This window comes from Dermacentor variabilis, chromosome 2 (genome assembly GCF_050947875.1).
Source record: "Dermacentor variabilis isolate Ectoservices chromosome 2, ASM5094787v1, whole genome shotgun sequence".
NCBI classification, from domain to species: Eukaryota; Metazoa; Arthropoda; class Arachnida; order Ixodida; family Ixodidae; genus Dermacentor; species Dermacentor variabilis.
The window spans coordinates 236,165,198-236,309,376 of NC_134569.1; the positions used below are offsets into that span (position 1 = coordinate 236,165,198).

Genomic DNA, 144,179 nt, shown 5'->3' on the forward strand with positions numbered 1-144,179 from the left:
AGTTGGGATTCACTTAAGACACAGCTTCGAGACTTGTTCGGCAACCCCTACGGTCACCAACTTAGGAACAGGAGCCCCGTCGCTCCTATTCGCCGACTCCTTTCGGACGCCGCTCCCAGCCGGAAAACTAGACGATGCAGCGCCTCGAGGTGACGCTGCATTGCTCCCTACGCCGCCAAATCCTCTACTGACGCTGCCCACTCATCTGAACCTTCTTGACGTGCAAGTCGACGGTGTTTCAGTGTCTGCACTCATAGACAATGGGGCGCATTTGTCCGTAATGAGCGCTGACCTTCGTAACCGGCTCAAGCAAATTATCACGCCCGCCACGACGCCTGTTAATTGTCCGTGTCGGCGATGGCGGAACAGCCCCCGTAATTGGTATGTGTACCGCCCGCGTCTCCTTCGCCGATCGCTCAACAATCGTGCTATTCACAGTCGTCGCCCACTGTCCCCACGACATCATCCTCGGCTTAGACTTCCTCTCCGCACATTCTGCTCTCATCGATTGTTCCGCCAGTACTCACCGTCTTGACCTGCCTGTTCTGGATCCTGCTGAACCACACCCCAGTCGCCTCAGTTCCGCCGACTTCGTTCGCTTGCCACCTTCGGCACTGACCTACGTTGACCTAGTGTCTTCCCCACCAGTCCCCGACGGTCACTACATCGCGGCTCCTATGCAACACGTCCTCCTTACACACGGGATCACAGTACCTCATACAGTTTTATCTATTACGGCGAATTGCGTCTGCCTGCCAGTGGTCAACTTTGGCTTGACGACACAAGTGCTGCCACGTGGGATGTCTCTGGCCCACCTTTGCTCATTCGAGGATCACTCAGTAGCATCCATTGCAGTAGACGACACTTCATCCGATACTCCTCTATCGTCGCAGTCGGCAAATTGTACCATCGCTGACTTACAGAAAATGATTGCCCCCGACTTGCCGTCCGAGAACGCTCGTGAACTCTACCGCGTTCTGTTTTCCTACCACGATATTTTTGACTTTAACGATCGTCCTTTGGCCCAAACTACAGCTGTCAAACATCGCATTAATACCGGCGATGCCCCTCCTGTTCATCGCCGCCCGTATCGAGTGTCACCAGCTGAGCGTCAAGTTATTCACACAGAAGTTCGCAACATGCTTGCCAAGAACATTATTGAAACATCATATAGTCCATGGGCGTCACCTGTAGTACTGGTCAAAAAGAAGGATGGCTCATGACGCTTTTGCGTGGATTATCGGCACCTTAATAGGGTTACCGAAAAGGACTTGTACCCCCTACCTCGGATTGATGACGCCCTTGACTGCCTCCACGGTGCTCGCTATTTCTCCTCTATTGAACTTCGCTCCGGCTACTGGCAGATTGGCGTGGACGATCTCGACCGCGAGCACACTGTTTTTGTAACACCCGACGGTCTTTATCAATTCAAAGTGATGCCGTTCGGTCTATGTAACGCCCCTGCCACTTTTGAACGCATGATGGACTCCCTTCTTCACGGATTCAAATGGTCCACGTGCCTGTGCTACCTGGACGACGTTATCGTATTCTCCCCAACGTTCGCTACGCACCTCGAGCGCCTCTCAGCAGTCCTGGACGTTTTTCGTCGAGCCGGTCTGCAACTCAACGCATCCAAGTGCCAATTCGGCCGTCGCCAGTTTCTTGGACATCTCGTTGACGCGAACGGAGTGCAACCGGACCCAGGCAAGATCCATGCTGTTGAGCACTTCCCTGTTCCGAAGTGTGTCAAGGACGTGCGCAGCTTCATCGGCCTTTGTTCGTACTTCCGCCGTTTCGTGAGAAATTTCGCCGCCATAGCACGACCACTAACCGAGCTCTTGAAGAAAGACGCACCTTTCCAGTGGGGCGATAACGAGGCCTCTGCATTCTCACATCTAATCGACATTCTCACAACGCCTCCCGTTCTGCCCCATTTCGATCCTTCTGCGCCTACCGAAGTCCGTACTGATGCCAGGGGTCACGGAATTGGCGCGGTACTGGCACAACGCCAGCGTGGCCACGACCGGGTTATCGCTTACGCCAGCAGGCTCCTCTCACCCGCGGAGCGCAACTATTCCATCACTGAGCGTGAGAGTCTGGCCCTAGTTTGGCCGGTTGCGAAATTCCGCCCATACTTATATGGCCGATACTTTTCCGTTGTCACAGACCATGACGCGCTTTGCTGGTTATGCTCGCTGAAAGATCCTACAGGAAGACTTGGTCGCTGGGCCTAACGCCTCCAAGAATATTCGTATACTGTCACCTATAAATCTGGCCGACTACACAAGGACGCTGACTGCCTGTCTCGCTACCCGGTCGACGTGCCTGACAACGCCGACAGTAGTAGCGCCAACGGCATTTTCTCTCTGTCTGCCTTCGCTAACATCGCCTATGAGCAGTGCCGAGACCTATCGCGGCGAGCACTTATCGAGCGTCTGCGTTCTACACCTACCGACGCATCCGTTCGCCGATATGTCCTCCAGGGCGGCATTCTGTATCGAAGGAACTTCCTCCCTGACGGCTCTGACCTTCTTGTCGTGCCAAAACAACTACGACAGACTGTGCTCTTTGAGATGCATGACGCACCCACTGCAGGACATCTTGGGGTAACCCGCACGTACGACCGCGTCCGCCGCCGCTTCTATTGGCCTGGTCTCGCTCGCTCCGTTCGACGCTATGTTGCTGCCTGTGATCCCTGCCAGCGTCGGAAAACACCTCAGGTGCTACCTGCCGGTCACGTCCAGCCGATCACCGTCCCTGCGGAACCGTTCTTTCGTGTTGGATTAGACCTGCTCGGTCCCTATCCCACGTCATCCTCTGGGAACAAATGGGTAGCCGTCGCGACTGATTACGCCACCCGATACGCTATCACTCGGGCTCTCCCTACCAGTTGCGCCACTGACGTCGCGGACTTTCTCTTGCGTGACATTATCTTGCTTCATGGCGCCCCGCGACAGCTCTTTACAGACCGTGGTCGAAACTTTCTCTCGAAAGTTATCGCTGACATTGTGCGTTCCTGCTCCATTCAACACAAACTGACTACCTCATACCATCTCAAACCAATGGCCTGACAGAGCGGTTCAACCGTACTCTTACCGATATGCTGGCCAAGTACGTTTCCAAGGACCACCACGACTGGGACATTGCCCTTCCTTACGTAACATTTGCGTACAATTCTTCCCGGCACGACACCGCTGGATTTTCTCCCTTTTATCTACTGTACGGTCGCGAACCTACCTTGCCCTTAGACACGGCACTTCCTCTTGCTGCGGTCTCAACAAGCGAGTATGCGCGCGACGCCATCGCCCTCGCCGACCATGCACGCCAGCTTGCCCGTGCTCGACTGACGGCCTCACAAACCACTCAGCAGTGCCAGTACAACGCCCGCCATCGTGACGTACAGTTTTCGCCTGGTGCGCTCGTGCTCCTGTGGTCGCCCACTCGTCACGTCGGACTTTCAGAGAAGCTCCTTTCGCGATACACAGGGCCCCACCGCGTGCTGCGCCAGGTGACGCCTATGACTTACGAAATTGCTCCTGTGGGTTCAACCTCGTCCTCTCCTCTGGCATCTAGTGATGTCGTACACGTCAGTAGGCTCAAGGCCTACTACACTGCTTCAGAGTCCGATCTTTAGTGGCTCCGGGACGGCGCTTTTGCCGCCGGGGGTAGTGCTACGGCACAATATGTGCGATCACGAAAGGCGAGTAGTGTGAAGACGACGACGACGATTAGAAGCTAGCGCGGGCTGTTGCCTCTTGGCCAAGCGAAGCGTATTGCCTTGTAAATATACTTGTAAATAGCTTTTCGTGGGTGTCTTCCTACGTAACAATATTAACGCAACTCTTTTCAATCACATACATAACTACGGAAATTGCCTCTCAAAGGCTGCCAATCAGGCTACACGATGGTATAATGATAAACTCATCGTGAGTTTTATTACTGTACAATTTAAGAAAAGGAAATGGTGCAGCTAGAAATATAAACATCCTGTATGTAACGTTTCAGACATGCTAAGTTAATCCATGTTTTCATTTATAGCGGAGCTCTTAGGCGCCCGTTCCTGCGGCGAGCGGCGGCGGCAGAGTAACCGAGCGAACGAGCACAGTGAAAGATAAAGGAGCGAACGCGGAGCGACAAATGAAAGACGCGAGCCGGGAACGGCGAAGAACAATGAGAGTGGTCCCTTCAGTGACGTGCGCACGGGAAACTGGTGCCATGCGGACCCACCAGACCGCTCGATGCGTACTGGTATCTCTCAGCAGGACCGCTCGTTCTGTATTACCGTTTGCTCGCGTCAGCTCTCGCTCGCGCTTGTTGGGTTTTGATTGGATTGGTCTCGTTCGTGGCTTGTTTGGATTGTCATGGTTTGCAATTGTTTTGTAATTGATTTTATGTCTGACGCGAATTGTGTAGTGCTTTTTGGAACCACGTGGCACCAGCGATAACGCTGTAATTTTTGACGAGTCATCTATCAAAGGCGACGCGCTTGACCCACAGATCAGGTTTACGACATTTGCCGACTCCGCTACATGTCTCTCTGAAATTCTTTGCCCTAATATATCACGAAATAAAAACACGTATAGAACTGCACTAAAATTTCGCATTAGGGAGTATCGTAATCATCGATGAATTTTTCCTTCTGCAATAGCAAAAGCAGCAGCTCTGCCTCTAGTCCTTTCTATGACTGCTGGCCACCGAACAGCGGTTTTGATACCGCCCAGCACCGAATAAATTTCGAAGGACCTTTACTGTCGTTGGCACATACCCAACGTACACACGCCATGACCGAAGTTGGTCTGACGGTTGGTTTCGAACGCGATTCCTTCAGCAGGAGCAGCCCATGTTCTGTCATGTACCATTGAGTACATCGCATGCCAGAGAAACTGCAAGCCGATAGCTGAGACTACGAGGATAGCGATTTATTGTGGTACTGGGCGGGAGCTCTAGGGCTTGCGGGCGAGCACCAGGAAGGACTTTGTGTAGTCGCTGACCGAGTGGAAGTACTCGCGGTCCACGATGGTCCACTCGAGGTCCATGAAGCCGGCGTCGCGCAGCACCTTCTCCACGTTCTCCTTGGTGAGGGTGACGCAGTTGAACTTGCCCGCCTTCATGTCCCAGTAGGTCATGCCCAGCACACCGCTCATCATCACGTGGCCTTGGCGACGCAGCAAGCCGTGAACCCTGCACACCGCGGCGTGCCAACACCCGATGTTGTCCAGGGTGTGAAAAGGAGGGGGCTTGCTTACTTGTCATCCTACAGTTATCGTACTCTATGCCCTGGCTGTTGCTATTGCGCATAGATGTCGTACCTTTTAGTGTAGCATGCATTATCTAATTTTGAAAATAATAACAGGAAAAATCGGTAGAAACCATTTGAGGATGACGGTCGACGGTACTGCGAAAAGCTTTGAAGCAATGTTATGGCAGGATTGAGAACCGGGCTGGTTGTTCATCCTGGCAAGTTCCTTGAAGCGTACCACGAAGACTAAACAGCAAGAACCGACAGCTGACAAGGCGCTTGCGCGCTACTGAAAGATTTATGAAACAGGCTTGACGTATATAGATAAAAGTGATCGCGTTTGCGGTACATATAGCAAGGGAAACAAATCAAAACCATAACCTATAGTTTATACAGGTAAACCGTGAGTGTAAAGTCGACGTGCATCTGTGCTAGAGATTCTGTGTTAGCATTCTTATATACCTCTTTTTAATCTTCTCTATATAGTTTGTACCGCTGCCTATGCCTGTTGTGGATCCTGTCGTATGTATCTTTCCTGCCTTGTTTCAGCAATACTCTAAACGTCTCGTGCTTATCTTGACTGCTGACTGGTTGATACTTCCGTCTACTTTAAATCCAAGCGCTTCTGGAAGTTATACGTTACGTACTGGTCTCACTGGGTGGATTCCTTCGTATTCAATTAGGATGTGCGGAGGGGTCACCGGATTTTTTCTGCAGCATACACATGCCTAATCTAATTGCGAATATTTGCTCCGGTATGTTTTTGTCCTTAGGCAACCAGCTAGAGCCTCAAATAGCAAGAAACTGCCCTTTGTGTTATCGTACATATTTTCCCTTCTGATTTCTTTCTTCTCATTCTTGTAAATCTCTATGGTATTTTTTGTTTCCATTCATTGCATCCAATTAAATATCTCTGTTTCTCTCACTTTCTTTCTGATGATTCCTGGTTGCCTATTTACCCATTCGGTTACCCTGAACATGGTTGCCAACTTTCTCGACCTATTCGTCCATTCTGCATCCACGCTTTTTAGGTACAGATACTTGAGCAGCTTAGCCGGCCATTTACTTTGATCCATGTTTCTGAATCTTTCTTCAAAATTAATGTCGCTCTGAGTTTCTCTGACTTCAAACGAGGCCCAACCCATGTCACCCTGCACTGCCTCATTTCTGGTTTTGCCGTGGGCTCCCAAATATGTGTACGACGTGGGTTCGATACCACGCAGTACCGGAGAAATTTTGAAGGATTTGTCTTTGTCATTGAAGAATGACACATACGCAGCGTACACGCGCAGTGACCAAAGTTGGTCCGGTGGTTGCTTTCCAACGCATTTCCCGCAACAGAAGCCCGATGTTCTGTCATGTATCATGGACTACCTAGTGATCCAAGTTGGGATCAAAGAGGTTAGATACCGGCACGGACATAAGTACTAGAAAGTGCTGAGGTATCATTAATTGCGAATTTTATTAAAGCAGTTGTAGCGCTGTATGTCGTAGGTTTCTTGTTACCGTGTAGTTCTGTTACTGTTTTGTTACCGTGTAACAACTGCATACGCATTTCGCTATTAGAAACGTCATATGTCTTAGCTTGCGAGTGGGATTAATCGTCTAGAAGCCGAGCAACAGTGACTGAGCCTTCCAATCAGCTGCAAGAGTGTTTACGGACTATAGAGTAAAGTATAAGTTCAAAAAATAAGTATCAAGGCGTACAAGTTCGGAAGCTGCTACGCTGTTTGACAGATAATGTTTGGGACGATGGATATTCTGTCGTGCAGTTTCCTTTAACAGTCGTTACGATGCGCCAGTGGGTTATACCTACAAGTAAACTTTAAAGAAAATTGTAGTATTGCCGAAAGGGCGGATCAAGGCTTGATGCTAGGCTTGAACTCGTCCGACAGTGTCCTAACTATACGCGAGCGTGACACGTGGGCACGACGCAGCAGGCAGGGCAACTGCTGCTGGGCAGTAGGAGCAGCGCCCTGGCAACTACCAGGCGTCGCACAACGCTGGCGTTATGTGAAGCGTCGCCAGGGGCCGCTGCAGGAGTCGCGCATCGATGGCGCACGAGATGAGGTCGAAGGAAAACCGCCGAAGTTAATAATAAACCCAGTGAAATAGTAAACAACTTTACATTTACTACCCGCTGAACTCGGACCAGTATATGCACAGCACAGCGCAGCAGCAGCGCTAATGTGCTTGTAGTGTGCGTGCGCAAAGCCTTCGTGCCAGTAGTGAAAGGCAGAATTACGCTTGGTCGGCTCCACCTGCGAGCCGACTGAGCGGGACGCTGATCTTGCATCCACTTCGCTGCGTCGCTGCTGCAGCGAAATAGAGTCAATAATAATTATTGGGTTTTACGTGCCAAAACCACGATGTGACTATGAGGCACGCAGGGACTCTGGAAGTTCGGACCACATGGGATTCTTTAACGTGCACCTAAGTCGAAGTACCCACGGGCGTTTTCGCATTTCGCCGCCATCGGAATGCGGCCGCCGTGGTCGGGATTCGATCCCGCGACCTCGTGCTCAGCAGCCAAACACCGTGGCCACTAAAAAACCGCGGCGGGCAGCCAAATAGAGTCCGCAAATCTGTAGACCCTCTAACCTTCCGCGCACGCAACGTCACTGGTGGGACAGAATGGCGTTGGTGGGGCCGCGATGACGGTGTGAAAGCGCCTGAAGCGTCCGAACAATTCGGGTCTCGAATCCGAAAGCACAAACCAAGCCCTTTCCTCGTTGATTCACCCACGTGTTCCTTCCTATCACGACTCAACTAGCGCTAACATGAACTTACTAATCGATGTTGAGAAACATACTGGACAGTGCCAGCTCGTTGGAACCACGACACGATAGCTTACGGTCACTTCGTTTTCTTTATAGCAGGATATCGTTTCATGCTATAATTAAGAAGAGAGAGTCATACATAGATTGAATAAGATGAGGAATGCCTGCTTGACTTCACCGTAACTGTAGAGCGCGTCACTGACTTTGAACATCGGTTAGCAGTGTGGAGGAAACGAGGTGAACGGACGGAAAAGTTGACAGTATAATTAAAACACGGTAGTAATATCAGAACACATCGTGGCAAGCAACGTATCTGAAAATACCTGCCAGGTATCGCTTTAGTAACTTTGAATGTGGTGCGGAAGAAAACTCCCATGCTCGACGCAGGCAAACACTTTACGCTGTATGCGTGCGATATCAATGCAGGTGCGTGTCACGTCGAAGTTCAAAAACGCGGGCCTCGCACAACATCGCTTTCATTTGCCGTTCTGTTGAAACGAAAATGTTACAATGGCACTTTGAATGCTCTTTACAGCCTGGCGCAAATGCAGCTGCGTGTATTGTACATTATATGAATTTAGCGTACTGCTGCCTACTTAGACATAAACTGTATACATCCCAGGCCAGGTACCAGCCGTGAAGCTGGTGCCAGGCAGGGTGTATCAATAATTCACATCTTCTTATATTACTATGCCCGCAATCCGCCGCATCCCTTAGAGAGAGAGAAAGAAGGAACTGTGCCTCTTGATGACCCTGGCGTAGGTGTCCAGGTCCTGGATGACGGCCTCGAGCAGCATGGAAGTGACGACCACGTCGTAGGCGCCTTCGCGGTCATGCTTCTCAGGCAGGAACTTGCCTTGCTCGCGGTTGAACAGGTCGCACGACACCACGTCCGACACGCGGCAACGGAGCTGCTCCTTCAGCTGAGCGGGCCTGCGAACACGCGCCCTCTCTGAAGTGTGTGGGCTTCTGCCACGGTTGCACACAGTTCGCCCTACCGGCCCGCAGTATCAAAGTGAGTGTCCAGGCGGAACGCCGGCATGTCGCCACGATTCCCACCATTTCGTAATACATGACGAAGCAATAGAGAGCTTTAGACCAGGGGACGCAAGCGGCTTGCGTACGCAAGAACTGGGGGCCACGGTAATGCGCATGCGCTGTGGGGATGCGCGATTCTCGCACGTCCTCTGATATGTTTTTCCCGCATACCGCGTCTCCTGTAATCTGGCTTCGCCGAGTGGCCTGGCGCCCGCGGCGGTCGCAGTGGTTGAGGCGCAGTGCGAGAGATGGCGCGAGTGTTGCGCTGCTAGCGCCCCCGACAGGCGGGGTTACTTGGGCGCCGAAAGACAAGGCGCTTGCTCTCTTGGGTTCGGGACAGCAAGCAGTACGGATGCGCCGTGCCGCGCGTGCACCGAGCCATGCTTCTGCGAGACCGCCTCGCGTGGCCGCCTTCGAACGCGCCCCCGTTCACGTGACCGCACACGCGAACGACCAGGCGTTGGGATCCAACATGGGGAGAACATATTCGCTCGCTATCCGGTCGCGGTGAGTCGGACTTCTTAGATTTGTCGCACGCCCATCGGCATGTTTTGTGGATAGCAACTCGCCTAGCAGCATTGATCTATGAAAGGTGCAATAAATGCCTTTGTGACTGTTTGCACTACTTAGTTGTCGTTCCTTTGTCCCAAGAGTATGGGTGTGAGAACCCCACAGCGTTGACCCCCACATCTGAGTCTGCGCATGCAGTACCGTACATTACTGTACGCATGCACAGCACCGTCACCCGCGTACGCAAGCCGCTTGCGTCCCCTAACCTAAAGCTCTCCAATAAATAGGATTCCGTAAAAACAAGGACAAAGTAGAGGTGTGTGGCCGCATTGGCAGGCGAGGTCCACGACATCAGCACCAAAGCGTGGTCACCCCCTTGGACCGCAGGGGGCGCAAGAGGTGTTGCTCGTATTTTTTAGTGAAGCTTTCATTGCCTCATTCTTGGCAAATTGAAGTATGTATGTGGGTAGGTTCCTGTCTCGCCTTGCTTTAAGAGAAATAATCTGTAACCGATGTGGGGATCGAACCTCTGCCGTCGAGCACAGCAACCGGGTGTTCTAACCAGTAGTCATGATTATTTATTTGATTGCAATGCTAGAATTATGAATGACCCAAACAATGGCACAATTTTATGACACATTTTTAAAATTGTGTCATACGAAACAAAGTTTCCGTAACAAAGATTCGAGCCCCTTCGTTTCCCTTCTTCTCATGCATGTATGTATATATACACATATACATATAGGTATGTGTGTACCAGTGGCGTAGCCAGAAATGTCGTTCGGGGGGGGGGGGGGGACTCGAGTGCTCCTATGTAAATTCATGTAGACAATGAATTCGCTTTTTTCGGCAGCCACTGCACCAAATTTGATTAGGTTTGTGGCGCATTAAAAAAGAAAAACTTGAATTCTACTGATTTCTGGTTTGGAAGTTTTCATTTAGGTTGTCAATTGTTTATTAAAAATTGGCAAAAATTGCAAATTTCCAGGAAATGGCACTATCACGTTTAATACTCTGTAACTCAACAATGAAAAATATCACAAATCTGTGAATTGCATCTAATAGTACATCTACAGCGGACAAAGCTGATATGTCGCATATGAATCTAAAGAAATTTAGTATTATGGAAATACTGTTTTTGCAGAACCCTTTTGCACCACGTAAACAAGTTACGTAAGATACAAATTGACATACCAAATTTGTCCGGTTTGACTCTTATAATAGATGCCGTTTACAGAACCGCGATATCTGTTCTTGATGCAGAGCTGTTAGATTGTAAACGTCGTGCTTCATATATTTTTCGCACTTTCAAATTTTTCAAAATATTTAAAACCAAATTCAGGCTCTAAATCAAAATTCCGCTTCCAACAGATACTAGAATTTAACTTTCGATCTCAAATGCAACAAATTTCATTAAAAGCGATCTAGGGGTTATCTCAGAAAAGCGTTTCTGCGTTTTACATGTATTTGAATAGGCCTCGTCGGAGTTGGGCCCGAGCCAGAGCTTCTTCTTAAACAATTTGTCGAGGGATCAAATACATTAATAATAATTGCATTGCCATTGCCAAAGATGCTGCAAACGAATTCTTGAACGCTACGCACTGTCAAACAAGTAAAATATGTATTTTTTCACTAGAAGATATGCTCGTATGTGCCAAAAATTGTGCCCAAAATAAATATCAATGCTTCGGTGTTTTTCTCTATTTAATAAGTAAAGAAAATATCACACGAACTTTAGGACTATATCAGTTCGAAACCAGCAAAGCAGTGCATGCCACTGATATGAAAAACGTAAAAGCCATGAAGTGAACATGTTGAGGACAAATATGTTAATGAAACTTTCTCAATCAAGAACCTTGTTTACATTTTTGCACGTATGCAACAGCTAGTGAAAAACCTCAATGACGCTGTCATTTATTCCAATGTATCATGCAGCAGCAGCTGTCACCGGTCGTGTATCGTGACTAATTGCACCAAAATTATTGTCCCAACAGAGAACACGTATACAAAGCCGTTCTGCAAAGTATACGAGGGCGGGTGAAATGAAAGTGAGCCAATGCGCATATATGACAAAGGGGGTGCTTTGTTTAAAAGTAGTCGCCATGAGCATTTAGACATTTCTCCCATTGACTAACGAGTCGCGTGATTCCCCTCTCATAAAACTCTTTGACTTGCTGCTTCAAAAAGCCTGCAACTGACTCTTTCACGTAATCGTCCGACATGAATCTGTTTCCCTTGAGCTCTTTCTTCATTTGTCCCAAAATGTTGAAATCGCAAGGCGACAGGTGTCAGCTGTATAGCGGATGTTGCAGCGTTTCCCATTTGAACTTTGCCAGTTTTGTATTAACCACATCAGCGACGTGGGGAAGGGCACGGTCGTGGAAAAACTAAAAAATAAATTATGGGGTTTTACGAGCTAAAACCACTTTCTTATTATGAGGCATGCCGCAGTGGGGGAGTCCGGAAATTTCGACCACCTATGGCTCTTTAACGTGCACCTTGCGCACACAAGAGCCAATAACCGAGATGTTCATGAATTATGGCGTGAACCGAACCGTGACTGATGTTCATATGCCCTGCCAGTTCATCGATGCTTATCCTCCGTTCTTGTCTCATCAGCTCTTCAAACTTTGCAAGTTTGGTGGGGGTGATTGCACAATGGCTTTGGCCCGGTCTTGGATTCTCTTTGCAACTTTCACGTCCTTCTTCAACCGTTTACTCCAACGCTTCAAAGTGGCCAATGAAATGCAATGTTCAACGTACATGGCAGCCATACGGTGACTCATTTCTTTTTGGGAAACACTTTCAGCTGTCAAAAAAGTCATGGCCCCACGCTGCTCAACTTCTGAAGAGTCCATTACGTCACGCAACCATGTTCAACCTAGTGTATGAGAGCATTAAAGAACATTTGCCCTCACACTTGCGTGTCACTTTTGTAAATGAGAGATGCCTGTGTGCTACGCGCATGCCTCTCGTATAATGAACCGAACCATTATTGCGCGAGATGGGTAGGCTCACTTTCACTTGACCCGACCTCGTTCATTAGAAATGCGAAGATACAATGGAATATACAAATGTTTGATAAAGGGCAAAAAAGAAGTGTCACTGGAAAGAAAGTTCACTGTACGTATACAGAAAACCTCTCAAGATATTTAAGTGTACATGTAAGTCTCCAATAAATCTACGTATCTAAGAATAAGTCACTGTATATAATGCGTCAAACAAGGCAAATAAACATGTTGCGCAATCACAGATTCACAGAATCCTAGATCCCGCCCCCGTTTCATCCACTCCATCCGATGTATCGCGCGCGACGCGAGGCGGCGCGCTTGCTCCCCGCTTTTCTCCTTTGCGCACACAAGACTGAGCCACCATCGTGGGCTCACCCATTCCACCCGCAGTGGTTGCTCAGTGGCTATGGTGTTGGGCTGCTGAGCACGAGGTCGCGGGATCGAATCCCGGCCTCGGCGGCCGCATTTCGATGGGGACGAAATGCGAAAACACCCGTGTGCTTAGATTTAGGCGCACGTTAAAGAACCCTAGGTGGTCAAAATTTCCGGAGTCCTCCACTATGGCGTGCTTCATAATCAGAAAGTGGTTTCGACACGTAAAACCCCAAATATTATTATTATTCACCCATTCCCCCCTCCCCTATGCTTTCATTCGCACATGCAGCTTGCGGCGCGTGGTCACGAAGTTATCGACCTTGGAGTTCATACGAAACATGAGAGTGACGGCGACTGCAGGAATGCGCCTGAAGTGTCCATATAATTACTATCATAATAATATAATATGAGTATCTGGCAAATGAAGTGTCCCGTGGCCGATCACATTCCGCGAAAGAAGTAACAAAATGGAACTTTTCCCATGCGATAATTTGTTGCTCCGTAACAATGTATTTTTTTTCCTTTTGTGGGGCGGGGGCACCGAAATGAAAAAAAATGCAAATGAGAGTAAGCCGGCCAATATCCAATGCCTACTTTGGGCATCTAATGTGGCTACCTAATGAATATAGGAGAAAACGTAATACGCTTTGTCCACGGAGAACAGTACGCATAGTGCTAGGTATCCTACACCGGTGAGACAAGACTTTCCGGAGAGGTTGCCCTCAAGCGAACGCGGTGCAATCCATCGAGTCCTCACAGAGATGGCGCTGAGCGACCATTGCTTCTTTTTCTAGTCTGCTAGCCAGACGGTGTCCAAAACTCTGCCAGGCGAAAATCCACTCAGCCAAAAAAAACCAAACGCGCAACACAGTGCCCCGCGTGGCGGTCGGGGCAACACGAGAAAAACGCATGCGCTCTTGCTGGCTCTGGCAGCCCGCGGGTGTAGGGTAGCGAGAATGAAAAAAAAAATTGAAGAAGCTCAATGTGTCCTCCCGAATAAAAGTCAAAATAGAAAATAATTCGACAAGACCGTAGTTACCCTGGCTGGCTTCAGTGTCTTGAAATGGGTGCTTTGGAATAGGTGAAAAAAAAAGTTGATATTTTTTATGCAACATGACGGCACAAATGAATCACCACAACGCTTCGTCTCATCGGACCTCGTTGCGTGCTTTGTCCACTTGTCTGATAGTGTGTTGATTTGGCTTGTCTCGTTGTATGTTCCGATCTAAGACTAGAAAAGTCAATGCGCAGTTGGTGTCAAATGTTTATAACAACATCAAACCCACAAACCTCCGCAGTTGAATATCTAAAGCACAACTTTGGAAATGTCAATGCACTTTTCCCTTCAAATGTTTATGATAACTTTATACCCATGAAGTTACGGAATTGACATCCACGCGCTCCGTAGATTCCGCGCCCTCCGCGCGATTCCGCGGCGAGGCCGTTCGCCATCAAAACGCCCTTGAAATTTTTTGCTCGGATGGGACTGCTTGCGTTATGTGACTCCCGGTGCATGGGCGTTGCCGCGAAGTCCAGCCCAGTTCACAATGTTCGCGGGGGAATGTCTTTTCGAGCATGAAAAAGACCTAGACAAAATTCAGAATGATTTCTGGCGCCGGGGGTTGCTTTGGTCGACGGTGCATGGACAGCACGAAAAAAAAATTTTTTTTTGGGGGGGGGGGGAAGCTGAAGCCCCATAAGCCCCCCTGCCCCCTTGGCTACGCCCCTGGTGTATACATATATATGACGTACGTTTCCACGTACGTCGTTTTCATTTTTTGTTTTTTTGACGCTACACCAACAGACCCAACCTGCTTTTATTCGCATATATATATATATATATATACTGTTCGCCGCCCTACGAGCCCTGCCACCCCCCCCCCCCCCCACCACCTACTCTGTGAAAGGGACTTTAGGCCTTGTTTATTCCTGTGCATCAAAAAGGAAATTTTTCTTAAAGGTCTTTTGCAGGAGGTCCCAAAAGAACACACCATCTCAGCATTCCAAGAACACGTGCTCAATCGTTTCTGGTACGATTGCAAAAGAAGAAACAGTGGCCACCTCACGGAAACAAGAACCTATTTCCACGCAACCAAGCGCTTTAACTGAAATGCGCGAGAATGTAAGTTAAAGAAGAAAGGCGTCATCCCCAGACACACAGGCATGCCTTGTACACGTATCAACACTTTACGGCACGCTCCCCCAGATAATTGAGTGGGGTACAACGAAATTGGAGGAACAACGTCGCATTAATCCTTGTACAACTTTTTTTCCGGGACACTGTGCTTAAATATTAAACCAAACATTGAGCCAATAGGAACCGACGCGATTCAGCAGCCTCCTGCAATTAACACTGTTCTCGACCTTCCATTCTATTGGAAGAGGCCACAAACTCGGGCAAAGCAATGGCGAGACGTAAGTGATAAAGTGTGCGGCAGGAAAGGATCTTGAACATCTCGAATGCACCAAAAACGGTTAATAAACTGCCTCAGAAATATATGCGATAAACCGAAGCCGCCCATCGCGGACACACCGTAATAAGTTTGTCCGGCTTGTTCGTTTCTTTGTCGATCCCCATATAAACGCGACAGAGAAATAGTGAAGTCTTTGCACATTCGTTCGGGAACAGTGGAGCACTTGCAACACGTACCCCAAGTACAAATGCCATCGTCGTTTTTTACATACAGAAAATGAAGTATCCATATGTACGTACGGTTTTATAACACGTAGTCGAAGCTGGCGTTACAAAACGTTTTTCTCGCGCTTACGCTCGTCCGCTAGCTATGTGGATCCTAACAATCGCCATATCGTAGGCTCGCGTCGAACGGCCGGCGTAGAAATAATGTCACTGCCGATATACGATCGTCGACCCACACACGTACGCTCGCGACCCACACACACTTGATGTACAGGAACGCGTTGGTCCGCCTGCTTTCACTTGGCGGAACCCCAAACAGTGCTGGATAGCCAGGTAGTTGCAAAACAGATTCTCAGAATGCATGGGATCTGCAGTTTTTTTTCCTGAATTCTTTTAATAGTGCACTACGTTGAACACCGAGGTTTACTTTCGCCGTGCATACTGTGGAATGGTATCCGCAAATTTGTGCATTTTCGCATTTCCTAGTAATTGGGTAAGCGTGGACCCTGGCCAACTCCTATACCTCAATGACAACGGGAGCCGCCAGGAAACGTTTCCTACTTATTAAAATACAAATAGGAAGCCGATTGTCACAGGATTTCTTGCGGTCTGCCACAGCGTTTATTTTGTCGCAGAAAATAAAGTGCACGCCAATCCACGCCATAGAGAAAGTCATTCAACAGGAGCGGACACTTTTATAGTGCCCAGCGAAATTGACCGATTCCAAAATCTCTGTGCGCATGCGCCAAGCAGGCACGGCTTGAGTCCCCCTTGCGGTGGGTATCGTAACTAGACTTGGTTGGACGTGGCCTCCGCGATCAGCTCCGTTCCGTAGCAACGGCGCGCCGCCGGAGCTGATCGCGGAGGCCACGGGTTGGAAAAGAACGCGAGGCAACGCGGCCACGCGGCTACTTTGGACGGTGTTGCTACGAAAAAAACTTATGGTTGCTCTTGTGTACTTTTTTTTTAATATGCCGGTTAATTGTGTCGGCTTCGGGTACACGAACAACTGTGGAAACGGAAATTCCAGCTTCTTCTGATTACCATCTGCAAAAATGTATTGGAAGAGGCCTCTGTGGATATCTGCAGCGAGGCGTGCAGCGAGGCGTGCTCTTGTGTACTTTTTTTTTAATATGCCGGTTAATTGTGTCGGCTTCGGGTACACGAACAACTGTGGAAACGGAAATTCCAGCTTCTTCTGATTACCATCTGCAAAAATGTATTGGAAGAGGCCTCTGTGGATATCTGCAGCGAGGCGTGCAGCGAGGCGTGCTCTTGTGTACTTTTTTTTTAATATGCCGGTTAATTGTGTCGGCTTCGGGTACACGAACAACTGTGGAAACGGAAATTCCAGCTTCTTCTGATTACCATCTGCAAAAATGTATTGGAAGAGGCCTCTGTGGATATCTGCAGCGAGGCGTGCAGCGAGGCGTGCTCTTGTGTACTTTTTTTTTAATATGCCGGTTAATTGTGTCGGCTTCGGGTACACGAACAACTGTGGAAACGGAAATTCCAGCTTCTTCTGATTACCATCTGCAAAAATGTATTGGAAGAGGCCTCTGTGGATATCTGCAGCGAGGCGTGCAAACCCGGACGGCTCATTGTGGCATTCTAGAATCTGCGGGGCGCACTTCATCACCGGCAAGTTTTCTTAAAAAAAAAAAAAAGAAAACTCCAAGTGACCTTCTGGTCGTAACCTCCCTCTCTCAAACGCACGCCGGCCACCGATACATCATCCGGACTAAGTGCCGACAGTGATCACGCACAGCAAGACTCCGGGCGACGGTGCTGTACGGCAAATTTAAGTACACGAACGTCCTATGAAACATTTGCACTGCTGCCCTGTTGGCCACGATGTTAATTAAGTCACCATGCACAGGGACTGAAAGGAGTGTAGGATCCCGTCAGGGTGTTTATTCGACTTCCAGAAGAACTTCACTTTGGCCTAGTTGGTATTTACTGCATATCATATTGACCGCAAATAAAGATAGGGACATAGGGAGAGAACACATAAACAGCACGGGCGGTATTGATACAGAAGCCGATGAATCTTGCTCGGCAGGTAGTCGCCACGATGTAACTGATGAGGGGTGCTTCGTTTGGGGATTCGAGTTCGTTCGGCTCTGAATTGTTCTGGGGCCGTCTATAGTTTGGCTGCGTTGTTACCGTATATGCGCTTGCATAAGGTCTACCACACGTCGTCGTGCCGATGTGAAGGTGGTTCGTTGTCACTTCGGCTAGCTTGTTATCCAGAGCTCATATTCTGCGTATTTTAACGAATGTATCATCTCTGCCGTGTTTAATACGTTTCCTTGGTATGCACACTGACAGGACATCGCGAGCCGAACCCCCCGTCTCTCTTCATTCCGCCCCTCCCCCGCTTTTTTTTGTACACTCGATTTAGCACTGTGCGCTGCTTTGAGTTGCACGCAGCCACACTGCTATTCTTTTCTAATGTAAATAAAGAACGCGAGTTATTTTATGAAGCCGACGCACTAAATCGCGCAGTCAACTATATTTGCTTGTAAGAGAAACATATCATTACATTGCTGTGCAACAATGTGGTCGACTAGCATTTGCGCTCACTCAAAAGTTATGATCTGGAACTGTGTTAAAGCAAAAATGTGTTATTTTAATACAGTAGTTAATGATCTGAGTGTAAAGAAATTTTTGACGTTATTTTAACAATTCCTAAAAGTATCTAAACGTTGCTTGGCCGTATATAACATAGCGTGTTATGTATAAACCGCACAGGAGCTGCCAACACAGGTTCCGGTCATACACCACGCCGGCATCACGTACGCGCTGCCCGTCTTCATTGACGGCTTGCACGTCGCTCGTACCAGTCAGTCCATCATCTGAATCAGCTGTGGTGAAGTTTATACTTTGATTTACCACATAGTCTTCGTCATGTATAGCGCACAGCCTCGATGCGCCTGACGAACGGTTGAAGTGTTCGAGGACAGATACCGCCAAACGCCGTCGTTCATTACGGAGCACTTCGAAAAGTCCCGTGTGCGCAAACGGGAGGGGTATATTGTCTTCTTCGATCATTGCTCACGCACTGATTGAAAGCAATTCTATAAAGCACTGAAACGACGCAGAAAGCGGGTCATATCGATACACGGAGCATGGACTGTACGCTGGCCTAGGCCTTATTTCCCAACCAAACCAAAAAACGTTGAACCAAACGGCGTGGCGCGAGGTTCTCCGCTTTCCCTGCAGGTGGCGCTCATAATTTTGAAATTGAATTGGAGCTCGGGTTTGGATATTGTAGCGAATGAACGTGCTTTTCGGGCCTCCGTAGCGGCGACAAAATCATAAGTTTTTGTGCATGCTTTGAGCTTGCTTCTTTTTTTGATTTGCTGATTTTTCCCCTTTAAATAGTAATCGGGTGGTTTTCTTTTTCTTTCTTTTTTTTCTTTGCCTCGGGTATTTCGGGTGAGCGGGTGTGTTTCGTGTACATTTGATTTTGCAGGATGGTTAGAGCGTCCTTTCGCGCCACGTTCTTGTACACGTGCAGCCGGGTGGGACGCTGAGTGTTTGTGGTCTCTAAATGGTAGCTTGGAAGTGGCAAGACTAATAGCTATTAGTGGTTTTACTGTGTGTGTTTTGGTAGAAAAGTGCGAGCGTGGCCGCGTGCTTCAGTACGGGCGAGAGCCCCCCCCCCCCCCCCCCCCCAATGTCATACCTTCGCAAAAGAAAAAAGTAGCAAAAGAAAAGCTCGCGGAAAATGCCCATGTGCGCAACCTTGTCATAGTAGCACGTAGGCTAAATGACGTCCTAAACAGGAAAGGGACTGGACTAGGCCAGCGCTTGGCGAAGGGGGTGGACGACTTTTATCCCCTAAGGTGCAGGTCGTGGTGTGCACGGTACCGGAAGTGCCTGAGCGTGACAGTCACGCACAAAGAGCTGTAGTGGCTTCTAATGAGGCGATATGGAAAATGATCCGAGGGAAATGCTTCGAGGTTGTCGAAGTAAACAGGGAAGTGAGAAGGTGTGGTGGTTTTAAACGAGACGGGATCCACTTCAATTACAGGCTGGCACGAGAAGTGGGCTGGCGACTTGGTGGTCGCGCTGTAGCTTTCTTAGGGGACCCGCGGGCGCTCAGGAGGCCGGAGTAGGTAGTAATGAAGAAAGTCCCCTAGGGGAACCTCAGAACAGCAAACATTCAGGGCGGCAGAAGAAAGGAAACGTGGGCAGAGATTCAGGAACAGTTAAATAGCGAACAAATAGGGGTGTATGTGGTTACAGAAATGCACTTTAGAGACTCAGAAGAGCCTCCAGTAATTGAGAATTATGTTTGGGAAAGGTGCAACAGAACGAAGTCGGAAAGAAAGGGAGGGGGAGTCGGAATGCTCATCCATCAGGGCCGGGCCAAAGCCACTTTTTCTAGGTGGCTTTGGCCCGGCGAGGGGAGCGCTCTCTCTAGATCCCGCCGGCATCCAGACCGGTTCCTCACGTGACAGCGGGCGTGCGGCGAGAGAGAGAGAGAGAGAGAGGAGAGAGAGAACGAGCGTGGAGCGAACTGCGACAAGCGGGCAGATTTGTTGGAACGGCGAGGCCAGCGGCACGTGAATTGGACGTCAGGCAGGCGTGGGGACGGCGGCCTGAGTTCCCGTAGCCGGAGCCTCCGTAGACGCGACCCCGAGTCCGTTCCGATATTCGGCAGCGACGTGCGGTGACGAGGGACCCGGCGCCTCCCCAGCTTGGACGTCCTACTTGACACTCCGCAGATAAGCCTACGCCACGTGTTCAGCGTCTCTCAGAACTTTCCGCCGGACTTTTTTTTGTCAATCGCGTTTCATCTTTTATTTAATTATTCACCGTGTGTTAAACTTGTATCTCCTGTTAGTATAGTGTTTGCCGCGTTTATTGTCGCGTGTATTTTTCAATTGTGTCGCATATTTTTTGTTCTTATTTCGCGAGTGTTATTAGTTCCCACGTGGCGGGCTTTGTGTCGCGCGTCGCGTCAGAGTTGATGTTGTATGTGACCCGCACGCCTTCCGCGATGTTTGGCCCCACGTGCTTGTAGTTTGTATATTCTTTTCTCCGAGTATGTTCGGGCCTGATCTTATTTTATTAAAGTGAGTGTTTGTCTTAAGCCGCCTCCCGTCTCATGCCTCCGGTTCACGGTCGATCAGGCGTGGACCTTATCGCCGGTCAGCAGTCGAACGATCAATAAACGCACGCGGGGTGGGTTTGTTGTCGCCTCATCCCCTCCGGTTCGGAGAGTGCGAATAGCTCACCACCAATCCTTGACACAATGCAGGCAATAAAATTGAAGCTTCAAGCATGGGCAGAGAATAATGGCATTTTGGGAGAACTTCAGAATGGCTTCAGAATAGGCAGACGTTTGGATGGTAACTTGTTTGTTCTTATCAGTCTATTGAAATATCAAAAGGAGTAAGAAGACCGTTGTATGTGGCCTTTTGAGACATTACAGAAGCCTATGACAACGTAGACCGCAGCATCTTGTAGGACATTATGGAAGGGGAAAGCTTAGGTGACGATTGTCTACGCTTTTGAGAAAGATTTACCTAGTAAATACCGTTTGCGTTGAATGGAAAGGGATGAGAAGCGAGGAGAAAGTTCATATCAACAAGGGACTGAGGCAGGGGTGCCCTTTATCCCCGCTGCAGTTTATGATGTACATGGTGAGGATGGAGAGGGCGCTAGAAGGAAGTAATATCTGGTTTAATCTCTCATACAAACAGGCGGTTACAGTAGTAGAGCAGCAGCTCCCAGGTTTATTTTATGCGGACGACATTGTGTCCCTAGCTAACAAGCAAAGTGATTTGCAACGTCTGGCTAATATCTGTGGGCAGGAAGGCAACAATTTAGGTTTGAAATATAGTGTTAGAAAATCAGGTGTTATGGTATTCAATAAAAAGTGAACAGACAGTGGAGATACAGAGCCAAGAAATACCTCAGGTAACAGAATACCTTGGTATATGAATAAACGAAGGCAATGGATATATAGAAACATAGGAAAAACCATAACAGTAAAGGGGAAGAGAAACGCAGCCATAATGAAACACAGAGCGCTATGGGGATACAATAGGTATGAGGTCCTCCGAGGTATGTGGAAAGGTGTAATGCTTCCAGGACTTACTTTTGGAAATGCAGTTGTTTGTTTTAAATCAGGTGTACAATCAGGACTCGACGGGAACCAAAGGTCAGTGAGTCGCCTCGCAATGGGCGTTCACGGGAAGACTACAAATGAAGCTGTGCAGGGTGATATGGGCTGGAGTAGTGTTGAAGTGAGAGAAGCTCGCAGTATGAAGAACGGCTGAGGAATATGGAAGAAAGTAAATGGGCTGGGAGAGTGTTCAGGTATCTGTACAAGAAAAACATTGATTCACAGTGGAGGAAAAAAACTAGGAAGCTTACCAGCAAGTATGCGGCCTGTAGGGTGGGCAACACAGCAACAAAGAAGGTGAAGCGGAAAGTCGGAGAGGCTGAAATAATCTCATGGGTGGCGGCAATGGAAAAGAAACCTGCCATGAGTAACTACTTAAGAGGAAAGAACGAAATCAGGAAAGAAACCATTTATAATAACTAAAAGGCAAGCTCATTACTTTTCGAAGCGAGATCGGGATGCCTTTGTACACGCACCTATAAAGCGAGATATAAGAAGAAGAAAAAGCATGTGCTTGCTGCGGTAAAGCTAGGGAAACTATGGAGCATATTTTATTAGAATGTGAAGACGCCTACCCAGCGGTCGATTTAGGCACCACTGGCCTCCTTGAAGCCCTTGGGTTCAGGGGGACCAGTGGGAAAATAAACATGTCTGCAATAGCCATTAGTAAGAGGTGATTGGAGGATTGGTGGAAGAAGACTAGGGAAACGACAAAAGACGGAGACGTACAAAAGCACAGTTCGCAATAGGGGATAAGAAAATTTGGGTGTGGTACTCCATAGTGTTCTGTTTTTTCCCTTTTTTATTGTTTGACCTAGGTAGGACATTAAGCAGTATAATAGCAAGAGCTTGGCGGCGCGACCCACCGCCCCGTTCCAAAGGGGACGCTCATAACATCCATTCATCGGTCAATTGACTGTAGCGCACCAAGCAGGTGGGATTAACTCCTCCCAGTTTCGGTTTTGGGCGCGCGCGTTTTGAACGCTAGTTGGCACGCGCTAAACCGACTGCGCTAATCGGCGACTTCTTAAAGAAAAAAAAAATTCTTGCTTCTGCTGCTCCATCGAGCGCGATCTTGGTGCAGAATCGCTTATTTAATTAAAATGATTGCAACAATCTTTACAAGCCTCCATCGAATCTGTGCCACGTGCAATTTCTTAACGTAGACGCAAAATGCCTTGTAAATGAGGAAATGTTTATTTTGCTTTATATAAATACTCGTTCCAGGCTCTTTGTGCGTTCGTTCAACGTTGTGGCACCAAGTAAGCAGCAGTACTTCCCGTACGAAGCTCCATCGGACGGCATCAGCTGAAAAAAAAAGTAAATTACAAGTATGTGTCATTTTGGTATTTAGACCTTATAGGTATACTGCGTGTGAGGGCAAACATGCGAAAGTGGTGAATGCGCGACGTTACAAATAAAAGCAATTCGCTTTTACATACACGGCGTCGAAAATACTCTACTCATTCCACGCCCTACTATAAGTTCTGAAGAAAATATCTGATGCTTTCCAAGCATTCCCCCATTCCCGGGAATTATTTTCTGCACTTTAGGAGCACAAATGCACGGGCGACTGCGCGTTTCCAAAACTTGGCCGCAGCCGACGCGGTAGTACGCTGCATGCTCTGAAGTGACCACAACAAAGGCTCTCAGCCAGACCATGCTAGACGCTCGCAGAATGCCTTCTACTCGCACTCGGGAGAAATGCGTGGGTGCAAAGCCTGTTATCAGTCGTTCAGAAGACAGAATTTTCAAGTTTTTGGTTTTTATGCTCCTCGGCGTTATCTTTTGCGCGTTCTGCCGGCGCAAGCAACACACTACAGTGCTGTCACTCTTGGCAATGGCTCGTCGCGTCTTCGACAAGCGTGAGTACCGAAAGAAGGTATATGTCGCGGGGCCAAAGAAAGAGTCACAAATTTGTCTCACTAAGATTCAGTACACGCTAAACTGTCACCACGGCCGGCTTGATTTTTGCTGCGTCACAACTTCAGGAGCGGCGAGCGTGCGTCAAAATATCCCCAAAAGTAATGAAATTACAATAATTCGGGGGGTCACAGAATGCGTCACGAGCTAGTCCCGGTAAGATTCAGTAGACGCGAAACAAACTGCAGCACACGGCCGAGCTGCTTTTCGCTAACTGCGTCATAAAGCCAATTGCGGCGAGCGTGCCCAACAACTACCGAAATAAGTTATAATAATGTTGAGGCTCACAGAAAGCGCCGCAAACAACCCCCAGTACGAGTCCTTGCGTCAAAAATTAACTACCCCAGGACGGCCTAGCTGTTTTTCACTAACTGCGTCAGAAGCCTCGGGTACCGTGCCGTAAAAACCAAAATTGTTTGAAATGCGTAGCAGACTGTCAAACAAAAGTTCTCACCTTGCCCTTGTCCAAGAGTGCAGTGGTGCCGTATCAAAGTGCAGAAGGAAGGCAAGAATACGCCGGGAGCACAACAAACACGCCACATCCAAAAGAGACGGGTCGCTGAACAGGCGAATTTCACATGTGCAACCAGCCTCGCTGGCTTCGGGGGCCTGTCTGGCACATGACGCAAGCATCTGTCGCGCCTGGCGTGCCGTTCGCTTGTTGCCAGGTAACGCAATAACAATAAGTGGCAGAGCATCAGTTCATTTATACGCGAAACGTTTTGGTTTTAGCGGGAAAGAATAACAAAATATTGTAAGTTCATTTCACAATCTTTTTTTCGGATGCTCGCGTTAACGAACGGATGGGATTAACACTAGGCGTGACGTGTTTCCTGCTGCCAGTTTTCGCCGAGTGTCCTCTCTTGCTGAATTTCTTCATGTCCACGCAGTGAAGGTGGTTGCTCAGCAAAGCTGTAATATCACCTGGTCCGATAGACCAATGTGCCGTACCCTTGAGCTGGGTCCTGCCGAGTGCTGAGTACTGATCCCAACGCCGTTGTGCATATTGACGTTGCTGTTGATTGCGTCGCTGATCGTATTCGCGCTGTTCTTTGGAAGTCCTAACTATGCGTGGCCTTTCCATAGCGCTATCACAACACAAATGAAATAAGTTGCCAGGCGGGTTCTTTTACATACGAAAGTGTAGTGATGCCACTCCCTGCTTCCTATGCTGCAGTTGCCGCTTCCTGGAAACTGCAGCTTACGCAATCGTCATATTTACCGGCAAACGCTTGCGGCCAACGCTGTGCACGAATGCGAGCTTTCTGGTTGTTTTTTTTTCTCACCCCCATCCCCATGCCCGGTGTCGCCGGTGCCACGGATGTGTGCTCCACCTGGTGGTGCTGCAAGGATCCCAGGGGTGAGCGCCTACCGCTGTGATTGGTTGAGTTTTTGGCTACGGAGGCGAAGAAATCCGGGGATCCTATTCAACTACAGCCTCGCTGTAAAAGGTTAACTTTTGCTTCCTGCACTGTCTTTGCAGAAACATTCGATTAGATCGACAACATGACGGAGAGCAGCATAGTACAAGGATGCACGATTAACCTGGAATTGTTTTACAGGTAAGTAGGCTAACAGAAAATGCAAGCAATTGACAACTCCAACTAAATGCTCACCCCCTAGCGGCCGCACTGAGAAACAGCTCATCCAGGTTCAAGCTTGAAGCACAAGAGGGCCTCCTATCACGGCATGCGCTAAATGCCTCGCAGTTATGTAATCGTTGTGATGTTGCCGCGCTCAAACTCGAAAATGAAAAAAGAAATGGATGTCAGAAGACTTGTTCTGTACCATTATGTGTTGTCGCGGTGGAAAGACAGAACGGTGCGATTTCAACTTTTCGCGAAAGAAGCAGACGACGCGCATCGGAGAACGACTTTTATAAGAAACTTCGCAATGGGAAAAGGTTACGACCGTTACTATGCCGCTTTTTTCGAAACACTTCACTCAGGAGTTCTTTCTTCTCGGCGAGCAGAACATTCCTCTCATTGTCTTTCTGGCGTTTCAAATCGCGGTGTACTTTTTTTAGGCATGGGCTTTAATAAATTATAGTGGTGTACGTTTAAGCTTCATTTGTTTTTCTTCGTTTATAGCTTTCTGCCCTAGAATTAGTGTTACTAATGCTTTAAGCAACAAGAATATTTTCGCTAATGTACTTTTGCCTGCAGGCACGGTAGCGGGAATGATTAACTGACTCGGAAGGTCCGAAGCTGATCATGACGCATGTTATGCCGCGAGGCGACATAGCGTTTTCATAGCATGCTTTAGTTTACCGGTGCAAGCGTAATATACTGTTTTCGGATTCAACCCGTTGAGTTGTCAGTTTATTTGCTCGCAAGAAATTTAGGAGCGACAGCAAACAGCACCCATTCCAGATTTGGAGCATTCGACCTGCGCACAGCGCAGCTAGTTTGCTTTGCTACACTGTGCACGGCTAAATTCCATTACATCTGGTTCAGTTCGCTTCAAAGTCATGCATTTACACTGATACAAGTGACTTCGCCCAAAAGAAAACCTACGCTAATTTTTGGAACCTGTTAGAAGAAACTCAACTTGGTGCGAGTGGTTGTTACTCACTTCTCGCGTTTCACTATTATAGGGTTTGAGAATTTCTACGGGTGGCGAGTGTCTACTTGTGTTCGCAAACCCGAGCCCTACCTCGAACATTGCGTACTGCAAGCATGAAAAAGCAACAGTCATAGGACGCAGACGACCTTATCAGACGTACAGCTAACTGTAAAATGAAAGGTGCGGCCCCGACTCACAAACGCAGCTCTCATTTGTTGTTATCCTAAGACACATTGACCAGGTAAGGCTACAGTTTTTAGCCTCAATGCAGAACATCCCTATTTAGCTTCTCAAAACAAGAAAGACGTTCTTGCCTATATATTGTGAGATACTATATGTGATGTACTACAAGACGAGTCCAATAGTTCTGCAGAAAGCCGCAAGGTGGAGAGAAGTAATAAAAGGAAAATCAGACATGCACCCATTCGTAGCAATTGCTACAAAGGAAACCCATACGGGTTCCTGGAAAGAAAAGCCTCGCAGTTGAAGAAAAATTCATCCTGGTCCGGAACTCCAACCCAAGACCATCGCCTTTCCGGGGCATCCGCTCTGCCATCTGAGCTACCCAGGCTAGCAGATGGCAGGGCGCAGTCGAATTTGTCAACAACTCGAAGCAAAGGCAAGAGTTTGACGTAATAGTTCTGTGGACACCCGCATGGAGAGAAGTAAACAATAAAGGGAAAATCAGACATCCACGCGTTCGTAGCAATTACTACAAACGACAGGTGGATGACTGATTTTCCCTTTATTAACAGGAGTCGCAGTGTGAAGTTGCCTATGAAGGCCGAAAACAGTCGAGTATCGCACCTGTACCAGGGAAGCAACGCCGCGAACAAGTGCTTGCGCCTTTCAGAGGCCCGCTATGCACAAGCACCTCCCTTTTTTAAAACTCCGGCTTGCTTGAAAGCCTCTTCGTCTTTAAAGAATATCTGATTCGACTCGCAGGGCAGGCCAGATGTTGGCACGCACAGCGCAATTAACCGTTTCCTGGGGATAGTCGCTGAAACCATTGAGATCGATGAGAATAGGGTAATCGGCAGCAAGGACCCTTTCGGCTTCGACGAAATACCTTGTTTCGACGCCAGGAACGAGAAGCGCGGGAGCGCAGCACCAATCGAAAGAGCCGCCGTAAACGTGGATGCCGTATCCATCTTTGTCTATGTGGACAGTGTTGCCAGCACAAGTAACGGATTCTGGAGTTGACAATACACGCACAGCTGGGATGCTCGTCGAGGAAAACGAGAAGGGCCATCCTGTGGGGCTTACCGATTTTGCCATATATGCCTAGTTGCTGAGTTTACAATGCGATTAAAGTACGTCTTTCCTGATTCTTTAGACGTAAAACGTCTTTAGAATCGGTGAGAGGGGGTCGCTTGCTTGAGTCAAACGTAACAAAAAACACGTCACAGCGTAATCGCCTGCACCCTTCGCAACCGTACAACCTAAGTGCCTTAATTTGGTATCATTGTGCATAGAGGAAAGACGCCATCACTGGATCATGCACGTGTCGCGAGCACAGGTAGCGCCGTTGTTGCGCCCCGCTGGCGCAATCAGCGCTCTTGCTCGGCGTTCGGAGATGCATAGCTCGGCAGCGCGTTTCTCGATCGGCGCGGGATCGGTGGCGATTCAGAAAGCTCGCTCAGCTATCGTCCATCAAATCAAACCCGTGCTTATCAGGGGGTACGATTTCTTCTTTGCAGAACTTTCTCGCTTGCTCGGGTAAGGGCCTCCTCCGTTCGACGTGTACGTTCCACAAATGGCGTGAAGAAACTCGGGCAACAAAATAGAGGGATATGTGACCCTTTCGACTGTGGCGAAGCGGGTCCATCTTACGGAACGCACGCGCAGGAGATTGAGGCAAGCCCAGGAGTTCCAACCAACCTACGAAGTGCGGCGGGCTCGGGCGGCAGTCTCGGCTGCCACCACTATCGTGGGTCGTTTCTTTACCTTATAATGCCGTAGTACCACCTACAAAACAAGCGGCCGCACTACGAATGCAAAATTAGATATTATTACCCCCCCTAGCTGCACCACAATTTAGGCATGTAACCTTTCTAATGTGTGAATAAATGCAACTTGTGCATTTGGTTACGTCATTCCTGCACCATATAATGCCTATATAGGTTCCCTTCAATGGTCAGGCAGCGCACCGTGTCAGTTCCGCGAAACACCGAGGCGGCCACTGCTGTGGAGGCATGCTTTTGCAGCGATCGTTTGAAATGTGTCGGTCGTTCTAGATTGCAGTTTTAAGGCAATCGAAAGCGCCGAGGCCCACTTTGGACCACCGACACTGCAGGAAGGACGTAAAAGTTACGACAATAATGACGTATACTGTGTCAAAGAAGTAAACAGCACGGACATCGCAGCGAGGTGCTTAAAATAAATGATGGGGTTTTAGGTGCCAGAACCATGATCTGATTATGAGGCATGCCGTGTGGGGGGGGGGGGGGATCCGGAATAATTTAGACCACCTGGTTCTTTAACGTGAACCTAAATACACGGGTGTATTTGCATTTCGCCCCCTTCGAAATTGGGCCGCCGTGGCCGGAATTCGACCCCGCGACCTTGTTCTTATCAGCCCAACACCATAACCACTAAGCAACCACCGCAGGTCGCGAAGTGTTTGTCACAACAAAGCAAGCATGCTTACGACGTCGAGCTCGAAGTAAGTTAACAAATCATTATTTTATGCCACTTAAGTTAGCAAACACGGCCGTGGATCGACGTTTTCCAACTGTCATTTGTAGCTTCATTGCTTGGAGCGTGCCTTGTACCTCACTATTGAAGAGGTTTTGGCGAAATGGCGGGTAAGTGCTTTTTTCTCCGTTGACAAAGTGCCTCGAGCATATTCTAGTATTGGCGTTCGGGCTCGAATGGGAGAGGGAATTACCGCTGAAGCATAATTGAGCAATCAGGTGAGATTAAACAACGTGAAGACTGAACTAGTATGCGCGACCGTGCGCGAGAGACGTGCTAATTTTCGAATACTCGACGTGTGCTGCGGTGCACTCCAACTTTAGTTCTGTTGCTCTAAGTGCGAGAAAACATCGGCACAAATGATCCCGGTTCCAGTGGTCGCATTTTGATCATGGCGCAGGAAGAAGCACAGTGCGTACAAAGATCCAACACGAAGCGCTTACGAAGCTAGATTTGACACGTAACAACCACTGCATGTTTGATTTGGAGCAATACGAGCAAAACATCTAAACTGAATTACAACAGTGGGAATCAGTTCACGCGTTTTTATGCAGCTGACGCTTTATTGTGTGTTTTTACAGATGCGACTGCTGGTTCTTTTTTTCTTGTGTTTGCATTTATGTCTTAGTTCGTTAACAGAAATTCGCAAGGCCGACACGAACCGCAACGATCCACTTCAGCCGCCTGTTTGCTTCCCCCGGTTTTGAAGGGAAGCGGTACAATTTGATGCCGACGTCCCCTTCGCGGTTGTGAGTATACTTAACGCAGCAGTATCTGTCCTTGTTCTGTTTGTTCACACTTCTCATTAAGGAGCTGCCAAGAGGCCGCGGTGAATCCATTGGAAAATTGGAAAAGCAGGCTTTCAGGCGGGACTGAGCGCACCACGGACAATGGTGAAATGACGGTGAGGGACTACTCGCGGGTGCTCACTGCCGCTGCTAGGTGGCGCGACATGTACAGGTAAACTAAAGTCCCTTGATAATTTGAAAGTAACGACGCTCTTTGAACTCTGCCGCCGCCGCGCGACCTCCTCGCCTCTTGTGCGTTCCCCCCGCGGTAACCAGTTTTGCCCCCGTTTTTCTGCGCGCCGATTGGTCTCCCTGCCATTGCCCTTGGAAACGCGCGTATCTTGGGTTTTCCTTGTTTTTTTCTTTTTCGTTCGCGCCATTTTCCTCCTGAGTACGGCTGGCTCAGCGCTTTAGCTCGGCGTAGCGAACGTTGTAAGCCGTGTTTCCTGCTCTCTGTGCTAGCGCTATGCCGGGCTGTTGCGCATATAACTGCAGCAAGAAGCCTCAAGATGGTTATGCCGTTTTTATGATACCACAAGGAAAGCGTGACGGCTTGCGCAGGAAGCAGTGGCTGCGTGACATTGGCCGAAAGAACTTTATTCCGACAAAGAACAGCGTTGTTTGCGAGCTGAGGAGTCTTTCTTATAGCTCGTAGCACAGCATCCCGTAATGCTGCATTTTTTTTTCATTCTTCCGGCCTGCTCACCAGCGCTTTTGTTGCGGTTGTCCTCAGTATGCTTAATATTTCCCTCGCACGTCGCTAACTGTTCTTATTCAGTCGGAAGTGCAGTCTAGTTTTGCTTTGCGCCCTGAAAAATTAGTGGCAAATATACCAGTATATTGCAGGTGATAAGCGTTAGCTACTTTCCACGCCTGGCCGGCGGAGAGGGGGGGCTTCGTTCCGGCCGCGAAGCTCTCCACATCCCCGTAAGGAGCCTGGTGGTGGTCTCGTGCGGACGATGCCCTCTCGGTGAGCGCATATTTCCCCCCTCATCTTTTAAGAGATTCAATACATACAAGCATTTGTCTCGCAAACCAGATTTATTTCAAGGGAATTTTCCACGTCTCAATTATTTCTCTCGTCGTATTCGAGTGCTCATTGCCGTGTTATAGTTTGTTAACGAAGCTCCCCCTCAAGTCTAAATATTGTAAGGCAGTTTGTCGTGTGCGTATCATGGCCACGCATGCTTATATCGCCTTTCCGTTTCTCTACCACGGTTGCGCCTTAAAACCACGGCGCTGCAAGTTTGCTTTCTTTTCCTTCCCTCTTCTCCGCCCTTAAACTGGCTCTCTTAACTACTACACGCAGAGGCAAGAAACAGCGCGCGCTTTAGATACTATAGATGAGATGAATATTTACAATTATTATTAGGGTTATAATTATATTCGAGTGCTGATTGCCGTGTTATAGTTTGTTATCTTAACTACTACACGCAGAGGCAAGAAACAGCGCGCGCTTTAGATACTATAGATGAGATGAATATTTACAATTATTATTAGGGTTATAATTATATTCGAGTGCTGATTGCCGTGTTATAGTTTGTTAACGAAACTACCCCTCAATTCAAAATATTGTAAGGCAGTTTGTCGTGTGCGTATCATGGCCACGCATGCTTATATCGCCTTTCCGTTTCTCTACCACGGTTGCGCTTTAAAACCACGGCGCTGCAAGTTTGCTTTCCTTTCCTTCCCTCTTCTCCGCCCTTAAACTGACTCTCTTAACTACTACACGCAGAGACAAAGAAACAGCACGCGCATGCGATCGCATAGATGAGATGAATACATATATATAGAAAAGCATCAGTCATAGCTCTCGAAGTATAATATAATATAATATAGAATAGCTCTCGAAGATAGCTATTCCGGCGGCTAGCTTCCCACGCTATGCGTGCCGTCCTCGCACCTGTTAAAACTTTTCCTAGACGCTAGAACTATACTATTCCTACGCAACGTTGAGCGATCGGAAAGCGCGTTTTCCACGCCTGGCCGGCGGAGAGGGGGGGCTTCGTTCCGGCCGCGAAGCTCTCCACATCCCCGTAAGGAGCCTGGTGGTGGTCTCGTGCGGACGATGCCCTCTCGGTGAGCGCATATTTCCCCCCTCATCTTTTAAGAGATTCAATACATACAAGCATTTGTCTCGCAAACCAGATTTATTTCAAGGGAATTTTCCACGTCTCAATTATTTCTCTCGTCGTATTCGAGTGCTGATTGCCGTGTTATAGTTTGTTAACGAAACTACCCCTCAATTCTAAATACTTTAAGGCAGTTTTCCTAGTCTCTAAAGCCGCTCGAGTTCACGCTGCTCCTCTGGCGGCCATTTTTCCAAGAAATTATGCCTTCGAAATCGACTGTCGCGGACAACACCAGCCCCTTTCCACATAAGTATGAGGCTCGGAGCAGGAGCTATAGCGCTTGAAAGTAACCGCTGGCTTGACGAACCAACCGACTGAGCTACCTTTCCGGGCAACATTGAAGGATCACGAGTTCAAATCACATGTTATGTTCCTTTTTTTTTTTTAAAGGTATTTTCCTTCCTTTTATCACTGTACGGAAACCCTCCTAAAAAAAAAAATTATATATCCTCAATTATGTGTGGCCACACATGTGCAGGTCATAAATACCAGGTTCTCTAGCCGAGTGCCATCCATGCGGTATAACCGAGCTCAGATTGGTCCACCTTGACTGATCAAATAGGCCGCCACTGTAGGTTAAATGAGGCGTACAACTCCTGCGGGACTCGCCGTGGTTGCTCAGTGGTCATGGTGTTAGACTGCTGAGCACGAGGTCGCGGGATCGGACCCCGGCCACGGCGGCCGCATTTCGATGGGGGCGAAATGCGAAAACACCCGTGTACTTAGAATTAGGTGCACGTTAAAGAACTCCAGGTGGTCGAAATTTTCGGAGTCCTCCACTACGGCGTGCATAATCAGAAAGTGGTTTTTGTCACGCAAAACACCATAATTCAATTTTTAATTTAACTCCTGCGGGGACGGTAGAGTATCCGTCTCCAGTGCAAGAGGACCGTGATTCAAATCCCGGTGCCGCGCAATTCTCCTCCGGGAAATACAAAAAAAAAAAAAAGAAAAAAAAACCGTGTGTTGAGAAATTGCACAAACAGGCCTGGAGTGCGGCCTGATCCCGGTGACCAGAACCGGTAACGCACTCTCTCACCAGAGCAGGATTGGCCACCCTGGTGCAGTACTTGGCCACAACCTCCTATATGAATACAACAATCAAACCCCGGCCCTCAGTCCCCAGCAGCCGCGAAGCAACTGACCACGGCGGCGGTCAGATCTGTAACGCTGCAGAGGGTGCTAAGAATACCTGGCTCCGGACAGGCCGCCATTGGAATCTGAACCTGGCAACGTTTAACGTTAGAACGCTATCTAGTGAGGCGAGTCTAGCAGTATTATTGGAGGAATTAGAGGGTAGTAAATGGGATATAATAGGGCTCAGTGAGGTTAGGAGGACAAAAGAAGCATATACAGTGCTAAAAAGCGGGCATGTACTGTGTTACCGGGGCTTAGCGGAGAGGCGAGAACTAGGAGTCGGATTCCTGATTAATAAGGAAATAGCTGGTAACATACAGGAATTCTATAGCATTAACGAGAGGGTGGCAGGTCTTGTTGTGAAACTTAATAAGAGGTACAAATTGAAGGTGGTACAAGTCTATGCCCCTACATGCAGTCATGATGACCAGGAAGTCGAAAGCTTTTATGAAGACGTGGAATCGGCGATGGGTAAAGTCAAAACAAAATACACTATACTGATGGGCGACTTCAATGCCAGGGTAGGCAAGAAGCAGGCTGGAGACAAGTCAGTGGGGGAATATGGCATAGACTCTAGGAATAGCAGAGGAGAATTATTAGTAGAGTTTGCAGAACAGAATAATATGCGGATAATGAACACCTTTTTCCGCAAGCGGGTTAGTCGAAAGTGGACGTGGAGGAGCCCGAATGGTGAGACTAGAAATGAAATCGACTTCATACTCTGCGCGAACCCTGGCATCATACAAGATGTAGACGTACTCGGCAAGGTACGCTGCAGTGACCATAGGATGGTAAGAACTCGAATTAGCCTAGACTTGAGGAGGGAACGGAAGAAACTGGTACACAAGAAGCCAATCAATGAATTAGCGGTAAGAGGGAAACTAGAGGAATTCCGGATGAAGCTACAGAACAGGTATTCGGCTTTAACTCAGGAAGAGGACCTTAGTGTTGAAGCAATGAACGACTATCTCATGGGAACCATTAAGGAGTGCGCAATAGAAGTCGGTGGTAACTCCGTTAGACAGGAAACCAGTAAGCTATCGCAGGAGACGAAAGATCTGATCAAGAAACGCCAATGTATGAAAGCCTCTAACCCTACAGCTAGAATAGAACTGGCAGAACTTTCTAAGTTAATCAACAAGCGTAAGACAGCGGACATCAGGAACTATAATATGGATAGAATTGAACAGGCTCTCAGGAACGGAGGAAGCCTAAAAACAGTGAAGAAGAAACTAGGAATAGGCAAGAATCAGATGTGTGCGTTAAGAGACAAAGCCGGCAATATCGTTACTAATATGGATGAGATAGTTCAAGTGGCTGAGGAGTTCTATAGAGATTTATACAGTACCAGTGGCACCCACGACGATAGTGGAAGAGAGAATAGCCTAGAGGAATTCGAAATCCCACAGGTAACGCCAGAAGAAGTAAAGAAAGCCTTAGGAGATATGCAAAAGGGGAAGGCAGCTGGGGAGGATCAGGTAACAGCAGATTTGTTGAAGGATGGTGGACAGATTGTTCTAGAGAAACTGGCCACCCTGTATACGCAATGCCTCATAACCTCGAGCGTACCGGAATCTTGGAAGAACGCTAACATAATCCTAATCCATAAGAAAGGGGACGCCAAGGACTTGAAAAATTATAGACCGATCAGCTTACTGTCCGTTGCCTACAAAGTATTTACTAAGGTAATCGCAAATAGAATCAGGAACACCTTAGACTTCTGTCAACCAAAGGACCAGGCAGGATTCCGTAAAGGCTACTCAACAATAGACCATATTCACACTATCAATCAAGTGATAGAGAAATGCGCAGAATATAACCAACCGTTATATATAGCTTTCATTGATTACGAGAAAGCGTTTGATTCAGTCGAAACCTCAGCAGTCATGGAGGCATTACGGAATCAGGGTGTAGATGAGCCATATGTAAAGATACTGGAAGATATCTATAGCGGCTCCACAGCCACCGTAGTCCTCCACAAAGAAAGCAACAAAATCCCTATAAAGAAAGGCGTCAGACAGGGAGATACGATATCTCCAATGCTATTCACAGCATGTTTACAGGAGGTATTCAGAGGCCTGGAGTGGGAAGAATTGGGGATAAAAGTTGATGGAGAATACCTTAGCAACTTGCGATTCGCTGATGATATTGCCTTGCTTAGTAACTCAGGAGACCAATTGCAATGCATGCTCACTGACCTGGAGAGGCAAAGCAGAAGGGTGGGTCTGAAAATTAATCTGCAGAAAACTAAAGTAATGTTTAACAGGCTCGGAAGAGAACAGCAGTTTACGATAGGTAGCGAAGCACTGGAAGGGGTAAGGGACCACATCTACTTAGGGCAGGTAGTGACCACGGATCCGGATCATGAGACTGAAATAACCAGAAGAATAAGAATGGGCTGGGGTGCGTTTGGCAGGCATTCTCAAATCATGAACAGCAGGTTGCCACTATCCCTCAAAAGGAAAGTGTATAACAGCTGTGTGTTACCAGTACTCACATATGGGGCAGAAACCTGGAGACTTACGAAAAGGGTTCTGCTGAAATTGAGGACGACGCAACGAGCTATGGAAAGAAGAATGATGGGTGTGACGTTAAGGGATAAGAAAAGAGCAGATTGGGTGAGGCAACAAACGCGGGTAAACGACATCTTAGTTGTAATCAAGAAAAAGAAATGGGCATGGGCCGGACATGTAATGAGGAGGGAAGATAACCGATGGTCACTAAGGGTTACGGACTGGATTCCAAGGGAAGGGATGCGTAGCAGGGGGCGGCAGAAAGTTAGGTGGGCGGATGACATTAAGACGTTTGCAGGGACAACATGGCCACAATTAGTACATGACCGGGGTAGTTGGAGAAGTATGGGAGAGGCCTTTGCCCTGCAGTGGGCGTAACTAGGCTGATGATGATGATGATGATGACTCAACATTGAGTTTTTTTTTTAGTTTTAAGCGGAAAGCCTTTAGATCTCTACATTTCAAGGTCGCGTTGTAAACTGGAAGTATCACGTGACCCAAGTACGGCCAGAGGTGACCCAAATCTTGTCCACCCCTGTATAAGAGAATGATTACCCAAGTTAATTAACGAATCATTAGTGAGTAACATCAGGTGGATTAGGGAGGATTAAGGTTGATTAGTGTATTAAAGAAGATTAAGGGGGATTAGATGGCATTAAGAAGGATTAAGATGCATGAATAAAGGATTATGGAGGAGGATTAAAATATGAAAAATATGAGGCATGAATAAAGGAGGAGGATTAAGGCGGATTATGGTGGATTACGGTGAAGGGCTGAGGAAAGGGTATTAGGACCGATTAGGGTCGAATAGGGTGCATGAACTAGGATTAGGGAGGATTAAGGTGGATAAAGTAAGATTAAGGTCCATTAATGTGGATTAAGGTGAATTAGGGTTGATAAAGGAGGATTAAGACCGATTAGGATGGATTAGTGTAGATTAGGGACCATGAACCTGGATTAGGCTTGATAGAGGTGGATTAGGGTGTATTAAGGTAGATTGGGACTATTAGGCAGGATAATGTTGGATTAAGGTGTATGAATAAGGATTAAGGTGGATGGAGGATTAAGGCGGATTATGATGGATGCGGATTGATAAAGGAGAATTAGGACTGTATATGGTAGGCTAAGGTGCATTAGGGGCGATGTACGTTGATTAGGTTGTATTAAGGCGGATTGGGAGTACTAAGCTGGATTAAGGTGGAAGAAGGAGCATCAAGGTGGATTAGGGTGGACTAGGGTGAATTAGGGTTCATTGAGTATTAAGACCGATTAGACTACCATAATCCTCCTAATGCACATTAATCCACCGAATCCACATTCATCGACCTTAATCCTCCTTCATTCACTTTAATCCACCGTAATCCACGAGAGTCCTCCTTAATGCACCCTAATCCACCTTCTTCGACCTTAATCTACTCGAACCCTCTTTAATGCACTTTAATCCTCCTTAATCAACCCTACTGCTTCCTCATTCACATTAACCCACCCTAATCCGCTATAATGGTCCTTAATTTACCTTAATCCACATTCATCTATCTTAGTCCACCCTAATCCTCCTTAATCCACCCTTATCCTCCTTCATTCACTCTAATTAACTTTAGCCCACCATAATCCTCCTTAATGCACCTTAATCCTTCTTAATCCACCCTCATCCTCCTTCATGCACTTTAATCCACCCTAATCCACTAGAATCGTCTTTAATGCTCCTCAACGCACCTTCGTCCACCCTAATCCACCTTCATCGACCTTAATCCAACCTTGTCCTCCTTTATGCACCTTAATCCACTTTCATCAACTTTAACCCACCTTAACGCTCCTCAATACACCCGAATTCATCTTAATCCAATCACTAATCAATCATTACTTTGCTAATAAATAATCATCTCCTATGCGCGGCTGCACATGCTTTGGTTCGCTTCCCGCCTTCCTTCGGTCACGTGATATTTTCTGTAGCTCACAACGGGACCTTGAAACAGGGTCTAAGGCTTTCGCTTAACAAACCACGCACAAAGGGATGTGTCACAAGCAATACTAGATCAGACGCACGAAGTAAAGCATCTGATCATGTGGCAGAAAAATTGTCTGGAGCATAAAACTCGCCCGAAAGCTCCCTTTACATGGGTATACCCAGTTCATACGGCTTTAAGAAAAAAACAACCTCCTCATAAACATTGCCTTCAGCATTATCGATGCTGTTATTAGCATTTCTCAAAATTTTGAACCCCAGTGGGGCGCGCAACTGGCCCAAAAGAACACGCCTCCATAGAATCCTGCGGCCCGTCCGCGGGAGCCCAGGAGGAAAAGCGTGCCGTGCGCAGCCGGCGTGTGAGGAGATCGAGGAGGAAAGCGCCGTGAGGAGGAGAGTGTCGCTACTTTCTAATTATCAAGGGGTTTTAAGGTAAACTTCATTGCAGGGTGTCCATACATCCTTCTACAGCATGCACAAGACGTTTCATGCACTCCAACAGCGTCCCTGATATAGCTTACCTTTTATTTGGAAGGGGGGGATAGCAACAAATTATGTCGGCGCTGTCTTTTGACTTACGACAAACATGCAAAATTGTTTCATTGCCGAAAAATGTTTCATTGGAGACACACTGGGAATGATGTAATTAGAAAGTCAGTCAGTCAGGGACGCCGAAGTGGACGAGAATAACCGAGAGGGAGCAACAAGCAGCAGCAGTAGTAGCGAAAAATTTCTACCGAAAGTCCCGTATGTGGAATTATCGCGTCGCGAAGCATTATACAGTGGCTCCGTGTTTAAATGGCTGAACATACTGTCGTGAAAAGAGTACACTGCCGGTCTCTTTTCTTTCTTTCCGCGAATGTTGCGGGTTCCTCGATGCGGGTGAAGCCTTTGTGCAGAAATGACAGCGACGGCGCCTCGGGCATGTGCTCCTGGCCGACGCCGCCGCACCTGACAGTCACTACGTGCACCTCACGTGCTGTCTTCTCACGTTCGGCTGTATCGGGCGTAAAAAATTGATCAGCTATGGGCAAATTGGTTGTGTATGTGGAGTGTTTTCGCGACCATTTTTGTCCTCTTAAACTCTGGCTCTTATTGGATCCTGTCGGCCTGCCTGATTGGTCGAAATGGGCCATTGGTGGAGAGGCCTGCGCCTGCCGCCGATCCGCGGGGCCTTTGAATGCTGCAGAAACTCATTTAATGAATGGTCTGGATATTTTTGAGGAGAGCAAGGAGACAGCAGGACACAGCGCAATTTCACCACGGCAGACCAGGCCGGTGAGGTAGGCCATCGACGCAGGGTATGGCTTTGTTTCGTATATATGTGCAGAGCATAAGTCTAAATACCAAGTTAATAAACCTAGTTGTTCGAATGCTACTTCTCGGCGTCATCCTACCTGCGGATCTAGACTTGCCCCTGCCGGAGCTCATCCCCCTTCATCTTCGTCTGCCTGGTGAGCTGATGCGTCAGAACTCGAACAGCTGCTTCACTTCGCCACAATACAATGGAACGGTGAAATGCAATTCACCCATATAAAGCCGCTGTATTAACAATATATATTTACATATATAAATATGTAAACATGCTTTTGTCGAGGCATGTTTGAAACACTAGAGAGGGAACAGCTGTGGAAAGAGAGAGACTGTGTGTGATTGTGAAGAGGAAGAGGCGCTATATTCTGCAGCCCTTTCGAGAGCACGACTCAGCGCCTTGGCGAAGGGGACATAAAGAAGAAAGAAAAAAGAGAAGAGAGAAGGTCGAGGCGATTGCAGAGCCCGGTACCGTGAGGGTGAGGTACCGCTGTCAGCGGTAGCCATGCGGCGCATTCACAACTTACACAACAGTCCCGTGTCCTCCAGGAAGCGTATTTACAATTGCTAGTAGGTACAGCGGGGCGTGGCACTTGCGGAGACGACGGACGTTTACGCGCATGCGCGAGCAAGAGCTGGTCTGAGAGGAAATGTGGGGACTTTTGTTCCTTGAAGTACGACTCCGCCTAGGCACTACGGAGGAGGTTTCTTAGCGCGCGTTGTATGCGCTTGTCCCTAGGCGCGCCGGCAGAAGTCGCGGGGCACGGTAGTGCTGAACCTAGCATCGCAAGTTGGCGGCTCGACGCAATTATATTTATTCAATCGCGTTGCTTGCTAATTAAGAGAACGTGTCACTATTTCGCATTATTGGCGGCGCCTCCATGACACCAAAGCGGCAACGAGGATCTGCGCGTGCCAGGTGAGTATAAGATCGGCTGTCCGCTATCGCGGACAACCAGTTGTTTATGGGAACACCCCCTGGCACGCTTCGGCCTCCGCGGCACCAACCCACGGGCCACCCTGCTTCCATCTTTGATCCCCCCGCTACCGCTTGGGTGCCCCGGAGATCCTGCGCCGCCTGCTTTAATATAACCTTAGGTGCTCTCCTGAGGCCTCCGTTTGCCAGTTATATGTGCCCTCATGGAGCAGTGCTTGTAAAAAATGCGATCTATCGTCGCGACTAACAAAGTGACCCGCGACTTATACAACACCAGTCAGAACCTTGCGCCTTCAGATACAGTGATCACCAAATGGGGCGCACATGCCCACTGCCTCACCGCGCGGGTAGTCGGTTGGCAGAGCGCAAACAAAATCGACCCCCCTCCGCCACGCCGGCACGCCTAAGGACAAACGCACGCTACACGTGCAAAGAAACTTCTCCACCGTAGTGCCTAGGCAGAGTCCCATATTCAAGGAGCAAAGGCCCCCAGATTTTCCCTCTCGCACCCGCTCTTACTCGCGCCTGCGCAGAAACGTCGAGCGCCGTCAAAAGCGCCACGCCCCGCTGTACCTACTAGCAATTGTAAAGGCACCTCCAGGAACATACGAAGGTGCCTGAAGGCGGAGCCGTGCTGCCGGCCCGGAAACAACAGCTGTGATGCCGAGACTGTTAGCAGTGCCCGAGTATAGCTTAGCGCTCTGCTGCCCTCTGCTATCGCCATAGCATTGCACCAATTAGCGCGCGACTCCGCGCCAGGTGGCGCTCCCCTTGTTCCCTGCTGTCCTTCTTGCTTGCGCCAAGCGATCGTATTTATGGCCTACTCAGTGGTAGCTGATCCTCTATAGACCTTTTTTCATGAGCGCTGCCATATCGCGTAGGCAGGGGCGTTGTCTGTGGACAGTTGGCAGGCATGACTTGGGCGAGCGCACCGTGTTGTAGGCGGAAATTAGGCGGATGGACCACCCAGGGCGAAGTGCGCGCGAGTTTGTTTCTACGATCAGCTTCGAAGATCAAGTAGCGTGTGCAACTTTCGGTGGCAATAAGGGAAACATACGGGCGCGCAGGTTCTGCAGATGTACTACTGCGCCAAGCAGTGCAACAGTTGTCTTTTCACTTTTCGGAACATACGCCGAATCTGCGCAGCTTCGGCGTATGATGGTTTCGCGTTTGGCCAGACGGGGAAGTAAAAAAACCGCAAAATTATACTCGCGGGCAACTTTCTGTGGCTATGTAGGGAATGCCACGGGAGCGGGGCTGCTGCACATGTGTTACCGTGCCATGTAGTCCGACAGCGTTTGACAGTGCTTTTGGCTGCTCGGAACAGGCGCTGAATTGACGCAGCTTCTACGTGCGACGGTTTCGCGTTTCCCCAGACGCGGAAGGGAAACGCTGCAAAATAAGTAAACATTTACTCTCGGTGGTGTGTTCTGTCTTATTTAACTGTTGCTAATAAGGTGTTTGTTTTGTCTTCCCTTGCCTAAACTAATGTGGAAAACAACACGGGACTCTCTTCAAAAACATTCTCTCTTTTGCGCTCTGGCTCCGTGGCAATATGCTGTGGCTATGAGCCCCTCATAGCCACAGAATATTGTTCGGGAGTATAGTCAACTTTAACACTCAGCAGTAAGTTCTGCCTTATTTCACTCTTTTAAATAAAGTGTTTAGGTTGTATCCTCGCCAGCTTAAACTAATGCGGATGACAATGTGGGACTTTATTCATAAGCGTTCACAGTCATTGCACGTGCTTAATTCACCTACGTAGCGTTCCCTTCATTGCCACAGCAAAGAAAGTTGTGAAATGGGCTGAGCTTCGGACTTTGTTGCGGGTGACGTGGCCTTCGTGCTCAGAACCCCCAGAATTATCCTATGGTCATGTGACTCAACTTAAGGCAACCCGTACTACGTAGATAATCAGATTGGCTACTTTCGAACTCCTAAGTCAGCTTATTATACTTGCACCTTCACCACAAAACCAATATTCGTATCGTAATTCAGTTTTATATTAAACTTAGTTAATTGACTATTGCCATTGTCTTCATAATGTTTGGATATTACTGACATAATTAGGTCTAGGTTAAGATTCAAGCAATATGTTGGCGGAATACTAAGCGGGAAAGTGCTCTTTAGGGTAGTCCAAAATTGATATTGCGTGAACTTGCTGAGAGCTTCCTATATGTAATGGCCGAAATTAAGATTCACCGACACCTGATGCTTGACTTTTGAGACAGTTGTAATGGCGATAATCGATGTAGTTACGATGGCAAGGCGCCTACATTTTGCCCCTCTCGGATGTCCTAATTGCACAGTGCCACAATTTTTGCACGCACACAAGCACACGAGCGATGTTAAGACTATTCGAAGCTGCGGAAGCTGAGCGCCATAGAAACAGTGAAAGCCACAAAGAAATTACAAGTATGCGGCGACCATGCTAGCCTTATATACGCACAAACCCGTCGAGCAAAGCACCCGTTGCAAGGCGTTAAAATGCGTGTTCCCCATGGAATGAAGAGCGGTATTCGGCGCACTTCGACAAGAGATACGACGCGCATTTCGGCGACAAACGGCTGCCCGGCGTCCGGACGCCCCAAAGCACTCGTGTGACAGCACGCGCGCCTTAAACGACTACGTTGGCATTCGGAGACGAAGGCGCCCCGCAACTCGATTGCTCGAGAGCACTGCGTGCATGGGAGCCCCGAGGGGGAGCCTGCGTGTGAGCGCTGGTCTTGCCCGTTCTCCACCGTCGGGGTCACCAACGCTGCCCATACGAGACCGTTGGTGCGCGCAGCTAGACGCTGGTGCAGAATATCGAACATGCGTTGTACGCGAGCGGTCAAGGCTAAGCGAGCGCAGAGAAGCAGGCTGACGTTGCAATTGGAATCGGCGAAATATTTCACTGCTGGTAAGGTGCATTGCTGCTTTGGTGTGTTTCGCCCCTCGAGGCAATTTTACGTGGCTTTCAATGGCAAGAGGGAGTCCACTGGCAACGTTGGTTTGTTAGCTTATTACGCGAAATACTAGAACAGATCGACAAAGTTGACGAAGGGTTCATACGACTCATATTATGAGAGAAAGTGATAGTTCCGCGGATTCCATACAAGCGTAAAATGACGTAACTGCGGTTTTTACGGTTTCTTAGTGGAACCAAAATTTGTGCATCAGCTTTCGCGACAACGATTATTAACGTAAGCAATTGCCGAATGCTTCAAGAAGACTTTCCGCTTTAATAATGTAATTGCGCGTTTGGCGTATATTTGTTTTGCTTATAATTGAGACAGCGTTTTCTTATCGACTCGTAATCGCATAAAGAGAACAGAGCCGTTAATTATCACACGTGACGTGGTTGCATCTCAAAGACATTCTTACAATGCGGATTGCGTTTATTTAGTAGACTTGGCGCTAACGCATTGGGCGGGGCGCTGTCACCAGACCAAAAACAAAGTCCTCGTCAATTCCTTCTCTTCCACCGCTCCTTCATCTCTTCTTCGTGTGCACAAACGTGTCTTTACATTGCTCCTCGAGCAGATAAAGCCTGTTTGGCGAGTCAGGTGGCCTCGCGCCGGGTGTATGGTTTGAGCCTGGCGACATGCATTACTTGAGTCCGGGAAGAACGTCGGCCGTTCGCGGTCAGGCGCACTGTGGTACAGTTCAACTCGCTCAGGCGGTGACGAAAGGGCCATCATAGTATGCCAAAAGCTTTGTGCATATAGACAACTATAGCTATAGCTATAGCTATAGCATATAGCTTCCGTGCTGCGGTCGACAACCACACCTATTAAGTCACCAGAGGCATAGGTAACCGAGGTGGTGGCGGTTGTCGCATCTTGTCATGGATGTATCCTGCGAAGAGACCATGCGTTGACGAGCAAGCCAACGAGCCTCTTCCTTACGACAAAGTGTCTCAGCTATAGAATGCATACAGAAAAAGCCGGCAGATCCCACGACCTGTGGGAATCGATGTTATGCGAAGTTAACAAAACAACAATGTGAGCACCAAGACGCAGGCATCTGTTTCGTGACCTACATGACATGTATGCCATGACATTCATGTCACGACATGTCATTTATGTTCGCCACAGTGTAGCGAACTGACGCCGCTGTTAGCGTTCTGACGGATGAACTCCGGCAGGGGCAAGCGCAGATCCGCAGTCACGAAGACGACGAGAAGTACCATTCGAAATAACTAGGTTTATTAACTTGTCATTTAGATTAATACTCTACACACATGAAATACAAAACGATGTTGTACCGATCGTTAACGGTATGCCTGACCGGCCTGATATCCCGTGGTGAAGTGGCGCCGTGTACAAAAACTACTCAGAACCTTAACTAAATGAGTTTCTAAAGCATTCAAGGGACTCGCGGACCGGTGGAAGGCGCAGGCTTCTCCAGTAACGGCCTCCTCCTACCAATCAGGCAGGCCGACAGGGTCCAATAAGGGCCAGAGTTTAAGAGGCGAAAAATGGCCGCGAAAACATCCCGCACACACAGTCAATTTGCACATAACTAATCAAATTTCGAAGAAATCAAAGAAATTTCTGCCGCCCGATACAGCCGAGTTGAGAAGACACGTGCACGAAGTGGCGATCAGGCACGGCTGCGTCGGCCGAACAGGAGCCCATGCCCGAGGCGCCGTTGCGGTCACTGCCGCACAGAGGCTTCCCCCGCATTGACGAACCCACGACATTCGTGGAAAAAAAAAAAGGCGCCCACGGTATACTCTTTTCGCGACAATACCCTCTTGTCGTACTGTGCCGACTTTGGTACATATCAAGACGTAGGCGGCTGTTTCGTGACCTATATGACACCTACATGACAATCATGAGATTCATGTCATGACCTATCATTTATGTTCGTCATACATTCTTGTCATACCGTGCTAATTTTGTTGCATACTAAGTTAACGAAACGACCATGAGAGCTCCAAGACGTAGGCGGCAAGACACACACTGTCAAAGTGCCAAATGTTCGCCAAGAAATGCTTCGCATTTAATAAAGAAGGGGCTGTTACAAGTCGTCTCGTCCCTCGCAGTGCTGAAAGCGTACGCCATAAACAGCAGAACGTCATCACAGTTCCTATGATCCGGCGCGGCATATATTACAGGTATGTTGGTAAGCGTTCGGTAGGCAGGTTGTGTAAGTCCACTTGTTTGGGGATGGTATAGAGTCGAGTGTCGGAAGGTAGAGGCTCACAAGCATAGTAGCTCTTCCACAAAATCAGCGGTTAACTGGCGCCTACGGTCGCTGTTTATCACTTGAGGCGGCCCAAACCGAAGGATGATGGAGTGAAGCAAGAAAAGAAAGACCGCGGCAACAGTGGCGAGTGTATGGCTGCCGTTTCGCAGTAACGGGTATGGTGGTCGACGCACACGACTATCTAGCAGTTACCCGCGGAGGGTCGCGAAAGAGGGCCCAGAAGATCGATGCCAACCAGCTAAAAAAGACGCTTGGACTCAGCACAGGCTGAACTTGACTGGTGGGCGCTTTGTTTCGACGTTTGCGACGTTGACACGTCGTGCAGCTGGCGACGTACTGTTCGGTGATGTGACGCATTTACGGCCAGTAAAAGCGTTCTTTAGCCCGGCACAGAGTCCGCACTAATCCCGAGTGGTCTGAGGTAGGGTCATCGCGCATGATACGTATAACAGGAGAGCTGAGGCTTTTCTGGACCACTAACAGAAGTGCTACCTCAGTTGTAGTGTAGTTCTTTTTGTATAATAAGCCATCGCCAACTCAAAAATGGGGTGCTAGTGCAAATTTCGTCTGGTGGAAAAGCGCGGCTAAAAACTCGGGTCCTTCAGCTGCTCATCCTTGAACGGATTGCTGTGTGGAAAAACATGTGTGAAGAAAGCGAGGTATGATGATGATGAATGTCGTGTTTAGCGGCGCAAGGGCCAAGTATGACCAAAGAGCGTGAGGCCGATGGTTATGAGATCAAAGTGAAGCGATAAATTACGAGCAATGGATGTGACAGGGCTGTAAAGGGGCCTAAAATACGGTCACTGTAAAGTGCGTAAGAACTACATGTAATAAAACAATGACAATGACTGTGAATCGCGCCAAGGAAGCGAAAGATGCATTGTGAAAGAATCACAATCTGCTGAAATTGGTCATAGGGTAAAAACTCGAAAAAGCACTACTGCCGTAACAGAACCCTTGAAGCGCAAGAACCTGAAGGCGTGTGCTGTACAATGACTACCATCACAGCAGCATCCTCTGGAGAGAGGATGCGCTACGATAATATTAGTCTATTAAAATCATTCAACAAACCTAGGACAGCTTTACTGGTAAAAAGAGGTTCTTCACCCAGAAACATATCGGGATGCAAAGGGAGACCATACCTGTATGCTAGAGGAAAATGTTTCCTCTTTTCTCTTTCGGCTTCCTGACACTCCAGAGGACGTGGAGGACGGTGAGCCTCTCACCACATCTACCACAGGTAGGAGGTTCGTTGCCAGTAAGTAAAAAATTGTGAGCACCATATGCGTCCTATTCTGAGTCGGCAGAATAGAACATCAGTCCGTCTTGTTTTTGTAACGGAGGGCCAGAAACCTAACTTTGGCTTAATCAAGTGGAGCTTATTATTCGTTTAATTGTCCCACATAAATTGCCAGTGGCTTCGCAGTTTCGTTTGCAAAAAAGGCTTGAGGTCTGTGGCAGGAATAGCAGCGGTGGAATTAGAAGCTTGGAGGTGTAATTGGGGGGGGGGGATGTGGTCATTTGGTTTGCCAGCACATTACCCTCAATGCATCTATGACCAGGGACCCAGCATATTGTCACACGTCTACGACACGAACAAATATTGAACAAGAAAGAGTACAGCTCCATAAAAACATTATTTTTGCGTTTTCTTAAGGACATTAGTGTTTTGCAACACTTAACGTGTCCGTGAATGGCATCGCTTTCTCTAGTTTTAATTTATTTATGTGTTTAACCGCAAACAGTACTGCATAGGCTACTGCAGTAAAGATGCTTGTATGGGGGTTCAGTACACCTGCTTCAGAGAAAGAGAGACCAACAGCCGCGTATGACACGCCAACATGCGATTTTGATGCCATCGGTGTAGAATTACGAACAACAGTACTTCGATTGGAGTTCATGGAAATGCATTCAAATTTGGAGCTCTGGCGCGTATTTTATAACTCTTACAAAAGATATATCACATTCTATCACCTGCCAATACCAAGGTAGTAGCTGCTTCGCTGGAGGCATAAAGCGGTGTTCGAAGAGTGGAACATGCATCTGCACGCTAAGCTCCCTCCCACGGAGTGAAAGAAGCTGTCTCACAGAGGGTCGATTCTGGAAGAGTGCAGTGCATGCCGAATTATTAATAGTTTCACGACACGCATGTTCAAGATTAGAGTACACTTTAAGGAAATATGTAAAGCTAATGTATGACCTCTGCAGATGGAGTAACCCTCTTGGATTCTGCATGTAAGCTTTTAATGGGGTTATAGTTCTGAAGGCGCCTGCGGCCAAACGGCCATTAGAATGCGCCCTCGGAGCATTCTAATGTGGATTAAACGTGATTTCATTCATTCAGATGGTGGACGGGATCCAGCATCTTTAGCGCGCTCGGGGCGGCAGAGTTGTATACTATGGCACCATACCCTAACAGTGACTGAACGAGGCTCTTGTAAATATTCATTGTGCAATTGCTGTCGCTACCCCATGTTGTGTGAGATAGTATTTTCAGTAACTTCATTGTTTTTAGACATTTTGCTTTGAGATATCTTATACGCGTGATAAAAGTAAGCTTAGAGTCAAGTATTATACCTAGGAATTTGTGCTCTTTGTTGACAAGTATTCGTTGTCCACGCAGTTCCATGCATGGGTCTGGAACCAGGCCTCTCTTTCTTTAAAGAGAACCCAAGAACTTTTGTGTGGGTTGACTTTAAACCTATTTTCGTCTGCCCACTTAAATATCTTGCCCAAGCCCTGCTTTACTTATCCCTCGCACACTGCAAGGTTACAGGATTTGAAACCTATTTGTATGTCGTCTACGTAGACGGAATAAAATATAGCTGGTGGTAATGAAGCGCGGAGTGTGTTCATCGTAACCATAGAAAGTGCACAGCTGAGCACACCTCCCTGGGGTACGGCAGTTTAACGTGTAAATGGCCGTGAGAGTACATTCCCGATTTTTACGCGGAAGGTGCGATTGGGCAGATAGCTTTCTATCAGGTTTAGCATATTGCCACGGATGCCCATTCCCGACAAGTCTCGCAAGACCCCGTAATGCCACGTTATGTTGTACGCCTTCTCCATATCGAGGGATATCGATAAGAAAAACTGTTAATGTAGAAATGCGCCTCGAATATTTCCCTCAATGTGCACTAGATGATCGGTTGTGGACCGACCCTCTCTAAAGCCACACTGACAGGGATCAAGTATTTTGTTCATTTCAAGGATATGTATGAGTCGCCGGCTAATCAGTTTCTCAAACAGCTTACAAAGGCAATTCGTGAGAGCTATCGGATGGTAGCGTGCCGCTGACTTCAAAACGGGGACCACAATCGTTTCTTTCCATGAGAGTGGAAGATATCCAGCAGCCTAAATAGTGATGAAAAGTGCAAGAAGTGTCAATTATGTATCAGTGTGTGCGCTCTTAATCGTCGTACATTATTCTATCAGGCCCTGGTGCAGAGCTCTTGCATACGATCAAATCAGCTCTCAGCTCGGCAATGCAGAAAGGACGGTTATATGGTGGGTTTTGCGGGGATTTCCGCTCGATTGCCTTACATTCTTCTATTTGTCTGTACTTCATGAAGGATTGTTAGTAGTGGATTGAGCTTGACACACGCGCAATCTGCTCCCCTAGGGCGTTTGTCTGCTCTTATAATGTAGTCCCTTGATCGTTCACCAGAGACAACGTATTTATCTGCTGCCCTTTTAGCCTCCTTATGCCATACTATACTTTCGCCTCCTGTGTGTACTAACTTATACCTAAAAGATACCTCGCCCAGCTTACTCTCTTCGCCTGACGTTGTATCCGCCTTCCCTGCGATTTTATGTGTTTAAATTCAATGAGATTTTCTGTAATCGGCGATCTGCACAATATGCCCCATGCCTTATTCAGCCTTTTCGCGCATCTCCATAGTCTGCATTCCCCCAGTTAACACGTCTTTAAGTGAACCTCCATTCATTTGCGGGATAAAATTTTTGCTAGCATCAATGATAAAAGCGGTAAAATATGCGACAGCATCATCTATACTAAAATTGTTTATAATTATAAATTAGGTGATAGATGACTTGATTTTTTAAACAGCTGCCAGTCAGCCGACGTTAATTTCCGAATGGGAACATGGGGAGGGTTCCCATGCTGCATAATTAAGTTTAAAGTTTAGTGGTGCCGTCAATTCCAAAAGGATTATTGATCACACCCCATTCCAGATGTGGCAGAAGAGAAGCAGAGCGTATTGCTATGCCTATGTATAAATATGAGTTGTGTTGGATGCTGTACTATATTGGCTTCTTTTTACTAAACAGGCAGGCACCAGATGTAAGGACGAAATTTTCAATGAGCTGACCTCCTGCGTCGCATCGCGCGTCTCCCCATAACATGGGGTGGGCGTTCAAATCACCCACAAGTATCTGGGGTTCCGAGAGCTGATTTATGCGGTTATAGAAATCTGTTTTTTGAGGTGATAGTTTGGGGTATATATATATATATATATATATATATATATATATATATATATATATGGAACAGTTACCAACTTATTGAAAAGAACTGCCTTTAACTTACACTGCCTCAAGGGCTGTCTGAAGGCTACGTGGCGAAGAGCTACAGACTTCTCTGCAAGGATTGCTACACCTCCGCACGAGGTGTTATCCTCGTCATGGTCCTTTCGGAAGATGGTGTACTGACGAAGAAAGTTTGTTTGTGTGCGATTTAGATGTGTCTCTTGAGCCCACAGCAACCTTGGATTATGTTTGTGTAGGAGTTCTCTAATACCGTCAAGGTTATGAAGAAGTCCTCTAACATTCCATTGTAGTATTCGTGTATCCATTATGCTAAATGTGTTTAGTGCTGTGTGTTTAAGAGACGAGGATTAGCTCATAAGCCCTTTCCAGGCGCCTTGAGGCGAGTTTTGTCTTTTTTGGAGCGCTCGAGAGGCTCGCCGCTCCTTAGGCGCTGGTGGCGCGGTCTAGCTAGTTGTTGTGTCGCCTCTTGCGAGGCGCTGGACACGCGCTCTTCCGAGCGCTGTGTTTGACATGAAGGCCTCGGCACGTTAGACGAGACCTTTGAGGTCACCTCCTGGAGGTCTATGGTCCCTTCTTCTGGGGTGGCGGAACAGCACAAGCTGCAGCCGCCGGGGGGCCGGATGGCGTCACCGCCGGCTCACTGGGTGTGGGACGGACAGCCGCCGGATGCCGTTGTGTCGCCGCCCCCTGACGCGTCACATCGGCAAATGTGGTCTAGGGCAGTTAGGATACCCGCCTGCGTGCCTCCTTGAAACTTATCTTCTCCTTTACTTTAATTGTTACGATTTCCTTTTCTTTTTTCCAATATGGGCACAACCGAGATTATGCGGCGTGCTCCCCTTCACAGTTTACACAATGGAGAGAGTTCTCGCAACCTTCAGAGGTGTATTCATGGGTACTGCATTTCGCACAAGCTTGGCGGCCTCGGCAGCTCTGTGAAGTGTAGCCGAAGCGTTGGCATTTGAAAGATCTGAGGGGATTTGGCACATATGGCCTAACACGGAGCTTGATGTACCCGGCCTTGATTGACTCGGGCAGGACAGTTGAACCGAAGGTGATTATTAGGTACTTGGTTTGGATTTCTTTGCCATCCCGCCTCATCTTAATTCTTTTGACATTGATAACATTCTGTTCACTGAAGCCTTCCAAGAGTTCAGGCTCAGTGAGCTCCAGCAAGTGATCGTCCGAGACAACGCCATGGGTTGTGTTCATCGTATGGTGTGGAGTTAATATTACTTGGGTCTCCCCAAATGATACTTGTTTGGGGTCACAACACATTAAACGCCTGCTGACGCAGACGCCCCCGCGAGATAAAGTGATGTAGTGATCAAGTTGTCAGCGTCGCAGTCCGTGGAACCAAGTGGAATCTTCGAAATGCAGTCAGCGTCAGCATGGTGCCAGCCGGTCTTATACGATACAGTGAAATCGTACTCTTGCAGTCTACGAGCCCAGCCGCAAGTCGACCAGATGGATCACACAAGTTCACAAGCCAACACAGTGAGTGGTGGTCCGTAACTGCGAAGTGTACGCCGTACGAGTATGAACGAAACCTCTTAACTGGAAACCTTATGGAAAGCCATTCCTCTGTTTGCTCACGGGGTAATTACGCTTTGGCTTGCTTAGTTAGCGGCTGGTGCAAGAAATAACATGATCTCTGCCACCTCAGCGTTGGGCCAGTTCAGCACCCATGCCCACACCACTAGCATCTGTGTGAATTCGTGTTGGTGTGGAAGGGTCAAAGTGTCAGAGTTTAGGTTGTGACTTCAAAAGAAGCTTAAGCGGTCGGAAAGGGGTGTCACACTCGGCAGTCCAATTGAAGGGTACGTCTTTTCGTAGAGAGCATGTGAACGGGTAAGGAACGTCAGCAGGCCGACGTCGAAAGCAGCGTAAGTATAGTCCCATGAAAGTGCGCAGCTCCTTCACAGACCACGGTGCTTGAAGCACTTCAACGGCTTTATTCTTCTGTGGATCAGGTCAGATTTCATCGTTATCCACAAGTTTAACTAATGCCAACGCTTTGCGCTCACCGAAATGACACTTCGATTTCATAATCAGTCCAGCGTTCTCGATACAGGTGGATACAGCATCGATGTGCTGTCTGTGTTCGCTAAGTGTGCAGCCGAAAATCAGAATGTCATCGAGGCAGCACATGCAAATCTCCCAATTTAGGCTACGCAGAATAACATCCATATAGCGCTTAAAGGTTGCGGTGCCGTTGAACAGACCGAACAGCATTACATTGAACTCGTAGTCACAAATACCATTTTATTTTTGTCCACCGGGTCCATCGGGATCTGCCATAGTAACCTGAGCGCAAGCCAACTGAGGTAAAGTACGAGGCTGAGTGGAGTCAGACAATGGCGCGTCGTCAATGCGTGGATGGGGATAGACGTACGTTCTTTTGATTGACCGTATTTAGGCGTCTATGACCCAAGCAAAATCGCCATGTTCCGTCTTTCTTTTTGACGAGTATCACTGGAGCAGTCAAGGACTGCACGACTCCTGAATTGATGCATTTTGAAGGATTTCACCAACTTATTCATCAATTATCCTGCGTTGGGCTCGTGAGATTTGGTAAGGCTTTTGTCTTATCGTATGCGCAGTACCTCTCTTGATTCTGTGACGTGTGGGAGCTGTAGGAATCGAAGGCACTTTGGCATTCTGCGAAAAGTCGAACACATGCAGCTGTCTTGACAGAACATTGAACAGGGCACGGCGCTCACTGGTACTGAGTGATTTCTTGACCATGCGAAGAACGCAGGAGTCCGCAGATCCACGCCTTGCCTGGTGCATCTGCATCTGTCAGTAAAGCCGCTGTAAAATGTGTGTATTCTCAGAATATTGCGAGTTTCGAGCTGCCAGGGAGTATCGCGGGATCCTTGAAGTAATTCACAGTCCCCAAACCAGCACGTCCGTGCCCCACTGGCAGTAGGCAGTGCGGGATTACGATGTTGGTTTTTTGCACAGGCCAAACGAATGGGTACCACACTGGCATCAAAAAGAGCGTGTAGTGCTGGAGCAAACAACTGGAACGCAGACAACTGACATGGTTGGCACGATGGTATCTCCGAAAACACGAAAGGTACTTTCGTGGCAGAGGCTGCTGTACTCCAAAAATCCGGACGGAATGTTGCCGCGCGCTGACAACTCATCACTTTGACAGTAACTCTAGTGCCACACTGCTTCAAAAAGTCAACGCCTAAAATTGCGTCATGCGTCACCACCCAAGGATACATCGACAGTACATACACCAACAGGATGCAATGATTCGCCACCAACTACAAAGAACATGCCTGCTTAATCCCACCAAAACACCACTTTGTGGCGTAGCGCTCTCCTTAATACAAGATTCATAAAAGAAATACTTGCGCCCGTGTCCACCTAAGCCATTGTAGGGACCCCATCAACAAGTACATGCACCTGGTTGCTTAACGTAAAAACTGCGAATTTCCAGCGACCTCTGCCCCATCGGCCGCGCTGGTTAGTTTTCTGGAGATGGCTACGGTGAGCGCGGCCGTGGCGATGGGGAATGGCATACTTCATGCGCCGGCGGTGGTGTCAAACTCCGGTTGGAGGCCGGTGAACTATTTTTCAAGCTTCATTACCACAAACTACTGCCCGATGTCGTGTGGGTTGGCCACCTAGCACCGGGGGGAGCGTCACGGCGCCGAGGGCGAACAGCGGGCTGCTCACACCGAGTCGACTGTCGGCGTTCGCGGAACCGTGCGATGTGGCCTGGTGCACCACAGGGATAACACACAAGGGGGACGGCGGAGGCCGATGCGCGCGCAGAAAAGGGACAGCGGTCTCCGTGTGGTAACCACTTGAGGGTCGTCGATATTGGCGGGTGAAACGAGAGCGGGGTCGGTAGTCGGACTTCGATGACAATGGCGTTATTGCACGTGGAGCTTCGGTGTAGTAGTCGACGTACGCGGCGTTCACCTATTGCCAGGTAAAAGTTGGCCGTGAGGCTGCGGCGTGCTGTGAGGAGCAGGTACTTGCCAAAAGTCGTGCGGATGAAGGAACTTGTTCGCGTCAGAGCGACTCTTCGCGAACGATTTGGCGTATCGTTGAGGCCAGGTTCGACGACGAGCTCACGTCAACGCTTGCCATTGTCGTCACGTTGGCTAACCGACCGACTTTGATTTTTATTCGGCGCACCTTCAAAGCGTACAAACGCAAAAATTGCCATATTAATTGCTCAAACGCACCAATTACAAGTGCAACAAAAAAATTCGCAGTTCCGCCCGGAAGGCGAAGCACCGATTGCGAAAGCCAATTATTATATAGCTGTACGAAGTAAGGAGAATAGTTTTATCGGCCGCATAAAGTTGTAAACATTCGCTTACTAACTAAATTAACAATGACAGAATGCGCAAGCGTGACTCAACGACAACGCAGAAAAAAACACACACGGAGACAGCGCTGTCTTTGTATGTGCGCTTCTTTGTACGCCTTGTTCAGTCGCGCTTACACATTCTATCATGAATTCAAACCAACTAGCCCTTCAACATGTTTTAACTAAATTAACCAGCACGTTGTCACGTGCGCACAGGTAAACATGAGCACACATCGCTCGATGACAGCGAAAACTGTCTGTGAAAAGGAGTTAGGAATGACGGCAGCAGCCGCGAGCAAACTGACCTCCGTGAATCTGTAGCTTCAGCGCGTACGAAACGTCGAAAACACAGTGCATACGAAGCTATCGGCACTACGCGCAATCTGCAAACATAGCAGATCGCTTTGAAGATGAGGCTCGCGCGGGCGCGCACTTTAGCCACGTCACAGACCGCTTTCAAGACACGCGAGCACCGGCAACGCGTCCCTACGGCATCCGCCAAAGACGTCTACTACGACATCCGCGATTCGCGTGGCCAACGCCGCAGTAGACGCCGCGGTTGTCTCCACTCTGTACGGAGCGGCGGACGAGGATGACATCGATACATCGTAGCAGCCGCCGGAGAAGAACGCCCCTCCTCCTTCGCCTCACCCCCTGCCTCGCGCGCCACAGGAGAGGGCACGCATCCGGGCCGCGTTCCTCGCTCGCGCATGCGAGGTTTAACCGCATTTGCCGGCTCACCCTCACACGCTTTCACTCATACGGAACTGAGAAATGCGCCTGGAGCGTCGATATAATTGCTATCGCAATAAAAATTCACTAAGCAGACAATAATCAAACTCTGCCATCTACGGTGAGCTACCAGCACGGAGGGTGTGTTAACCCACACATGATTTGTTTAGACACAAGCGAACAAACATAAGTACGGACTATAGCTAGATACTGCAATAGCAATGCATAAGTATGTAGGAAGACAAGAGAACATGAAAGCACAAAAGGACTGAACGGTTGAGACAGCAGTGCGTTCAAGGCAGAGCTGATAATTTGCCTGCGATATATCTTGTGAAAACCTTGGCAACAAGTGAAAGGACAGGCAATGCGCACGTTGATATCTCGCGCTGTTTGCCATCTACGGCTGCCTCCATGGACGCCAGATGGATGGATGTTATGAGCGTCCCCTTTGGAAAGTGGCGGTAGGTGGCGCCAGGAAGCTCTCTTAACTTTATTGCCTAATGTCCTACCTATGTTTATTTATTTATTTAGCAATACTGTCAACCCCCTTGCGAGGGTCCTTACAGAGAGGGTTATGAAAAAAAATATAAAAGAAAAGAACATGTGCAATAATCACAAACACGGAATGCATCGAAATCAAGCGGCGCATTCCCACAGATCGTCATCCAGAGTTTTTTTGAATTGGGACAGATCAGTATGTTCCACTACACACATCGGTAACTTGTTCCACATTTCAATCACGTTGGGGAAGAAGGAGTACCTGAATGTATTAGTGTGAGTGGTATGAGCTTGGACAGATCGGTTATGGTTGGTTCTGAGCTCCGTTTGCCAGGTGCCAGTATATGTATGTTTCCTTCCTAAGATTTATTTGGCCTTGGAGTATTTGGAATAATAATTTCAATCGACGTTTTTGTCTACGCGTTTCTAGCAGGTCCAGCTTAGAAAAACGGAGCATTTCTGTGACTGAATCAGTCCTTCGATATCGGGCGCATATAAAACGCACCGCGTACCTCTGAATTTTCTGTAGTTGTTTCTTCAAATAACCTTGATGAAGGCTCCATACCTCTGACGCGTACTCAAGAAGTGGCCTTACAAAAGTTTTGTAAGCGGTGAGTCGTACATCGCATGTAGCACCCTCCAGTTTTTTCCCAAGAACAATAACCTCCCGTATGCTTTTGCACAAAGAATATTCATATGTATGCTCCACGATAAGTTTTCTGTTATCGTTATGCCCAGGTATATAAACTGACTAGTATTCATCAGACACTTGTCACCAATAGTATATGGAAACAAAAGGCGGCCCCTTTTTTGTGTGGTAATATGTGTATATGTTGATTTAGAATAATTTATTTCCATACTCCATTTGTTGCACCATCCGCTTAACGCCTATAGACAGTTATTAAGCTTAAGTTGGTCTGCCGTGTTTCGTACTGTAGAATAAAATAAACAGTAATCCGCGAACAGTTTAAGATGTACATCTGGTTCCATCACAGCAGAAATGTCATTAATATACACGAAAAATAAAAGCGGTCCCAGGACAGATCCCTGCGGGACTCCCGAGAGTACTGCCAGTGAGCCAGAGACATGACTATCCATTCTGACCACCTGGTTGCGATTCATTAAGTATGCTTTCATCCATTTTATTATAGTGGCATTAAGGCAGGTTATTTCCAGTTTGTAAATCAGCTTTTTGTGTGGCACCTTGACAAAATCCTTGGCAAAATCTATGGCGATTACGTCAATCCGCCTCTGGCATCAATCGTCATTGCGAAATCATGAATTATCTCTACGAGTTGTGTGGTAGTGGAAAGGCCTGTTCTGAATCCATGCTGGGGCCGTATAACGTAAAACTATTCCAATACGTTTTTATTCCAATCTCCTGACGTCAAATTTGCGTAACCGCCGACGCAAGCATCGGGCGGTCACCCGCAGGGTTGTCTCAAGAAACCAACCAAATGCTCCCCTCTTTCATAGGAGGCCACTTTTGTTCGCTTGAAAAATGAATAACATTGCCTGCGCTGAGCGGCTTGTCTTATCTAATTGGTTCACAAGAGGCGAGGACCATGCTCAAGTGGAGATGGATTCGATGGGGCCGAGCCACTGCACTGAATATCGATAACTGCATGAAGAGGGTGGTGCCGGCGTCTGCAATTGGTCCGCTTTCTCTTACTTAGCTTGCGGTGGCTCGTCGACTATCGCGGCGACACGCAACGGAAGCTTAAGAATGACGCTAAAACGGATCATCAGCAAAGTAGAGTTGGCAGAACGAGGTCGCAAAGGTGCCGAAAATTCTCGAAAACGTTACACGACCACGCAAAAAGTTTTATTACACGCAAATAAACCCATGCTCTCCGGCTGGGGCAAGTAGCCAGTGCAGAAGCGATCGGTGGCAGCCATCTTTTATTCCTTTCGGAACGGGGCAGCCTGCGGCTATTCGGAAGAAAATTCAGTTTTGTTCGACATATTAATGCATCTTTAACGCGTACACGTCACTTTGACGCGGTGAGTTCTCGCGGTATTGTGACGTCGCGTGAGAGGCAGGTGAAGTGGGTGCAGCCCAAAAACTTTTGACCAATAGCCGATGGCTAATGGCAAAACGGCGTCGAATCAGAAATACCTATTTTTCTCTTGTTCGGTCCTATCATGCATAATCAGTGTGTAACATCATATCAGATGGGGAGCTATCGCGGTTTTCGTGACGTGCGTGACAGACAGGTAAAGTGGGGGTGGTCCAAAAAAGTTTCTGACCAATCGCGGTGGGTTGATAGCAGAATTGGAATAGAAAAGTTTGGAATAGTTTTACGTTATAGCGCCCCTGGTATGGGTAAAATAAAGAATTATTTTCTAAATAGCGAATGATATGCTTAACTATTATGTGTTCCAAAAGTTTACAAGAAATGGATGTAAGAGATATAGGCCGGTAATTATTCACTATTGTTCGATTGCCGCCTTTAAACACCGGAATAACTATTGCACTGCGCCAATCTTGGGGTACAGAATGAGTTTGCAATAACTTTTGAAATATAACTGTCAAGTAATGCGACGCCCATTCAGCATATCTTTGAAGAAACTGGGTCGCTATGTCATCTGGTCCATACGCTTTTTTTTTTATCTAAATTCAAGAGCTGCTGAAATACGCCCTCCTGTGTAATGCTGTGCTGGGCTCTGTGCTTTCAGAACTAACATCGACGTCATCATCGTTCGTGGGGAACACGGACTGAAAGAAGTGATTAAAGTGTTCTACAATATCTTTTTTGTTTATCAGAACTTGATCTTCGTTCCTGATTTCCTGTACCTCTTCCTTTCTATCACTGAAATATGGCCAAAACTTTTGCGGTGATGTTCTGAGGAAGCGGCTAAGCGTGTCCCTGAAGAATTTTTTTTAGAATCGTGCAGGGCTTGTTTCAATTCAGCTCGAAGTCGCGAAACCTGAGTAGATTTATTTTTGCTTTTACGTAGCCTTTTTATTTTTCTTTTCATATGAATTATGTTCCTGGTCATCCTGGGGCTTCGGCGCTTTGTCTTCTTTACGCGTTTAGGGATATAGGTGTCCTCGCAGTGTTGTGCCTTAAAGTTCTGCCACAGCTCTTCTACTGTTTTAGTATGGAAATCAATTTCAAAGTCAGCAAATGCAGAATCCAGGTAGTCAAGGATGGAAACATCATCCGCGCGTCCATAATCGTTAATGCGTACAGCGATGTAAGGCCTGAAACAAACACTTGTTCCCACTGTGATTGTAACAATAATCATCTTGTGGTCAGAGATACCATTCGCAACGTTAACAGTATAAGCACCTATTTTATCTGACACAAACACCAGATCCAACAACGACCGCGATGTGACCGTTACTCGTGTGTATTCTTGTACAATTTGGTTTAGATTATATATGAACATAAGTTCCAATAGCTTCTCTACTCTAGATGAATCGGAGCCAATAGTACATGGGTTTTGCCAATCTATGTGGTGAAGGTTAAAATCGCCGGTCACTATCAATCTCGCGTCTGCTTTGACAAGCAGAGGCGAGATTAATAAAAAATAAATAAAAAAGAATAGAAAAAATCATGATGAATTCCCATAACAAAACTTTCTGGACCCCTACTGGGAACTTTGTTTTTGTACGCCTCCGTTGTTTGTAGTATCGCTATTTTTCTTCCACCAATCTTCCAATCGCCTCTTACTAATCTCTATTGCGGAGATATTTATTTTTCCCGTGCTCTCGCTGAACCCAATGGCTTCAAGGAGGCCAAAGATGCCTAAATTGACCACTGAGCAGATATCTTCACATTCTAATAAAACATGCTCCATCGTTTCCCTGGCTTTACTGCAGCAAGCACATGCTTCATCTTCCTTATTATATCTCGCTTTATAGGTGCGTGTTCTAAGGATTCCTAGCTGATCTCGCTTAGAAAAGTAATGAGCTTCCCTTTTTAGTTATCATAAATTGTTTCTTTCCTGATTTCACTTTTTCCTCTTAAGTAGTTACTCATGGCAGGTTTCTGTTCCATTAACACCACCCATGAGATTATCTTAGCCTCTCTGACTTTCAGATGAATAGAGGGATGGATGAATGATTGTTAGGAGCGTCTCCTTCGGAACGGGGCAGTGGGTTGCGCCACCAAGCTCTTGCTATTATAGTGCCTAATGTCCTAGCTAGGTTAAAAAAAAAACATTACGAATTCCCAGAAGGAAATTTTCTGACCCCCTATCGTGAGCTCTCGGCTAACAGCGCCACCTCGGGGTAGCCGGGAGCGCACACGCGATTACTTTTTTTCCCTGGGGAGCGCGCCGAACGGGACAGCCGGAGCAATACCTGCCGGCGCGCGCTATCTCGGACGCCATGTTCGGAATGTCGTGCCTTTGCGCAAAAGGCGGCTTCGGTTCTCGTGCCTTCACATAATTACGCCATTATTCAATAAGAATAATAAACCACTTCTTCTTTGCATTGACGCTAGACCATACGTCTTGTTGCTGTGGTACCGTGGGTGGCCTTCAGCCGGCGCTGTCCGTGGGGACCGGAACTTTAGTGTTAGAAAATCAGGTGTTGTGGTATTCAATGAAAACAGTGAACAGACAGTGGAGATACAGGGCCAAGAAATACCTCGGGTAACAGAATATAAATACCTTGGTATATGGATAAACGAAGGCAACAGATATATGTTAACACAGGAAAAAAGAATAACAGTGAAGGGGAAGAGAAATGCAGCCGTAATGAAACACAGAGCGCTATGGGGATACAATAGGTACGAGGTCCTCCGAGGCAGGTGGAAAGGTGTAATGGTTCCAGGACTTACTTTTGGAAATGCGGTTGTTTGCTTTAAATCAGGGGTACAATCAGGACTCGACGGGAACCAAAGGTCAGTGGGTCGCCTCGCATTGGGTGCTCACGGGAAGACTACAAATGAAGCTGTGCAGGGTGATATGGGCTGGACTAGTTTTGAAGTGAGGGAAGCTCGCAGTAAAATTGAGTACAAAAGCACAGTTCGCAATAGGGGATCAGAAAATTTGGGCGTGGTAGTTCATAGTGTTTTTTTTTTCCTTTTTTCAGTGTTTAACCTAGGAAGGACATTAGGCAGTATAATAGCAAGAGCTTGGTAGCGCAACCCACCGCCCCGTTCCAAAGGGGACGCTCATAACATCCATCCATCCATCCGGAACTATGGCCGAAAAGTAAGGAAGCTTTGTTGAAAGCAGAAGAAAAAGAAAAGCTTACAATATATGCGAATACCATACAGTTGGGGCAAAGTATAATTATAATGTAAAGAGGGAAAATATTGCGAGATTGCTAAAGTACTTGTACAGGGAAAATATTGACTCGCAGTGGAGGAAATGAACTAGGAAGCTAACCAGCAAGTATACGACTGGTATATTAAGCAACATGGCAACAAGAAACTCTAAATGCAAAGTAAGAGAAGGTGATACACCCTCCTGGGTGGCCGCTATGGAAAATAAAGCGGCTTTGAGTAACTACGCAAGATGTAAACACGTAATCAAAAAGGAAACAATCTATGAAAACTCAAGGGAAGCTCTTTTCAAAGCCAGATCAGGATGCCTTAGAACGCGTGGTTATAAAGTGAGGTACACTGAAGAAGCACGTGCTTGCTGTGGTAAAGTTAGCGAAACGATGCAACGAATTTTATCAGAATGTGACAATATCTACCCGCCTTTGGGTTTTGGCCCTGCTGCCCTCCTTGAAGCTCTTGTGTTCAGGGATAGTAGGGGGAAATTAAATATGTCCGCGGCAGAGATTAGTAAAATGCGATTGACGGTTTCGTGGGAGAAAAATAGGGAGACAACGAAGGTGTACGTGAACAAGGTTTCTTATAACGGTTAAGAAATTTTGATGCAAGGAATTTTTTAAGCACTTATGAGTTTTGAATTAGAAAGCATTGTTGTCCAATTGAAAACCGCTGAGCGGTCCTTCGATTTTTGCACGGCGAGTAATGTACGATGGCGGTGCGTACTGCTCGAGCCAGCAAATAGCTGTACCTGCGGTGCCAACGCCGCATATGCAACCGATAACCTGCGCGACGAGAGAGCAAGGAAGCAGCAGCGACCACCAAGGCCGGCAGGCGCGCGCAGCAGCTAAGCCCAGTGGGCGTGAGAGAGAGAGATCGTTGCTTGGCGTCGCGGCGATGCCCTCTACCCTTACGCAACAGCTGGCGCGCTATTGCGGCAGCACGTGTTCGTCCGCTGTGCACTATCCGGGCGCGCTCGTGACGAGGCGTCGCAGCCAATGGGAATTTAGGCGCCGTTTCGCTGCTCCAGACGACAGACACCGGCTTTCTCGCTCAAAGGGCATTTGACGCTTTTGTATCAATAAGAACAAAAGGAGCTTGGTGACATTGGTCTCTTGCTTGGAGCTTGCCCCCCCTCCCCCCCCCCCCCCGTTTCCGAGGGGATGCTCATAGCGTCATCCATCCATCCGCTCCCACCGTGCGGTCTCCAAGCGTCATCGGCGGTGCCGCCTTGCAGCTCTGTTTGTCTCCTCAAACTGTGCTTTTCTCCTTCAAGTGACAAAGTGCGCGTAACCCCGAAAAGAGCGCCTGGAAGCGCAAGATGCCTTTCGCTATTATGAAGACCTCACAGCAGCGTCGTATGAGAACGTAAGCTTCTGAACTACTACGAGGCACTTTTTAAAGAAGAAACTGCGGCTAAAAAGAAGGCTTTGAAAGCGTTATAGACGACCGGCTACAAGCATAAAGCCGTGTCTCCCACCTTTCATTAAATTCAGTGCTTCTGTACGTATCTTATTTAGCGCTATTATGAATAGTTAGCATTTTCAGACTAATAGATATTTTTCACGTAATGCCACGTGCGCAGTATCTCACCATGCTCATACCCAGACATGGCAGCTACGATGACATCAGTGGATCGCGAATGTTTGGCGTTTTGACAGATACCGTTCTTCACCAGGCTACCACTGTTACCGATTTGTGACACGGCGCGAGGCCCACTTGTGTTGTCACGTTTTATGTTTTGGCAGATTCTAGATGTTCTAGTACCCGAAGATGGCGACCACGATTAGGTCTATGCAAAGGGTCTCATTTTGTACTCGTGCACCCACGTTTAGAGCCAGCGCACATAATCTCCACGCCAGTCAGCCTCCCTGGGCGCGTTCCGCGCAGGGACTAAGAGTTTCATTGCGTGACAGCTGATGGTGACCGGACAGCGGCGCCGACCATGCGATAAGAATAGGCTGAGCGCTGTCGTGGTGATCGCGGCCGTTTGTAACACTGATTCCCGCCGTCGCCGGCAAAATACAGCTGCTACCGCAAGCGCTCAAAGTTGCGAGGTTGAATTTGCGAAGATTTTGGTTCGTAAGTGCGCTTTGCCATTGATCGTCCGCCCTCGCTAACGATATGTCTAGCAACAGGATTGGGCTGTGCTATCTCTTACGACTGCTTCCATAGTAAGAGTTTTTTTTTTTGTGAATACGGGCGCTGGTTGGCAGGCCACAGCTTGCGTAAGCGCAGGACAGACCAGGAGGAGGCGCTCACGTCTTGCCGACGAGCTGCGCGGTGGCGCCGAGCATGCCGTTGAGGTTGAGCGCGTTGTCGCGGTCGTCCAGCAGCCAAGTCTGGAGCAAGGAGCGCGTCTGGTCCAGGAAGTGGGCGACGACCAGGGAGTCGACGTGTCCGTCGGTGAGCAGCAGCGGAAACTGCACCATGGGTCCGCAGCCCAGGTCCAGGCCCAGTGGGCCCCCGATGGTGCGTCGCGACAGCCAGCGGTGCGCCTCCTCGCTGAGCAGGCGCAGCTCGCGCACGTGCGACGGGTACACCGAGCCGGTCAGCACGCCCGGGTCCAGCAGTTCGCGCAGCCGGTCGATGGGCACCAGCCGCTCGGCCTCCTCGTCGCCAGCTTTGTTGTCCTGCGCGCGATCGAATGCGTCCTTGAGGAAGAATGCTGTACCCGCAGTGGCAGCGCTCTGCGCGCAGAGAACTTCCGGTCGGCTGCGTTCGACTTGGCAGGGGAGGAATGGGGCTCTCCGTTTCATTTAATTTTACGGGATGTGCTCAAACATTCCCTGAGCACCTCTTACGTCTTAAAGTCGTAACATCAATCGTTCTAAATCCACAGAACGGAGAAGAGAACTGTGAATGCTCCTGTTTTCTATCAATAGAACGTAACCTATGCGACCGAAGATCTTAATATCAGCGTACAATCTGTCCGCTACCGCTCTCAAATACCTTTCTATTGGCACCCGCCTTTAGTTAATAAGTATATTTAATAAATTTACCATTATCTGTTGGACTAATTACGCGTATATGCCTAGTTACTCTTCATCGCTTGAGTAATAAAAACTAAAATATGTTAGCTCTCCAATGCGCACTGTCGTCGTCTTGTCGCTTAACGATACGGCCACCATTATTTATTCCATCGCTTGTGGCACGTCATTCGCGTTTCTTGAAGCTTCCTCTTTTTTTTGCGTTGTCCTGAAAGTTTCGGCTACGTAGGTTAGTAACAGCAGCATACACTCAAGCCTTTCGTGACTTAGGGATGCCTGCCACATGCATTCCAAGGCATATTTTTAAATATTGTTACTCCATAGACCTCATTCGCATTACATGAGTGGCTGCTTAGCCTAGATGCCTAGATATACTTGCTCTTTAACTGCTTCGAGATATTGACTGCCAAAGAACTCGTTTTCCCTATTGAACATTATTTTTCTTATAAGAATCTCAGAATCTCCTTAGCCTACTTTTAAAATTAAGGATACAAATAGTGTTTGGGTCTTACGCAGACGTTTTGCGTATTGGTCGATATGTGTGGATTCTTACGAGTGTCTATGCACTAAAAGCAGTTTACAAATTATGGGTCGTACTTTGTTCCGCAATAACATTCTTGATCTATCTTGCTTCCGTTTCCTTTTCCTGGGATACTCTGCTCTCGCTACTGATTTGTCAAGAATGCTGTGTCTCACCGATAATGCACGTGCGTTTATTGTTGTGGGACAAAGATAAGCCACAATGATTGTAAGCTGTATTTGAGATGTAGTAATGGGCTTTGCCAGTTGTTGACTCATTTCAGACGATAATATCACCTGCAAACAACGCCTTGCGGAGATATATTCCTCCTTAGTCAGTACATTAACATTCGTAGTCTAGCACCGAATTGTTCTTGCAAAAAACAACAGTTAAACGGTCTTCGCTAGCCCAACATCCTTCCTTAACAGGTATTTTTGCAGTGTTCTTGTCAAGATGTACGGTAGCTGAGGAATACCTGCAGATATCTTTGAATATCGAGATGGGCGTTGCGCCTCGCCTTGACAATGTCCCAACGAAAACTCATTTCTGCTGAATAAAACACCTTTCCGTAACAATTGGCGGCCACATATGTGAGGGCTGTATTCTACACATGTGCCAACTACGGAATAAACAACAGACGCAATCGATTGCTCAATGTCCTTTTCTAAAGTTGTTTAGATTTGCTCTTAATGCAGTCCCAAATCAATTCGCGGACATATTTTGTATATAGCACAGTATTATGCTAGCATTATTTCAATTTCGTTCATGTGGTTCAGGTAAGGACAATTGGTCGATAGTTGTTTGACGATAGAAATTGATTTACTCAACTAAATAACTCTAGAACAGTCGAGGGGTCACATATTGCGTGGTAGTGTCTGCCTTGCAATCCTATGCTGAGCTACGGTGGACGGTGTTTCCGCCCAGCGTTTCGACCGGTTGCGTCGAGGAGCGCGAAATGCTGCAGGCCGTCGTCAGGAGTGGCACCGGTCCCGGTGCAGATCATGGGCCGTGCTCCTGAGCGGGCGGTGCTGAGGGCCATGAGTCGCTAGGAACACACTCGACGCATTTTTTAGAGCTGCGTTCCTTGGCGAACTACAGCCATTGAATAACGGTACGTCGGTGTTGCCACGCCGCTCACCTCGCTGGCTGACGCCCTGGTCTCTTCGCTGTTGGAGATGACGATTTTGGAGAAGTAGCTCTCGTACTCTTCCAGGGAGTCGTAGCCTTGCGTCTGCTCTGTCCACGAAGGGGAGAAGTGATTGCATCGCATCAGGAACGTGGTCTCCAATAGTCTTACATGTACTGTTTGAAAAGCTCGCGCCAATAATAAGTAATCTAGGGATTTTGCCTGCAACAACCAGGACGTGCTTACGAAGCGCGCCGTGGTGGGGGGCTCCAGAATAATTTTTACCACCTGCGATTCCGAAATTTGAGCACACAAGCGTTTTCGCCCCCCATCGAAATGCTGCCGCCGCGGCCGGGATCGAACCCGCGACCTCAAGCTCTGCAGCTCAACGTCATAGCTACTGCTTTACCGCGGTGTGTGCAGTACTCTTCGATGCCGCAATTAAGCAAAACACAACCAGGACTAAATGTAGAGTTAAGAGACAAGCCTCTCGAAAAGAGAGATAATAACGCAGAAATTCTTCTGGGAGTTGTCGAAGTATGCGTAAGCATTGTGCCCGCGAATACACGCAAAGTGCCTCGAGCGGTCAGTCGCGCGGCAATTTTGAGTGCATTTGCGGCCTTCTTTCACGCTCAGAAAAACACTTGTATGTAGCACGTATTGAGCAACAGAAAGCTTCATCGGAAGCTTTTCATGTCGCTCTACAATTTTCTCGTTGACACTAATAATCTAAATATAATACTTGAGAAGTTGATTAATTAAACAGGACTGATTAACTAATTAGGCAGAATGAAAAAAAATACTCTAAGTATCTCCAAGCGACGGCAAACAACATTACCTTGGCTCTTTCCAGCTGCGTGCCATTCGCATATTTTTAAACTCTGGCTAAGCTTAGCTGGGACAACCTGCATATCGATGAGCATGTGTATACGTCTATTGTCAAGTTACAGTGACGGTGAAGCATCACAGTGACACAACGCAAGTGATAAAATAGCTGTTTATTGCAGCTTAAGACATTGAAGAGGGACGAAGAAGAAAGTTCGTTGAAAGTTAGCGTTTGTCCGTGACTGCGTTGTTGTCTTGAATTCCGCGCAGTCCATATATTTCCTCACAGTATGAACCAGCTCGCCCAACAACAACTCTTATTGCGCGAACCTGTGCCCAGCAAATCATGTAACACTCAGCACATTGATAGTGGCGAGTGCACTTGTCGATAGCCGAAAATAGAATCTGTGGGTCAAGTGCGTCGGCTTTCATATACGATTTGTGGTAGCTTCCAATCTAATCACTGGTGCTCGGATACCTTGCAGAAAGTACAAGATTATTCAGGTCGCGCGTACAATTTGATTACGCAAGGCTCACCAATAACACATATGAGAGATAGAAAAAAGATAACATTCGAGTAAGTTCCAAATTATGCAGAGAGGTCTTGCGCTGAGCGGGTGAAATGCAGTCCCCAGAAAAAGGGTAAGAACACGTGTCCATGCCATCCACTAGAAAGCATCGTCCCGGTGCTACAAACACTACAGCAAACATCTAAAATACACGCAGTAAATCAAAATAAAGAAACAAAGTTCCAGAGGTCGCTAGCGCTGGTAGAATGCGTTAAGGCACGCAACATACACTACTTCAGGTCGTGCACAGTACGTGCAGTAATTGCATAATAGCAGTGAGCGCGACCTCATTATCCAGTGCGCCAATACGTCGGATGACCTTTTAGGGTCCGATATAGCGTCGCAATAGTTTCTTGCTTAGTCCTCGTCGGCGTATCTGAGTCCAAACCTAAACATGGTCGCCAGGCTCGTACTTCACGTAGCGTCGTCGAAGATTGTAGTGTCGGCTGTCGGTCCTCTGCTGGTTCTTGATTCGCAGGCGGGCGAGCTGTCGAGCTTCTTCGGCGCGTTGGGGATAGGCGGCCACGTCGAGATTCTCTTCGTCGGTGACGTGCGGCAGCATGGCGTCGATAGTCGTCGTTGGATTCCTTCTGTAACCCAGCTTGAACGGCGTGATCTGCGTTGTTTCTTGCACCGCCGTTACGTATGGAAGGACGGCATCCCACGTCTTGTGTTTGACGTCGACGTATGTGCATTGTCATCATGTCGGCGACGATCTTGTTGAGTCTCTCCGTCAGACCATTCATCTGCGGGAGGTAGGCAGACGTCCTCCTGTGGTTTGTCTGGCTCTGTTGCAGAATCGCTCGGGTAAGCTCCGCTGTAAAAGCCGTTCCTCGTTCCGTGGTGAGCCCTTCCGGGATGCCATGTCTTAGCAGTATATGCTCGACGAACAATTTAGCCTTTTTGGCCGTGCTACCTTTAGGCAGGGCCTTCGTTTCGGCGTAGCGGGTAAGGTAGTCGGTAAGCCATGATGGTCCAATTATTTCTGGATGTTGACGTCGGAAACGGCCCCAATAACTCCATCCCGATTTGTTGGAAGGGTCGACAAAGAGACTCGATTGGCTGTAGCAGTCCTGCTGGCCTTTTAGGGGTTCTCATTGACAGTCCCGGCATGCCTTGACGTAAGGCGCGACGTCGGTGGTGAGGCGCGGCCAGTAGTACTTGTATCCTCGTGAGCGTACAGCAAAATCTGAGATGCCCAGCTGTCTGATCATCATGCAGGGCGCTCAAGATTTATGGCCGCAATGCTATAGGCAAAAGGAGAAGGTAGTTTGCGTGGAATAGGATGAAGTTCTTCTTTACGATGACGTCGTTTCACAGGGAAAACGAAGACAACCCTCGCCTAAATATCCTAGGGACAACGCCGTTGTTGTCTTCCCAACTACTCGACGAAGCTTTTTAGCTCCGAGACTGCTTGTTTTTCAGCTCTTATTGTTCCTAGGAAGGCGTCGTCATCATCGTCGTCTTGAGGTGGCGAGTCAATGGGGGCGCGTGATAGGCAGTCGGCGTCAGAGTGCTTGCGTCTAGACTTCTAGACCACGGTGATGACAAATTCTTGCATTTTAATTGGCCACCATGCTAGGCGCACTGAAAGCTCCTATGAATTTGCCAGCAAACATAATGCGTGATCGTCGCTTACGGTATTGAAAGGCCTACCGTAGAGATAAGGTCGAAATTTCGCGTTAGTCCAAATGATGGCAAGGCATTCTTTTTCCGTCGTGGAACGCTTTGCTTCCGCTTTCGATAATGAGTGGCTAGCGTAAGCTATGACCCTTTGAGGCCTGCCTTTTCTTTCGACCAGCACGGCGTTCGGGCCTATACGCTACTTGCGTCGGTGTGTATTTCTGTATCGGCGTTTTCGTCGATGTGAGCGAGTACTGGTAGTGACTGTAGGCGCTTCTTAAGCTCTTGGAATGCTTCAGCTTTCGGCACTTGCCACTTGAACTCGACACGTGGTTTCGTGAGACGAGTCAATGGCCCGGCGATGAGAGAAAAATCCGTGACAAAGCGCCTGTAGTAGGCACAGATGACAAGGAATTTTCGCACTGATTTTTTTGTCGACAGGATGCGAGAATTTCCCCATAGTAGCGGTCTTCGGGTCAGGACGGTCTTGAGACTTGCTCATGACGTGGTCCAGGAACAGGAGCTCCTGGTCCGCGTAGCGACACATTTCCGGCTTCAAGATCAGCCAAGATGCTTTAGGTGATCGTCAAATTTTGACTCAAAGACATCATCAAGGTAGACTGAACATGTCTGCCATTTCAAGACAGCCAACACTGTGTCCATTACATACTGGGAAGTTGCGACCGCCGATCAGAGACCGAATGGCATGATCTTAAATTCATAAGGGCCGTGCGGCATGATAAAGGGAGCCTTCTCGCTATCCCTCTCATCGACTTCTGTTTTCCAGTAGGCAGTTTTGAGATTGATCGGAAAGTACTTAAGAGTTTCAGAGCCGGTCCAATGCATAGAATACTTTATCCGGACATCTCCCTCGCCCGCAGGTTAAATTTTGCAAGCTGATTATGTTTGCAAATAACGATATAGTGGTTCCAAAGAACTGGGCATGATGCAAGTAGCGGAAGCTGGCATTTCTTAGGGCGGGAACTGCCCAGCGCGAGCTCTGCGCAACGCGAGCGTGTATTGTGAATCCCGTGCGTCGTCCGCTACAGGGCGTCGCGAGGAGGCACAAAAGACAATCCTCGCTGCCCAAGCAGGGGATACTTAATAAAGAAGAACATTACCCACGTCGCTCTACGAAGAAAGAAAATTGAGCTTCAGCTGTCGTTTTGTTGGACTTTCCAGCGTGCCGCCAGAAGTGCCCACTTTAAAAAATGGGGGGGGGGGATAGCATACTGTTCCCCCCACTTTCGACAGACCCCCGCCCCCGGTAAGTACGCCTATGGTCTTGAATTTCTTAAACTTGGCGGAGTATTATCCACTCCTGATGACATAGTTAGCTCCTGTGGCTACAAGAGCTGCTACTTATGGCCATCAAAAAGGACCTCGAGACCGGTAGTTAGTCTTGTATTGCAGTTGGGGCGCGGCGTGCGATGACGGCTGCGTCATATTGGCTCGCTGTTGTTACGTCTTGTCGTCAATTCTTCTCTAGGTGGCGTTGTCTTGGCTTCGAGGCTTTGTCTGGATGGCGGCGTGTCGTTGCTAGACGCCGTCGAGTTGGATCTTCAAGCGTCGTCGACGGAGGCGGTGCATCTTCGGCCTTTCGACGAACAGCAGCAACAGTGCACCTCCGTCGGTTGCTGTTTCTAGTTTTCCGGATAAGGGTGGTCAGATCGGACACGACTTGGGCCAGCGTACTACCGGCGTTGCGGCTAGAAGCATCGGCCTGGCGAAGGCGAATGGGATGGTCGTCGAGGTGTCCACTCCGTGTCTGCGTCATAGTCGGTGATGTCACGAGTGCGGTCGTCTGGTAGCGGGCGAGGCGCGTTTACAGCGAATCCTTGCAGACCCATCTCGCGGTTTGGGCAACGACGGTAGGCGTGACCCGCTTCTCCGCAATGATAGCAAAGCGGGCTGTGATCGTGGGTGGGCCAAACGTCTGCCTTCCCTGGGATGTTACGCGGGGTGGCAGCGGCGGCTGACGACAGAATCGCGGCGCTGCAGGGTCCTGGCGCGGTTGCGGCCGGGGGAGCTGGCGGCGTGCGACGGCGGCGTATACCTCGAGGCTTCCGGCTTGAACTGAGGCGGTGGAGTAACTCGCAGTGTTTGCCGGATTTCGTCGTGGACGAGGTCTGGCTTTAATCGAGGGTATTTGAGGCTGTGGCGGTATGGGGCGACGTATGCAGCACCTCTCGCATAACCGCTTTGGTGGTTTTGCGCAGGTTTTCGATGTATAGTGCTCCACCTTCGACGTAGCTCGTCGTCAGCGTACAACGGTGGTATTACCTGATGCGCATCTAGAACGTTCTAGAAAGATAAAGGCGCGTCACGCGTTGAGCGATACCCTTTACCACTTGTAACATGGTGAAATGCGGTAACCGGATAAAGATAAGCAAGCATGCGTGTTAATACATGTGTGTATGTATGTTATACTAATTCTCACGTGCGCCAATACGTCCATAAAATTTATTTATTTGTTATTGGGATAGCATTTATTTATTTGCAACTACTGCAATACCCATAGGAATTTTAGCAGCCTGGAAATACAATATTGACACGTTTATTTGTTTATCTTTATCGGGCGACCACGTTTCACCGCCTAACAAATGTTATCCCACAGCGCAGGACGCGCCTGCATGTATCGGAAGTTTCTTTAATGTTATCGATGGTTCCATCCACCGACTGTGACCGAACCTTGAATAATCTGATTGCATGTGTGCGCGACGCGAATAATGTAGAACTTTCTGGAAGACACGCGGGTCCCATTGATTACGCTGGAACGTTCGACGATTGATGTATAAAAGCCGACGCGCTTGACCCGCTCATCAGATTTTGTCGATCGCCGACTGTGTTCGCTGCTGTCGCCGTTCTTTAAGTGTAGCTTGTTCTTGTGGGCACAGGTTCGCCCAATAAACGTTAGTTTTGTATTTCACAGCATTGTTACTGTGTTCTTTATACGTCACTACCACGTGGCAATATCATACAAATGCAGGCAACAAGACAAAGCAAGACGCAGTACATTGCTTATACAAACAATATAGGTTTTGTACATAACACAGCAAAGAAAAAAAAGGTAAAAAAGAAAGCCATATATCAGCTTGTAACCTATTCAACAGAGGTTACCAGCCAATGATGACAACGAAGGCTGAGTAACTTGGATATTAGTCAAGTTATTTCATTGAATCAAAGTCTTGGGAAACAAGGACTATTTAAAACAATTGTTATTATATATAATATACAACACATATACAATAATGTGGGCGCTCCAGGCACATTTCTGCCGTCGCCGTTGCCGTCGCCGTGAGATACGTGTAAGTCCAAGGGCGATAATATCGTCGCTGCGCGACGTATGCTGTATGCGCGAATGAAAGCGTGCTAAAGTGAGCCGGCGAACGCTGCTCCATCTCGCGTCCGCGAGCGAGGAAGGCTGGGCGGAAGCGCGCCGTCTCCTTTCGCGCGCGAGGCACCGAGGGGGGGAGGGGGGAGGGAAGGGGGAGTTCTTCTCGAGCGGCTGCTGCTTACGGCGCGGCCGGGCCGTAACTTGAAAGCGATCTGCGACGTGCGCGCCTCACCTTCAATGCGGTCTGCGATGTTTGCAGAGTGCGCGCAGTGCCGGTGGCTTCATATGCGCTGCGCTTTCGACGTTTCGTTCCCGTTGAAGCGAGAGATGCAGGAAGGTGAATTCGATCGCTGCTGCTGCCGCCGCCATTCTTCACTACAGCGTTCTGACAGCTTGTTTCCGCGGTCATTGGGTAAGATGTGTTCATGTTTGCTTGTGCGCGCGTGACACCATGCTTGTTAATTTACTTAGTTTGCTTATGTTTACAACGTCACACGGCCAATAAATCTACTATCTTTACTTAGTATAGCTGTCCACTACTTCGCTATCGTAAACAATGCTTCATGTTTATGGCGAAACTGTGACTTCTTTTTTGGCTGCAGGTTGGTGGCCCTTATTCTACGACTGTCATAATGTCTTGCAGGATGCGTTGTTGGGCAAGTTGGTTTATTGTATTTAGAAAGATTAGATGCGCTTTGTAGACGATCACAAGGAAGATTGCGCCTGTCCCAGCTTCTTCCTTGTGATCGTCCATAAAGCGCATGCAATCTTTCCAAATGTCATAATGTCGTAACTGAAGTCTGTCATGTCGTTGCCGCTGTATTAATGTGCTAGTGCAGTTGTGATACATCTGTAGTGAGCGTCATTAGTTATGTGAAAGATGAGCAAAGAGCTGGCCTCCGCATTTGAAGAGCTTAAGGTGGAAATTAATTTGGAACTAAGGACTTTTAAGGAATGCTTGGACCGGACCAGTCTGTCCTTCATTGGCGACAGGTACGAAGAAATGCGGAATGTTGTGAAAAAATTGCTGGATGAAAATAATTCCAAAAGAGCAAAGAATGATAGGCTTAAAAAACGGTGCAAACGTTTGGATGCTCAAACGAAGATGAATGACGCTCGCCTGATGAAATAAGAGCAGTATTCCAGTAACAAATGAACCTGGAAACTGAGGGAACACCAGTAAACGCGAACGAAGATTTGACAGAAATTATGGAAAAATTAGGGAACAACATTGGTGAAAGTATCTTTCTGTATGACGTTAGCATGTGCCACAAAGTAGCTTCACCAGGCAATCCATCCAGCGGAAACGTCATAGCACAATTCGTTCATCGTCGAAAGCGAGGCTGTGTTTTGCAAAAGGCGAGAAGAGAGAAACTGTCTTGCAATAAACTTGGCTGTGAAGCATCGACGCCTGTGCACATAAACGAGCACCTATGCCCGGATCGCAAGCGCTTGCTGGCACAGTCTATCAGAGAGAGAGAGAGAGAGAGAGAGAGAAAACGGGAAGCTGAGTGGAAATTTGTGTGGATCCGAGGTGGTCACGCATTTGCGTGTAACTCTGAAGGCAGTCCTGTCGTGAAAGTTTCCACGGGCACCGACGTGGACAAAATGAAGTAAGGTGTTTGCTGTCATTGTGGCTTGCTATCAACTTGTTACCCCTGTGGACCTAGATCAACTTTCCAGTGAAGATAGTGTTCGAATACTTCATATGAATTGTCGCTCTGTCTTTAACAAGATTGATGATATGCATACGGTTTTTTATTCTTTCAGCTTTTCTTTTCATGCGATGATGCTTAGTGAGACTTAGTGAGATTTCGGTGTTCAGAGATTATCCCTGTGTCATTCTAGATAGGCCAAATCGTAGAGGTGGCAGGAGATCACTGCAAGTTCCTAACAGGACTGCTGTAACTGCAGACAACAAGTTGACGCTGCTAACAGTTGAATATTGATGCAATTTGTTCACTGCGATGTACTGTCCTCTGAGGGGCAGTTTATCAAACTTTTTCGGTAACATTGCATGTATTTTTGACTATGTCGCCATCTTATTTTTGTCGGGTCATGTAAACATCGACATGAAGTGCAGTTCCGCTTTTTACAGAGAATTTCCTTAGTTAATACCTTTGCTTTCTCTAGTCTTATTCAAGTGCCAACCCGCATCACGTGTTCTATTTCAACAGCTACCGATGCTATCATTACGAACGCCGAAAAACATGATATAATTCCAGGGACAATATTGAAGGGCATCCGTGACGACCTTCCCGTTTTACTTTTGTCCAAGCGGCTTGTTATTATCGTGGGGCACAAGAAAGTCCTGCGCAATACCAACTAGTTCCCCAAAACAGTCTTGAACGCTTCCGAACGACAGTTTCCTCGACCGACTGCAGCACAGTGCTTATTTGCAAAGACGCTAAAAATGCATACGAAGCACTGATAAAGAAAGTAAAACCCAATATATGAACAATGCTTTCCTATCCTAAGCCCTCCTAAGCGAAGAGTTAGAAAACCGTGGAAAACTCAAGCCCTACTAAAAAATAAAGACAAAAAGAAATGTAAGCCGATCTTGTAAAATCTCGGGTGACACAAAAGTTGCTTACTTACAAAAAGTTGGGGAACCAATTAAACCGAGAATTGCGGAATGCAGAGTTGGAATATTTTAATAATGTTCACTCTAATTCGTCCACTGGAAATTCTACTCTTCATTGGGCTGAATTAAATAAGGTTCTCAATTTTCGAAAAAAAAAAGAACATAACATCAATACTTAGAGACGGACAGGTTCAAAGCGGTACTCGGCTTTCAAACCAGTTCAGCGAATTCTTTGTAAATGTTACAGGAACCCTTTCCTGTCCATATGATTCTACTTCCGGCTACCAGGTGTTCTAGATTCCTTGTTTCTCTATCCTGCAACTTAAACAGAAACATTGATAATATTTAAAAAGTTTTCGGCTGAGCAAATCTGTTTTTTTTTTTGCATTTCATTCATTTACCCCGAGGCCCCAGATTCGGGCATTACATAGGAGGAATAACAACAACAATAAACTTCAGAAGGGGGTTACAAGCATGAAGAACAAAACACAAATAAATAACACAAACATTTCCGATACTAAGGAGATGCAGTGCGTGTATATATATAATGCAATAATACAAGATCGAGCTACGACACCATTAGAACAACACAACAAATGCTTGACAGTGTTCAAAGGCAGTAAGGCACGCAAGCAGGATAACAGGGTTGTTTAAAAAAGATCAGCTCGCATGGCAAGTTTGCCCATTAAGGAATGTCAATAGAGCCGATTGGAAAAAAGTTAATTCCGTAATGTCGGCACTGGATTGCGGAAGAGCGTTCCACTCATTTATTGATAAGACTAAACGTGAGTTTAAATATTTTTTAGTCCAAACGAAAAGTGAATATACCTTGTGTTTGTGGTCAATGTGGGCGGCGATGTCGGCTGCTAGATGAATGAATTTGCGTGAAAACGCGCTGTCGCGTAAATAAACGCTGTGAAAAAAAAAAGGATCATCGCGAATATTTTCTGCGTGTTACGTGAGGCAAAATGCCAAGTGTGTCTGGGAATAAAGTTGGCTTTCAAATAAAGCCTTTTAGATATGTCATTGATACCCTGGCCCCGGTGTTAGCCCACATTTAAAACCTCGCAATGAGCACCGGTACCTCTCCGGGCGAAATGGTAAATTACCAAAGTTGTTGCTGTACATGAAGGAGGCTGCTCGTCTTACATGTCCAATTATCGATCAAGTTCAATCCTTCCGGTTTTATCTAAAAGGTCAGAAAAAATTAATTTACGTCGGAACGAGCAGCTTTATTGCTAAGGATTCTGTTCTGTCTGCTTGCGAATTTACGTTCAGGCAAAAAATATCTGCGGGAATGGCTCTAAATAAACAAAAAGAAGTAATTGTTAACACGTGTGAACAAAAAACAATTGGTTCTTGGCATATGTGCAGGCTTTTTCAAAGCTTTCTATGTGCTAAACCATAATTTATTAATACGCAAACTTAATCATTATGGCATCAGACGAACTGATTTAACCCTTATAAAGCCCTAGCGTAGTTACGGTAAATAAATGGTGGTCACAATTTTTCGTCATCAACCATAAAACCACTCGTACGCCGTCTGCCATAAGGGAGTTTACTACTAGGTCCCTTGCTGCCCCTGGTACACGTCCATTATATATAATAAAACCCCTTATCGGTTAAGCTAATCGCGTGCACAGATGACATCACTATATGTTGGCTTCCGACAGCACTGATCATGACTTATCGATGCATGGCAATAATTCCTGGAATAGTTACGTCAGTGAACAGCAAATACTGCTTAAATCTGAACGCTAATAAGACAACTGTCTTAGTATTCAAGGCAAAAAACAAATCGTTGGTAGAAATTTCACAGCTGTTATGGGCAACAACATAATCGAAGTTGTACCGCCAACAAAGGGTGTGTAGATTTTTTTTTTCTGAGGCACTAACCTGGAATGCGCACATTAAACACGTGTGCACGAAAGTAGATGAAATACACGATTCTTTACGTCAAATCAGGCATAGGCTACCAGGACAAGTGAAAATTCTTATTTACAGTGCATTCTTTTTACCAGTCATCACTTATCGCTTTCTTTGTATGGGGGACTACAAGTAAACATAATAATGAAGAAACTGCTACTTGCGCAAAAGCGGTTTGTCAGATTAATGGGTGCTCACATACGGAAAAATGTTTCCCAAAATTTAAAGCCCTAAATATAACTGCGCTACATGTGATTCAGAATACTATACATGTACAAGGCTGCTGTTCAAAATAATAGTGATATCATGTTGTCCGCATGTAAATTAGTTTCTTATGCACCTGTTTAATAAATTTCGTCACCATGTTGCCTGATCTTTACCTTTTTGCCGCACTATGTATCAAAGACAATCGTTACACTTCATCTCAACACTTTGTCTTAATATACTTGAGCAGAATACTGTTTTACTCGAAGAATTATCATAGAAAAATCTGCTTTCTATTGTTCACCTCCTTGAACACATTTAATGCTATAGTATTAAAAAGATGTGTATAATTCGTTTTTTACAAGTAATAATTGTGTATTTTCTGTGATAAAGTTCTGCTTTCTTTTACTCCGCCGTTAATGAATAGATTTGTAATAGCACTGGAAGAAAATGTGTTAATGCTTGCTTTTTGTGATAACCTAAAGCTTATATATGTAGTGTTATTTCGTTATGATTGTGTTCTTTGTTTTATGTAGGCCTTGTTATCTTATGCTAGTCTGAACCGTGTGTAAATGCATCGCGTTTGAAGTTAGAACTACATAGCTGCCACGGTCATGTTCGCCAACAGCGGTCATGTGATCAACGGGCGCCAGGCGGTCTTCAAGCTGCATCAAGTACCGTATTGCCCTGCGTCCCCTTCTCTGTGGCTACTATGTAACTGTGAGCGAATAAACATTTCATTTCAGGTGCACTTTAAGGAACCCCACGGGCGTGCTTTATAATCCGTAATTATACAATTGCGGTTTTTAGCACGTACAGCCCCCTAATTCAATTGAGGATTAACACTTCTGCCACGATGCGATGTGCCGTGTGAGCAATGACAGTGCTAACCTTCTCGGAGGTTATGAATAATTGTGCGCAACAACGCCTCAAGCAGACACGTCTGCCTGTGTTTTCTGTGTACTATACGCAGACAAACAGCAGTGGTGCACGCAAGGTAACGTTTGACATCAACTCGCCCATCTCGCATTGCACTACACGCCGAAAAAAATTAAATATTTGCCGTCAACATCACCGCTAATTATCGCCAATAAAAGCAAACGGCGCAGAAAGCTTCGCTTACACAGATTCGCACAGTGCGTAGGATCCGCATGGTTCCTCTTTGCTTTTTTTACAACACGATCGACGTGGGCCTAAAGGAATTGGTTTCCTCGGCGTGGTCGGTGCGAACAGCAAGCGAGACGCACCACCAGCGAGCCAGCCCGGCGGCCTCGCTGATCGGAAGTTTGCTTTCTGTCGGCGAGACGATATGCCGTCGGATCGCGATCGTGCCAGTGGGTGTAGTGCAGGGCGCTGCTTTGCGAAACACGCGCCCAATTCGACGTGATTTTGTGCTATTAAGTACTACTTCAGAGCAAAGACAAACTGCAGCCGACTTCTATGTCCCCGTAAGCGGCGACCGAAGCGTTCTCCTCGGGCCGGGTGCATGGGACCGGCGAGACACTGGCACTAATACACCGTAAGATAATTTACACCCATAAAAGTGAAAAGGGGTGTAAATGTGTCTATGATCACACCCTTAGGGTTTGATTTAAATAACCGACACCTTAAGGGTGGGAGTTATAGACGCATTTACACGATTTCTCCCTTTTAAGGGTGTAAATTATTTTGCAGTGTATACGGTGACGCTGGCTGTGTAGGCCCGCGCAATCTGAGCTGTTGGCCGCAGCCGTTCGATCGCTCCAACTCCGCACCAACTCGGTAAATCTTATCTCGCGCGCGGAAATTCAGCAACAAGTTTAGGAGCGTTTATGACGTCCGCACTGTAATTAACGCTACTGTGACCGTGTTGCCCGCGTATGTGAACGTTTGCTAGGCCATCTACGCTGCAGGCGGCGCAATTCTTCGAGCTCCTAATAATAAATTTTAGTTTCAATGTGACGTGCTCGACCTGCATTCAAAGCTAGTCCTAATCTAGCTTTCCCACAGTGTGGCATGAATTTGAATTGACACCCTATTAACGATCATAATTATCTTCGTTGGTGAATACACGCCACGCAAGTTAACAAAGAAGCTTAACTGTTACGAAATGTTTGGCGCGTAATGGATGATCTGGTATCGGAATCGAATTATCGGTTTTTACAGCGGCGGCCCATTCCATGCGACGGTTTCTAAGAGGAAACATATGAAAACTCGAGCCTCTTGCGTATTTTGGCGCAACGCAGTTCGTCGGCATAACAAGTTTTCTTCGTTCTAATATACAGAAGACAGACCGCGTACAAGGAACCGCCTACACACCCGCCAAACCCAGCGGCTACTGAGATAAGAGGGGCGGCTCGACAGCGGAGTGTCTACCGTGCGAAAGCCACTTCCGACGACAGCGCAAGCGTATTTTCAGGACGCAGTGTCGTGGTAAAGGTCTATATTGTGTACGAAAGTTGCAAGTATGTCGGTTCCGCCATCATGGGAATCACCGCCGACGACAGCGCCAGCGTATTTTTGTGACGTAGCATCGTGGTATAGGTCTATGTGTGTATGGGAGGTGCAAGTATCCGCCATCGTGGGAATCAATCAATCTGGTTTTTGCGTATTCCAGATTCCAGACATTGTTATAAGTAGCGTCAAAAAGACGTGGGACAAGGACAAGAAGCCAAGAGGATATGACGCTAGTATCGTGTCCTGAGTGCTAGAGTCGTGGCTCCTGTACTTTCGATTCTCGTCGCACGTCTTTTGTATTTTTTTCTAGTTAACGATTGTCTCATGTCTGGAAAAGCACACAGATTTGCGTAACTTTCGTCACTCTGGCTTCAAACGGTTTGCGACATCGCAAATTGATCACTTTCAATAAAATATTGCGTTATAAAGATAACACTCCACAATGAATATGCTTCTGCACAGAAACTTCATGCATCTAGAAACAAAAGAATTCTTGAAAATTAAAAGAAATGAGGCGCAATAAATTACGCTGTAAGAATGTTTGGAGTAACAAACATGCAGATTAGACAAATCTATGTACTATCCTTCAGTCATATAGCAGCTTAATGATCGCAACACCAGAATTCCCTCGTTCCCTCTTGTAGTATTTGTAGGAAAGTCTCTGAGAAGAGAGAGAGAGAGATTCATTGAAAGAGAAGAGGAAACTCATGCTGACCGCACCGTATAATTGCGTGACGCATGGCTGAAACCTGAACATTGGTCAGCAGTGTGGGCAAGGAGAAGCAAGGGAGGGAGATAGTGCTGACAGCTCCACTGGCATCGGTTGCTCTGCGATCAATGGACGCGCTTAGCAGAAATGCGGAAAGCAGCAAGCCCCGCTTAGCTCGCTTCCTTGCGATCTGCGTATCGGGCTATACCTCGCCAACATTACACACACCGTCAATCCTGACCGATCAGTGAAGTTGGCCAGGCTGCAATGTGCATTATCTCATACGCGAGCGAATCCGCGCGGCCCGAGGAGGGTTTCCACGCCGTCGACAGAAAGGCCAAATGCATACGTGGCACTCATCAAATGGCGCTTGACGTACTTCAGCGCGAACGCGGTGCAGGAGCAAATGGCCGAGCACTTCCGCTTGCGCGCACTGCATGGCGGGACGAGTCCGATGAAGTGTCCAGGACGTGGTCAGATGGAACGAGTGCATATCGCGACGGGTCGTAAATCTCCGAACCGCGCAGCAGGCCGGCTGCAACTCACGTGCGCGCTGTGCTGCGAGTCCTCGTAGTCGGGGATGCCCTCCTTGGAGGCCCCGTTCGAGATGAGCGCGTCGGGTGTCTTGACCAGCTTCGGCTCGGACTCGTGCGGGCGTGTCAGGGGCGGTGGCGTGGCCTGCGGGTGAGGGCCGTGCTGAACGCGTGCCTGCTCGACCGTGCAATGCTAGACAATATGCCAGCTTGCACGGCTGTGCCGGAAAAAGAAATTCACAGATGCCGCGCTTTCTAGCCATTACAAGCGCGAATTAAACCTGACCGTTGAAAATTCAGTTTAACTACGTTTCTTTCATTTCAGAAATACGAGCAAGCGTGCAGCTCTAAAAAACATTAGGAATTCTAAATTCTTCAGTGAGTTGGTCAAGCGTACAGAATGTGAACTCCATGCAATAGCTATCTGCAGGAGCCCATCATATGCGGGCACTTCAATAAGTATTACCAGATTAGAAAAAAAAAAAACAAATAAACGAGTGAACCCACTACATGGCGACATAGAGACACCGAGAGCAAACGGCGAGCCACCGATCTTATAACTCGTTTTACTAAACCGATTCAAAGTTGCATCACAAATTCAATCGCAAGAGTTTTAAGACGCGTGCGACATGTTTTAAATGTCCTCCAGTTCATCTATACTTTTCCTTTTGATGCGGCATTGGCGTACACAATTGTGAAGTCGGGACTTGAACGGCTTTTGCTCGCGACTACATACGTATTCGGGCTGCGTATACAGAAATTTACTATTCACGATTTTCGGTAAATACACGCCACGGCGGAAGGCTTTCCAAGCACATCGTCCGTGAGTCCGGATCCACACATCGTTCGACTGCGTATATAGCGTGAAGTACACGTTCAACATCGGCAGTGTCGGTACGAAAAAAACAAACGTTGCGAGCAGTGTTGGCTTTCTTCTGGCACAGTGCACGACGATTCAAACGCAATGTTCGCACCGCATGGCGGCCGGCGCCTTTCCGAGTCACCGCTGAGCGTTGCAGCGTCAATGACCGGGAGACCAAGTGCAGAGGTTCTCACTTTCATCGCGTACCGCGATGCACGAGGTCAGCGCCCACCGATGGCGCGAAAGGCGCCGGCCGCCGTGAGGTCAGAGCGCCGTGAGGTCAGAGCGGTACCAATTTGCGACTGCCAAAGAACCAAGAAATGCGGCGACACCGCACGCATGCGTGCATGACTGGAGGTGTGCCGGATAGTTTTTCTTAGGACGACCACACGTTGTCCGGTGTGATTGATCGCACGTGTCGTCTGCCTGTCGCTACAAAACGCCAGCGCGCGACCAGCTGCGCTATACCTAAAGTGCAGTTTATGGATTTTGCCTTGCGTGTGGTACAGTTACAGTTACTAGGCTCATGGTTGCTTCATTTAAATAGTTCCTAGCATTATGATAATTATTGTATTCTTATCCAATAATTTTCCACCCTTCTTCCCGAGACTTTCCCTCTTGTATGAATTGGAAAGAGCTGACGGGGGGCCAACCGATAGTGAAAAAAAAAAAAAATGAAACAGCCCGGGAAACGGGACAAGGAAGACAGACAAGCTCAACATTTGTCTGTCTTCGTTGTCCCGTTTCTCACGCTGTTTTTGTTCTTACCATCGTGTACAATCTACCCAAACAACAAACTTTCATGTAGTGAAGCGGCCGCGCCGCACTCAAATATCCATATAGTTTTTTCTGCGCGTTAAAGAACACCCTGGGCCGGTCCGCGGCACAGTTCAGGCGGATTCATGCGAAGTCTCACTGAGGAAAGAATTCCCTCACACTTCACTGGGCAGCTACGTGTTCAACATCACTGAATTGCTTTCAACTGGTTTAACACAAGTGTTGAGGTACCGCGCAGCCCCGCTGTCACTGGGTCGTTCTGGGTTAGCCGCACGTGAGACGACAATTCTATCTATCTATCTATCTATCTATCTATCTATCTATCTATCTATCTATCTATCTATCTATCTATCTATCTATCTATCTATCTATCTATCTATCTATCTATCTATCTATCTATCTATCTATCTATCTATCTATCTATCTATCTATCTATCTATCTATCTATCTATCTATCTATCTATCTATCTATCTATCTATCTATCTATCTATCTATCTATCTATCTATCTATCTATCTATCTATCTATCTATCTATCTATCTATCTATCTATCTATCTATCTATCTATCTATCTATCTATCTATCTATCTATCTATCTATCGTATTGTATTGGGTTTTATGGTGCATAAGCAACTCAGGCTATCATGCGCCAAACGCATGGTATAATTTATTTTAAAAATTGGGTATGCTCAATCGGGTATGCCTTGTCCGGACAAGGACTCTGAGGAGCCAAACAAATCAAATAGAAACCTGAGCCTTCTTCTCAGTACTGAGAAAATGGGTGAGGTGCATCATAAGATGCGTGAAAAAACTGGGTAAGAATTTTTAGAATTCGTAGTTCTGTGATATATTATATTTCGTTTAGGATCGCTGCGTCTTTCAAAACAGTAAAAACAGATGAAGGTCCTATATATATATATATATATATATATATATATATATATATATATATATGTGTGTGTGTGTGTGTGTGTGTGTGTGTGTGTGTGTGTGTGTGTGTGTGTGTGTGTGTGTGTGTGTGTGTGTGTTTGTGTGTGTACGCGCGCGTGTGTGTGTTGCCTCGTTTAGGTCGCTAACGATTCTTGGCCGGGGGGAAACGCGAACCCGAGAAAATGTTTGAAGCTTTTCAGATTACGAAGCTCAATGGCCTTTGTACTAGTGTACCTTTGCTCACCCTGACTGAAAAGGTATTTTCATACCTATAAATCTGATTTACATAGCATGTGTCAATGACATGCGGAAAAATAAAACATGTGGTTGTACAGTGTCGTCCTTCGCTGGCGCATGTGCTTGCTGTGAATCTTGCGAGTTTCTGTAAATAATGAAGTCAGCTCATACTTGAGCATTGTCCTCCGCACTTCTTGTCTGAGCGTAATGCCTCTAGTTGACTGGTTCAATTCCTTGGTCAATATGTACCAACACTCCCAGCACTTCGATTTACTGCGTCATTTTATATGCAGTGCCTCAAGACTTCAAGTGTTCCAGAGAGCTGTAAGAATGCCAACGTTGTAGTAATCCACAAGGGAGACGTTCAAGAATTGAAGCATTACAGGCCTGTTACCTTGCTTTCAGTGTTGTATAACATATTCACCAAGCTAATTTCCTGTAGAGTCAGGGCACGATTTGACTTAAGTCAACCATTAGAATAGGCTGGCTTCAGGAAGAGATATATTTCAGAGGATCACGTCCATATGTCAGGAAAAAGGTAACTGACACATCCGCAAGGCCTAATTAGCCTCCCTATATGGCTTTCATAGATTACGAAAAGGCATTTGATTCACTAGAGATGCCAGCAGTGATGGACGCATTACGTAATCAAGGAGTACAGGACGCTAACGCAAACATATTGAACAATATGTACCGACATTTCACAGCTATCTTCATTTTCCACAAGAGAAGTAAGAATATACCTATAAAGAAAGGGTCCAGACAAGGAGACACAATATCTCCAATGCTGTTCACTGCGTGCTTGGAAGAAGTATTGAAGCTATTAAACTGGGAACGCTCAGGAGTGAGGATCAACGGCGAATATCTCAGCACCATTCGGTTCGCAGATGACATTGTCCTCTTCAGCAACACTGGGGACAAACTGCAACAAATAATTCAGGACCTTAATCTAGAAAGTGCAAGAGTGGGTCTGACGATCAATATGAACAAGACAAAGGTAAATATTGAACAGCCTGCTAAGGAAACAAAAATTCATGATTGCCATTCAGCCTGTAGAGTCTGTACAGGAGTATGTATATCTAGGTAATTCACTGACAGGAGACCCTGACGACGAGAAAGAAATTTACAGAAGAATTAAAAATGGTTCGGAATGCACACATCAGGCATTACTAAATCCGGACTCGGAGCTTGCCACTGTCGTTGAGAAGAAAAAACGTATAATTATTGCATACTACCACTGCTAACTTATGGGGAAGAAACTTGGAGGTTAACAAAGGAGCTCGAGAACAAATTAAGGACCGCGCAAAGACCAATGAAACGAAAGTTGTTAGGCGTAACGTTAAGGGACAGGAAGACAGCGGTGGTGATCAGAGAGAAAAAAGGGGGATATCCGATATTCTAGTTAACATTAAGAGAAAGAAATGGAGCTGGGCTGGCCATGTAATGCATAGAGTAGAAGACCGCTGGACCATCAGAGTCACATAATGGGCGCTAAGGGAAGGGAAGCTCTGTCGAGGGCGGCAGAAGCTTAGCTGGAGTGATGAAATTAGGAAATTTGTAGCAGCAAGTTGGAATCAGCTAGCGCAAGACAGGGCCAATTGGAGATCGCTGGGAGAGGCTTTCGTCCTGCAGAGGACAATGAAAAATAAAGGCTGCTGCTGATGATGATGCATTGCCATTTGTTGGGCGCGTTGGTAAACTGACTTGGAAAGCAAGCGCCAGCGAACAAGTAGACACCACGATGCGCTAACTTCAACAACTTGATTTTAAGGAAGCACCCACCTATTTAACCCATGCACAGTGGCGCCACCTCATTCAAATTTTAACCATCCAAAAAGCCATCTCCTTATCTAACAAATCGCCCGAAGGGGCGCTAACACACGTATCACTATTCCGTCAGATAGCCTGAGCCTCGATGATCTCTCGCACATCTTTATCATTTTGCTTCGCAAGAACGCAGCAGGACCCATACACCGGCGCACAGCCGCATTCCTGACAGGGAGTTGACACATGACGTATTGCTTATTTCTCACGTTTAGACAATGTTCTCGTAACCGGTCATTAAGACACCTCCCTGTCTGTCCGATGTGTTTTTTCTCGCAGGACAGCGGAAGCTCATAGACAGCTTCTAAATAACCCACTGGTGTTTTACGATGATTCGTAGAGCGTCCGACAGCTGGCTTACGGTATGGGTCTGTTGATCAACATACTGACACGTGTACTCGTTCGTCTTTATCGGGTGACACGTTTTACCGCCTAACAAATGTTTCTGGAATGTTATCGATGCTTCTACCTGCAGTCTCTGACCGAAGCTTGTGTAATCTGATCGCATGTGTGCGCAACGCGAATAATGTAGAACTTTGTGGAAGGCACGCGGGTCCCAGCGATTACTTTGGAACATTCGACAACTGATGTATAAAAGCCGACGCGCTTGACCCGCTGGCCAGATTTTCGACGATCGCCGACCGTGTTCGCCGCTATCGTTGAGCTATAAGTGTAGCCTGTTTTTGTGGGCACAGGTTCGCCCAATAAAAGTTAGTTTTGTCTTTCACAGTATTGCTGCTGTGTTCTTCAACATCACCACCACGTGACATCTGGTGGAGGTGATTTTCGACCATGTACCGGACGCCCTCGACAAGCCGTGATCCAAGCCCGGACCGTAAACAGAGCACCAACGTAGTCACGGACCATCGAGCAAGCCGTCGTGTGCAATAGCTGCTTCCGGAGCACGGACTTCTACCTGAGAAGACCAAGAAAATTGTGGCCAAGACAACCACAATGGCTGCCCCAATGTCACCCATCGTACTTCAACAATCCAGAGAGCCCCCTACCTACCGTCCAGCTACGTCGGAGGATCCTGAAACCTGGCTCGAAACCTTCGAAAGGATCTCGACCTTCAATAACTGGACCTCTGAGGATAAGCTACGACACGTGTACTTCTCCTTGGAAGATGCCGCGAGGACTTGGTTCGAGAACCGGGACTCCACCCTAGCAACATGGGACCTGTTCCGCGGTAACTTCCTGAGGACGTTCACAAGCGTTGTCTAAAAAGGGCCGAAGTTCTGCTGGAAACCCGAGGCCAACTACGCAATGAGACCATCGCCATCTTCACAGAAGAGATGACCCGTCTTTTCCGGCACGCCGACCCGGAAATGTCCGAAGAGAAAAAAGTGCGCTTCTTGATGCGAGGCGTAAAGCAAGAACTTTTCGCCGGACTAATCCCAAACCCACCGAAGACCGTAGCTCAGTTCCTGACAGAGGCTACGACGATTGAGAAAACGTTAGAAATGTGCACTAGGCAATATAACCGCCAAATGCTCACGCCTCAGTGCGCCATCCAAGCGCTGGGCTCCGTTGATCTCCAAGAGACCATAAGGGTCATTGTGCGCGAAGAACTGCGCAATGTCTTGCCTTCGTCGCAGCCTCAAGTAGCCTCGATCGCTGACATCGTGAAAGATGAGGTTCAGCGATCACTGGGAGCTCCTGAGGTGCAACCACAATTACCGCAGCCCCAGCCAGAAGCGATTGCCTACGCCGCCGTCGCTCGCCGTCAAGGTCCCCCTCCTCGACCGCGCCAGGGTCCTGTCACGCCGCACTTCCGTCGTCCGCCGCCGCCAGCACGACCAGCCGTCGCCCAGCGCACCTACGCGAGAAAGACGGACATTTGGCGCGCCCCCGACCACAGCCCGCTCTGCTACCACGGCGGCGAAGCCGGCCATGTGTACCGCCGATGCCCATACCGCGACCTGGGATTGCGAGGATTCGCCGTAAACGCAAAGCACCCGAGGGAAGGTGAACGCCCTCGTGACATCGCCGACTGCCTCGCCGCTACTCAGTGGAGCCCTCGACGACCGTCCCGTTCGCCGCCACCAGGTCGCTACCTGTCGCCGCAGCGCCGTCCATTCACAGGCCCAGCCCGGGGCCGATCCGTGAATCCATATCCGGAAAACTAAAAGCAGCAACCGATGGAGGTGCAGTTGCTGTTCATCGAACTGACGAACATCTTCCGCCGCCTACGAAGACTACGAAGAGACTGCCTCAACGACATAACAACGACACGCCGCCGTCCCGACGAAGACTGGAAGCAAAGAATACGCCGACGAAAGACCCCCTGACGACGCCACGTATCAGCCACAGGTCAACGCGACGCAACCGTGATCCGACGCCAAGGCCTAACTGTAACGCAAGACAAAGAACCACCGACCTCGACGTGCTTCTCGACGGCCACGCAGTCACCCCTTAGTAGACACAGGAGCCGATTACTCTGTCATGAGTGGACCCATCGCAGCCCAGTTGAAGAAAGTTAAGACTGCATGGGAAGGCCCGTTAATTCGCACCGCTGGAGGACACCTCATCACGCCGACTGGAATCTGCACGGCAAGAATTACCATTCATGACCGGACTTACCCTGCCCCCTTGGTTATCCTGCAACAGTGTTCACGAGACGTCATTCTTGGCATGGACTTCCTGAACCAACACAGCGCAATCATCAACCTGAAGTCGAAGTCAATAACGCTGTCGGAAGATCAAGCGATACCGCCGGAGAGTCCTCGTAGTCACCACGCCTTCAGTGTGCTCGAAGATCAAGTGAGCATCCCGCCTCGCTCGTGCATTGTTATCTCGGTCGGCACCGAAACGCCCGCTGACGTAGAAGGTGTCATCGAAGGCGACCAACGTCTACTGCTCGACCGTGAAATTTGCGTCGCAAGAGGGATCGCTCGACTGCACGGAGGAAACACGAAAGTGTTACTGACAAACTTCAGCCAGGAGTTCAAGCACATCAACAAGGGTACGACGATCGCATACATCGAGGACATTCTGGAAACCAGCAATACGTTTGTCCTCTCGGATCAAGGCAATCAAGGCAGAAAGCTGGGCTAGTTGGTGTGTCATCATTAATCGAAAGAATAGCGCATATGACAGGGACACAGACAGAGAAGACGACAGGACGAGCGCCTCTCGGATTCTGTCGCATCTACCCCGACGACCGTAGTTCCCGAGCCAGACGTCGACATAAATCGAAGTCTCCCCGTGATTAAGCGGCAACAGCTCAGAAATCTGCTTCGACGATACAAAGACTGCTTTTTGACGTCACCGAGGATTCGACATACACCAGTCGCAAAGCATCGCATAATAATCGAAGAGTGCGCTCGACCACTCCGCCATAGCCCTTACCGAGTTTCGACGCGAGAATGCGAAGCTGTAAGACAACAAGTCGACGAAATGCTGCGCGACGACATCATCCAGCCGTCGAAAAGCCCGTGGGCGTCTCCAGTTGTTTTAGTGAAGAAAAAAGACGAAACTCTACGTTTCTGCGTCGATTATCGTCGACTGAACAAAATCACGAAGAAAGACGTATACCCCCTCCCACGGATAGACGACGCATTGGATCGGCTCTGCAATGCTAAATACTTCTCATCGATGGACCTCAAGTCTGGCTACTGGGAAATAGAATTCGACGAAAAAGATCGCGAAAAGACCGCCTTCATCACGCCAGACGACCTCTATGAGTTCAAGGTTATGCCATTTGTACTGTGCTCGGCGCCTGCAACGTTCCAGCGCGTGATGGACACGGTTTTAGCAAGATTGTAGTGGCAGACCTGTCCTGTTTACTTGGATGACGTCGTCGTCTTCGCCAGAAATATCGACGATCACCTTAAGCGGCTTGCGACAGTATTAGAGGCCATTAAGTCATCAGGGCTCACTCTGAAGCCGGAAAGTGTCGCTTCGCTTACGATGAGCTTCTGTTCCTAGGCGACGTCAAAAGCAAATCTGGGGTACGCCCGGACCCGCAGAAGACAGCTGCCATCGCAAAGTTCCCGCAGCCAATCGACAAGGAGGCAGTGCGCAGGTTCCTTGGCATGTGTGCCTACTGTAGGCGCTTTGCCAAGGACTTTTCACGCATCACAGAGCCGCTGACACGACTAACTAAATGTGACGTCGAGTTCAAGTGGGAAACGCCGCAGGCCGACGCATTTCAAGAACTCAAACGACGCATGCAGTCGCCGCCCGTACTTGGACGCTTCGACGAGGACGCCGATACTGAAATCCACACTGACGCCAGTAGCGTAGGCCTCGGTGCCGTCCTAGTCCAGAGGAAAGACGGACTTGAGCGGGTTATATCTTATGCTAGCCGGTCGCTGTCAAAAGCGGAAGGCAATTACACTGCGACTCAAAAGGAACGCCTCGCCATCATTTGGGCTACAGCAAAATTCCGCCCTTACTTCTATGGCAGGCCATTCTAAGTCGACAGCGACCATCACGCGTTGTGTTGGCTAGCTAACTTAAAGGACCCTTCAGGACGGCTGGCGAAGTGGAGCCTCAGACTGCAAGAATATGACGTCACGGTAATCTACAAGTCCGGAAAAAAACATTCAGACGCCGACTGCCTATCAGGCGTCCCCATCGATACCCCGCCGCAAGACGACGAGGACGACGCCTTCCTTGGAATAATAAGCGGGGGAGACTTCACTAAACAGCAGCGAGCAGACCCAGAGCTAAAAGGCCTCGTCGAATATTTGGAAGTGAACACCGACGTTGTACCTAGCGCATTTAAGCGCGGGCTGTCTTCGTTCACGCTACAAAACAACCTGCTTGTGAAGAAGAACTTCTCACCAGTCCGCGCCAGCTACCTTCTTGTTGTACCGTCAGCACTGCGTCCAGAAGTACTCCACGACTTACACGACGATCCAACCGCTGGGCACCTCGGATTCTCCAGGACGCTGTCGAGGATACAGGAAAGGTATTATTGGCCGCGTCTGACCACCGACGTCCTCCGTTGGGACAAGACATGCCGAGACTGTCAACGACGCAAGACACCACCGACAAGGCCAGAAGGGTTACTACAGCCGATCGAACCTCCTCGTCAACCATTCCAGCAGATTGGGATGGATTTGTTGGGGCCGTTTCCGACGTCAACATCCGGGAATAAGTGGATCGTCGTGGCGACGGACTATCTCACTCACCCGCTTCGCTGAAAATAAAGCTCTATCATAAGGCAGCGCAGCCGAAGTGGCGTTTTCGTCGAGAACATCCTGCTGCGACATGGTGCCCCAGAAGTCCTCATCACCGACAGAGGAACGGCTTTTACAGCAGAGCTCACCCAAGCCATTCTGCAATATAGCCAGACAAGCCACAGGAGGACAACTGCCTACCATCCGCAAACGAATGGTCTCACGGAGCGCCTGAACAAGACCCTCGCCGAAATGCTAGCGATGTACGTCGACGTTGAGTACAAGACGCGGGACGTGGTCCTGCCGTATGTAACCTTCGCTTACAACACGGCGGTGCAAGAAACAACACAGATCACGCCGTTCAATTTGGTTTACGGCAGGAACCCGACGACGACGCTCGACGCCATGCTGTCGCACGCCACTGACGAGGAGAATCTTGACGTCACTACCTACCTCCAGCGCGCCGAAGAAGCCCGACAGCTCGCCCGCCTACGGATCAAGAATCAGCAGCTTACCGACAGCCGACACTACAACCTCCGACGACGCTTCATCGAGTAGCAGCCCGGCGACCGTGTTTGGGTATGGACCCCAATGCGCCGACGAGGACTGAGCGAGAAGCTATTGCGACGCTATTTCGTACCCTACAAGGTCATCCGACGTATTGGCGCACTGGACTATGAGGTCGTGCCAGACGGCATTTCGCTTTCACAGCGGCGCCGCGCACAATCTGAAGTGGTCCACGTGGTGCGTCTTAAACCCTTTTACGGATGCTGACGAACTTTCCTTATTTTGTTGTTATCTTTGCTACGAGTGCTTCTTTATTTCGTTTGTGTGCAGCATCGGGTCGATGCTTTTTAAGAGGGGGGCATGGACACGTGTACTTGATTGTCTTGATCGGGCGACACGTTTTACCGCCTAACAAATGTTATCGCATGGCGCAGGACGCGCCTGCATGTATCGGAAGTTTCTGGAATGTTATCGATGCTTCTATCCGCTGTCTCTGACCGAACCTCATGTAATCTGATCGCATGTGTGCGCGACGCGAATAATGTAGAACTTTGTGGAAGACACGCGGGTCTCAGCGATTACTCTGGAACATTCTACGACAGATTTATAAAAGCCGACGTGCTTGACCCGCTGGTCAGATTTTCGACGATCGCCGACCGTGTTCGCCGCTATCGTTGAGCTATAAGTGTAGCCTCTTTTTTTGGGCACAGGTTCGCCCAATAAAAGTTAGTTTCGTCTTTCACAGTATTGCTACCGTGTTCTTCAACGTCACCACCATGTGACGATATTTTCGCAAGTTGTTCTGGCGCTGGAAAGACCACTTTTGTGTCCAACCGGCTAGCCATTTTCTTAGGACTATTTGGTGTTCTATGCCGATAGGGTACCACCGCTACCTTCCCTCTTCGTTCCGCCCGTTGATTTGCCGCGTCCCGACTTGTGCTGTCTGACACGCATCTTTTTAGCAGCCCACCTATGGTCGCAACCTGCACTGACTCCGGAAGCCCTGCTGCTGATAACTTTCCCGACTGATCCATAAAGCTCGTTGTTAAGAACGGCCAGCTGCAGTGCAAGTTTGCCAGCCAGTTACGCCAGCGGTGGTAACCTCATCTTGGAATGCCGCCGCCAACCTCTAGCCTCGTCGCCGTTGCGAGTGAAGGAGTTCGACGAAGCAGGCTTTGTGCTGAAACCGCCAACCTCTAGCTCGTCGCCGTCGCGAGTTAAGGAGTTCTACGAAGCTATCTGAAGTCGGCTCCGGACCTTTACACCTGTGTGTGTGTGTGTGCGCGGCACGTGTATGACAGCCCTCATCCTCCAAAAGGGCTGGTCTACGGTGACGTCGAACGGTAACGTCGAACGATGACTGGACGAACGTTTCCGTCCGCTTGGAATCAAGGGGGACCAAGTGCTTATAAGCAGCGTTTGCCGGCTGCTAGTGTGTGCTCGTCGTAGTGAGCTGAGTGCTCGTTGCGTGCTCGTTGTCGTGCTCGAGATGTACTAGTGAGCTCGTTGTCGTGCTCAAAATGTACTCGTGAGCTGTGTGCTCGTAAGCTGTTTGCTGTATGTTACTCTTGCGGGCCCCACATGGGAGTCACGCTAGACTGTCGATGTATGTCTTGTTCAAAATATAAATACTACAAATAATTCCTGCTCGCCTAGTCCTTTCGCCCCAAGGTCCTCCCGACAACTACCAATCCTAATAACTGAATGGCAGCGGTGAGATCGGCGTACGGCTCCTAGGTCGGCGTACGGCTCCTAGGTCGGCGTACGGCTCCTAGGTCGGCGTACGGCTCCTAGATCGGCGTACGGCTCCTAGATCGGCCTACGGCTCGTAAATAGGCCTATAGCTCGGGAGACAGTAACGGCAGCTGACGGACGTTGGCACATGGTGACCGACCGGTATCCTGATCAAGTTGGAGGCGACTTGGGATTGACCACCTCTTGCAACTGACTGGGTACGGCGGAGAAGGACTGGTGATATGGTGCTGCTTCAGTGGGTAAGCGTTTGGTTTTGGCTGTAAGATTTACCAGGCTTCAATTTCTCTGTGTTTTTGAATTTGATTCGCTGTGGATCTTTTACTTGTATTCTGAATTGCGTGAGTATCGCAGCAAGTATTGTGCACAGCAGAGCCAAAGCTTAAAGTAGCGACCATGGTCCTGATGTGTTTGATGAGAGCTGACCTGTTGTGTTTGTGTGAAGAGATCGAGCTAGACGTAGAGGAGGAATTGACGGAAACAGAAATTCGTAAGACAATTCTCGAAAGTGAGAATGATTTGAAATTCATAGAACAAATGGGTAAACGAATTATAAGTAAGAAACGGGAACAGGAATCAATTAGGCAAGAACAGGATGAATTCAATCAAAAACAGGAAGAAGCTAGGCAGAAAGTGAAAAGGGTTTCGCAGAAAGAAGGCCTAACAGAAGTAACGAGGCAGTACGTTGCTGCATTGAACAATGAGATTCAAGGTTTTGAGCAGTTAATCAGCGAAGTCAACAGCGGCTTGAGAAATCTGTAGGCTGGACGCAGCGAAAGTGGGAGGAAGTAGATAGCAGATTTTGCTCAAAAGCCGAGAGAAGTAGCAGCACCTGCGAGATTAGCAGCACGTTCACAAGTGAACTCCGAGTGCTAGCACCTAACAATGCCTTAGTGGCAGCAGAGGCCGTTAAAGGCCGGAGTGAGAGCGACGAGGTGCTGTGCCAACAGAGGACTGTAGAGACAGCTAGGCCAGCTGCGAACAAATTGGCACAGTTACCGCGCGTGTACGTCGCTTGTAATGTTAGCGAGGTTGCTAGCGAAGTAAAGAGTACTGCTGACCCGATAGACACGAGCACCCATGTCGAGTCAGATCTGCGTGCCGAAGAGATGTGCGAGCTGGACGATGCAGTTGAGAGTAGTTCTCGGGATGGCGAGCTCCGTAGCTCACGAGAGAACAACCGCATGGTTCAGGGATCGGTGCGGCTCTCCGCCAGTCTAGGTAGCCAAGAGAGGAATGATTTAGTTAAGGATCATTCAGACTGTGCGGGTAAGAGACCGATCCGGGCCGACGAGATGTGTAACGGCCAGCACGAGGCGCGAGATGACGGCATGAAAGAGAGTTCGAGGAGAAAGCGCCGCAGAAAGAAGCGCCGAAAAGATCGGAATGCGGTGGCTAATGTAGCGAAGCCAAAGACGGCGACAGGGGCGAAAAGGCAAGACGCGGAGAAAAGAAAGGTGCGGTCGTCACGGACGATGTTGACGCATCAAACACGTTCGAGCCACCGGTCAAAGGCGGACCGAGAAGCATGTTCTGCACGGACGCGGACAAAGGGCACGGGGCAGTTAAATTCCTCGTCGTTCCGTCGTTCTTTTCGAAGCTCAGCGTGTAGTACAAAGAAGCGCAAGGTGGCGCGACGAGACGAGGTGGGGAATCGCGACGCGGTCACTCGAGTTTGTGAGGAAAGAGGGGCGCCAGGACGCAAATTGGCAGGAGACTGTAATGTCTTGGGGGAGCTGATAGTGAGTCAGCCCTTTTGTTGTTCCTGGGTAGCCAGAATAGCTTTCAAACCGCGACCACCTCGAGTACGGCTCAAATAGTATGAGTCAGTTGTAAACGTTTGAAAAAGAGAGGCCAAGAGAGCTTCCGTAGAAGGAAAAAAAAATGCTGTTTTGTTTTATTTTTGAGCATTTGGAAAATATCGCGATTTAAGACTACAGTTTCTTTCAGCATGTAAGGTATGAGCTTTGTTTATGTTTTGTTTGAGAAGCTCCGAGAGTTGAAAGACGCGTTTTAAGTAAACCTGTAGCTTAGCGAGTTGCTAGTTAATGAGGAAATAGGCTTTCTTTTTTTTGTGTGTAAGTAACCTGAGTGTCAAGGTTATCGTTGAGAGGCCTATGGTAACGCGCGTGTGTTAGTTAACCGGCTTTTTTTTATAAGCTTTTTTATTTTCTAAGGTTAACCGCGTAGGTTTTCAGTAAGTGCGTGATGTGCACTGAGAAGAGCTCTTATAGTTCCTTTAGCGCGTGTCCTGTGTGGACGGAGTGAAGCAGATTGTTAATGACTTGGTTGTGCTCGTGTGTGTCGAGGGCAGCCATATTCTGACTTCTGTAAGCGTGCAGAGAGCTAGTTATTAGAAGACACATTTGTTCGAAGGTTCCTCTGTGTTGCGTAAGTTACGCAAGTTTGGTTGATCGGTTAAGGAACGTGTCCTGTGTGGACTAAAGGAACAAATGTCAGAAAGCGTAATGAAACGTTTGCGTAAGACGCAAGTATGCGTTCGGAATAGGAACCACAAAGCTAGCGCGTTTGTACTTACGTACCTATGGAGTTGGCCAGATGGTTCAGTGGCAGCAGTACATGAGATAAGTACGCCACTGTGATACGATAAGAACAGGCTGTTCGCGAAGTTAGGCTGCTTAAGTTATGTTTGGGTATTGGTGTTTCAGCGCCTTCGGTGTAATTCTGCGTGACCCTTTACTCCTGTGCAGCGCGACTGTCGGGTTTGGTCGAACTCAAGAGGAACGCGAACGCTCGCTTTGGCGGTACGAAATTTCGGGGCAAAATTTGGGGATTCCTAGTTGGGTGACTTGCACTGAAATTTTGATAGGAGGCCTGGTCGGTTAACAGCTGATTCCGGGCGTTTGCACGCTGAGTGGTATTGTGTTGCCGGGTCGACTCTTCTGTGCCAGTTGTTGTGAGATGGTTGAAGGCATTCCAAGTGCGCAGGGGTTGCAGAGAGCAAAGCCGTCGTCTTGCTCGCCAGCCATTCTCTTCCTGCCTAGCGGTTGCCAGCACTGGACAGTCGAGATTTTCCGAACCATGGAGGCGCTGTTAAGAACGGCCAGCTGCAGTGCAAGTTTGCCAGCCAGTTACGCCAGCGGTGGTAACCTCATCTTGGAATTCCGCCGCCAACCTCTAGCCTCGTCGCCATTGCGAGTGAAGGAGTTCTACGAAGCCCCTCTGACGTCGGCTCCGGACCTTTACACCTGTGTGTGTGTGTGGCACGTGTATGACAACCGTCATCCTCCAACAGGGCTGGCCTACGGTGACGTCGAACGGTGACGTCGAACGATGACTGAACAAACGTTTCCGTCCGCTTGGAATCAAGGGGGGACCAAGTGCTTATAAGCAGCGTTTGCCGGCTGCTAGTGTGTGCTCGTCGTAGTGAGCTGAGTGCTCGTTGCGTGCTCGTTGCGTGCTCGTTGCGTGCTCGTTGCGTGCTCGTTGTCGTGCTCGTTGTCGTGCTCGAAATGTACTCGTGAGTTGTGTGCTCGTAAGCTGTTAGCTGTATGTTAGTCTTGCGGGCTCCATATGGGAGTCACGCTAGACTGTCGATGTATGTCTTGTCTAAGATGTAAATAATGTAAATAAATCCTGTTCACCGAGTTCCTCTCTACGACCTTCAAATGGTGGCAGTGGCGAGATCGTCCTACGACTACTACATCTGGTTTTAGGCACCAGTGGGATAAAAGGTGCCATCGTCCAACAACTCTAATATCGTATAGATCTTACGGTGGCATTTACAAAGCATTTTCAAAGCACAAATTGGCAATGCTTCTCTTGACGAGCTTCCAGTGGGCGGACCGATACGGTGACAAGGTATTATTAGCCCTAGGTTTATACTTCCAACACGTGTGCCGTTCCATGAACTAGAGCTGAATATCTAAGAAACGTTGCGCATTATCAGTCGGCTCTTCAAGCGGCTCGTCAAGCGGCTCTTCAAGTGTGAGAATAAGTGGGCTAAGCGCAGCAGAAAAAAATTCGTAATACTTGCCTAAAGTAGAACGTGCGTCTAATTCGAAAAGGACTACAGATAGTCATCAACGTACCTGACAATCTTAAGCCCCCTGGGCTCCGACAAGGTACACGACAGGTTTTTATAGAGGGCTAGAAAAATGTCGCTTAATATAGGCGCCAAACATGAACCGATGCAGACACCCTGCTTTTGAATGAATATTTCGTCATTCCATGCTGCATACGTCGAGTGAAAGTAACTAAGCGTAGCTAAAAAGCACTGAACGGATAAGCCGGCTGAATTTCGACAAGCAACCACGCCATACTCGTGATGCCATACTATCATGTTCGCTGGCGCTAAATATGCTTTCCATGATGATGATGATATATGAGGAACCAGAAGGAGGGAACCGAGCGGGCCGATTTGTTCTTAGGCCACAACAGCATGAAGCCCACAGAAAATCGCATAAGAAAGCATGGGGGCAATTAATTGCTTATTTATTTGAAAATTAGAAATGTTATATATGGAAAAATGACCGTGGACGACAAAAAAAAAATTGGGGGGCCCGCAACACTTCAGGGGTCTACTGTGAAAGCGCTAAAGGGACCACTTCTGTTTCCTATAATGCACTTCCCCAAAGTAGTACCCCGTGTAGTCCTACAATGTGTTGTCTTTAATGCTTTCGCTGTAGACCCCAGAAGTGTTGCGCCCGCCGAATATTTTAATGGAAACACACAGATTTAGAACCATCACAATCTCTTTAGTTACTCCATTGACAAACGAGGTGACGGTGTCCTTGCTGGTTGTGGAGGTTCAACGCCAACAATCATTATCTTACGGTCCGTAAAACACGTAGATGCATACTTTAGAAATGTCGAGTGCCTGACATTTGCGTTGCACGCCGAGTCGCGCTGCGCTGGGCCCGTGCTTCTTCCGAGGCGCACTTTCGCGGTCGACCACGTGGCATCGCAGGTGCCTCCGAGGTAGATGCTCCTGGATCCATTTTGTAACACGCAATCATGACATGCCAACGAGCGTGCACGCAAGTGGCGAGCCCTCTCCTGTGACGTCACGAACTGCTAGGTGATCCTTCGCCTTCATCATCATCATCATCATCATCATCATCATCAGCCTGGTTACGCCAGAGCAGGGCAAAGGCCTCTCCCGTATTTCTCCAACTACCCCGGTCATCTACTAGTTGTGGCCATGTTGTCCCTGCAAACTTCTTAATCTCATCCGCCCACCTAAGTTTCTGCCGCCCCCTGCTACGTTTCCCTTCCCTTGGAATCCAGTCCGTAACCCTTAATGACCATCGGTTATATTCCCTCCTCATTACATGTCCTGCCCATGCCCCATTTCTTTTTCTTGATTTCAACTAAGATGTCATTAACTCGCGTTTGTTCCCTCACTCAATCTTCTCTTTTCTTATCCGTTAACGTTACACCCATCATTCTTCTTTCCATAGCTGGTTGAGTCGTCCTCAATTTAAATAGAACCCTTTTCTCAAGCCTCCAGGTTTCTGCCCCGTAGGTGAGTACTGGTAAGACACAGCTATTATACACTTTCCTCTTGAGGGATAATCGCAACCTGCTGTTCATGATCTGAGAATGCCTGCCAAACGCACCCCAGCCCTTTCTTATTATTCTCATTATTTCCGTCTGCTGGTGCGGTGTTATAATTCTGCTGATGTGGAGCTGAGGTAACGTCTCTCATCATCATCATCATCATCATCATCATCATCATCATCATCATCATCATCATGTTGTTTTATGTCCACTGCAGGACGAGGCCACTGCCTGCGATCTCCAATTACCCCGGTGCTGCGCCAACCAATTCCAACTAGCACCCGCGAATTTCCTAATTTCATCGCTAAACCTAGTCTTCTGCCATCCTCCACTGCGTTTCCCTTCTCTTGAAACCCATTCTGCAACCCTAATGGTCCAACGGTTATCTAACCGACGCTTTACATCACCTGCGCGGCTCCATTTTTTTCTCTTGATGTTAATCCGAATATCGCCTATACCCGTTTGCTCTCTGATCCAAACCGCTCTCTTTCTGTCTCTTAACGTTATGCCTAGCAACCTTCGTACTATCGCTCTTTGCGCAGACCTTATCTTGATCTCAAGCTTCTTTGTCAGTCTCCAAGTCTCTGCCCCGCATGTCAGCACTGGTAAAATGCACTTATTCTGCAACTTCCTTTTCAGTGATAACGTTAAGCTTCCAGTGAGGAGCTGACAATGTCTGCGATATGCGATCCAACACATTTTTATTCTTCTATGAATTTCCTTCTCATTATCAGTGTTCCCTGTGATTAGTTGACTTAGGTAAACGTACTCCTTCACAGACTCTAGAGGCTGACTGGATATCCTGAACTCTTGTTCCCTTGACCAGCTATTTTTGTCTTCTGCATATTAATCTTCAACCCTACTCGTATACTCTCTCTGTTTGGGTCCTCAATCATTTGCTTTAACTCGTCTACATCATTGCTGAATAGAACAATGTCATCCGCAAATCGAAGGTTGCTGAGATACTCGCCGTCGATCCTTACTCATAAGCCTTCCCAGTTTATAGCTTGAATACTTCTTCCAAGCACGCAGTGAATAACACTGGAGAGATTGTGCCTCCCCGTCTGACCCCCTTCTTTATAGGTATCCTCCTGCTTTTCTTGGGTAGAATTAAGGTATCTGTGGAACCTCTGTAGATATTTTCCAAGGTATTTACCTAAGCGTTCTGTTCTCCTTGATTATGTAATGCCTCTATGACTGCTGGTGTCTCTACAGAATCAAATGCTTTTTCGTAATCTATGAAAGCCATATAGAGATGGTTATTGTAATCTGCGGATTTCTGGATAACATGATTAATGACATGGCAAGTGGAAAACGCACTGGTGAACGTTGGCAGCGCAAACGCGTATTGGCAAACGCATTGCGAGTTTACTTTTCAGATCTGTCAATTTAGTATACCTGGATATATATCTACATAACCACTTACCACGCATTGTGACCTTTTTCTATACTCCACATCGATCTCATACGTACTATATTTACATTTTAGCGTTCTTACCATTAAATGTACCATCACCGCCTGACACGGACAGAACGCCCAGTGAGCCAAGTAGTGCTTTCGCACTAAAACAACTGGCCGCAGGTGGGATACAAACCGACGTCTGAGTGCATATATATGTATATATATATACCAGTAAAAAGGAAGTTCTGGGTCCGGGTAAATATTCACAGTGAAGTAGACGCGCGTATGAAGCGGTTTATTGGCGTTACGGCCGGTGTACGGCCTTCATCAGAATCCATGATGATCCTGATATATATATATATATATGCTACTTGCACGTACTGATGTCGACCCTTGGGTTTAGTGGGACGTACGAATAAGCGACTTTTGGCAGATCTGAGGACGAAGACGTGCCTTGCGTGATGTTGTCTGGCTTCCATGTTGGCGAGCGCTTGCTATCCCTTATACATACACCTTGTATAGTTCCCCTGCTGTACTTCCACGTAACATTTATTTGTTGAAAGTGCGGGCTAGTCGACATAAAAGCGCCAGGATCCATCCTTCTTTTTAACTAAAGCAACAAGGGAAGTTCAGCCACCAGAGGATGGCTCGATAATGTCTTTTGCAAGCATCTTGTTGACTTCCTGCTCGATGACGATTCCCTCAGAGGCAGACACTCGGTAGGGGTGTCGGTGAACAGGGCTGGCATCGCCTGTGTGTATCGATGCAAGACAACGGACGTATGGCTCAAAGGCCGTTTACCGAATTCGGCAAATTCTCGATACTACTTGAAAATACGCCTAAGGAATTTCACTGTGACCAAGTCTGCCGAAGATGTTCACAGTTTTGTGGGGCTCTGCTCGTATTTGCGCCGGTTTGTGAATAATTTTGCAATGATTGCTAAACCGCTCACCCACCTTCTTAAAGAAGACGCTTCTTTTACCTGGGGCCCTGCACAAGCGGCGGCGTTCTCCGAGTTAAGCACACTCTTTACAACGCCTCCCATTTTTGGCCCATCTCGACCCATGAGCCCAAAACGAAGTCCGCACTGACGCGAATTGCTGCGCGATAGGCGCTGTCTTGGCGCTACGTCAACGCGGAGCGAGCTGTGTCATCGCTTGTGCCAGCAGGCTGCTGTCCGCATCGGAGCGAAATTATTTAATCAGAGAACGTGAGTGCTCCAGTCTTGTATGGGCAGTTGCAAAATTTCGTCCTTATCTGCTCGGCCAACCGTTTACAGGGGTTTCCTACAACCACGTCATCCATTAGCTCGCCTCTTTGAAAGCTTCAACAGGCAGACTCACACTATGCGCACTGAGCCTGCCATAGTACACTACATAGTCGTGAACAAGACAAAGAATCTGCCAAAGGTGCGGATTGCTTGACCCGCTACCCTCTGATCGAAAGTGACACTTCGTGCACTGAATACCTCGATTGCATGTTTTCGTGAGTCAATTGCTTAACATTGCGGGCGAACAGCGTCAGGATGCCTACTTAAGAGAAATAATCGAGCGCCTGGAATCTCCCAGCGACGCCTGTCTGCGAGTGTTCCCCCAGAAAGATGATACCTTATATCGGCTTAACGTGCGCTCTGACGGTCCTGATATTCATGTAGTTATACCATCAAGCCTGCGCTCCACAGTTCTTCGTGAGCTTCACGACGCCCCAACCACCGGCTACCTTGGTGTTACTCGCAGACAAGACTGCGTGCGTCATTGCTTCTGTTGGCGTGGCCTAGCCCGCTCAATGCGGCGTTATGTGAGCGCTTGCGAGCTCTGTCAACGCCGAAAGAAGCACTATACGCTTCCTGCTCAGTATCATCAGCCCACTGAAATCCCACCTGAGCCCTTCTACCGGGTCGGTTTGGATATTCTCGGACCCTCTCCTACATCTGCTTCAGGAAAAATTGGATTGCCGTCGCTACCGATTACGCGACGCGCTACGCAATGACACGAACGCTGGCGACCAGCTAGGATACGAACGTGGCCGACTTTCTCAGGGTGCCTCGCGTCAAATGCTGACTGGCCGAGGCCGTACCTTGCTGTCTAAAGCCATCGACGATATCCTGCGCTGCAGCTGCGCGCAGCACAACATCACCGTGGCATACCATCCCCAGATGAACAGGCTCACCGAGCGCTTGGATCGGGCCTTAACAGAAATGTTCTCAGAGTACGTGCCGGCTAACCACCGTGATTGGTACCTTGCACTGCCATACGTGACGTTCGCGTACGATTCCTCCCGCCATGGCTCTGCTGGATACCCTCCCTTGTAGCTTTTGTTCGGACGCGAACCAGCTTTACCATTGGACATGTTTCTTCCTTCATCTGCAATTATACAACTAGTGAATATGCACGCGACGCCATTGCACGGGCTGACTCCGCGCGGCAAATAGCCCGTAGTATACTTGCTGCTTCATAAGACAATCAGAAGCACCTTTATGTCTAGCCAAACCGCGACGGATGTTTTCCTCCAGGTGCCCTTGTTCTACTTTGGACCCCTCCCGACGTGTGGGCCGTTCTGAAAAGCTCCTTCTTCGCTACACGGGCCCATACCGCGTCCTTCGAAAGTGACTGACATCAGGTAGGAGAATGCGTCCGCCAGTCCCACTGCATCTTCTGTTCCGTTGTACAGCGATGGCGTCCATGTTTCCAGACTCAAGCGTTACCGCCCTCACTCTGCTGTGGGTCCTCAGTGGCAGCGGACTGCCGCTTCTGCCGCCGGGGTTTACGCTACGCGCTACTCGAAGATTATATGCACCTTTGGATTTAGTGGGATGCACCCATAAGCGGCCTCTGGCAGATCTGGAGACGATGACGTGCCTTGCTTGATGCCGGCTGGCTTTCATCTTGGCCAGCGCTCATTAGATATACTCGTGTAAATGCGCCCTGTAAATAGTTTCCCTACTGTGCTTCCGCATAACAATATTATAGTCGCTGTAGACTACTTGTCGAAGCTGATACAGGTCGAGGCCGTGCCTTCGCTTGTCGCCAGCTACGTCATAGGATTCTTACGACATCGCTTCGAATGAAGCCACACTGCCTCTCTAGCAGGTCGCCTCCGATAGATCGACCACTTTCCGCAGTCGTGGGCTCCATACTTATCTATGAGTAGCGGGAAGTGAGCACCACTTCGCGTCAGCCTATCATCCACAAGCAAACGGTCTGACCGAGAGATCGAAGTGAAGCCGATTGGGATGAGCATCCTAGAGCGGCTGCATGAGCAGTTACCACGGCGTTGCAGAGCTCTACAGGAATGTCCCCATAAGAGTTTGTGTACGGCCAACTACCAAAAGTAGGCGCTATATTCGGCTTGTACCCGCCTGTAAAAGTTGGGACGCACCATTGCACGACAGACGCTTCTCCCCGACCTGCGAGCAGTGGCGCGCAAGAGAATTGCACACGCCCTGCAGGCCCGGAAACGGTACTACAACCGCTGATGCAGTCTGGCACCGCGATACAATATCGGCGACGAGATGTGGGCGCAGCGAGGTACACCGTCCTCTTCAAACAAATCGTGCTCAAAGTAGGAGGGACCCTTTATTATTACCGAAGGCCTGAGTGAGGACACTTGACGTGGACGGTCATCGGCTTCCGACTCGCGCATTGCAAAGACAAAAGAAAGCGAAATAACTTTATTGTGCATCTGTCGCATATTAAGAGCGGTGTGCGTCGACAAATCTAAAGTGCCGCCGTGTGTTCATCTTTCAGAGGATCACCAGTCGCAGCCTGGCCGAGTCTAACGACGAACAGCGGCAATGAAGCTCGGGAGATGGCGCTGGGAGTGCGAGGAATTCTCAGAATAGCTAACCCAGTGGACGGGTGTTGTTTCTGTTCTCTTGTACATACATACATACATACATACATACATACATACATACATACATACATACATACATACATACATACACACATACATACGTACGTACGTACGTACGTACGTACCTACACACACACACACACACACACACACAATGCACATGCTAGATTAGAGCTGACGCGGAGAAAAACTGGGGAAAAGAGTTGGTGGTCCGCTTACCATTGCTTGAAAGCCGGCCTTACGGGAATTTGGACGGCTTCTTCTTTATGCACAGCGCTGTTGGAGGATAATGTGATAAGGCGTCTAGTGGAACAAGCACTGCCAGATCACAAGAATTTCAACAATAACTACCATTGCTGTAGCGCGTTTTGCCATGCAACACGGTGCTCCATTCACTTCCATAGGTCGGGGCCAACTCAGAGTACTGTGGGTGATGCACGCACATATATACTTGAACTAAGTGAGAGCATGAAATAACGCATCTGTACTATAAGAGACCCTGCAAATTACGTATTTCGGAATTATACGTCATGCTGAGGGTCATACGGGTTGGGAATACCATGTCATTATTTCCCATGAATAATAAAAACAACACTTAGAAAGTGTCAGTTTATACATTAAGCTACGTTCATGCACAAAAACAGCAAGTTACGGTTGAGCGCACAATTTTTTTATTTGCAGCGGTTCATTTTTAGATTATGCACCGGTTTATTAAGTAGCAGAGGAAAATCATAAAATTATTTAATGTTGCTTTGTGCCAGCTTGTCTTGTGTTGGCTGCACTAGTGCCTATAGGCGCGTGGCAGACGGCGTTTGACCAGTGATCAACGAACTTACAGGGGGTCTAAATTCAGGCGAAAATAAACGCTTAAAACGGCCACTTGAAGCAATCTGCACGGTGGTATATTTTGATTCGTGTAATGACGTGACGCTCTCATCTCCATCCCACCCTTCTGACGTTTCCCACTTTTCCTGCTACTATCTATTCTTTCCAAAATACCCTTTTTTCTACTTCTATTGGCGAGTGGTGCCAGGTTGTGCCACCTCTCCTTTACGTCACTCTCACTTTCCGCCCCATTGCCTCCTGACATAAAAAAGGCGACGGCAGCTCCCCTTCAACGTAGTCAAGAGTATCGTGTACTTGGCCGAGAGACGGGGAAAATAAACAAGAAATAAAACGGTACGCTTTCGCATCATAAATTACTTTAGCGACGAATGTGCAACCTGTTCACTAACTCGGAGGGCACACGTAATGTGGTCGGTTTGGTGCTATTTAGAGTATCGTACACTGCTGCCACTTCGGATCACAACTGTTGTTCTCGAAGCAAGGTGCATCTTGAATGAACTCGTCGCCACCAAAGCCGACCATCGCTAGCAATTTGCTATAGGCTGGAAATTTGGGGAACTAGGGTTCTTGCTCTCTCGCCTTCCGCAGAATCGCCACATTGCTCAAGTATGTTCTGTTAAGAGACTGAGGCCGAATTCACAAAGTTGTTCTTTCGTATAGTGCTTCATCTGGACTGGCTGACATTTTCTCTTACAGACAATTGTATCGTAAGAGCCTTTCATGAACACATGCCCCTGGCTTGCCTATACAGTGCGCATGCGGTCGTCCGCTTATGAGCGAAGCAAGAGATACGTGCATGGCTCGACTCAGGACAAGGACGCGCGACCGCTAAGGCAATGCCGACGTGCCGCGACGAATGCGCAGACCATTGCGAGGCGAGCAACACTCACAGAGGCGGCGGCAGACGCAGCGGGGATGCAGAGCCAGGCGTAGTAGCAGTGATGTTCCCGAATTCTCGCGCCCGAGCGTGGCACCCCGCGAGGAACAACGGCTTCGTCTTTTTTCCCGGCTCTGTGCGGCAACTGCAGAATTGCGGTTGGCCAGAAGCCGAGTGAATGAAATCAGCAAGTAAACGAGAAGCGGGCAAAGACCCTTTACCCAAAGAGAAAAGGAGGATAAATAAATAATTTAAGCAGATCCAACGCAAAGGTTCACAACGAAGATGCGCACAATGGTGTTTACTTTCGTCGTATGTAAGTAATTTCATGAAACTTTATGTTCATCCACCGCAAAGGTTATAACTTCATTCACATGCAATGTTTCTATTGAGGCGCCACACCTCTGACAAAATATTTTAGCAGAACAAGCAGGCTGGTCGACCATACAGTTTCATGCAATAATCATACAAGGGGGAACTCTAGGTCTAGTGTCTACGGGAGCGCTGAGCGAGTTGGTTCAGCCAGCGACTATATTCAGGACATTCCACCATTTTCTTCGAGGCGTGACGTAGGCGCGACGCGTACAAAAATTGGAGGATGCTTAAGCTTCGCCTTCAAGAGTGGAACGCGACAGCGTTCCCGTCGACCTGCCAAGGGGTGTAAGACAATGCGCTACGGCGCAGCGATCGCTTACGAGGCGCCCCGCATCGGACTTTGCACCCACCAATCACGCGGTGAGCGTCTAGCAACGCAGCGTTCGGCGCGGCAACGAAACGTACGCCTGAGCAAGCGGAACGAACCTAAGAACTCGGTGTCTCGGAGGGGGAAACGATCTACGCCAGCCAAACGTCGTGATCGGCACGGGCAGAGATATATAGATAGTGATCTAAAGAAAGGAAGGACGCTTGATTCTGCAACCCGTGAGGGAGCACGGCGAAGCATCGCCAGCGGAGAGGGAGTCGGGGCCGCGACGCGCCGCGCACCGTCCCCGCACAGCCCCAATGCACGCGTGGCGCGCCACCTGTCGGGGCAGCGCCGTACATAGAGAGGAGGGGGTCTTCTGTGTTTGCCGCAAGATGGCTGTGCGTGTGCGGAAAGCGCAGAAGAAATGTAGCGGAAACGTACTTCGCTACTCGTGTAACTGCAACTTCTGTAAGTTACATGCTCATAATTACCGATATGCACCGCAGTATAACTTTCTACGGCACGTTTCTAAGACAACATCGCATTCACTAGAGTCCCTTTTGTGCCGCTTTGAAGCATCGAACTCGTGGCTGAATGGTAGCGTCTTCGCCTCACACTCCGGAGACCCTGGTTCGATTCCCACGCATCCCATCTTGCAAGTTGTTTCTATTTATGAATTGCCTGCCGGGATTTTTCGCTCACGGCCAACGCCACCGACGCCGACACCAGCTTTTCCGCGACACGAGCTCCTTAACGCTGTCACGTTGAAACGACGCCGATGGCCCCGACTTGCTGTCGTAACGTGACGCAAATTTGATATTTCGCCTAAGAAACTATTGCAGAGACTGAACCTAACGTTCTTGATAAAGCAAAACAGTTTTCATCCGCAGTAAAATAAAGCAACTAACTGATGGCGCACGACTACTCCGCCGAAAACGCTTGACACTTTTCTCGTCTGCTGCGTGCAAGCCATTGTCTGTTTCATTAGCCAGGATGCGTGTCCCCGAGAAACGGAATGAGTGATTGTACATTGGCGCCAGCGCGCTTGTTTTCTACCTTCAGACAGCGTGAGCGCACGTTCTAGGCCACGGGTTGGCTGAGAAGAAGCCCACTAGCGTTGGCGAACACCAGTGCGACACATGCACCGGTGCTGCCATCTCTTGTTCACTTCGCTGCTTACTCGCACAGCGTGACGCACGGCCGGTCTCGAGGGGCGCGCGCGCTTCGCTCCCCTAGAGACCGGCCTTGCGCGAGGAAAGTGCAAGGTGCCGCCTTGCGTAGATTCCTTTTAATAAATTACAAATACGCCTTTGTCCTAACTTCTGACGATGCGACAGCATTAATCTCGATTACATTACGAATTCTGCTGTGAAAAGCGCAAGTTGCAGAGGGTTTGTAATATTTTTATGCTTAAAATAAAGGCGCCTTTTTTTAAAATATGATGCCTCAATGCACAAATTCCAACATTAGCCGAGAGCGATGCAAATGCTATAAGCACGCGTTATCAACAAAATATTTTCCTCACCAGAAATCACGGGAAAAAAGCGGCGACACGCATGGCTCTGAGCCTCCAATGCGTATGGCCACTCATTAGCAAAATTTGCGCGGATCGTCGCGCCACAAATTATGGCGGCAAATATGCGCAATGGCGGCCCAGCGCCACGTCATGCAACGTCAATTTGACTTTTGCGAAAGGTAGTGTCTACAGTGCCAGGCCACTAAACTTTAAACATCTGTACTAGAGTGATGGGGCCCGGCACTTTAGCATCTGTACTACAGTGACGGGGCCCGGCAATTTAACATCTACACTACAGCGACGGGGCCCGGCTGCATTGAAACTTCATTCTGTTATGCTTCATTTGGTCGCATACAAAAGCGGGCATTAAGAATTATGGCGCACTCGAGAACCGATACACCTACCAGGCCGCTCTTCAATCAACTAAACATATTGTCATTCGATCTTATGCGTGAGCACACAACAGCTGCGCAAACAGTGTTGTGAAACGTAATCATCCTTTCCCTGTGTCCGTATTTTTTCCATCATCACGTTTTTGAACCATTTCAAGTTGCCTCCTGTACATAATGATTATGGCAAAAGACTACTCGAATTTGTTGGAGTTAAGACATGGAACAACTTACCCTCCAAAACAAAGGAAACACAAAATTTCGGCAAGTACTATTTATTAGCTATAAACCACTGATTTGGGGTCTGTGTTCTTGCTTGGCGTTCTGTTCTTTGCGGCTTGATAATTCAGGTAACTGGTGATAATTTTTCTGCATGCTGTAAATATTTTTTTTCTGTTTTTAATGCGCTGATGCCTTGCATGCATCCTCTCTATTGATCATCCTACGCTTGTACCGAATGTCTATTATATTTCGCATATCTGGACCTATCCGCTAGTCCGCGGCTATTGGATCCAACAGACTTTTGCGTATGCTCTGTAACACCTATACGTGTAGACGAGCCGTATGTAAAAATATTGGAAGATATCTATAGCGGCTCCACAGCCACCGTAGTCCTCCATAAAGAAAGCAACAAAATCCCAATGAAGAAAGGCGTCAGGCAAGTGGATAGATCTCTCCAATGCTATTCACAGTGTGTTTACAGGAGGTATTCAGAGACCTGAATTGGGAAGAATTGGGGATAAAAGTTAATGGAGGATACCTTAGTAACTTGAGATTCGCGGATGATATTGCCTTGCTTAGTAACTCAGGGGACCAATTGCAATGCATGCTCACTGACCTGGAGAGGCAAAGCAGAAGAGTGGGTCTAAAAATTAATCTGCAGAAAACTAAGGTAATGTTTAACAGTCTCGGAAGAGAACATCAATTTATAATAGGTAGTGAGGCACTGGAAGTGGTAAGGGAATACGTCTACTTAGGGCAGGCAGGTAGTGACGGCAGATCCGGATCATGAGACGGAAATAATCAGAAGAATAACAATGGGCTGGAGTGCGTTTGGCAGGCATTCTCAGATCATGAACAGCAGGTTGCCATTATCCCTCAAGAGAAAAGTGCATAACAGCTGTGTCTTACCAGTACCCATGTACGGGGCAGAAACCTGGAGGCTTACCAAAAGGGTTCTACTTAAATTGAGGAGGACGCAAAGAACTATGAAAGGAAGAATGATAGGTGTAACGTTAAGGGATAAGAAAAGAGCAGATTGGGTGAGGGAACAAACGAGTTAATGACATCTTAGTTGAAATCAAGAAAAAGAAATGGGCATGGGCAGGACATGTAATGAGGAGGGAAGATAACCGATGGTCATTAAGGGTTACGGACTGGATCCCAAGGGAAGGGAAGCGTAGCAGGGGGCGGCAGAAAGTTAGGTGGGCGGATGAGATTAAGAAATTTGCAGGGACGGCATGGCCACAATTAGTACATGACCGGGGTTGTTGGAGAAGTATGGGAGAGGCCTTTGCCCTGCAGTGGGCGTAACCAGGCTGATGATGATGATGATATATATATATATATATATTATAACTTCATGCTGCTGCTACACGCACTGCATCTTCTTAGTATCGAAAATGTTTGTGTTATTTATTTGTGTTTTGTTCTTCATGCTTGTAACCCCCTTCTGAAGTTTCTTGTTGTTGTTATTCCTCCTATGTCGATCAGCTTACTGTCCGTTTCCTACAAAGTATTTACTAAGATAATCGCAAATAGAATCAGAAACCCCTTAGACTTCTCTCAACCAAAGGACCAGGCAGGATTCCATAAAGGCTACTCAACAATAGACCATATTCACACTATCAATGAAGTGATAGAAAAATGCGCGGAATATAACTAACCTTTATATATAGCTTTCATTGATTACGAGAAAGCGTTTGATTCAGTCGAAACCTCAGCAGTCATGGAGGCGTTGCGGGATCAGGGTGTAGACGAGCCGTATGTAAAAATACTGAAAGATATCTATAGCGGCTCAACAGCCACCGTAGTCCTCCATAAAGAAAGCAACAAAATCCCAATAAAGAAAGGCGTCAGGCAGGGAGATACGATCTCTCCAATGCTATTCACAGCGTGTTTACAGGAGGTATTCAGAGACCTGGATTGGGAAGAACTGGGGATAAGAGTTGATGGAGAATACCTTAGTAACTTGAGATTCGCTGATGATATGGCCTTGCTTAGTAACTCAGGGGACCAATTGCAATGCATGCTCACTGACCTGGAGAAGCAAAGCAGAAGAGTGGGCCTAAAAATTAATCTGCAGAAAACGAAAGTAATGTTAAACAGTCTCGGAAGAGAACAGCAGTTTACGATAGGTAGCGAGGCGCTGGAAGTGGTAAGGGAATACATCTACTTAGGGCAGGTAGTGACCGCGGATCCATATCATGAGACTGAAATAATCAGAAAAATAAGAATGGCCTAGGGTGCATTTGGCAGGCATTCTCAGATCATGAACAGCAGGTTACCATTATCCCTCAAGAGAAAAGTGGATAACAGCTGTGGTTTACCAGTACCCATGTACGGGGCAGAAACCTGGAAGCTTACGAAAAGGGTTCTACTTAAATTGAGGACGACGCAACGAGCTATGGAAAGAAGAATGATAGGTGTAACGTTAAGGGGTAAGAAAAGAGCAGATTGGGTGAAAGAACAAACGCGAGTTAATGACATCGTAGTTGAAATCAAGAAAAAGAAATGGGGGCATGGACAGGAGATGTCATGAGGAGGGAAGATAACCGATGGTCATTAAGGGTTACGGACTGGATTCCAAGGGAAGGGAAGCGTAGCAGGGTTGCGGCAGAAAGTAAGGTGGGCGGATGAGATTAAGAAGTTTGCAGGGACGACATGGCTACAATTTATACATGACCGGGATAGTTGGAGAAGTATTGGAGAGGCCTTTGACCTGCAGTGGGCTTAACCAGGCTGCTGCTGCTGCTGATGATGATGACTCATTTCTTTATTAGTTTCGACCTTCCAGGCAGCAAGGGTTGACCATGTGTGAGTAGTCAACCTAGGTTACATCATATTTGGTTATAGCGGTAGCGTACAGCTGGCGTTTGCAGGTCCTGTTTTTGCAGGCCATGCAACGTCCCCATTTGGTCTCCTTGGTGGGTGGCTGATGCCACTGCCGAAACATACAACTTCAATTATGGCTAGTTCCTTCCCCCCCCCCTACCTGATCGCCCCATGAAGAGGGGGCGCACCGAAGGAATCATTGAGATTTTTGGTCGCCAAAAACAAACCTCCCGATTTCACGCCATCAACTTTGAAAAACAAGAAAGACAAGCACGAACACTTTCACCTATTCTTCTTTCGAAATCCCTAACTCGGACACTTGGACCAGGCTATAAAGCACCAAAGGTGGCTAGCAGCGATCTCCTTTGGAACTCCGCGACAATAAGCAACACGAGAAACTGCCTAACCTTGTGTCACTTGGAGGTGTCCCAGTGACTGTGACCCCACACCGCACAAGGAACACCACCCCTGGTCTAGTTTCATATGATGATCTGATGGAGCTTAGCGACGTTGAACTATTAGAAGGCTGGAGTGATCAAAACGTAATCAATGTTAAGAGAATTCTGCTAAGGCGCGATGGAAAAGAGAATAAAACAAAGCATCTAATACTTGCCTTTGGTTCAAGTGTGCTCCCTGAGAGTATTGAGACAGGATATATGAAAATCCGGGTCAGACCATATGCCCCAAACCATCTGAAATATTTCGAATGCCAGCGATACGGCCACAGCTCACATAACTGCCGAGGCCGCCGAACTTGTGGAAAATGTAATGCTCATGAGTACTCCTGTGAATCGTGTGAGAACTCTCTCCACTGTGTGAACTGTGATGGGGAGCACGCCGCGTTCTCGCGGTCGTGTCCCTGATGGAGAAAAAAAATTGCCACAATAAAAGTAAAAGAAAACAACTCATTCAAGGAAGCACGCAGGCGGTTGTCCTACCTTCTTAATGTCCGCATTCTCGAAATGGCGCGTCAGGGGGCAGCGCCACAACGGCCCCCGGCGCCTGTCTGGCCCACACATGGTGAGCTGGCAGTGACGCCCTTGGCGGCTGCAGCCAGCGCTGCTCTGCCGTCCCAGAAGGGGCCATCGACCTCTGGTCTGGTGTCCTCAAGGGTATCGTCCATTGAGACGAGTGCGCCCGTCTAGCGCCTCGCAAGAAGCGATGGACGTAACACCGATTGTGACGGCGTATTCAGCGCCTAAGGAGCGGCGCTATTCTATCCACCGTTCCAGAAAAGACAAATTCCGTGTCATGGCGCCTGCAAAAGGCTCCGTGACCTAAGTGTTGTTTCTACAACACACAGCATTAACACTTCTCCTATAATGCAAACACAGATACTACAGTGGAACGTTAGAGGACTTCTCCATAACCTTGACGATATCAGAGAGCTCCTCCATCGCTACAATCCGATGGTGCTGTGTGTTCAAGAGACGCACTTACAGCCCACAGATACAAACTTTCTCCGACAATACACTACTTTTCGGAAAGATCGTGACAATGCTAATTCCTCGTCCGGTGCTGTAGACATCGTGCTTGATAAGAGTGTAGCATGTCTCTTATTTGAACGTCGGACCCTTCTTGAGCAGTCACCGCACAAGCAATCATTTTTAACAAATTAGTTACAATCTGCTCATTTTACTTTCCACCTAATCAACCAATCAATCTTTATTTCGCATGGATTCATTTACAAAAAAAAAAATGAACGCTGGGACAAGAACTAAAAGCTGCTTTTTTGCAGCTTGACAAGGTTCTTCCCCGTATTCATAACAACAGGGACATAATAAAATAAAGTTTGTACACTTTATTGGGTGCAATGTACAAGCAATGATAATGTATAAATGAAAATGTGTAAGGTGGAATGTACGGTCAGTGTTACAACGCAGTGTGTTTAGTCTGTACAAATGACATATATGTATATATAGTATATACCAGGTATGCATATATATTTAGGTATACATAAGTATACGTATATATTCAATTGCTGAAAAATTTATCATATTACATTTTATTAAGATACGAAAAAACATACAGCAAATAAACGTGTGTAAAAATGACTTGCAGGCAACATCCTATATGCGGAAATGTTATCAAAACGTAAAACCACTTAATTAAAACATAAAACCACTTAATTCAATGAGGTAAGTAGTGACTTCCCCTAGCCAAGGGAACGTTATAAAATTATTTACTCAATTTGAAGTAGGAAGTCTCGTATTGTTTTCCTAGTAATGTCAGTTATCTCGACACCGTGTAGTTTTCATGTAGTTTATTTAATAAGGACGGGACGCGATTGGTTAAACGATTGATCCATAATTTGTACGGGAGAGTGGTAGCAGCCATCTCTTTCTTTCCCTAATGTTATAGGATATATCTGTTGGTTCTGTTAGGTTGTACGGCCCCAAAAACGCTTCATTGTTATAACTAAAGTACCTCTGGTATTTTAGGGCAAGGTTGAGTTCATATAAACTGGCCGGACAATTGATACTATCTTCGAGAATAGTTCAGATGTAACTGCGTTGAATGGCGCGTTTGTGATATGACGAACAGCCTTTTCTGTAGCAGTAATAATTTACTGATATTTTGCTTTGACGTGGTACCTCACACAAAGTGTCAATACACTAAATGAGATGAAAATAGTGCATTATAAAGGATCAGCTTAACTTTAGATGGTATCGTCTCACGGAGTCTACAAAACACGTCGCAAGCTTTGGCTAAACGGCATGCAATAAGTTCCACATTTTGATTTCACGTTAATTGTTGATTAAATATAACACCCAAAGTTTTGACGTTAGGAACAAGTTCAACTACTTCAGAGTCAACCTGCAACAATATGTCTTAACTCATATGCTTCTGCAGAGGTGCAAAAATAACAGTTTTTTTTTGTTGTATTTAATTTGAGAGCGTTCACCCTGCTTGATCACGCCAATTGTTTCAGTATGTCATTTGCCAACAACGAGAGATCGCCGATATTACGAGACTGGAAAAAGAGGCTAGTGTCGTCCGCATAAATGATGAAGTTCGCGTCATCAGAAATGTTGACAATGTTATTAACATATATATAATACAGAACTGGCCCTAGTATACTTTCCTGGGGAACGCCCTGTGTAATTTCCCGTAGACGTGAGTCTTCTGAAGAAATTGAAACGAGTTGTTTTTTGTGGTTAAGATAAGATTGTAAACGTTTATGCCCTGAAACCCATAATGCTCTAGTTTAGCAAGCAAAGTCTGATGATTTATCCTATCAGATGCTTTAGAGTAGTCGACGAAAATTGCTAGCCTTAGTTCCTTATTTTCAAAACCGTTTAAAATGAACTCTTTTTGGGTTAGCAGAGCCATTTCAGTTGACATTCCCGCACGCAACCCAAATTGTTTATTTGATATGATGGAGTGTTTATCACGACATGACTTTATTCTTTTAGAAACATTTTTTTCTATTCCTTGGATAAGACAGGCAGCACCAAGACTGACCTGTAATTCGACAGCATATTTTTGTCACCGCACTTGAATAAGACTAACTTTCACGTGTTGCATTTTTTCAGGAAAAATTCCAGTTGACAGTGATAGGCTAAAAATATGTGTAGGTACTGGTAACAAGAGATCAAGCACAAAGTTAATAGATCTTATTTGAAGCCCGTTCACATCACGGGATTTACTATTTTTAGGGACATATATATCGTGTAAACTTCAAGTGGATATGTAGGTTTAAGACAAGCAGTATGCGCGTTGCGTGTGCCCAAATAGTTGCTTACTGCTGTGTCGTGAGTACTTTTTTCCATACTGGTGAAATAATCATTTAACACATTTGCTAATTATTTGCCTCTTAGCGTTCTATCCTCTAAAGTTCGTGGTCAACCCTATTATGGCCATCGGTATGCAAAAGCTTTTTAATCTTGCGCCATAATACGCTGCTCCGATTACTCACCTCTTGAAATAGGTTCTCGTAATACAGCTTTTTTGCATTTCTTATAAATTGTGTAACATAGTTCCGGTATTTTCTAAAGCCTGCAAGATCATTAGGGTTCGTTGTTCTGACAAACTTATGATATAGTGAGCCCTCAAGGATCATCCTAAGGCATTCGTCATTAAGCAATGGTTTCCGTATTCTAGTTGATTCTAGTAGCTACCTTAACGGAGCGCATGAGTTTATCAGATGCATCATCAGCGTCCTGACACAGAAGCACGGAACTCGAATGAATATTATCAATTTTATTGCAGGAAAGTGTTTAGGGTTATGTAATTAATTTCCTGGAAAACAAATGACTGAGACTGACGCACTGGTTTTGAAGCCTGATGAAACTTAAAGACCATGTATATTGGCAAATGATCGCTCATATCAGCTACAATCACTCCCGATTTGGTAGTATGTTCAGAACAGTTTATGATGAATAGATCGAATAGTGAGTGTTTCAGATGTATGACACACACGCGTAGGCTCTGTAATAACATTCCTGCAGTAAAAAGAGCGGAGGAGTAGTTGTAGTTTTGGGATTGGGAAGTGCTTTGTAAAATAGTAACATTCAAATCACCTCCAACGGAAAGGTTCACGTCGTTTAGACACACGAAACTTAGAATCTTTTCAAAGAAAGAAGTAAAGTTATCGATCTTAACATCAGGGAGGCGACATCACAAAAACGTATTTTTTGTACTGCAAGCTTAAAACTTCATAATCTGGTGTTGTAGTAGAGAACTCAGGGATCAAGGTGCAAGAAAACTCATTCTATACTATAACTGCAGGACGCCGCCTCCGCGACGGGAAGGCCTGTTTAAGAAGAAAGATTGGTGTCCAGGCAGGTGAAATACGTCACTCTCTTGCTTGTATGAAGACTCAGTTACCATGATCACATTAAATTGAAAACAAAATTTGCTTAAAAACATGGAAATCTCATCACACTTGTTCTTTGCAGATTGCGCATTCAAGTGCAAGAAATTCAAGTACTTGCAGTCGTGCGGCACTAAAAAGTCATAGGGTGTATCGATTTATAAACAAAAGATCTGATTAACGCGAACAAATAACAAAAAACGCGTTAAGCTAACGGTGGTGGCACGTTGAAATTTTTCCAAGTCTGATTCACACGAAATACTCAGGACATGCGATGTGTCGGTCTGACGTGCGAAAATCTTTCCGTTATTAGCCCATGCGAAACGCCAGTTTACTTCTTTCTTCCTAGCAATGGCCAAGCCAAGCAACTTCTTGAGCTGTGGGCAGAGGTGCTCATTTATGTAGACAGACTGTTTAGCAGGAAATCCGATCTGATTTGTAGTGAGCCTGTGCTTCCTGGCCTTATTAAGCACTGCATCGCGTTTAGCCCTGTTGTGGAAAACCACAACTACGTTGGGATCAGAGTCAGAATTTCGAGCCGGAATTCGGTGGCAGACGTCAATGTCCTCTTTTTTCATGGTCTCCCCGAGAACATCGCCAACTTTTCCAAGTATGCTTGCGAGGCTCTCGGACCTCTCCTGCGGAATTCCTTTCACTTCAATATTTTTGTTTCTAGAATACTGATCTTGTGCCACAATTTTCATGGCGTTTTCCGGCACTTTCCTTTTCAACGCCCCAATTTCTTGCGCTAGCGCCTGTCGTGTTTCTTTCAGTGCCACATTCTCATTATTCACTTTACTGCATTCTTTCTTTAGGGCCTCGAATTCTTTGTTTATGAAGTCCATGCTGTTCTTCAGCTCTCTTAATTTGCAAAATTCGCTCTTCAGATGAGCAATTTAAGTGGCCATAATGATGACCAGGAAGTCGAAAGCTTTTATGAAGACGTGGAATCGGCGATGGGTAAAGTCAAAACAAAATACACTATACTGATGGGCGACTTCAATGCCAGGGTAGGCAAGAAGCAGGCTGGAGACAAGTCAGTGGGGGAATATGGCATAGGCTCTAGGAATAGCAGAGGAGAGTTATTAGTAGAGTTTGCAGAACAGAATAATATGAGGATAATGAATACCTTCTTCCGCAAGCGGGATAGCCGAAAGTGGACTTGGAGGAGCCCCAATGGTGAGACTAGAAATGAAATCGACTTCATACTCTGCGCCAACCCTGGCATCATACAAGATGTAGACGTGCTCGGCAAGGTACGCTGCAGTGACCATAGGATGGTAAGAACTCGAATTATCCTTGACTTGAGGAGGGAACGGAAGAAACTGGTACACAAGAAGCCAATCAATGAGTTAGCGGTAAGAGGGAAACTAGAGGAATTCCGGATCAAGCTACAGAACAGGTATTCGGCTTTAACTCAGGAAGAGGACCTTAGTGTGAAAGCAATGGACGATAATCTTGTGGGCATCATTGAGGAGTGTGCAGTGGAAGTCGGTGGTAACTCCATTAGGCAGGTTACCGGTAAACTATCGCAGGCGACGAAAGATCTGATCAAGAAACGCCAATGTATGAAAGCATCTAACCCTACTGCTAGAATAGAACTGGCAGAACTTTCCAAGTTAATCAACAAGCGTAAGACTGCGGACATCAGGAACTATAATATGGATAGAATTGAACAGGCTCTCAGGAAGGGAGGAAGCCTAAAAGCAGTGAAGAAGAAACTAGGAATAGGCAAGAATCAGTTGTGTTCGTTAAGAGACAAAGCCGGCAATATCGTTACTAATATGGATGAGATAGTTCAAGTGGCTGAGGAGTTCTATAGAGATTTATACAGTACCAGTGGCACCCACGACGATAGTGGAAGAGAGAATAGCCTAGAGGAATTCGAAATCCCACAGGTAACGCCAGAAGAAGTAAAGAAAGCCTTAGGAGCTATGCAAAGGGGGAAGGCAGCTGGGGAGGATCAGGTAACAGCAGATTTGTTAAGGATGATAGGAACACTCTCCTAGAAAGATTGGCCGCCCTATATACACAATGCCTCATGACCTCGAACGTACCGGAATCTTGGAAGAACGCTAACATAATCCTAATCCATCAGAAAAGGGACGCCAAAGACATGAAAAATTATAGTCCGATCAGCTTACTGTCCGTTGCCTACAAGGTATTTACTAAGGTAATCGCAAATAGAATCAGGAACACCTTAGACTTCTGTCAACCAAAGGACCAGGCAGGATTCCGTAAAGGCTACTCAACAATAGACCATATTCACACTATCAATCAAGTGATAGAGAAATGTGCAGAATATAACCAACCCTTATATGCGGCTTTCATTGATTACGAGAAAGCGTTTGATTCAGTTGAAACCTCAGCAGTCATGGAGGCATTACGGAATCAGGGTGTAGATGAGCCATATGTAAAAATACTGGAAGATATCTATAGCCGCTCCTCAGCCACCGTAGTCCTCCACAAAAAAAGCAACAAAATCCCAATAAAGAAAGGCGTCAGACAGGGGATACGATCTCTCCAATGCTATTCACAGCATGTTTACAGGAGGTATTCGGAGACCTGGAGTGGGAAGAATTGGGGATAAAAGTTGATGGAGAATACCTGAGCAACTTGCGATTCGCTTATGATATTGCCTTGCTTAGTCAACACAAACAGTCAATAAAACAGTCAACACAACGAGGCAGCAAAGAACTTAGCAAGACACTTTGAAAAGGATCGGAAAATTTCAAACCTGAAGAAATGAGCAGAAAAGTTCAGAGTTCGCACTGCTTGCTGCCTCCACTGCCAAGTGACTGCCCAAGTCGTCTGGAGGTCTTTTTAACGGAATTAAGGTGGTAACGACAGGGTCACGTGGTTCCACGTTGATTCGGCATCCAGGCGGTGACGACAAGGTCACGTGGCTGCACGTTGATTCGTTATTGCGCTATCAGTGCTGCTGCGCTCAGGACGCAGAGGCCAAAGATCCCCGTGACGAAAATCCCGATGCCATGCTCAGCGATAGCTTCGAGAAGGCCTGAAGAAATAAGCAAAATGATTCAGAGTTCACACTGTTTGCTGCCTCCGCTGCCAAAGGACGGCCGTAGTCGTCTGGGGGTCGTTTTAACGGGATCGAGGTGGTGATAAGGTGACGTGGCTGCACGTTGATTCGGGATCCACGAGGTGACGACAAGGTCACGTGGTTGACGTTGATTCGTTATTGCACTATCAGTGCTGCTGCGCTCAGGACGCAGGCGCCAAAGATCCCCGTCCGTGACGAAATGAAAATCCCGAGGCGATGCCCAGTGATAGCTCCGAGAAGGCCAGGAGAAATAAGCAGAAGGATTCAGAGCTCGCACTGTTTGCTGCCTCCGCTGCCAAGTGACTGTTGTAGTCGTCTGGGGGTCGTTTTAACGGGATCGACGTGGTGACAAGGTCACGTGGTTGCAGGTTGATTCGCGATCCAAGCGGTGACGACAAGGTCACGTGGTTGCACGTTGATTCCTTATTGCACTGTCAGTGCTGCTGCGCTCATGACGCAGGCGCGAAAGATCCCCGTGACGAAAATCCCGAGGCGATGCCCAGCGGTACTTTAGAGAAGGCCTGAATAAATAAGCAGAAGGGTTCAGAGTGCGCACTGTTTGCTGCCTCCGCTGCCAAGTGCAGCTCAAATCAACAACTCAACAACAGATCAACAATCAATAGCTAAAAAAAAGCAGATTTCTATTGCCTGGTGGATCGCCTTCCTGAACCCTACATGATCGTAGGTGATATCAATGCCCACAACAGTCTCTGGGGAGACATCAGGTGCGACACTCTAGGGCGACTCATCGAAAATGTTCTTGTAAGCTCTGGTGTTTGCCTTTTAATAAGAAGGAACCCACCTATTTTAGCTTCACACATAACTCGTACTCGTCTATTGATCTGTCTATCGGCTCCGCTTCAATAATTACTGGCCTAAAATGGGAGGTAATCAAAAGTCCACTAGGGATTGACCATTTTCCTACATTACTCAAGCTATCAGAGAAATATGACCGTTGACCACATATGTCTTGTCTCAATGGAAACTAGAAACGGCTGACTGGAATCAGTTTAATGAATCAACTTACTTAGCACTAGATGTTATCAATGATTTTACAGTATTTTACAGCTTTTATTATCGGCGTAGCAGAGAATTCTATCCCTCAAATGAATGGTCGCTCTTTTAAACGATGCGTTCCATGGTGGAATGACGATTGCAGACAGGCACGGAAGAAACAAAACAAGGCATGGAACGCACTGCGTCGAACACGAACTGCAGAAAATCTCGTAGAATTTAAGCACATCAAATCACAGGGAAGACGGACAAGGCGAAAGCAAGGAGAACGACCTGGGAGAAATTTATCTCAAGCATAAACTCCTACACACAAGACGCGAAAGTTTGGAATGCGCTTAGCAGGCTTAACGGGCAGCAAACCCAGCCATTATCCTTGGTCGATGATCAAGGAAATATCTTGGAAGAGCAGGCAGACACACCTGGGGGGCATATTGAGGATGCGTCTAGCTCAATTAATTCTTCTAGCGTTTTCCTTAGATAGAAAGAAATAGCGGAACATAAGACACTAGATCAGAAATACACACCGAATGAAGCCTATAACCATTTTTTCAGCGTTGCCGAGCTGAAATATTATCTAAACGCATGTCAGAGCTCAGCACCCGGAGCTGACAGGATTGTATATGACATGTTGAAAAACTTACACAAAGATACACAAATAGCACTTCTCGTACTCTTTAACGCCATTTGCGTTTCTGGATACGTCACTTCCGCATGGAGAGAAGGTATTGTAATTCCGACATTGAAACAAGATAAAGATCCATCCTCTGTAAATAGTTATCGTCCGATAGCGCTTACAATTTGTATTTGCAAGCTATTTGAGAAAATGATAAATCGCCGTCTGTTACATTTCCTCTAATCTAACAAAATGCTTGACGCTTATCAGTGTGGTTTCAGGGAAGGTCGCTGTACAACCGACCATCTAGTACGCATAGAGTCACACATCCATGATGCCTTCACCCACAAACAGTGCTCCTTGTCGACATTTCTTGATATGGAAAAGGCGTACGACACGATGTGGCGCTATGGGATATTACAAGATTTATCGGAGACGGGCATTCGAGGAAACATGTTTAACGTTATAACAAGCTATTTGTCGAAGCGTGTATTCCGTGTTAGAATTGGAAATGCTCTCTCTAGGTGATTTTTAAGGGAAATGGAGTGGCACAGGGTGGCGTACTAAGCTGTACTCTTTTTACCGTAAAAATGAATTCTTTACAACATCAATTCCTCGTCTCATGTGTAGTTCAGTAAATGTTGATGGCGTGCAAATAGGTTTTAAATCGTGTAATCTCGCAATTCGTGAGCGACAAGTTGAGCTTGTTCTGAACAGGGTGTCGAAATGGGCAAGTGAAAATGGGTTCAAGTTAAATCCGCAGAAAAGCTTCTGCGTCTTTTTTGCAAGGAGGAAAGGTCTAGTCCCAGGTGTTGATATAGAACTCGATGGACAACGCATACATCTGCACACAGAGCAGAAATATTTCGGTGTAATACTTTATTGGAAACTATCCTTCATATCCCACATTAAATGTATTAAGAATGAATGTTTAAAAACAATGAATCTTCTCAAAGTGTTGTCGCATACAACATGGGGTAGCGATAGGAAGTGTCTCGTAAAACTGTACAAGACCCTCATACTATCCCGTTTGAAATATGGTATTGTAGTCTATCACTCTGCCGCACCAAGTGCGTTAAAGGTACTGGATGCCGTTCATCATTTAGGGATCCGCCGGGCTACAGGCGCTTTCAGGACGAGCCCTGCACCAAGTCTGTACGTGGAGTCAAATGAGTAGTCACTAACCCTGCAAAGGTCGTACTGTATTTTTACATATTTCCTCAAAGTGCTTTCGAACCCTGAGCATCCTTGTTACGCAACTTTAAAGGACATGACGTGCGCTACACTGTTTCATAATCGCCTAAGATTCAGAGAACCCTTCTCGCTGCGTGTTAGGAGGCTTAGTGAAGAAATGGTCTCTCGTTTCTAGAACACCGTCGGAAGACCCCAGCAACGCCATTACTGCCGTGGCATTGGGCAATTGTAGAATGTGACACGTCATTTGTACAAGTCTCGAAGCACGCTCTACAGGAACACATTCGAATGCACTTTCTAGAACTGAAAGCGAAATACTGAAGCGCAGAATTTTACAAGGATGGATCAAAGTCGCATGCGGGCGTGTCCTGTGCAGCAGATGGACAATCTTTTTCGGAATCAGACGTTCTGCACCCACTAACGAGCACCTTTACGGCGGAGGCCTATGCATGATTGTTTGCTGTAAAGCATGACATGCATATAAATTTAGAGAAGGCAATTATACTTACAGATTCATTAAGCGTAGTCAAGACTTTAATGTCGCCACAAAAGTACATAAATCCTGTAGTAATAGGACTGTATTCGCTTTTGTGCACTATTTATGCTGTTGAACAACGTATAGTAATATGGTGCATTCCTGGCCACAGAGTCATTCGGGGGAATGTGCTCGCCGGTGAACTCGCTACATCTACAGCAACGAAACCTCACAACGCTCCTATAGCGTTCACAGATATAGACCTGAAACCGTTCCTGCGAAGAAAACTGAGAACGAGCTTCACGTAATAGAACCTAAACTAGGCTATTGGCCATCAACAACGAAATCACGGGCAGCTGGTGTCCTCTTAACTCGGTTGAGAATAACACACGTACGGCACGCACAACTATTTGTTGACTGGGAATGAACCTCCCATCCGTACTAAATGTAGCGAGAGGTTGACTGTCATCCGCGTCTTACTGGAGTGCCGGGAAGTAGATGGTGAAAGGAAAAAAAAAACTCTTTTCTCTAGCGTACACACCACCTATCCCTCTTCATCCAAAAATGTTTTTTGGTAATGAATCACTATTCAACATGAAAGCAATACCATATTTTTTCAATGAAGTCCGTTAGTTGGATGCTATCAGCCCAAAAAGTTCGTAAGGCGGCTTCTCTTGTAAAGCCGCTGTTGCGATGTTAGCGTTTTTTATAGCCCACGCCTCCTGGACTTTACTCCCGAAAGGCCCCGATGAGACCTTTCGAAGTGTGTGATAACCAAACATTTTAGCATACCATTTCTTTAAAACATATATTTCGTTTTCGACCAACATGTCACTGTACAGCCTGTATTTATTGTCAAAGATTTACCTAAGCATATATTTTACGCACCCTACAACGAATGTTTTTAGGCCTCTATACAGACATGCACATATACACTCTGACATTGACCACAAACTCGACTACTAAAACAATTGTCTGGCGCTCTTTGGCCTTCCCTGGCCCTTGCGCCATAATATCACATTAATAATCATCATCTGTGTGGCCGACCGCGTCAATCGGCCTTCACGTTGCGAGCACGCGCACGTGCGGCGCGGACGCTAGAGGGCGCCGTTCGAAGATCGTGGGGCATCTTTGGTCATCAGGTGCAATGAGTGGGAAAAAAACTTGGCTGGGCGTAACGCATTTGTGGACCAGAAATAATTGCACAGTGGAATGCCTAAGTGCTGATATTCTGGGTTTCGGGATGATGATGATGATTTGGAATTTTTATGGCGCAGCAGCCGTGCAGACTATGATGCGCCAAGAACATGTTTTTCATATTAGCCTATTTGTTTAAATGCTGTAAGATGGTGTAAATGGCCAAGTAAAAATATAAGACATGAAATGTGCTACAGTTCTTGTAGGATTCCTGTGGCTTTTAAGAAGTTAAAAGTATCTTCATATGGGACCAGTGGTTCATGGCTCAATAAGAATATAGGATGGATACGGATTCTTTTTTCGTAAAAAATCTTAAAATATCTTTCCCTCAATTTTTCTAAGCCAGGACATGTTATTAAAATATGTAGCACGGTTAAAATTTCACCGCAGTGTTGGCATGTTGGTTGTGGTTTGTTAATAATTAAGTAACTATGTGTCAGCCTTGTGTGACCAATTTTTAAGCGACATAATATAACCTCGTAAAATCTTTGTCTGTGGCGACAACTCTGCCATTCTCGTAAAATAGGTTTTATGCAATGAAGCTTGTTAAGTTTTTCTTGATCCCACACTTTCTGCCAGTGTTTCTCAACTTCTAGTTTTAAAGTGGCTTTATAATCTTGCCAAGGTAGGCCAACATCATGTAGCTCCAAATCTTTGGTACGGACTGCCATAAAATCTGCTCTTTCTTTACCGGGAATTCCTACATGACTAGGAATCCAGCAGAAAGTGACATTTAACGCTCTCTTGTGACATGTTGTGTATTGTTTTTTTTATTTTCTTCAGTAGATTATTTCTAGATGGTAACCTAGATGCGAGAGCTTGAAGAGAGCTCAAGGAGTCGCTAAATATAACAGATTGGTTATTTCCTCTTTTCAGGATGTCTTCAAGAGCTAACGAAATGGCATGAAGTTCTGCAGTAAAGACAGTAGCCTGACTTGGAAGTCTCATTTGTTTTTCAAATTGATTTGATGTCACTGCAGCGCCTACATTGCCATTGATTTTTGATCTATCTGTAAAGTATTTCACTCAAAAATTATATTCTGATTCTATTTCTAAATATTCGCTTAGTAACGCTTCTATTGGTGAAAATTGTTTTCTGTTTTTTGTTAACCTAAAGTCGCTTTGCGCATGTTTCATCTCCCAAGGAGCAAAAGAAGATTAATCTTGCAAGAATTTATTTCTTACGTGGAAATATAGGTCCGCATTCAGCTTTTGGTACCTGATGAAAAAGGAAGGAATGATTGCCGGTTTGTTGCTAAAATGTATTTCAAAGCGCGGCCTTGTAAATAGTAGTCTACAAGGATGCGTTGAACAGGACAGTACTCTTATTATGTACATGTTTCCAAGAAATAGTCTTCTGTGTTCCAAAGACAGCTGGTTGGTTTCTGCATACACGCTTTGTACGGGAGACGTACGAAACGGGCCGGAACACAGACGTATGCACCGGATCAAGAACCTCTAATGCTGACTTTCGAGTTGAGCCGTATACAAAACATCCGTAGTCTAATTGTGACCGGACAACTGTATTGTATATGCGAAGCAGACATATTCTATCTGAACCCTATGGTCGGTGGGATAGGAGCTTTATTAAATTTATGGATTGCAGAGATTTCTGTTTTGCATAAGCGATGTGCGCTTTCAAGTTGAGTTTCTGGTCAAAGATCATACCAAGAAATTTGTGTTCGTTCTTTACTGTGATTTGCTGTCCTTTAATATGTAATGTTGGGTCTGGTGTGAGCCTTCGGTATTGACTGAAACGTACGCATATTGTTTTTTCTGCGCAAAATTTAAAACCATTTTCGTTTGCCCATCGCACTATAGAGTTTACACCCAACTGGAGTTGGCGTTCGCAAGTAGCCATATTACAAGAGGAGAAACAAAGTTGAATGTCATCGACATATAAAGAATACATTAAGGAAGAAGGAGTAACTTTAGTTATCGAATTGAGCTTCACTAAAAATAGTGTAACGCTCAATACTCCACCTTGCGGCAATCCATTCTTCTGTATAAAACAGTTGGAGAAAGTTGGTCCAAACATCACCTGAAAAGTTCGGTCCTCCAGATAGCTTTTGATTATGCGAAGCATGTGCCCTTTTATTCCGTATCTGTGCAAGTCCATTAAAATGCCCTTTCTCCACGTCGTATCATACGCTTTTGATAAGTCAAAGAAAACGGAGACGCAATGCTGCCTTTGGACGAAAGATTCACGGATTTTTGTTTCTAACCGGACTAATTCGTCGATTGTGCTGCGATTGGCTCTAAAGCAACACTGGTACTGATGAAGTAACCCGTTACTTTTCAAAAGGTGTACAAGCCGTTTGTTAACCATTCTTTCGAATGTTTTTCCTAAACAACTGGTTAAGGCAATGGGGCGATAACTGTTAGGAGCAGAGCGTGCCTTTCAAGGTTTTAGAAGTGGTAGAACTATCGCCTTCTTCCATGCTTTTGGAAAATAGCCTTCCGCCCACAACCTGTTGAAGAGCTGAAGGACTGTGTCGTACGTGTTTATGTGTAGATGTCGCAGCATTTCGTAGTGTCTGTTGTCCGGGCCTGCTGAATGGCTCTTCCCTAAATATATCGCATCGAAGAGTTCAGTTTTTGTAAAAGCACAGTTATATGGCTCAGTACTATTCAGTGATATCCGAAGATCTTTCTTTTCTGCCGTGGCCTTTATATTAAGAAAGTCGGGAGTGTAATGAGCGTTACTCGAAATTCCAGCAAAGTGCTCGCCAAGTGTATTTGCTTGCCCTTTAAGATCCGTTTCCTCGTCAAATATAGGGAGTGTGTATTCTGTATGAACACCGTCTATTTTTCTCACTTTCTCCCAGACTAATTTACTTGATGTTTGACTGTTTATCGAGCTCACATATTTCACCCATGATGTTCTTTTTGCTATCCGTCTTTCTCTTCTAGCCTCACTGCGCTTTTGTTTAAAAAACAATAAATTTTCGAAAGTTCGGTACCTGTTTAGTCGAGACCATGCACAGTTTTGTTTCCTACGAGCTTTATCACATGCATCATTCCACCACGGTTTTGGTCTACGTGGAAGTTTGCCTTGTGAAAGTGGAATGGACTTTTCATCTGCTTCTAAAATTTGTTTCGTTATCGCATCACATAAGTCGTCAATATTGAGTGCGATGACATCATCAATCCTTATTTCGGAGCTTTCCAAAAAAGCTGACCAGTCTGCTTTACCCAGCTTCCATCTCTGTCTTCGTGCTTGCATTGTTGGAGGCGCGTCGATCGGCTTGAGTATTATAGGGTAGTGGTCGCTGCCACGTGGGTTTCCCTTCACGTCCCAAGTAAAAAACCCAGCAAGTGACGGCGTGCCGCAGGAGAGGTCAATGCTTGAAATAGATTGTGATTTAGCAATGAAATACGTTGGCTTTCCATCATTAAAAAGGTACACATTGCAGTTGTCCAAAAATTCTTCTACCATTTTGCCCCTTGCGTCAGTGTGGTTACTGCCCCCGATGCTATTATGAGCATTAAAATCACCCAATAAAATGAAAGGTTCTGGAAGCTCTTTCACGAGATTTTCCAATTTTTTTATTGTGATATTCTTACCTGGTGGTAAGTACAGGGAGCGTACTGTTATTGTTTTCCCTATCTGAACCTTTACTGCAACAGCTTCTAAGTTGGTGTTAAGCTTCACTTCGCGTACTGGGACTCCTTGAGCGACCACTATAGCGACTCCTCAAGATGCGACTGACGCCTGTTTCCTATCTTTGCGAAAGATGGTATATCGACGCAGAGGTTGTTTATGGCAACCTTTCAAATGAGTTTCTTGCAAACATATAACAGAAGCCTCAGCATCCTCGAAAAGATCGTAAATGTCATCAATATTGGTTCTTAAACCACGGCAGTTCCACTGCACAATAGTAGCCATATTTGATGATGTGGATTATCAAGTACTTCACGAAGAGATTCTATGTAAGAGGTCACAAAGATGACATATGTGAATGAGCAAGAAACTTGCTAAAATGCTTTGTAGGTCACTTCTCCTTGGCAGGGGGAATGACCGGAAGTCTACCCCCTTTGTGTTTTCCAGGGGGAATACCCGACTTTTTGGTTTGCCTACCAGATGTAGGCTCTTTTGCTTGATTCGTGTCCGGCGGACATACTTCCATGATATCATCGCCCTTTGGGCGTTCATCGTTGATGGTGCTTGGTGAAGGTGCCGTCTTCTTGGAAAGAAAGCGGCCCTTCAGCACCGGCGTTGAGACCTTCGTGGCCTCTACCGCGTGCTGACTGCCGTCATCATCATCATCAGCCTGGTTACGCCCACTGCAGGGCAAAGGCCTCTCCCATACTTCTCCAACAACCCCGGTCATGTACTAATTGTGGCCATGCCATGCCTGCAAACTTCTTAATCTCATCCGCCCACCTAACTTTCTGCCGCCCCCTGCCTCGCTTCCCTTCCCTTGGGATCCAGTCCGTAACCCTTAATGACCATCGGTTATCTTCCCTCCTCATTACATGTTCTGCCCATGCCCATTTCTTTTTCTTGATTTCAACTAAGATGTCATTAACTCGCGTTTGTTCCCTCACCCAATCTGCTCTTTTCTTATCTCTTAACGTTACACCTATCATTCTTCTTTCCATAGCTCGTTGCGTCGTCCTCAATTTGAGTAGAACCCTTTTCGTAAGCCTCCAGGTTTCTGCCCCGTAGGTGAGTACTGGTAAGACACAGCTATTATATACTTTTCTCTTTAGGGATAATCGCAACCTGCTGTTCATGATCTGAGAATGCCTGCCAAACGCACCCCAGCCCATTCTTATTCTTCTTATTATTTCCGTCTCATGATCCGGATCCGCCGTCACTACCTGCCCTAAGTAGATGTATTCCCTTACGACTTCCAGTGCCTCACTGCCTATTGTAAATTGCTGTTCTCTTTCGAGAGTGTTAAGCATTACTTTAGTTTTCTGCAGATTAATTTTTAGACCCACTCTTCTGCTTTGCCTCTCCAGGTCAGTGAGCATGCATTGCAATTGGTCCCCTGAGTTACTAAGCAAGGCAATATCATCAGCGAATCGCAAGTTACTAAGGTATTCTCCATTAACTTTTATTCCCATTTCTTCCCAATCCAGGTCTCTGAATACCTGCTGTAAACACGCTGTGAATAGCATTGGAGAGATCGTATCTCCCTGCCTGACGCCTTTCTTTATTGGGATTTTGTTGCTTGCTTTATGGAGGACTACGGTGGCTGTGGAGCCGCTATAGATATCTTTCAGTATTTTTACATACGGCTCGTCTACACCCTGATTCCGTAATGCCTCTATGACTGCCGTCAGCCTCAGCAGAAGCCTCTGGGCCTCTTGGGAGAGGGTTGCGACGAGCGTCTGTTATTTCACTGGGTGAGGAGGGCCGGAGAGCTGAAACCTTGTCCAGCAGCTCCACCTGGGTTCCAATTGACACCATCGGCGGCGCACGCCCTCTGTGCACAGCCTGTGCGTAAGTACCTCTATCGGCAAACGCCACTCTCTTTTTGGCTCCAATGTATGATATGTTCTCCCGCACCTTCAATGCAATCACTTCTTTTTCTTTTTTCCACTGAGGACAAGATCTGGAAAATGCCGCGTGCTGACGACCCGCGCAGTTTGCGCAGCACAGCTCGTTTGTGCACGTTTCATCACCATGGTCTGGTTGACCGCATTTAGCACAGGTTGCTCTTCCGCGACACGACTGGGATCCGTGCCCATATTTCTGACACCGAAAGCACCGGCGGGAATTGGGCAAATATGGTCTTACTCTAAGGTACAGGTAAGCGGCCTTAACGGCACTTGGAAGCGTTAAGGAGTAGAAGGTCAGCACAATGTGTTTGGTCGGAGTTTCAATGTTATTTTCTCTAAATTTAATTCGTCTTGCACATAGAACACCCTGATCTCTCAAGGCTTCGATTTCCTCGTCTGTGCACTTAAGGAGTTCTGTATATGAAATAACACCCTTCGCGTAGTTCAGTGTCCGATGTGGTGAGACAGACACACTGTTCTCACCGATCTTCTTAAGTTTCTTAATCTGCCTGCTATGCTCAGCCGTCATAACTTCGAGCAAGAGGTCTCCAGAATTCATTTTCTTGGCTTTGTAGGCCTCACCAATACACTCGTTAAGTGCTTTGGCGAGGAGGAAGGGGGACATGTCTTAATTTTTTTGTTCAGTTTCAGACGTGATGACAAAAAATTTTGTGAAGCTATATCACTAGGTTTATTGAAGTTCATTACCTCGGTACGGTGCCTTTTCGGTCTCCGATCAGGTTTTGTTGAAGAGGGAATTCTGTCCATGAAATTACATATAAGTTCGGCAGCTAAGCTGGCCGCCCACCATGGAGGCCAAAACGGAGTGTTTTAAAAACCACTAGCCATACATAACTGCTATAATCATATAACCATGACCAAGGAAGGCCATGCCCACATGGTTAACCCTAGCCGCCCGGAACTTGGAAATGAAATGAAATAGGAGACAGGAAAGGTCAAAAGTGAGAGAGAAAGACGAAGATTTGAGTATAGAGAGACAGGAAAAGGCGACTGCCGATTTCCCCCGGGTGGGTCAGCCCGGGGGTGCCGTCTATGTGAAGCAGAGGCCAAAGAGGTGTGTTGCCTCCGCCGGGGGGCCTTAAAGGTCCAAACGCCCAGCATCGGCTCAACCTCCAGGATCGCCTTTTCCCCAGACACGGCTAAGCTGCGCACGGCTACACGCGGGAGGGTCCAACTCTCGTGTGCTCGGGTGCGTGGTGTCGCAACACACCAAACGCCTGCTGACGCAGACGCCCCTGCGGGGTGGGTTTCGGGAATGATGCCGAAATTATTCTATTAGGTGACATGAATGCCTGCATACAGGATCTAGATGGCTATACCGACAACGACAGGAAGTCAATGCTAGATCTTTGTGAGCAACACAACCTCGTTATCGTGAATACAGGGCCTAAGTGTGAAATGCAGGTCACGTGAGAGTGGGAAACCGGCAATCGACCATTTATTAGTCTGATGACAGAAGGAATTCATAAGTTGAGAGAAATGGTCACTGATGAGGAAGGGTATAGCAGCATAGGGAGTGACCATAAACGCATCATTTTGAATGTGGTATATGTAGTTGGGAAAGAGAGCAAGTGCAAAATGGCTAGTCCAAATTTGAACGCTGAACAAATAACAAATATAGTCACTAGAGTCGAGGAAGGACTTGGCAAATGGCCAAGAGTGGGAATATAGTAAGCTTCTAAGTGTAATAACGACCGAAACACGGCATGAGAAACAACATGTTCGTTGGAAAGGAAAGAAAGAAACCGAAAAGCTGGTGGAACAAGGAGATACGAGAAGCGATCGTCGAACGACAGAAAGCATCCCGAGAGCACAGGCAGGCAAAGAAGGTGCAGTTGCCAAAGGATGAAGTAGCCAGTAAATGGGAAATATACCGGGAGAAGAAGTCTATGGTTCAAATACTGGTTTAAGCAAAAATAAAAGGTGAAAGTGAATGTTGGTTGTCAGAAATGCGTGAGAAAAAGACGGCCGCACCTAGATTATTTTGGAATCACATAAAAGTATTAGGCAGAAGGCCAACAACAATAAAAGAACATAACCTAGACGAAGATCGAAACAAATTGGAAGGGAAAGCCGCATCAAACTACATCCGAAAAATAACAGCCGAATCTTTCCAAGGCAATGACGAGGTTGTAGTGCAAGAAAAAAAAAGAGTATGAAATAGAACCAAATGGAAAAGGAGCTGGTGCTGACAAATTTCAACTGGAAGAATGCCGAAGAGAAAATTCCTAAGCGCACAGCCACAGGGCTAGAGGAGGTTCCCGTTAGGCTGGTTAATTAACTAGGACCAAAAAGTGAGGAGGCTCAGGTGAAAACAGTGGAAAAAACTTTAAAAGATAGACGAATACCAGACAGTTGGCGACAAAGTAGAAGGAATTTAATTTATAATGCTAAGTGGGAGAAAGATGGAATTCACTCGTATAAACCGTTGACCATTACGTCGGTAATATACAGGTTAGCAATGCAGGCAATCAAATTAAAGCTGCAAGCATGGGCAGAGAGTAATGGTAGTTTGGGAGGAGTTCAGAATTGCTTCAGAATAGGTAGGCGCTTGGATGATAACTTATTTGTTCATACTCAGTGTATTGAAATATCAAGAGCAGAAAGCAGACCGTTATATGTGGCCTTTTTAGACGTTACAGGACCGTATGACAACGTATACCTCAATATTTTGGGGTATATTCTGGGAGGAGAAAGCTTAGACAACGATTGTATGCAGCTTTTCAGAGAGATTTATCTAGAAAATATCGTTTGCGTTGAATATAAAGGGATGAGGAGTAAGGAGAAAGTTCATATCAAAAGGGACTGAGACAGGGGTGCCCTTTATGCCCACTTCTGTTTATGATACACATGGTGAGGATGGAGAGGGCGCTAGAAGAAAGTAATATCGTGTTTATTCTGTCATGCAAACAGGCGGGTACAGTAGTAGAGCAGAAGCTTCAAGGTTTATTTTATGCTGACGAAATTGTGTTGCTAGCTAACAAGCAAAGTGATTTGCAGCGTTTGACTAATATCTGTGGACAGGAAGGCAAAAATTTAGGTTTGAAATTTAGCGCTAGAAAATCGGGTGTCATGGTATTCAATGAAAACTGTGAACAGACAGTGGCAGTACAGGGCCAGGAAATACCTCGTGTAACAGAATATAAATACCTTGATATATGGATAAACGAAGGCAATAGACATATGGAAACGCAGGAAAAAATAACAGTAAAGGGGAAGAGAAATGCAGCCATAATGAAACACAGAGCGCTATGGGGATGCAATAGGTAGACGTGCTCCGGGGTATGTGGAAATGTGTAATGGTTCGAGGACTTAAGGAAATGCGGTTGCTTGCTTGAAATCAGGGGTATAATCAGGACTCGATGGCACCAAATGTCAGAGGGACACCTCGCATTGGGCACTCACGGGAAGACTACAAATACTGTGAGGGAAGCTCACAGTAAAATTTATTATGGGGAACGACTGAGTAATATGGAAGAAAGTAAATGGGCTAAGAGAGTGCTGAGGTATTTGTAAGAAACAAACATTGATTCACAGTGAAGGAAAAGAACTAGGAAGCTTACCAGCAAGTATGCAGCCTGTAGGGTGAGTAATACAGCAATAAAGAATGTCAAGCGGAAAGTCAGAGATTCTGAAGTAATATAACTGGTGGCGGCAATGGAAAAGAAGCCTGCCATGAGTAAGTACTTAAGAGGAAAAAACGAAATTAGGAAAGAAACAATTTATGATAGCTCAAAGGGAAGCTCATTAGTTTTCGAAGCGAGATGAGGATTCCTTAGAAGACGCACCTATAAAGCGATACATAAGAAGAAAGAAACATGTGCTTGCTGCGGTAAAGCAAGAGAAAGGCTGGAGCATGTTGTATTACAATATGAAGATATTTGCCCAGCGGTCGATTTAGTCACCACTGGCCTCCTTTAAGCCGTTGGGATCAGCGAGAGCGGGGGGAAAGGAAACATTTCAGCAATAGAGATTAGTAAGAGGCGATGAGAGGATTCGTGGAAGAAAAGTAGTGAAACGAAAAAAAAAACGGTGATGTACAAAAACAAAGTTCAAATAAAGGGTCAGAAAATTTGGTTATGGAAATTCACCGTGGAGTTTCTTTCTTTGTTTTTTTTATTCTAGGCAGGACATTGGGCAGTACACTCCAAAACGGAGTTCCGGGAACTCCCTTCTAGCGAGTACCTGCTTGTCCCATATTTGACTCCCTTTTCGATTGCAGATCGACCCCCTTTGAGAGAGAGCAGAATAACTCTCCCTAACAGTTTTATTAGTCCACCGCAAGGGAGTACTAGCACTCTTCCGCAGAGTGCTAATACTCTCCTCACAATGGTAATAGTAGTCTCTCAGACAGAGTACTTCTACTCCACAGAGAGTACGTGTACTCCTCCAAACCGAGTATTCCTAATCCTCCAAGTGGAGTGCTTGTACTCCTAACAGAGAAATTGTACATTCAGAACAGAGCGCTAGTGCTCTTCCCAATAGTGTGAAAGTGTTAAAGATTTAGAGCCACGGTCACATTAGAAGGGATTTGCAATACTTGCATTTGGGAAATATGTGATTGCTTCATAAGCAGCTCTTGCACTTGTGCTTGGTGAATTGGATGTTATCTGTAGGCGCCGAGTTACTCAAATGAAGCAGTTTTTTTCTCTTAAAAGGTCGAAATCTTTATTGATCAGGCACAAGACGAACTGAATAATAATTTGAGAGGAATAATGACGCACATAAAATCAGATTGCAATGATGCCGATGAACTTTACAATACATCTTGTAATCATAAGTATGTTCTCTAAAGTTTCATCAGTATTAGTGTACAAATATCCTTTATTTCCAATTAGCTTCCTATTTTCTATAATAAAGTATATAACGGAAAGTTAAACTTAGAACAAACGTGTGCAAACTCACAAAGTATTGACACTACGGTCGAAGAGAAATATGCGCCAAATTACTGGCCAGCAAGCACATTTCTAACACAAAACGCATGCACTTATATGGCAAAGGTTACCAGATGTGCAGCTAAGCATGGAGCTGGTAACGTAGAAAAATTGTGCCCAAAATTGTTTTAGTGCCGTATTTTAAGACAGCAGCTCATTTGATAACGTCCTGTACAACGTATGGATATTCCTGACTGAGAGTACAGTGCATTTAGAAATCACATTCTCACATTCTGCGACCTCACATTCTCATGTGAGGTCGCAGGTCTACCTTTGGTTAAAAATATTTCCCATTAAGGTATTCATGTATGGGCTGCACATCATTGTTTCTAAGCGTGTCTTGTTGTGGTTGTGCAGCAATATGCCGCCTAGTCTCAATGTAGTACAGAGGCCTACATTTGCTACTCTCACGTTCTCACGAAAGTAGTTTCCTGGTGCTGATGGGATCGATCTGTTACACTTTCTCACGAATAAATAAAATTAAATTTACAATATTATGTAGTGTGTAGCAAATGAGCATAAAACTGCAAGGAGCATTGGAATTACAATACGGCTCATCAGATTTCTCGTCATGTATGGTAGCTTTTTATTACGCGTTAAGGTATCAGCGCTATACGTCTGAGGAGCAGCTTGCATAACTACATGATCAATTATTGTGACTAGTAGAAAATGCAATCTAACTAAAGTATAGCATGGCTTCAGATGTGAAGCAAAAATCAGATGTGATGAGTATAATGCATCACAGGCAAAATAAGCATAAGTTCAGGATCGGCAGTGCAAAAAAAAAAGACAAATAAGCAAACCATAAATTGGGAAAAGCAGCATGTTGATTTACGTATCCCTTCCATGTACGTGGATTTTGCATGCGGTTATGCTTATACTGGCACAATGAGCCAATTACCTGAAACCAAAGCTTATTTTTTATTGAAGTGGTTAAGGTACGCTAAAGGAGAATTAGCACTCATATTACTATTTCACAGAGGGAGAAACCACAATTTTTTGTGCCAAATTATTTTTTCGATTGCAAGCGACTCTGTGGCTTCTAATTAAGACCTAAGGTGCGCCCCACGACGCACACAGTGAAAGGCCTTGCTCCCGCTTCGGAGCCGCAAGCGGTTCTAATGAACTGGTTTCGTGAGCATGCACGTAAACGATAATGAATTCTTAAACCTGGGGTACTCTGCCCCCAATGCTTCTCCTTTCTGGAACGTAAGAGGAATCGATACTTCTAAACTTAAGTGAAAAAATATATAAAAAGGGAAGCAATGAAAATCTGTCTGCTTCATGTCAATGTTTAAAATACAGAATGACAGTGGTTTTAATTGCACCCTTGCAACTACACTCTGCTAAATTATGTCGGCAACTAATCAAGCATGAGCTGTCGCATTTTATAGTGAACACACACACCGTTCTCACTGGAAATACGTATTATGTCACTAAGAAAATCTGCAATGTTATCGTACTACCTTTTTCTTTTGTCACATAGGTATGTCTGTTGACGGGCAAAACAAAAAGTGGTCGCTTCTGACAAAACTAATCAGCTTTTCTTTAAAACACATTTTAAACTTTTCTTTGACACTTGCTCCTATGTGTTTGTCTCCTAAGAGCATAGTTAATCTTGACTTCTCCATCAGAGACATTACAAAAAATACCATTTTAAGAAGACTGCCCAGAGCGCGTGAGAATTTTAGCCTTGGTGAGACGTACTGTATTTTGAAAATTTTGGTGCCATTTAGTAAACTTGTACGCCCATATACCCACATTCTAGTTTTCTCGTCCAAATGCATGGCAATGTATTTTGATTCTTTGAAGTGCGCTCCTTATTACCACGGGGAGTCATGCTGGGCTGGCTCCTTGACATCCTTGCGGCTGCCTTCTTGCGTTATATAAAGCGGGTGCCTGAAAAATATCGTGTGCAAAAGTCAACACGAGCACATGGTGTAAAAACAACAAGACAGTCAAGAAGTAAGGTCACAGCACTAAAAGAAAGTCTAAGCTCTTAGTATTTCTACCGAAATGCATGCGAAACATCTAAATGACTGGAATAGTCAATTTCTAAGCTAACAGAAAGTTTTCTTTCAAAGAAAAACGAAATAAACGACAGTTCGTCCTCGTTCATCTCCAATGTTACAATACTCCTACCAACTAATAGGATATTGGTGATTGTAAGGTGTCATGTCTGACATTAGTCTGGTGTGTCACAAACACCACTTGTGACACATCCTCAGCACGTGCCCAGTGTTACCCCTACCATCTCTTGTTATGTCACTGCTCAAGCCATAATTTGAGGATCGTATCTGCAAACATGATGCTCAGTAGGGTTTAAAATATCATCCTCCAGTTCAGCGGACATTACTGGATGTGCCTATAAGAATGGGCAACAAGGCTTGTTATGGCAAGCCTACCGACATTTCAAGACTAAGAAGAAATAGTTCATTGCGGCCTGCTTCGAAGCTTACTAAAAGGCAGCAACTTATTTTCATTTATGAAGTGCGCAATGGAGATTGTTTTCGACAGGCTCGACTATTGCTGCCGTTTGAAATCTAGCATTTACATTCTTGAAGGTATCTAAAAGTTGCAGTTAGACCATAGTTATTAGTTTATTAGACCACCATTTTGTTTTGTGGACGACAGACGACTGGTAACACCGAATAAAACCAACGTTTTATTTTGATACTTTAGTTCTTCACTAAAATTATTTAAGTGACAAACACATTTTGATGTGCCACACAGTAGCAAAATGCACAGATTACGCTTGTAAACCCCAGAGGAAGGATGATTTGACTGTTCATATTGTCACGTGGTAGTGACCGTAAAAAACACAGTAGCAATACTGTGAAAGACGAAACTAACTTTTATTGGGCAAATCTGTGCCCATAAAACCAGGCTACTCTCAAAGAACGGTGACAGTGGCGAACACAGTCGGCGATCATCGAAATCTGATCAGCGGATCAAGCGCGTCGGCTTTTATGCATCAGTCGTTTAATGTGCCAGAGTAACCGCTGGGACCCGCGTGCGTTCCACAAAGTTCTACACCATTCGCGTCGCGCGTACATGCAATCAGATTACACAAGGTTAGGCGACAACAGACAGCGGATTGAAGCATCGATAACATTCTAGAAACTTCCGATACATATAGGCGCGTCCTGCGCTGAGTGATAACATGTCTTAGACGGTAAAAGCGCTCACCCGTGTATAGGTCCAAGCCCAAACACGGTCGCCGGGCTGGTACTCGACGAAGCGTCGTCGAAGGTTGTAGTGTCTGCTGTCGGTCCTCTGCTGGTTCTTGATCCGTAGGCGGGCGAGCTGTTGGGCTTCTTTGGCGCGCTGGAGATAGGTGGCGACGTCAAGATTCTCTTCGTCGGTGACGTGTAACAACATAGCATCGAGTGTCGTCGTTGGGTTTCTGCCGTAAACCAGCTTGAATGGTGTGATCTGTGTTGTTTCTTGCACCACCGTGTTGTAAGCAAAGGTTACGTACGGCAGGACCGCGTCCCACGTCTTGTGCTTGACGTCGACGTACATTGCTAGCATGTCGGCGATAGTCTTGTTCAGGCGCTCCGTGAGACCATTCGTCTGCGGATGGTAGGCAGTTGTCCTCCTGTGGCTTGTCTGGCTATACTGCAGAATGGCTTGGGTGAGCTCTGCTGTAAAGGCCGTTGCTCTGTCGGTGATGAGGACTTCTGGGGCACCTGTCGCAGCAGGATGTTCTCAACAAAAAATTTCGCCACTTCGGCTGCGCTACCTTTCGGCAGAGCTTTAGTCTCAGCGAAGCGGGTGAGGTAGCCCGTCGCCACGACGATCACTTATTTCCGGATGTTGACGTCGGAAACTGTCCCAACAAATGCATCCCGATCTGCTGAAAAGGTCGGTAAGGAGGCTTGATCGGCTGTAGTAATCCCGCTGGCCTTGTAGGTGGTGTCTCGCGTCGCTGACAGTCTCGGCATGTCTTGACGTAACGGGCGACATCGGCGGTTAGGTGCGGCCAGTATTACCTTTCTTGTATCCGCGATAGCGTCCGGGAGAAACCGAGGTGCCCAGCGGTCGGATCGTCATCTAAGGCGTGCAGTACTTCTGGACGGAGTGCCGACGGAACAACAAGAATGTATTTGGCATGGAGTAGTGAGAAGTTCCTTACTAGTAGGCTGTTTTTACTCGCGAACGAACACAATTAGCGCCTAAATGACCTAGGGACAACGTCGGTAATCACTTCTAAATACTCGACGAGGCCTTTTAGCTCCGGGTCTGCTCGTGGCTGTTGAACGAAGTCTTCAGCGCTTGTTATTCCAAGGAAGGCATCGTCAACCTCCCCGTCTGGTGGCAGTGGGTCAATGGGGGCACGTGATAGGCAATCGGCATCAGAGTGTTTTCGTCCGGACTTGTAGATTACAGTGATCTCAAATTCTTGCAATCTGATGCTCCACCGCGCCAGCCGCCCTGAAGGGTCCATTAAATTAGCTAGCCAACACAACGCGTGGTGATCGCTGACGACTTTGAATGGCCTGCCATGTAGGTAAGGGCGGCATTTCGCTGTAGCCCAAATGATGGCGAGCCATTCATTTTCAGTCGTAGAATTATTGCCTTCCGCTTTTGACAGCGACCGGCTAGCGAAAGCGATCACTCGTTCAAGTCCATCTTTACTCTGAACTAGCACGGCTCCAAGGCGGCTACTGGCGTCAGTGTGGATTTCGGTATCGGCGTCCTCGTCGAAGTGCGCAAGTACCGGCGGCGACTGCATGCGTCGTTTGAGGTCTTGAAATGCATCGGCGAGCGGCGTTTCGCACTTGAACTCGACATCACACTTATATATATGTGTCAGCGGCTCAGCGACACGTGCGAAGTCCTTGACCGGACTTACCTAGCACCTCCACCAGACGTCACGTGGTAGTGACCGTAAAGAACACAGTAGAAATACTGTGAAGAACAAAACTAACTCTTATTGGGCGAAACTGTGCCCATAAAAACAGGCTACACTCAAAGAACGGCGACAGCGGCGAACACAGGCAGCGATTGTCGAAATCTGATCAGCGGGTCAAGCGCCTCGGCTTTTATACATCAGTCGTCGAATGTTCCAGAGCAATCGCGGGGACTCGCGTACCTTCCACAAAGTTCTATACTATTCGCGTCGCGCGTACATGCAATCAAACTACACAAGGTTCGGCGACAACAGACAGTGGATAGAAGCATCTATAACATTTTAGAAACTTCCGATACATGTAAGCACGTCCTGCGCTGAGCGATAACATTTATTAGACGGTAAAAGCGCTCACCCGCAAAAGATAAATGAGTTCACGTGTGAATATGACATAACTCTGAAGCGTCAGCTCACATTAGCAAATGAACAGGAAATGCGCTTGAAATTCACCGAGTTCGTACACATAAGCACCCTTTCACATTCGCACCGTGCTCGATAACCGCAACACGAGACATAAAATCAATCATATAATCACATCATTTCAATACATAAGCAAGAACAGTTCAGTCTTATTCAGCCTAAAATATGAATACCTCGTGCGTTTTCAGTAAGTCCAAGATAACGCGCCCGACTGACTTCTTGCAGCATGCAGCTGAATGCCTGCGGCAATGTTTTTAACTAGCGCTGGCGCTGCACGTAACTTCAGTGGTCGCAGATTACCCATGGGCGAAAGAAAACAGCGAGAAGACTGTATTTTTTTAATGAATTCAACCAATCACGCAAAAGCCCCGCGAAAACATGCTCATTAATAAATAATCTTAGGAGAGGAAGCAACGTGCTTTCTAATCACATTGACTCATTTCCAGATGACAAAACAGCAGTTGTTAATGCATTCAACCGTTTCTTTTCGCGTGCTACTGAAAACGCTTTATGCCAACAAGGAAATCATTGTACATTGCAGAAATCTGTGTCGGCGTCAGCGTTTTCGCCTAGCTTATCTATGCCTGACTTAACGATTATTTTTAGCTTTCGGCGAAAGAAATCACCAGGAACAGGTGGCACATCAGTAGGCACTCTGCGAAGAAACTTCGATGTGCTTTCAAACAACTTGCTTTTTCTAATTATTCGCTGATTATAAACCGCAGTAATTCCTGAGACTCTGAAAGCGGCTATCGTTAAACCGCTGTATAAAGAAGGCAGGAAAGATAATGTAGAAAATTATATACCAATTTAAATTTTGCTGGTAGTTTCCCAGATACTGGGAAAAATTGCTGTACGAATGCATGACGTCATTTTTAATTACATTTTCGATTTTGTCACCCAGGGAGTTTGGTTTTGTGGCGAAGCGAGGTACCAAAGCTCTATTAGAAGAATTCTCAGATGAAAGATATTCCGCATTTGACAACAATTTATTCACCTATACGCTATTTCTAGACGTAGACGTAGACATAGCTTAACATATACAAAGCTTTGACACAGTGAACCATAACATTCTACTGATGAAACTAATTTTAATGTGATTCAGAGAACCATTTCACAACATGCTGCGAAACTACATGTGTGGTAGGTCGCATATAGTTATCGTCGACAAGGAAACCTTGAATTAGGAAGGAACAGCGCCAACTTAGACGATCGCAAGTGGGGAGAACGAAACAGGACAAGCGCCATTCCCTGTTCCTTCCTAATTCAACTGTGCACCATCTAGCCCAAATTAATGTTGTCCTGAGACAAGGAAACCGTCAGTAACGAACAATGGCTTACAGCCGGTGTTCCCCATCCATATTATCACCCCTATTGTTTAATATATTCATAAACTATCTTGCTGTAGTGATTTATAAAGGTACTATCTTTCAATACGCGGACGATACAGTAATTTTAACAAAGCATTTCAACTATGAAAAGGCTGTGGGCGCCCTGTACAACACAATAGATAGTATAATGTATTGGTTTGCGAAAAATTGTATTAGCCTAAATATCAATAAGGCACAGTTAATATGTTTTAGAAATCCCCTAAATGCCGAAACAATAAACATCCCTGTGTACTTGCATGATCAGCACTTACATGTACCCCTGCTGCGTATGTAGACTGTGTGCGGTATCTCGGTTAACCCTTTGATAGCAGCATGTTGTGGCATCATCTGGCCTATCTTTGTGGTAAACTTAGGATTATCGCTTGGTTGCTTTTTAATATAAAACGTTTCACACCATTATCTGTAAAGAAAACCGTAGTTCACGCTCTCGTGTACAGTATATTACGATACGTAATCATTGCATTTGCTTTCTGCGCATTGCGATGGCAAACGAGAAACGGTAGTTTATTAAAAAAATATATCAGGTATTGTGTGTGGCTGTGGCCAGGTGTCAGATGAAAATTTGTTTTCAGTCTGTATTCAAAAGAACTAATGTTCTTCGTAATTTTTGGAATGACCAATTAAGAGAAAAATATGTCGCCCCACAACTTTGTGGGACAACAAGCGTTTCAAACTTCCTCCTTGAATAACTAGGTATGGTGAGGAACGACGATGTGTCTTTGTGCGAAAAATCTTTAATGGTCTGCCTGACAAAATTTTTTCGGTTCAGACAAAAGGGGACTTAAAGTAATTGTTATATTCTATTTGAATTTTCCATCCCTCTGTAGTGTGAGTATTTGGTTATTTTATGTAGTTTGGTTACCTTCACTTGTATTTCTATTTAAGTGCGAAAAATGTTCACTTTCCGTTGTATAACATGCATTACCTATTATTTTTATTTTTTTAGTTTGCACAATGTTTTTTCGGCACTAAAGTAGTGCATGTACATGCTCCGATCTTATCGCAGTTGCCGGCGCTGCTGGGCCTAGTCACCCAAGCTATTCAGGCTTCGACAGGGCTGCCAACCATGTATTTCTTCTAGTGGTGCATAATAAAGATTATTATTATCCACTGTCGTACCAAGTACCAAGTTCTCGTACCAAGTACGGCCACTGTCGCCCTTGACGACAGTGGCCGTACTTGGTACGAGAACCGTGAAGCTAGCCTGACGACGTGGAATGACTTTCGGCAGAAGATCACGGATACGTTTGCAAGTGCCGACCGACGCGACCGCACCCAGTAGATGATGGAGCTATGGGTGAAACAACCTAATGAGTCGGTCACAATGTTCGCCGAGGACATGGCCCGCCTCTTTCGTAGAGCCGACGCGAACATGACCGAAGATAGGAAGTTGCGCTACCTCGTGCGAGGTGTGAAAGAGCAGTTGTTCGCGGGGCTTGTGCGGAATCCACCAGTCACCGGCGCGGACTTTATCAAAGAGGCTACGGCTATTGAGCGGGCCCTTCATCAACGGTGCAGGCAGTACGATCGACTGTCGACCAGCAATGCAATCAATGCCGCCGCAGGGACTGCCGAGTATCAGAATTCCTTGCGTGAACTGATCAGAGAGCTTGTCAGAGAGGAAGTGCAAAAGATTCTGACAACGACGTTGGATATACCTTTAGCATCAATCGCCGAAGTGGTGCGCGACGAAATCAGGCAGGCGTTCCCGGCAGCCGATTTTCAAGATCACCAGCGTCCCATGACTTATGCCGCCGCTGTCCGATGTCCACCACCCGTCACAACCACACCGCCGTACCACCAGCCTCCAACAGCCAACCCGCCGTGGTTGCTCAGTGGCTATGGTGTTGGGCTGCTGAGCACGAGGTCGCGGGATCGAATCCCGGCCACGGCGGCCGCATTTCGATGGGGGCGAAATGCGAAAACACCCTTGTGCTTAGATTTAGGTGCACGTTAAAGAACCCCAGGTGGTCAAAATTTCCGGAGTCCTCCACTACGGCGTGCCTCATAATCAGAAAGTGGTTTTGGCACGTAAAACCCCAAATATTATTATTATATCCAACAGCCACTCCTTGGTCGCCTCCGCAAGAGGATGCTTCGAGGCGCGCACCCGTTATGCCGCTACAGTCGCACGAGCAGCCGCCGTTCGCTGCCCCTTGGTCAACGCCGCAAAACGACGCTACGGGACTGCCGCAATTTCGGAAAACCGACGTATGGCGCACCGTTGATAGGAGACCACTTTGCTTTCACTGCGGAGGCGCCGGCCATATTTGGCGTAATTGCGGGCATCACGACACGTCATTTCGACCTCATCGTCCGTGGTCCCACGATCGACGTGCAGATGACGATTACATGCTACGCCGTGACGACGCTACTTTTCGGGAACCTCCAATAGCGCACCCGAATGACGAATCCGTGCCCAACGATAGGTCCGATTTCGGCCGTCGGTCGCGTTCTCCAACCCCTCCACGTCAGATAGCTTCACCTACTGGACGTACTTTTGCTGACCTTCGAAGACAAAGGTCGCCCAGCCCACGCCGGGGAAACTTAAGGCGGTGACCTCGGGGGGTAAGGTTGCAGGCCCGCCGCAAGACAATAAAAAGCCCCCAATACTCCCGTTGCAGAACGCTGTGAATCCGATAAACACTGAAGAAATTGTGAGCGCCGACATTGATGTCTTGGTGGACGGACAGCCAGTGACAGCGCTAGTCGGCACTGGTGCCGACTTCTCGATAATGAGTCAGGAACTCGTCCTCCGCCTGAAGAAAGTAAAGACACCATCAACGGGACCTCACATAAGGACGGTAGGCGGTCAATTACTCATGCCTAATGGAAGATGTACTTCTAGAATTGATATCGGGGATTCTTCTTTCATGGCCGCTTTCATCGTTCTGCCTGTGTGCTGTAAGGATTTGATTATTGGAATGAATTTTCTGAAAGAAAATGGCGCCGTAATTAACATCGCGGATCGCATGGTGACATTTTATAAGTGTCCTGGTTTAGTCTATTGCTTAACGCTGCAACACCACTCCTTTCGTCTAACGGAAGACGACGTTGCCATCCCACCTCGATCATGTACCCTTGTTTCGGTAGCATGTGACGTACCGTTTCATTGCGAAGGCATTGCCGACCAAATAACCAGGTTGTTGTTCACTCATGGCATCTCGGTCGCACGAGGAATCTTAAATGTCACCGACGGGCGTACGAACCTGTTGCTAACAAATTTTAGCACAGAGCGACGGCGCCTTCCAAAGGGCACGGCTGTGGCTTATTTTGACGGCGTTGCGGATGTCCGCGGCTGCTCTTCACTACTCGAAGAAGCACCTACGCAAGACCCAGCTCCTGTACTTGACGTCAGCACTGCTTTGTTGCCACACGAACGAGAACGGCTTCTTACGCTACTGGCCAAATTCAGTGACTGATTTGCGTCGACGTCCAGCGTCGGTCGGACAACTCTAACAAAGCACCGAATAATTACAGAGGATACGGCAAGACCAATTCACCAAAATTCTTATCGTGTTGCTCCCAGAGAACGTGAAGCCATACAACATCAAGTGACAAAAATGCTTAAAGACGACGTGATCCAACCATCAATGAGTCCCTGGGCATCTCCTGTAGTTCTAGTCAAGAAAAAGGACGGCAGCTTGCGTTTCTGTGTGGACTACCGAAAACTAAATTAGGTGACAAAGAAAGATGTGTACCCGCTTCCCCGTATAGACGATTCACTCGACAGGCTTCGACACGCGCGTTACTTCTCTTCAATGGATTTAAAAAGCTGATATTGGCAAATCGAGGTAGACCCGAGAGACCGTGAAAAAACTGCTTTTGTGACACCAGACGGCCTATGCGAATTTAAGGCCTTGCCTTTCGGCTTGTGCTCTATCCCTGCTATGTTCCAACGCCTCATGGACACTGTGCTTTCAGGCCTGAAGTGGAAAACCTGCTTAGTATACCTCGACGACGTCATCGTGTTCTCCGCAACATTTCAAGAACGTCTCGAACGGCTTGAAGTGGTTCTGCAGTCCATCCGGTCCGCCGGCCTTACCCTGAAATCGGAGAAGTGCCACTTTGGCTTTGCGAAACTGCAGTTTCTTGGTCACGTCGTCAGCCACGCAGGTGTCCGCCCGGATCCCGAAAAAATTGCCGCCGCCGCAGTTTCCCGTACCATCCAATAAAAAGGCTGTCAGGCGCTTCCTCGGCCTCTGCCTATTACCGGCGGTTTATTGCAGACTTCGCTCATATTGCGTCGCCGTTAACGCGCCTGACGAGAGACGACGTTGCTTTTGTATGGGGCGACGAAGAGCAAGGTGCATTCAACGACTTGCGGGAACGTCCCCAGACACCTCCAGTGCTTGCTCACTTTGATGAGACCGCTCCTACATTGCTCCACACTGATGCAAGCAATGTTGGCTTAGGAGCTGTTCTTGTGCAACAGCAGGAGGGCGCAGAAAGAGTACTTTCCTATGCAAGTAGAACCCTCTCACGCACAGAGGCTAATTACTCCACGAGTGAGAAAGAATGCCTCGCCGTAGTATTTAGCCCATATTTGTATGGCCGCCACTTCACAGTTATAAGCGACCACCATTCACTGTGTTGTTTGACAAACCTTAAAGATCCTTCGGGACGACTGGCGCGTTGGAGCCTACGGTTGCAAGAGTTTGACATGACTGTCAAGTACAAGTCGGGGAAACGACATACGGATGCTAACTGCCTGCCTCGATCACCGACAGAGTCGTCTGCTCCACCCGAAGAAGACTCGGCATTTCTTTGTGTTCTGGACGCATCCACCATCGCGCAACAACAACGGGACGACCCTGAGTGGCTTGAACTCATCAATTACTTAGAGGG

At 47.1% G+C, this 144,179-nt stretch overlaps 1 protein-coding gene across 1 annotated transcript; it reads right to left on the reverse strand.

Moving 5' to 3' along the window:
• Positions 1-4,943: 4,943 nt before the first annotated feature.
• LOC142570724 (nicotinamide N-methyltransferase-like) lies at positions 4,944-80,660 on the reverse strand. The gene is made up of 7 exons (XM_075679069.1): positions 80,655-80,660; positions 79,612-79,773; positions 65,691-65,757; positions 64,865-64,962; positions 62,479-62,849; positions 8,761-8,952; positions 4,944-5,181 (listed from the first exon to the last, which is right to left on the reverse strand). Exons 1-7 carry the CDS (start codon positions 80,658-80,660, stop codon positions 4,944-4,946), a joined length of 1,134 nt encoding a protein of 377 aa, XP_075535184.1.
• Between the last annotated feature and the right edge of the window lie 63,519 nt (positions 80,661-144,179).

Excerpts from the sequence above, each read along its gene's own strand:
- LOC142570724 (XM_075679069.1), bottom strand. Across the intron at positions 65,758-79,611 it reads ACTCGCAGCACAGCGCGCAC|GTTGTCCCAGCTAAGCTTAG; the intron begins GTGAGTTGCAGC and ends ATCGATATGCAG. Across the intron at positions 64,963-65,690 it reads CGCAGCTGGAAAGAGCCAAG|AGCAGACGCAAGGCTACGAC; the intron begins GTAATGTTGTTT and ends CTTCGTGGACAG.